A 144,179-nucleotide genomic window follows, 5' to 3' on the forward strand; every position below is an offset into this window, starting at 1 on the left:
TCCCTCAGTCTCTCCCCCCCCCCCCTCAGTATCTCCCCCCTCTCCCCCTCCCTCAGTCTCTCTCCCTCTCCCTCAGTCTCTCTCTCCTCTCTCTCTCACCCTCCCTCAGTCTATCTCATGTGTGTGTGTGTGTGTGTGTGTGTGTGTGTGTGTGTGTCACTGATGACATCATCAGTGATGTCACAATGCCTATATGTAGGCTATAATGGTGCCTTCCATTGAAAGTCAGTGTCTGAAGTACTGACGCAGTATTTCCGTGTTCCGCTCTAAATGCGTTCGAGTGCAATTGCGTGGAAAAATGCAAACATGGACGGCTAGTAGGCTACCGCATGCTTCTAACAAGCACAAATCAACTGTATGTGAATCAAAATGACAACTAAAAGTTGCTTCATAACACAAACACTACATAAAGTGAAACATTTGTGAAAAAGTAACTGCTTATCACCGTGTGTGTCTATTTGTGCGCCGCCATGTTAATTGTGACGTCAGAGTGTTTATCTCGGCAAACTCGGGCTTGGTGAATGCTGCCCGAGTTTCCGACTTGGAATTCCATCTTGAATGCCCGTCCATTGCACTTTTCCCTGGAGGTCATTTTTTCTGAAATTCCGAGTGCAATGGAATGCAGGGTAACATCACAGTGGTATGACATCATTGATGACATCACTGATGGCATTATGTAATTAGGGCAATCACCTAATTAAAATATCCAGCTCCTTCAGGTCACCCGCAAGGGTGCCCTTTACACCCCCTGAAAGTTTCAGCCCGATCGCACGTAAAACGGCATAGCTGTGGCGGCACAAAAATTTAAACAGAGAACAGAGCCCACATTGCCAAATTTATAGACCCGTGGGGACCCCCCTGTGAGTTTCGCCCCCCTGGTCTGGAACATGACATCATCACTGATGACATCACTGATGACATCATCACTGAACTTATTAGCCTCAGCTAGTGTGGCCTCAGCCAGGAAGGATGACATCCCTGATGACATCATCACTGACATCACTGATGACATCACATCATTAGGTAATTAGAGCAATCACCTAATTAAAAAATCCGGCTCCATAGAAGGGGCTGACTTTCATTAAAGAAGACCTATACATAGATGGTCATTTTGCATCCTTTGACCTACTGAAGAGGAAGTTTGAGCTGTCCAGCACGCACTGGCTCACATACCTGCAAATCAGAAATTATGTTCGATCCAAGATCCAGGCTTTTAAAGCACTCCCAAATGAGCATGCTTTTTTCAATGTTTTATTGAGTCCTCCTCACTCCAAGCATCTCATCTCTAGATTTGTATGTCTGCTTGACAACTGTGCTATAGCCTCTACTGAAAGGATCAGAGAAGCGTGGAAGGGGGAACTTGGCATTGCCTTATCTGACATTATATGGGGTAGGAGCATGTCTGTGGTACAACTCTGTTCAGTTAATAGCAGACACCAGCTGATCCAATTTGCACAAACTTTTTTTCCTTCTCTTTTTTTGACAGTGTGTGCAACCCAGTGCAGGACATCTACTTCCACTCCATATATGGGCCAACTGTCACGATGAAGTCAGATGGGCATTTATGCTGCCTTCAAGTACAATTGGAAATATCACAAATACAGGGGTAGCACACATGGATGAAATTGCTGCACTGAGGTCAGGTAAAGATGGCAGATACAAGGTTCTGGGTTGAAAAATACTGTTCAAGCTTTCAAGTCAAACTTTAGAACTTGGGGTTTGGACTGTCGATGGTTTGGCCCAGTGATAGGCTACTCAAACCGAGGCTATACCACATGCGGCTCCTTTATGGGTAGTTGTGGCTCTTTTAAGTCCTGCTACTTAAAATAAATAAATAAATAAATAAATAAATAAATAAATAAATAAATACGAATCTTAAAAAAAATAAAGGGAGGAAAGGGACTTTTTGGGGGATTGCGGCTCTTCCAAAGATTTTTTTTTGTCAGTTTGGCTCCTGAGTAGGGCAAGGTTGGTTGCGTACCACTGGTTTGGCCATGGACCCTCCCTGACCTCTCCATCTTTCCGAATTGAGCAAGATGAAGCGATTTTCATCACATACGTTTGCCATGGAATGATACAACTACTATCTGGTTTCTTGGAGTAAACATTAACATGAATTATCATTGATTTTTATAAATAAATAAATAAATAAATAAATAAATAAATAAATAAATAAATAAACAACAAACAAACAGACTGAGACACAAAACCACTTTGGTCACAGATAGGGTCCATTTTATTTTCATTTCAGACCAAAGGTACTTTAATGCCGCGACAAGTACAGTATGTATGACTTCTCATCCGATCAGGTGTAGGTTAGGGGTTTCCAAGCAGCACTTGAAAGCAGCAGCATTCTCCACCCGGCGTCGGCTGACTCGGCTCACACACAAACTCGTGCATCAGAAAAGCTATAGCAATTGCTGTCAGGTAATTAACCTACATATTTCAGACTAACGATTTACATTACAAACGGGGCGTGCATTGTTTTGATAAGTTTTGCCATCATACATTTGTTTGTTTGTTTTTTGTAACAACCAGTCCTCGGTACGCCCCGGGCACTAGCTAGCTGTAGCTATTATTGTGAGCACTGTCCTGTAGTAGTAGGGTCATATTTTATATGACGTCGCTGCAGCAGTCATGTAGCACATCATCTAAATATGAATATTGAACCGTACTGAAAATGACTGTTGACTGACGTTACTGAAAGAAGTGTAACAAGGTTGTGATGGCTAGCTACTAGGAATGCTCATCTACTTCCGCATTGATGATGTCTGCCCATGTCATGCTGTAACTTGTAACTTGATTACCCAACAATCCTTTTCCCAATTACTTGTTCTCTGTACACTGATCGTCTGTCACGGTGTTTTGGGCATAGATGTAATCATTTCGAATAATATTATAATATTTATTGCCCAGATTGGCTCTTGCATGGAGAGAATGTTGGTGCCAAACTATATTCGCAATTCTATCAATTTAACGATGCATCACTTATGGGCAAATTAAGGTTAGGTGTAGAAAATAACTGTATGCCTCCACTGAATAGACAGGGTCTGCTAGAACATTCGGCCTGCATTTGATCACCAAACAGACGTTTATTTGTTAATAAACATCTCAACTTTAACAGCTGGCTCACGATGCTCTCTACTGCTCACATCTGTGCATTTCGGTGGTGCGAGTGTGTGGGGGGAAATAGGAAAACCAAATCGAAAAGCTAAAAATGTATTGAAATAATAGCAGCTTGGTGGATTGGATGTATGCCGATTTGAGGAGTCGATGCTAATCGATTTTGTACGATCTTAAGCTGTGTTCTACAAAGTATTAGCCTTTTCCTACAAGCAAGGCGACCTTAAATGGATCGATTTTTGAATGACGTTTGGCCTTCAGTTTTCGCCATACAAGACAGGATGATGTGCATCAGGGCTAATTGTCCCCCAAGCCACAATTTAGATCACAGTTTTTGAGAGTGAGATTATTTATTAGAAATGAAAGACTACCATGGCCATCAAACAGCTAGGCAATGTGCCATCTTACATGCTTTGCTGAAAATGTAATGTCTCGTCAGGGTGAATGAGTCTAAACTTACTTTTGTTTGCCCTTCTAGTGACAATGAATGTCGAACATGAAGTAAAGCTGCTCATCGAGGAGATTAAGCGACTTGGCAGTACAAGTGAGTCCGGGCTGGGATTGTGTAATTGTGTCTGTGTCTGTTAACCCTCAGGCTCTTCTGTTTTGTGTCTGTCAGGCTCTTCTATGTTGCATGTCAACACGACACTAATGAACAGCCCTCGTTCCACCTAGCCAGAATTCTTTAGGGAATCTGTGTCGGGCGTTAAACTCATCTTATCTCTGCACTTTGAAGTCACAGGTAGGCTCGCGTGGGGCAACCTTATTATATCGGAAGCCTAGTTGCGCCAAAAAGTGAACGGTTATCCTTTTAAAAGACAAAGTTTGACGAGATACGGCCAGTTATCTGGAAGCAGGGTCCAGGTAGCAATGCGCACTGGCATCATTTGGTGATTCCGCTGGGAAAAATAAATTGAGCTTCTGGGCTAGTGCATGTTAACCCATTGATACCTGATGCAGCATTTGCGTGTATATCCCTCATTTGTGTGCGTATCCCTTTAAGACGCGGTTCGCGGTCTTAAAGGGATACACACACAAATGCTGCATCAGGTATCAATGGGTTAAAAGAGCCTTTTTTTAAGGTTGCATTGGCAATTTGAGCAATGTGTCACATCTGCCATCTGACCATCTTTGCTGTTACGCGTTCGGGAGCTGTCTAGAATGCATTGCAAAATGTCTGTAGAAGACGGAATGATGCGTCTGGACTCTGTTTCCAGACAACTGGCAGATTCTCGTCAAACTTTGTCTTTTAAATGAATAACCGCCCACTTTTTGGCGCAACTAGGCTTCCGATATAATAAGGTTGCCCCATGCGAGCCTACCTGTGACTTAAAAGTGCAGACATAAGGTGAGTTTAATGCCCGACACACAGATTACCTAAAGAATTTTGCTTAGGTGAATGGAGGGCTCTTAATACGTGTACTGTTGACAGGCAACGATCTAAGAGCCTGAGGGCTATGTGTCTGTATACAAGGGATCAGCCGAGCAGCATTTTGCTAAACAAACTCTCTTGGCCATTTTTTTTACCTGGTTAAATGCTAATAAATAAATAAATAATAATAATTAAATTGAATTTTCTTTGACAGCCCTAGCAGGTAGAGACAGGAAAACCTATGTGGGCTTATTCTGGGTCTCTACCTCAGAAATGAAACCAATATAAATACTAATCAAAGCATAATGAACCTTGTGATGTTGATCAGTTATCCCCGGCGCATACTACTCCTATTCTTGGAAGCCTAAATAGACTGGAGCACCAAGTCACTCTGAGTCTCCTCTGCACCAACAATATTATGGAGACCATTCCTTACAGCAGACGTAGTGGCACCTTATCTCACAGACAATCAGTTGTGTAGATAGAACAGCCATTCCCAACCTGTGAACTGGGGCCCACTGGTGGGCTGCAAAAGTATTGCAAGTGGGCCTCCAAATCATTTGCAAAACATTATAATCTTTGTGGGGGAAAATACAATTACTATTTATGTATGAGAATGCATTTCTCCATTATTGAATGATATTTGATGTGTAATAAATTATTTGTTCATTAGTCTATTTTAGACAGCCCCTGTGTGGTGCTGATGATGGACAGCTCCTTTTATCGTTAAAATAAAAAAGTGCGCTGAGTGCAAACAGTTGTATTATGGGATGTGCGTTTCCCAGGCAACGACACACGTTGACACATTTTGGAACAGCGCTGCACGCTGGCACGATGCTCCTAAAAGCAAAACGTTTATTGTTTTTGAAGGATTTGGCATCTTCTATTACTGTCAACACTGTCCACAACAGTATTGTTGTATTGTAAAAATATGCCATAAAGGTTTATTGACATTTTGGGGAGAGCAGGGTGGGGGAGTGGGGGGGGGGGGGAATCCGCCAGGCCTGTAGAATGGTAGGGGTCCGGGAAACACTGAAAGCGCTATTCAAACAACTGTAACAAGTGTAGGAATTTAGCCAGGGGCAAGGACAAAAATGCCCCCAAGAAATCTCAGAATGCCCCCAAAAAACATGATCCAGGGGCAATTCATTTCCATCTCTAACACACACTCAACACCTGCAAGCTGGTTGCCAGAAGAAGACGAAGAAAACACACTCACACAAACAGTGAGTGCGCTGTTGTCCACAATACGCTTTAGCAACTTTGTGCAGTAATTACTTTTTTTAAGTGACCCCCCCCCCCCCCCCCATTTTGTTTAAATGCCCCCCAGACCGTGGGGGCAAAATTTGCCCCCAAAATATTTTTACAATTTCCTACACTGTGTAACAAATGTATAAAAGGGCTTTCAAAATGTTTGCCACACAAACGATGCATAACACAGGCCTCAGTCTGTGAGCCGATGAAAATCCCCTGGCTGACACTGAGAGCTTTCAGGCTATTGACTCTGTTCCTCTTGCTGCTTTTTCCATCAGCTGATACGTTTCAAACACAACTGGCAGCAGATCAGCTGATACATTTCAAACACAACTGGCAGCAGACTATTTTCAGTGGCCATTGATCCACTGTTATTTTTAGTATTTCCATAGAAATACAAGTTACGAATCCCTTCACCATTCGTACATGTTTTATTATCACACTGTCTGTGTGTATTTATTGGTAGAAAGATTTAAGCAAATCATGAGATTATGGCTTAATATTAGTTAGTCTCTCCATCTTCGGTGCTCAGCGCTCATAGAGCTCAACAGTCATGTGACGTTTCTTGCCCCAGAAGTGAGTTTCCCTTCATTTTCTCCACAGACATTTAGACAAATCCTTATACAACGAGTTTAATTTAAGGCTTGATCAAGCCAACCAGTCTTCCAGAGAATCGTGAGTGACCATAAACCATTTAGCTTTTTGGTCCGAGTTAAATGTTATGTGGTCTCTCCTGTTTCTAAATATATCTGAGCCGTTTAGTTTGAACGAGTAAAACTATTTTAAGTTTTTTTTAAATAAGCATTTTACGAAATGTCTATGGGAAAATAAATGGCGGATGAAAAACTCTGGTACCGTGTTGAAGCAGGAAGTGACGTTCACTTTGGCTCTTTATACCCATAACACCTCCCCTCACCGTGTTGAAGCAGGAAGTGACGTTCACTTTGGCTCTCTACACCCATAACACCTCCCCTCACCCTCCTCTGGTACCGTGTTGAAGCAGGAAGTGACGTTCACTTTGGCTCTCTACACCCATAACACCTCCCCTCACCCTCCTCTGGTACCGTGTTGAAGCAGGAAGTGACGTTCACTTTGGCTCTCTACACCCATAACACCTCCCCTCACCCTCCTCTGGTACCGTGTTGAAGCAGGAAGTGACGTTCACTTTGGCTCTCTACACCCATAACACCTCCCCTCACCCTCCTCTGGTACCGTGTTGAAGCAGGAAGTGACGTTCACTTTGGCTCTCTACACCCATAACACCTCCCCTCACCCTCCCCTTCCAAGCATGTAGGAGAACAAACGGTGGCCGTGAAACTCGCGAATAACTCAAAAGGCCCTCTCTAGAGCCAGTGTTTGGTTTGTCCCTTCTGGGCTTCTGTAGAAACATGGTGGTGCAACATGGCGGTCTCTGTGGAAGAGGACCCGCTCCCCATGTAGATATAAAGGGCTCATTCTAACTTAACGAAAACACACTTCTTATTTTCAGGTGAATTACACTCATTAAAACATACTTATGATTATTAGTTTCATTTGTGCCAATAGATCCCCCTAAATACACACACTGCTCCTTTAACTTCCACTGTAGTAGGTCATCCCCGCTGTCTGTGATCAGTCGCTACCCGCCTGTCATTTCAGATGCTGAGGGCAAAACCAGCGTGACGTTTGGGGTGCTGTTCCACGACGACCGCTGTGCCAACATGTTCGAGGCGCTGGTGGGCACCCTGAGGGCCGCCAAGCGGAAGAAGATCGTCACCTACTCGGGCGAGCTGCTGCTGCAGGGCGTGCACGACGACGTCGATATCGTGCTGCAGTGACCGCCCGCGTGCCCCTCGAGGACATCCCGGTTTCTACGAATGCCTTCCCAAAGACCTTTTTGGAGTGATTGCTTGAGCTTCCACACCGGAATACCCGGATACCCAAACTGAGCCTTATTGATCAGTATTCTTCCGCCTTCAGAGAAATATTGAAGTTTGAAAAAAAAACTTGATTGGAATTTGTTGATTGCAGTAATTTATGTTAAATTACACGTTTGTCTGTCTTCCCTGATGTACGAGGCTCAATATTCTCAATTGCCAGACAGATTCGACCGACCACTAGGCGTTCTGTGCTCTGGTATATTTTCATTTGATCCTTTTTCATTTTTCATTTGTCCTAGACAAGCTCAACCAATCACAAAAAGGTATTTGAGAGTATTTTGGATACACTTTCTTTTTCTTTTATTTTTTTTGTTTTTAACCGGATCTGCCTCTACGTCCCTATTCTCCGACCTCGCGCGCACAAGCGGGGTCACTGCGAGAAGTTTCATGTGATCTGGTGGTTACTACCACACTGCCCCCTGTCGACCCCCTGTAGCCCCCACGTTAGTGCATGAGAGAATAGGGCTTTAGGGGCATTTGCATTTTCAGACGATGAGGAAAACGCGGTGTTTCTCCCTTTCTCAGGCGCTGTCATTCACTAACCACGGGTCTAAAAATGTCAGCCAAGCATTTTGATACACTTGTCAGACTGTAAACGCACAGGTCAGGAATGTCACATTTTCTACAACAACACTGATCAGGATATCGTTTGTTTTTTTGTTTGTTTGTGGTGAAATTGTACGATAACCGTCGGAAACCGAACGCCTCCCTCACGAGCCCGTTTAACGCGTAGCGGTTTAAGCGGACAGTGGACGCACAGCACAAGATGCTGACGAGATTTAGCAACTGGTCATCCGTGCCTACATACAGTAACTGTATGTCGATGGTCTGAAAAATCACAGCGTTCCTCTTTAGAAGTTTTCTTGAGGCACATTTGTCCGGAATGGAGATTTTCGTAAGGCTGCACTAGGTGAGTTCGCACTCTGGCGGGCGGCAGCAGTTGCAAACGGTATGAATTATTTTTAAACGCTTGGTGGAGGACTTTCATTACCTCAAAATAATGTAACGCGACGTCAGTAAACTGGTGATCTCACGGAACGCTCGCTCTCCGGGAGATAGTTTGTATTTGCGCTTTTAAATGTCGATTCATCGTTTGAATGCCTGGATTTCATTTGCCTAGTGCGGCTTTTAAGTAGCTGGATCGGAGCGTGCGTCCACCCGTTGGCGTCGCCAAAACGGCAATTCCATTTGTTTACATGGTCATCTCTGCTACCTCTTGTGGACTTTGTAATAATGACGTTCTTCGACCGATTTCTCTTGAAAGCAAACGACGATTCCTTAAATAGAGACTACTAAGATTTGCAAGCGGATTTCAAGAAAGACTTTTGCACATTTCGATATTGTACATATGCAAAATATCGTAGCATAGTTTTTATTCCATCTTTTTATATGTGGCTGATGATGCGTTTCCTCTGCCTTTGTAGTGACTATAGGAAAGCAGAGGCGTTAAGCCAGTGGCGAATGTATTTCTTGTGCAATTCTTACTAATGACAGGGTGATTGGTGCCAAATGGAAAAAAACAGTTGGTTTTGTAGTGTTTCTCAGGACTGAATCAACGCAACCAAAATCTGTTGTAATTGACCTGTGACTTAAATTAGACGTCTTACTTAGGACACAAGAAGTGTATTTCTAGCTTTATTCTGTTTTCCTCCACATTCCTTTTTCTGTACTGCAGGCCTTTAAAAGGCATATTTCACACACACACACTCCCATTTTTATTAAATTAGCCTAATGTTTAATTTTTAGCTGCTGGTTGTTTAGGTAATTAAAATAGAAATGCTTGATTTATCTGACGAGTATAACAGAATAGTCAAATTTTTGGTTTCAGGACATTCCGGGTTGTTCTCTAAAGAATGTGGGTGTGGCATGGATGGTTCAAATGATTTGAAATCCAGAATCATCTCAATTAAAGTATGTTTTTAATGTTATAGAATATAACATTTACAAGTGTGGTTCTGATGATGGATGAGATAGAATTGTAGCCCACAAACGACCAGTTATGCGATAACCATCACACAGGACAACTAATGGAAAAAGCAGTGGTTTGCTTTTGAGATGTAGTCACTGTTAACGGCAATAGTTGTGGAAATAACACACAAAAGCAAAGATTGTTAGATAAATGCCGCTTTACAATACTGTCAATCTAGGAATTGAAGCTAAAATAGGAAGAAAGGGTTCTGCACCCCTTGAACATGCATCAAAGATCAGAATGTCTGAATCACTGTATTTTGTACTGGCAAGAACACATTCCTTGGTGAACGGGTTTCTATTACTGCAGAACACACTGCAAGAGGAATAAAAGGCTTTTAAACTTGAAACCTTTGAATCCGCCTCGGTGCCTGACTCCTCTCTCTTGTCTCTCTGGATCCCGGAACATGTGAGATAATGTATTTATACACAAATCTATTTCAGATGAGATTAAGCCGCTTCACAAATAGTCAGTGAGTAATTATGTGTGACTGAGGGAGGGAGGCCACAGCACGTGATAGTGATCAAACCAAGGTAGTGCACGGCCTTTTTACACAATCAATCCACTGATCTTAGAAATGCAAATAACAGAGATATAGCTTTATTTGTGATGTCTTTTTAGGTTTGATTCATGTATGTATGTATATCTATATGTGTATATATCTACTTAACATGTTTTAGTTGACATTGTTAGATCGATGTGTGCTTAAATACCATTTGTTATTCGATTTATGTTGGCTGTATCTAGCCATGCACTGATTTTTTTTTCTCTCCGTCCAATACCAATATTTTACCAATATCGTGATTATCGTCCCACCACCAATATGTGCTGATATGCATCTTTCTAAGAATATAATGGGTACAAATGCAGGCGCAAAACAGGTTAAGCTTTTCCACAATTTTAATCACGTTAGTTTTATTCTACTGCTGATGTAACAGTTTCACTAAGTGACAAACCTCTAGAAAAAAATTCTGCTTCGAAAATTGATCAAATATCGTCAGTAGAAACGATATCGGACCGATGCCAGTATTGCTTTTTAAAGCCGATATCGGTTGATATAGCTACTGACAGCGTGCCCATCCCTAACTGTATCCTATTACTATTTCCTGCTGTAACGACCCAATTTCCCCATAGTGTTATGTTACTACAATGCTGAAGAGAAGGAAGTGGAGATAGGCGATACTCAGGCAAAGAAGAATCCTGCAGTTTCAACTGGAAGCTTGGATTCTCAAGGTCTTCAACCCAGAAATGGGTCTCTCTGGTGGGTCTGGAGTAGACACGCTGGGGCCAGTGCATTGAACACCACCTGGAAGTGTCACCACCATGATGGAAACGTTTGCCCTCGTGTCACCCCGACTGCCGGGTGGTGAGACAGTGACGCCTCCCAACAGATATCTGACCCGGATTCCCCCTTCTCCCTGTCCCTGCATGCCTGGGACTCCCTTCTCCCCTCTGAGCCTGGTGCTGCGTTCATGTCCTGTGGGAAAGTCTGTAACGATTACGAAGCCTGTTCACGTGATTTGAATTGAACTGGGTTTGAGTCTTGTCAAGACGACACAAACTGTTTTGGTACAGTAGGTGCTCCTGATCAATTATTGAGTGATACATTTGGGTTCCGTTGATCAGCAAAGCAAAAATACCGCCGTGTCAACCACAAATGCAAAATCCTGCCATGACATTTCAACAGCTGTGATCACAAAAAATATATATTTTTCTTAATTAATTTTGTTGTATTTGAAAAGAAGAGATTCATACACTTAAAACGACATACACTTAAAAAGATGTACTTTTGCTCACTGTCCCATGCACCTGATTAATTTTCTTCAAAATTAGTGATTGTCTTCTCACACAGCCTAGATAGATACAGTAATAAGGACTTATTCTGGATGGAAGTTTCCCTTCTACTCTGAATTCATCAAGCTGTTTGGTTTCCATGATAATTCACATAGAAGCACACAGGCTATATATATATATATATATATATATATATATATATGTACATTATATATGTATATGTATGATACTATATAAAACCCCAACTAGTCAAGAACAAGTCCATAATGTAGACCGCACACTCCAAAGATGATGACCAAACTTGTCAAAAAGACTTGATTTATTTAAGAACAATGCGTTTCGCAGACGTGCTTCATCAGGTTCATTCACAAAGTGGAGATCACAAACACCTTTGTAGCGGGAATGGCCCGCCCCTCAATGTACAGCTCAATCAATCAATTAGCGTTATATGTAGAAGAAAAGAAAGAAAACACACATTTGCCAGTATATAGGCTATATATTAAAAGCATTAAGATGTGACAATTCATGTCTACATAAAACATAGCTACATCTTATATAACCCACATGTGAGAGGATAAAGATATAGGCTATAATCTGAGACATACAAGTCCCCAGTCAGCTGAGTAAATAAGGGGGACACCAAAAATCTGGAGTTGGAGTGAATGGACAAGAGTCCACGAAAATACCCAATAGTTTGGGCCACGAGATATACTAGTTACGCAATACACAGGGCTCAATACATATATTTGAATTTATATATAATGATGAAAATATTCCTATATCTATATATGATGATGAAAACATGCCCCATATCATTCATTGTAAAGGAATAGTCAGGCAGCAACACCCTATGTTAATATAACGCCAACAACAAATGTATCAGATAGCGAGAAGATCCAACAACGGTGATAATCAGAGAAAACAGAATGCAGCAGTTTGTGGAGAAAACTGCCCAGGAGATGGCGCTAATCACTATCCCAAAGAGGGGGGGGGGGGGGGGGGTTCAGAGGGCAATCAAAACATACAAACCTGCATGTACCCATAGGCTATACAAATGAAAAGAAATGCGTATTTGGACCAACATAGAGATATGAAAAAATACAGGAGGAGATACAGCAATACAAAATAATATAGCTGTATAGAATACACCACCAACTTCACAAGAATGAATTTAATTCTAGACTCATTTAAACCATGGGGTTCCATTGAATTCAATGAGAAGATCCAATAGGACTCTCTCTGTAGCAGGAGTTTTTTGATGTCCCTTTTCAATTTCTACAAATTTAAGTGTGGCTGCTGAACCATGTTCATTATAATGTCTAGCCATAGCGTAATCCATATTGCCATTCCTGATGGCTGCTTTATGTTCGGCTATGCGCAACTTTAGATTGTGCTTGGTTTGACCGACATAGGCCATGCCGCAAGTCTATGCAAGTATATGTATATATATATATATATACGTATATATATATATATATATATACCGTATATATACTGTATATATATATATATATATATATACACACACACACACACACACACGCACACACACACACACACACACACACACACACACACACACACACACACACACACACATATATATATATATATATATATATATCTATATATACAGTATACACACCATTGATAGTATACACACACACACACACACACACACACATATATATATATATATATATACACACACATATATATATACAGTACATCCTATTGTAAAAGGGAGCATGTGGGCAATGTTTGTTTGTGTGTGTTTACATTTTTCTGCCGGCCATAGCTATGCCGTTCTACGTGCGATCGGGTTGAAACTTTCAGGGGGTGTAAAGAGCACCCGTGCGGGTGACCTGACGGAGCCAGACATTTTAATTAGGGCAGATGGGCAGATTAATTGTCCTAAGGCTGAGGCTATAGTTCAGTGATGATGTAATCATTGATGTCATCAGTGATGATGTCATCAGTTATGTCATCAGTCTGAGGCTATATAAGGGATGGGAGTATAAGTAGGTAGAATACGGAGATGGATTTTTTAATTAGGTGATTGTCCTAATTATCTAATGATGTGATGTCATCAGTGTTGATGTCATCAGCAGTGTTGGGCAAGTTACTTTCAAAATGTAATATACTACATATTACTAGTTACTTTAATTTGAAAGTAATACGTTACTTTACAATATTACTTTCTGTGTAGAGTAACTTGTTACTTATTACACTACTTTTGCATTACTTTTACCAAAACAACAGCAGCAGCAGAATGACATTGCCGCCCCGGAACCATCCCGAAAAATAATTTCAACCACCTTGAACTCAGTGTAAACAATCCAAAATTCTAAATGTTATTCTTTTCCTTTGTTATTATCATCTATAGTGGTTATTTGCATAAAAACCACACAGTTTGATTAGGAAATGATTGTATCTTTTTTAAATATGTGCTTTGATTTAATAAAATGTAACTCAATTTGTAACTTGAGTTACTTGACAAAGTAACTGGTATAATATTACTGAAATCCTATAAGTAATAAGTTATATTACTGAGTTACTGCTAAAAGTAATATATTACATGTTACTTTTGTAATGAGTTACCCCCAACACTGGTCATCAGTGATGTCATCCTTCCTGGCTGAGGCTATATAAGTTCAGTGATGATGCCATCAGTGATGACGCAGGGCCGGTGAGCCTAGGAATTGAGCGCCACCTAGTATATATAGTCATAGAATGAGTAATGGAAAAGCAATGTTAACAGTTGTATAGTAGTGAAGCAACACATTTCCAATGCTTGCCAATTTCTTGCCCAAAAACCAAATAACCAAGCAGTACTTCTTCAGTAGCAAGTACTTCTTTATTATACATTTCTGTTAGATCATTGCTCTAATTATAGCTTATTGCTCTATTGTGAAAATGTGACACAATGTTATCTTTGTCAGGCCACCATAAGCTTATCAGACCTCATAGGTCACTGTTTGATGGACGTCAATAAAAGTCATAAATGACTTCATGCGGCATGCTCCTATTATAGGTAGCCATTGATGTCCTCTGGTGATGGATAACAGACGGATGAGTTAGTCAGATTAAGACTTGCTCATAATGTACACTGTCCTGTGAAATAAAAACTAATGCAAAAATAATAAATGTGTGGCGGCCTGGGAGAATGCTTCACATGTCGCTGCTGCACATTGTTGGTAATGAGCCAAAGAAGGTTGACAATTAGTTTTGCAGGTATTTTAAGATTTTGAGTGATTTGGTTACTTTCATCTCCATAGTACAGGCATGTCCAAAGTCCGGCCGGGGGGCAAATTGCGGCCCGCGAACCGATTGTAAGTGGCCCTCGGCTGGTCTCTCAAAATATAGGCTACTGTATGTGAGTGTCCCTCCACACAGTATTAGTTGATCAAGCAAGTTCAATTTGCATTTTCTCCATTCACCTAACGATGACAGCACTATCATACCGTTTGTAGACAAGCACCAAGTAGAACCAATGCAGGTGGAACTAATTTTTTCAGATGATAAACAAAATCATGTATGTGATTTTTATTTTTATTTTATTTTTATAACCCATATGATGTGAGAAGCAGCTTGCTTGCTAGTATTTTCACATGATCTAATCTGGCCCCCATTCAAAAAAGGTTTGGACACCCCTGCCATAGTACATCATGGTGAATAATTATTTTCATAAAACAAAAGGGAAATTACTTTTAGACACATAACAGATTAAAATACTCATAACTTGATCTGAGAGAGCTATCTGTCATTACAAAATGTATAGGAAAGAGTTTCTAATTTATGGAAAATGTCAAAAAATGAAAAAGTCACATTTTCACCATGTGATGAAGGGTTTTTGCACGCCACCACACAAATACTGTAGTATTTTCAAGTCGGAAGCTCAGATCCGCCAGCTTTCCCGTGGGACCTGAATGCAGCACTGTAAGAAGTTGGGGGGGCGGAGTCTCCGTGACGTCACGGAGGAAAAGAAAACAGCAGAGCTTCAGGAATCAAAACAAGAGGCGGACACGCCTTCTTTCCTATAGGAAACAGACCTTATAGCTTAGCTGCTGTCACAGCTGCACTAAAGCTGGCCTCAATGGCCTGTCATCGATGAGCGTCAGCCAACACCTGCAACACGTCCAGCAGCGTGCAGACAAAACAGACACACAGCAGAGGCACCTACTGCAGACATGGAAGCCACGGAAATGTCAGCCGCTGACAGCAGTCGTCGATAGAGGTAGCCAGCCAATAACACTGACATCTGGAGCCTGCCTGTAAAATGCCCAACCAGAAGAGCAGCAAGGGGAAGAAGAGCAGACGCGCCAACAGCAGCGGAGATGAGCAGGAGAATGGAGCCAGCGCGGCGGCCGCAACAGGAGGCGCAGCCACGGCCACGGCGCAGGGGCTGCAGCCCGGGGCCACGGCGGCGGCGGCTGCTGCACCCCGACACACACAGCGCACAAGCGGTAAGGACAGGACGGTAAACACGGACACGGGCACAGACGAGGAAGTCACTGGTGGTGCAGCGGATTCGGTGCTGGGACCTGTGTGCATTGCGACGTTGCAAAGAAATGCCACTACTCCCCCGATGCCTTCAGTTCCTTTTCGGTGTAGAGGGATTTAGGCCAAACTTCATCGCAAAAACTGTCCATTTAATGTTGCCTCGCTTATCGGCAAACGTGCATGCCTGCGATCCAACCACACGAATTGAGGCCTTGTACGAATCGACTGGGTTTTTGTGGTAAAAAAGATGAACCGCCAAGCAGCACTTTTGTCACACGAAAACTCTCCATTTTCACGCTGTTTGTTACGGCCCACCGCGGTGCGTTTGGGATGTAAGCCGAATCGAAGAGTGGAGAGTCTTCCGTAAAAGGTCTCAAGTCGTGCCCCGCAAGGTATGAATGTATTTGATAAGCAGGAAAAGCTTAAATGGACAGATTTATGAATGGAGTTTGGTGTGGCGATCTTTTTGTACGAAAGAGAGCAAGGCGCATCGGGGCTAACAACACCAATAGACATAAAACATTCCTGTTGAGGAAGTGTGTGAGGCAATACTTTGAAAGTCATCGGCCTTATTGCTGGAGGCTTGTACAGCTACAGTACAGTACTGGGCAGGCCTGTCCTGTCTCTGGCACTTGGCACCGCCACAGTTGGTGCTTGTGGCCTTCAGGGGTAATACTGACACCTCGCCGCTTGTCTGCGCTCTCAAGTTCAACTTCAAACTCATGGAAAAACTATTCAACCTGCACATTTGTAGGGCAGATTTAGCTCAAAATGCATTTGCTTGAGGTAGATTGCCTGACTGGCGGGGAACTAACACACACTAACTACTAGCCTATATGATCCATTCATCTTTAGGTATGACAGTATTATAATGAATGAATATGTTTTCTTGGGTCCTTTCATTCAATTTGAATGGGGTTTTGGGGATGTAAGGTGCTCCCTGTGTGTAATGTATTGGCAATGTCACTAATGGATGCCATTTAACTATCATGTATGAAAGTAGAATCTAATGCTGCTAATCATTGAAGTCAGTGACGAAGTAAAGCAGAAAAAGAAACCTACTGAAAAGTGCAGCCTGTATACCTTCATATAGAGTGGTGGAAGATGATCCAAAATCCTACATAAATGTAATTTGATCTAATTTAGCAGCAGAACAAAATGTGCATTTTTAAGCCGCAGCATTCTCCACGTTGCTTGAATTATACTGAAAATGTGGAGTATTTTATTTTAAGACCACCCTGTCCTTACACACATACATTCACACTGCATTTGCTGTTGGCATGAAAGAGTTAAATGACAGCGTTGTGTTGAGGTACTTGCGGATATATGATGCCACACCCACAATGTATGGAAACTTGGGACTACGGTACACATTATGTGACCATGTTTGTGTGTGCTTCAGTAGTCGTGATGATGATGAATGGAATTTCAGGAAAAGATACATTTACTTCAATGAAATTCCATCTTTTTTATATGAGATTACTCATAGTGATATATAAATGATATATCAATACAAGATATCATTATCAACAACAAATGGAAATGCGTTGCGCGTTGAGATTGATCCTGCATAAGCGCTTGTTCACACCCTACGCCGAAGCAATGCTGAAGCTACGTTGGAAGCCACGCAGTTTCATTTCGGCGTCCTTGTTAACAGGCGAGACCGTTCACACCAGCCGCACGTATTTTGGGCGACTGAATGGGAGTAAGAAGCTGTACCGTTCACTACCATTGTAGCGCTAAGCTAAGTAGCAGTGAGGGCTGTACTGCTCTTTGTAGGGAACGCACCGTGACGATAAAGGCATCCACATCTCCATTTACTGTCAGCAATATGGCAAATAGGCGAATCTCCCAAAATGTTGGCGTATCCCGACCCTTTAATCCTGTGCCACCAAGTACTGGTACTGCATGGTATCCACCAAGATACCATCACCTCGGAATGAGATGTTTGGAGCGGGGGAGTCTGGTGCAGCGCACAGGTCCTAGACCTGGTGAGACGAGGGAGGAGCCCGGCCGGGTGGTAACCCACAGAGCCCGGTCCCTCTACGTACCAGAGCCCTCCCCCTCCCCCAGTCCCGGCAGAGTAGTTCCGGAGCAGCGGATTGAGTGGCCCTGACCGCGTGACCACCTTCGACCCTTCCTGGAGGGCTGACCGTGGGTAGCTACTGGGACGTAAGTTGGGGCTTGGCCAGCCCCGGCTGGGTCACCTGGGCGAGGGTGTATGATGTTACGAGACCCGAAACATCCTATGACCCCAGGGTACATCACTGAGGATACGTCCCAGTTATGCATCCATGCGATGTTTTTTCTTTATTTACTAATGATCACCACAATTTCAATGTCTCTCTAGTTTATCACATTGAGACAGGACAGGTGTGATTCATTCACACACCTGTCCTGTCTCAATAAGTCCTAAACCATGAGGACCACTTGGACAGTGCAAGAAAGGCTTTGGGGACTGCGGCTGTCCCAGAAGTCAGCAGTGCCTGTGCTACATGCACAGATAGAAAGCTTAAGGAGTCTCCCCTGTTCAGATAGAGAACACGAGTTGAGTTCTGTGCCCTCAAAAGTCCAGTTTCGTGATTTGATTTGTTTCAGCAAGTAGAAGCTGATAGGTGTTGCCAAAAATGGTCAGATTCTAAGTAACCTGAAGTCCTAAAAGGTAATACAATGCAAACTGTCAAGAGCTTTCCACAAATGCAGTGTGTAATAATGTAGTTTATACCATGGTCTGGGTGAATACTTGATTCTGATTAGCTGCAGGGTGTCCATTAATTTGTGATAATGTACAGTGATAATGTACACCTAGCTAAATGGTCTGTTCATCGTTCATATCAATGCGCCAGGATCATGCTTAATATGGCACTTTTATAAGTTTAGAAAAAAGTCGGTCAGAGTAACTATTTAGATTATGTGTGCTCAGTTTATCAAAATAACAGCTATTTAGAAATCTGTCGTTTTCGGAGATCTGCTGATGTTGTCAGCTGACAGAAGCTGTCAACTGTCAAACTGTCAGCTGTCAACTGTCAAACCAGCTCTGTTTACAACTTTGCAGAAAGCCAGCCAGGCGCTTTGCAAGAGCGCTCGCTGTCTCTATCACTGATACAAATCAAGTGGAAGAGGAAAAAAACGAGATCAACAAAAAGAAAACAACGAAATGGGCAGTTAACAGCAACACACTGAGAGACATCCTTGTACAAAACATACCTGGACTCCAACATAGAAAGCTTCAGATGGTTTTCAGTCTACTCCAAGCGTGGCATGTGCCATTTACATCTTATAAGACCTGCAGACGTTAACGTAATTCCCTGAAATGCGAGTTTAAACGAGCCAGTTACGTGGCGTTGCATTCTTAGACATTGCCGTTTTCTTTATTTTGTACGTTACATACAATTGGCCAAATTATTAGTTCGTTTATGGGCTAGAAATTGTGCCAGGTGCAGGCAGGGTGCAGGCACTAAGCGGCCATTTTATCCAATGATAGGCTAATCTTGAGCAGCCGAGGGGACTACTTTGTCTCGCCGGTTCTCAACTCATATTCAAGGTTATGAAAACTAGATTTGGATTTCAAAATGCATGAAAATATAAATGAATGGTCTTGTTTTGTTTCTTTGGCAAGTGACCATGGACTTCGCGGAAGCAACTGTCCTCAGCTTTCGCCTCGGACGGTTCACGCCTCCACGTCATCCATTAATTTCTGATAATGGACACCTCGTCGTGCATTAACCCTTACTTAGCAATTTGTGATCATCCATGTCTTTACATCTTCAAAAAGATCCACCCAGGTCTCAGGTACCTTGTCTCGAATTTGGCTTGAAGTAACCTCTGCTAATATTGTACATACATTTTAAAGACAGACTGGTCCCAGCTGTTAGACATAGGTAACAATTTGGCATAGCCCAAGCCTAACAAACCTTTTTCATAGGGATGCACGATATATCGGCAATCATATCGGTATCGGCCGATGTTAGTCATTTTTTAACATATCGGTCATATCGGTATCGGTCAGATGTTGCAATGTTAATATCGGTTATCATTATCAGCCAAATTCTTCACATTGATATGAAATAATGCCGTAAATCTATGATTTATGGGCTTTTCCAAAGGCTTTGCAAATAAAGAAATGCATAACTTTTTCAAATTCAGTGTTAACATGTGTTTTTCAGTATGTACAAAATGTGATGATCACAAAAATGTGGTTTTATACAGATCATATCGACATCGGTAAATATCGGTTATCGGCCATAACAGCAATGTTAATATCGGTTATCGGCATCGGCCAAAATTTTCATATCGGTGCGTCCCTACTTTTTCAGTCTTCACTGCAAACCGATTTCTGCAGTCCAGATTTAGGTCCAGGTCACTTCTTTTTATTGTCTCTTTGTAAATGTGACATTGCTGCGTCTTCTTAAAGTCACATTTTCATCATCTCCATGTATTTAGGAGTCAACATCTAGACCAGGGGTGTCAGACTCATATTAGGTAGAGGGCCGTATCTTTGACATCCCTGATCTAGACATCGAGGGGGTTTGAGCTAGGTCTTTTTGTGGGTCTTTCACGCTCTCTCAAGTTTCCAACGTTGGATTTCCCTGTATTATCTGCACACCTTCACTGAGTCAGAAGGTTCTGACCCCACATTGTCCCTTCTCTCATTGTCTTCTCATGCAGAAGCCCCGTGCGCGACGCCCCTCATGTGCAGCCTGGGCCGGCCCATCGACCTGGAGAAGGACGACTACCAGCGGGTGCAGTGCAACAGCGAGATCTGCCCCTACGGCAACTGGATGCACCTGCAGTGCTTCTACGAGTGGGAGAGCTCCATCCTGGTCCAGTTCAACTGCATCGGCCGCGCGCGCTCCTGGAACGAGAAGCAGTGCCGGCAGAACATGTGGACCAAGAAGGGCTACGACCTGGCCTTCCGCTTCTGCTCGTGCCGCTGCGGCCAGGGCCACCTGAAGAAGGACACCGACTGGTACCAGGTGAAGCGCGCGCACGACGACCGCAAGAAGAAGCCGTCGGAGCGGAGCGCGGGCAGGACTGGGGCCGGCGCGGCGGGCTTGGGGCCCGGGGACGGGCTCGGGCTCGGGCTAGGGCTCGGGCTCGGGCTCGGGGACGAGCCCAAGAGGTGCAAGCCGATTGGAGGAGCGGCGGGAGGGGGAGGGGGCAAAGTGGCCCACAGGGCGTCCAGTCAGGAGTTACCTCGCAGGCAGTCGGAGGAGCGGCAGAACTCTTCGGAGAGAGGAGCGGGCCTGGCGTCGGGGGGAGCGTTCGCTCTGGGACCCCCGCTGAAGTCTCCGTGCGATTCCCCGGGACAGTCCCCGCCCACCGGCTTCTCCTTCTTCTCCCCCACTGCTGCTGCCTTCGGGCCGGGGGCCGCGGCCATGCGGGGACCCCGTCACCTGGGGGAGTTCCTCAAGACGGCCGTCCACATGGAGACTCACAGGTAGGGCTCGAAAAATAGTGATATTATATCGATATCCTGATATTAAACTAGACATTAGATTAGATTAGATTTTGGATATCGTAATATCGTGATTTGACATAAGTGTTGTCTTAAAGGCTGCATTACAGTAAAGTGATGTAATTTCCTGAATTTACCAGACTGTTCTAGCTGTTCTATTATTTGCCTTTACCCACTTACATTATATCCACATTACTGATGGTTATTTATAACAAAGACATAGTGTCAATATTTTGTGAAAGCATCAGTAGTCAGCGAAGGAAACCCTGTATTTATACCGCATTCATGACAACTCGGACCGCCGTAAGTTTCAACACGGAGCCTCCGCCTCGGACATAATAGCGGTGTATATATATATATGGGTTGCTATAGCAACTTGTGTAGCATTGTAGCTACCTACTAACTAACAATGCTAACCGAATGCTGAATTTCACATTATTGCTCTAATCAGAGTGAAACATAGATGACACAAACACATATTAACGTTTACATGACATAATTGAGACATCAAATTTTGTGTTAAAACGTTAACAAACGTCTTTATAATAAGTCTGTGATGACCATTAACGATACAAGTCGTCATTTTGATGTGGCTGTGACGTCAACTCGGACAAAGCGGAGCTCTGGATGATACCCGAATTTCCGATCTGTAATTCCGGCCTGGAAGAACGGACTGGACGACCGTTTTTACAGGTCGGAAACCCATTTTTTCCGGTGATCCGAGTTGTCTTGAACGGGGTATAACATTTTATTTTGATCACAGATCACTTGTTGACATCTCACATGTGGTTTTGACTTACACCTGAACATTTAGCCCACTTTGTAGAAAATACTAAGATATGTAATCACCATTCAGCCTAAAAATACTGAGCTATGATTTTTGGTCCATATCGCTCAGCCCCTAGTTGTACTGTTCAGTAACTTGCAGGAATCATGATACGATCGTGGATCGGGATTCTCCCTGAAAACAATCGTGATAATATTTTTGCCATATCGCCCCTTACCCCTACGCACAGGAAGCACCTGCTGGCCGGGGGAGCCCTGGGTCGGAGCTGCTCCATGGGAGCATCGGGCGGCGTGGACCCCAGCTCCGTGCTGCCCCTCCCGCTGTCCTTCGCCCTGCCGATGCCCCACCGCCTGGGGCCCGGAGGTGCGGCCGACGGCACCCACTCCCACCCCGTGCAGTTCCTCCTCGGCGCTGGCGGGGGCGACGGCACCCACTCGCACCCCGTGCAGTTCCTCAGGAGGCTGGACCTCTCGGAGCTCCTCGCCCACATCCCCCGCCATAAACTCAACACGTACCACGTCCGCATGGAGGACGACGCCCAGGCCGGCCAGGGGGAGGAGCTGCGCAGGTAGGGCTTCTGGGATATGTGGTCCCTTGTGCGTGGTTGGTGCTGATATAATGTTGAAATAGCAGTTTTATATTGTTGCTAGAAATATTTCTAGCTTGCGTGTTGCTCAACTGCGCATGCGCTTAGTTGAGCAATTGTGCGCCACGCGCGCGGAACCTTCCACCTTCTTATATTAGTGAGATAGTAACGTAGTCTAACATCATGTTGATGTGCTGTTATAACAACAGATCGTCATGTTCATTGTAAAATACTCACTATTATGCGCTCACAGGTGTGACCTCATAAATATTCGTGATGTAAAAGCATGCCTAGAACTGTGTAATGAGTGTAAGTTAATTTAATGATTAATACATATAACATAATGTATTATAAACACACATAACTGCATAACAGTTCATTTAAATATGAACGCAATAACTAAAAATCACTACACATACCGCTTTCGATGTGTCACTTAGCAACAACAACTTTCTATAATTAATTCAGCTGTTATTGATTGAAAATCAGAGATGATCAACATCCCTGTAAAGCACAGCCACTTGTGCTTCATTCATTGCTACATTTGATCTCGATTGCTCCTACTTCCAGGAACCAGCTCTGGACCAGAATGTGTTGTTGTCAATAGACCCTTCTCACGGGGGCCATTTTGTGTCGAAGAGGCAGGATAAACACAGGTGCAAGCAAAACACTAATGAGGGTTTCCAACTTCCAATCATGGAAGAAGGAAACCCTCATTAGTGTTGTGCTTGCACCTGTGTTTATCCTGCCTCTTCGACACAAAATGGCCCCCGTGAGAAGGGTCTATTACAGGTGAAACAGTTAGTAGGACCATCATCTTTTTGTATATGTCCTCTTGGATTTCAGTGCATCTAAAATGTGTCGTGAAGTTAACTCTGTCATGATAAAAGATTAGGTTATTATAATGTTGATGATGCCAGGTAGCATGAGGTGGTGAACTTTGACACTGTTTATCACTAATACTGCAGTGTTTCCCCTACCATTCTACGGCCCGCCAGGCCAACCGCTCCCCCGCCAGGCCAGAAAAAAGAGCAAAAAATATATTTTTATATACAGTATATACAGTATATATATAGATTTTTTTTAGATTTTTTTTTCTGCTCTCCCCAAAATGTCAATAAACCTTTATGGCATATTATTACAATACAACAATACTGGTGTGGACAGTAATAGAATATGCCAAATCATTCAAAACAATAAGCATTTTGCTTTTAGAAGCAGCGTGCAGCGCTGTTCCAAAACGTGTCAACGTGTGTCGTTGCCTGGGAAACGCACATCCCATAATACAACTGCATGCATCGCATCCCATAATAGTATGATGATACTTGGGACGGCATTGCGAACATAGATGCGAACAGGTTAGCTAAAAGTTTAGCGTCGCCAGCGAGGGCCCCCACCGTTGCGGTCGGGGGGTACGTTTCGAAATTCCTCCAGGCCTGAAAATGTTTCTAGGGGAAACACTGCTAATAGTCAACACTTTTACTGTTTATGGTATAAAAAACATACTAAATATTGTTGCTGTTAAACTTCGCTCAGTGACCTTGATTTTTCTCACGTGAAATTGGTCCTCTCATGGTCCTCAACACGAGGGTCGCAGGTTCGACCCCCACGTGTTGCCTCCGGCTCGGTCGGGCGTCCATACAGGCACAATTGTGCCGTGTCTGCGGGTGGGAAGCTGGAATAAGAGTATGTGTCCTGGTCGGTCAGGGCGCCTAGGGGGAGGGGAACTGGGGGGAATAGCGTGATCCTCCCCGCTGTCAGGTGAAACGAAGTGGCTGGTGACTGCACATGTATCGGAGGTGGGGGTAAAAAAAAAATACCAGAAACTCTAGAGGACTTTGTGATGGCGTGTACATTATTTTGCCGGTACTCTGCAGCTGTCCGTGTCCTCCTGTAGGTTTATCCTGTCAGCCCTCAGCGCGAGCCAGCGCAACGTGGTCAACTGCGCCCTGTGTCACCGGGCGCTGCCGGTTTTCGAGCAGTTCCCCCTGGTGGACGGAACGCTGTTCCTCAGCCCTTCGCGCCACGACGAGATAGAGTACGACGTCCCCTGCCACCTTCAAGGTCAGTACGACGTCCCCTGACACCTTCAAGGTCATGTGGTTCATGTGGGCCGTGGCATCCCATTGTTTTATGGGAAATACTGATCGCAAAGCATTTAAGGGCAGTGTTCAATCTGTAAAGCAGCAAAAAACACACACGTACTGTACTACTCGGTGTCCAAAATTTACTATTTTTTTCACCGGCCAAATGGCTAGTGAATGTTCAAATTTTACCAGCCACTCAATAGATGACCATTTGGGTTTTTTTGGCCTGTGAGTGAAGCAAATCTAGCAGCCACTTGCATATTTGACCAGCATTTGGCTGGTGGCTGTGGTGCTAATTTTGTGCCCTGCATGTACCGTGGTCAAGTTCTGCATCTCCAACACACTTACAACCAGGTTCTGCATCTCCAACACACCTACAGTACAACCAGGTTCTGCATCTCCAACACACCTACAGTACAACCAGGTTTTGCATCTCCAACACACCAACAACCAGGTTCTGCATCTCCAACGCACCTACAGTACAACCAGGTTCTGCATCTCCAACACACCTACAACCAGGTTCTGCATCTCCTCCAACACACCTACAGTACAACCAGGTTCTGCATCTCCAACACACCTACAGTACAACCAGGTTCTGCATCTCCAACACACCTACAACCAGGTTCTGCATCTCCAACACACCTACAACCAGGTTCTGCATCTCCAACACACCTACAACCAGGTTCGGCATCTCCAACACACCTACAGTACAACCAGGTTCTGCATCTCCAACACACCTACAGTACAACCAGGTTCTGCATCTCCAACACACCTACAACCAGGTTCTGCATCTCCAACACACCTACAGTACAACCAGGTTCTGCATCTCCAACACACCTACAACCAGGTTCTGCATCTCCAACACACCTACAACCAGGTTCTGCATCTCCAACACACCTACAACCAGGTTCTGCATCTCCAACACACCTACAGTACAACCAGGTTGGCTGCTGGTGGAGATAAAGAGCTATGTTCCATATTTAATCCTGGCAGATTCATCATCAATATTTGACTCAGTTGTGTAGCATAAACATTCTCTAGCTTCAGAGGTGCCCAAATCCTTTCCTAATGAAGGGACAAAATCTATCTGGTTGGATGGCCGTAGGCCAAAAATAAATGTTGATATTATGTGAAATTACATTAAATTATATAATTTTATAGACAATTTACATTCTGAATCTAGAATAGGTCTTCTAGTTTCTATGGTAAAAGTATCATCAAGATAGCTTTAGAAATGAGCCCGCCACAGCCTCTGAAATACAGTAATATTTGCCACGTCCCCCCCCCCCCCAAAACCCATGGAGGGCCCAAAACAAACTGAGCGTGGGCCTAGTTTGGCCCGCGGGCCCCACATTGGTCAGCCAGCGGTTCGCTTTCCTTTCTGTGAAGACAAAAGGGCCCCTGGTTCATCCGTCAATAGGTCCAGTGAGTCCATCCTGTGTGTTTGGTCCAGTCCATCCTGTGTGTTTGGTCCAGTCCATCCTGTGTGTTTGGTCCAGTCCATCCTGTGTGTTTGGTCCAGTCCATCCTGTGTGTTTGGTCCAGTCCATCCTGTGTGTTTGGTCCAGTCCATCCTGTGTGTTTGGTCCAGTCCATCCTGTGTGTTTGGTCCAGTCCATCCTGTGTGTTTGGTCCAGTCCATCCTGTGTGTTTGGTCCAGTCCATCCTGTGTGTTTGGTCCAGTCCATCCTGTGTGTTTGGTCCAGTCCATCCTGTGTGTTTGGTCCAGTCCATCCTGTGTGTTTGGACATCAAAGCTTTTCCACATGAATGTGAATGAGGACAGCGAGCGGCTGAGCGATGTGTCTTTGATATGTGCGCCCAGTGATGTGCATCACCATGAAAGGATTATTCATTAGGCCCAATTCTATTTTTCATGTTCAATAGTTTCCTACCGTTTTTCATTCCTTTTCAATATAGATGTAGATTGAGGTGAATCTGTCTCTTCTACATTCTGCAAATGCATCATAGAGATACTTCAAGCTGGGGAAACGGGGCCAGAGCGGATATAGGGAAACTCAGGGAAAATAATAAGGAGCGATGATAGGGCGATATCCCGGATGTCCCGCCTAAAAGCAGGTGATTAGAGAAATACGAGTGGATGTCTGTTAGAAACCCTAACGTGGTGCAGACATGTGGCTGTGGCTCAGGAGGTAGAGCAGGTCGTCCACTAATCAGAAGGTCGGTGGTTCGATCGCCCGCTCCTCCAGTTCGCATGTTGAAGTGTCCTTGGGCAAGACACTGAACCCCAAATTGCTCCCGATGGCTGTGCCAGCACCCTGCGTGGCAGCTGGCCGCCCTCGGTGTGTGAATGGGTGAATGTAGGCACATTGTAAAGCGCTTTGGATAAAAGAGCTGTATAAATGCAGTCCATTTACCATTCCATTTACAAATGGGCTAATTATTGAGAGAGTGACTTGATTAACTAACTCAGTGATTCCCAAACTGTGGTCCGGGGACCACTGGTGGTCCACAAGGCTCCATCTGGTGGTACTCAACAGCCTTGCTGACTGCCATCAGGCTATCAGCAAATAAGATGTTTACGTGTATCTGTTTATGTGTTGGTTATTTGTGGTCTGACTTGCAACAGTAGCCTACTACTATTTAGCCTTTCTGATGCTATTGCATGGTTAAATTATGGGGGGGGGGGGGGGGGGGGGGGGGGTTGGTAGCCATAGTGGTGCTACTTTGGACATTTGGTTTGGTACACTACATACTACATAGTGCTACTTTGGACATTTGGTTTGGTACACTACATACTACATAGTGCTACTTTGGACATTTGGTTTGGTACACTACATACTACATAGTGCTACTTTGGACATTTGGTTTGGTACACTACATACTACATAGTGCTACTTTGGACATTTGGTTTGGTACACTACATACTACATAGTGCTACTTTGGACATTTGGTTTGGTACACTACATACTACATAGTGCTACTTTGGACATTTGGTTTGGTACACTACATACTACATAGTGCTACTTTGGACATTTGGTTTGGTATACTACATAGTGCTACTTTGGACATTTGGTATGGTACACTACATACTACATAGTGCTACTTTGGACATTTGGTTTGGTACACTACATACTACATAGTGCTACTTTGGACATTTGGTTTGGTACACTACATACTACATAGTGCTACTTTGGACATTTGGTTTGGTACACTACATACTACATAGTGCTACTTTGGACATTTGGTTTGGTACACTACATAGTGCTACTTTGGACATTTGGTTTGGTACACTACATAGTGCTACTTTGGACATTTGGTTTGGTACACTACATACTACATAGTGCTACTTTGGACATTTGGTTTGGTACACTACATACTACATAGTGCTACTTTGGACATTTGGTTTGGTACACTACATACTACATAGTGCTACTTTGGACATTTGGTTTGGTACACTACATACTACATAGTGCTACTTTGGACATTTGGTTTGGTACACTACATACTACATAGTGCTACTTTGGACATTTGGTTTGGTACACTACATACTACATAGTGCTACTTTGGACATTTGGTTTGGTACACTACATAGTGCTACTTTGGACATTTGGTTTGGTACACTACATACTACATAGTGCTACTTTGGACATTTGGTTTGGTACACTACATACTACATAGTGCTACTTTGGACATTTGGTTTGGTACACTACATACTACATAGTGCTACTTTGAACATTTGGTTTGGTACACTACATACTACATAGTGCTACTTTGGACATTTGGTTTGGTACACTACATACTACATAGTGCTACTTTTGTCTGGAAAGTTTGGAAACCTCTGAACTAACTGATTCCTTTCCAACAGGCAGGCTGATGCACCTGTACGCCATCTGTGTGGACTGTCTAGAGGGCGTGCACAAGATCGTCTGCATCAAGTGCAAGTCTCGCTGGGACGGCAGCTGGCACCAACTGGGCACCATGTACACTTACGACATCCTGGCTGCTTCCCCGTGTTGCCAGGTAGATGCCAGGGCCGACGAATTCCTGTGTTGGGCTCATAAAAAAAAGAAATATATATATTACTTTACATATGAATCCCAGAGAGCAGTAATTGGTCACATAACTTTTTGATTCCACTCCCCAACATTGGTGATGATTGTGTCCTTCGAAAATCAGAACAAGTCAATAATCAAGGGACAACAAAAAAACAGCGCTGGCGTTCGCTTACAACACTACTGAGGGGCTTGCATGCTGTCGACTAGGCATGATGTAGGGCTGCGGGAATCAGTGTTTAACCTAATGCGAGGCAGACTTTTAATTACATTTTTCAATGTCGACTACACCAGAGATATATTTCAGAAAGCAATTCTCCACTCCGTGAAAACGCCTTCAGTGCATTATTCTGACGATAGGGATAGAAACTAGCCTGGTTAAAACCATCCGGATCCGTGATACCCGGCTAGGTAACAGCTTAGAAAACGTGGGTTGGCGATGTTTCAAGATTCAAAATTCAAGATTTTTATTGTCACTCCGTAGTATCACGTGTGAAATTCTTGTGCTGTGGACAAAATAACAGGGCATATAGGTGCAGGAAAACAAGAGAAACAACAAGCGATAACAGTAAAGCAATAAAAACAAGCCAGAAACAGTGACATTCACTGCACATACTGTAGGTGCAAATAGCATAGACAAATTTAAACATAATTAAACATGAAGTCTGCCAAACAGCAATATCAGGCTATCTTGGCACAATTGTTGAGTGTCTATGGGATCAAACAACATAATAGGCATCCAGGAATTAAGCGAGGGGCGCCTTTCTCCAAGCTTTGTCTGAGGGGAGGCCCACAGTCTCAGACTTTCAAAACCCCTGATCTAAAATATCACGGTATATGGTACTTCAAGGTTTTAATTAAACGTAATACGGACACGGTATGGCCCATTGAATAAAGAAACAAGTATTTTTGCTTTGTAGAAAAAATATTGCTTTACTGAACTGAAACTGAAACTATTGTATTCTTTGTTGTCCGGATTATTATTGATGTTGTTTTAGTAGTTTCTGAGGTAGAGACCCAGAATAAGCCCACCTAGGCTTTCCTGGCTCTACCGGCACCTTCTTTTGTTGTTTTCCTTTTGTCTGTTTCAGTTTTAAATATGTGCAAAAAAAAGTATATGTATGTATATATATATATATATATATATATATATATATATATATATATATATATATATATATATATATATATATATATACATACATACATATACTTTTTTTTTTATATATATATATATATATATATATATATATATATATATATATATATATAACATAATTATAATGTTTACACAAGGGTCCAAGGCTCCATTATGAACTTATTTGTAGTGGCATCAAATTGAATATCATTACATCCCTCGTATATTAGTTTAGATAGAAATTGTGTCTAGTGCCACTTTAATGGATATGCAATGCAGTTAAATAAAGCCTCTCTCTCTCCCCCGCCCCCTCTCTCTCTCCCCCTCTCCCCCTCTCTCCCCCCCCGCCCCCTCTCTCTCCCCCGCCCCCTCTCTCTCTGCCCCTCTCCCCCTCTCTCTCCCTCTCTCCCTCCCCCTGCCCTCAGGCGCGTCTGAACTGTAAGCACTGCGGTAAGCCCGTAGTGGACGTGCGCGTGGGCATGCAGTACTTCTCCGAGTACAGCAACGTGCAGCAGTGTCCACACTGCGGCAACCTGGACTACCACTTTGTCAAACCCTTCTCCTCATACAAAGTACTGGAGGCTTATTGACACATGTTGTGCACGCGTGCTAGGTCAGCTGCTTCTGTTCTCATCAGGCTTTTTCTAACCTCATTCTAGGAGAGAGTTTATTTTTTCGGGCCTTAACAGTGGTTTTATGTTAGTTTTATTTTTTTAAGTTCGATCTCCCTTGGTTTCTTTTATATGTATAGAAAGACTCTAGTTAAAAAAAAAAAAAAAATCCAAGAGAGTTTCTCTGTTGTCAGAGGAAGGTGTTGTTAGACCCGAAAAGGGTGCGGAACTCGCACTTAAGCACATAACACATTTATCTGTGACAAGTGAATGTACCTGTACGCCAAATTTGCTTTTATTTTATTTTTTACCAAAAAACATGAAAATAAATCTCGATTAAAGGAGAGAAAGATGCGTGCTGGTTCTCCATGAGTTCAAGCGATAAGCTTCATCGTATCTGAAACCGCTCGCCACCGGTGTCTTTGTCTTGTCTGTCCTTTTGTCTCGTCCATAAACTCTTTCGCTAACATTTTATTTGCAAAATAAGTCATCACAGAGTAATGGGCCACAGAAAGTTGGCTTTTGAACATGGCTGGCAATGGTGAGAAGAACCATGTCGAAGTATGTCAGCCATGCTTGTGAAAAAGGCCTGTTCTCTGTTCCAAAAGGAAATGATGTCATTTCACAAGTACCGGTAGTAGGTTTGGTTGAGGATGCAGTGATTTCCAGTGGATGACAGCACAATCTGAGGGTCCTTTTCATCACAAGTGTTATTCTCACATATTCTCACAGGCTGAACAAGATCTACCATTATCTTCTTTAAAGGAATAGTTCACCCAAAATGACAATTCTGTCATCATCTCCTCATGCCAGGTGAAACACAGGTGAAGTTAGCTCCTCCCCCTCATGCCAGGTGAGAAACAGGTGAAGTTAGCTCCTCCCCCTCATGCCAGGTGAAACACAGGTGAAGTTAGCTCCTCCGCCTCATGCCAGGTGAAACACAGGTGAAGTTAGCTCCTCCCCCTCATGCCAGGTGAGAAACAGGTGAAGTTAGCTCCTCCCCCTCATGCCAGGTGAAACACAGGTGAAGTTAGCTCCTCCGCCTCATGCCAGGTGAAACACAGGTGAAGTTAGCTCCTCCCCCTCATGCCAGGTGAAACACAGGTGAAGTTAGCTCCTCCGCCTCATGCCAGGTGAAACACAGGTGAAGTTAGCTCCTCCCCCTCATGACAGGTGAAACACAGGTGAAGTTAGCTCCTCCGCCTCATGACAGGTGAAACACAGGTGAAGTTAGCTCCTCCCCCTCATGACAGGTGAAACACAGGTGAAGTTAGCTCCTCCCCCTCATGACAGGTGAAACACAGGTGAAGTTAGCTCCTCCCCCTCATGCCAGGTGAAACACATGTGAAGTTAGCTCCTCCGCCTCATGACAGGTGAAACACATGTGAAGTTAGCTCCTCCGCCTCATGACAGGTGAAACACATGTGAAGTTAGCTCCTCCGCCTCATGACAGGTGAAACACATGTGAAGTTAGCTCCTCCGCCTCATGACAGGTGAAACACATGTGAAGTTAGCTCCTCCGCCTCATGCCAGGTGAAACACATGTGAAGTTAGCTCCTCCCCCTCATGCCAGGTGAAACACATGTGAAGTTAGCTCCTCCGCCTCATGACAGGTGAAACACATGTGAAGTTAGCTCCTCCGCCTCATGACAGGTGAAACACATGTGAAGTTAGCTCCTCCGCCTCATGCCAGGTGAAACACATGTGAAGTTAGCTCCTCCGCCTCATGACAGGTGAAACACATGTGAAGTTAGCTCCTCCGCCTCATGACAGGTGAAACACATGTGAAGTTAGCTCCTCCGCCTCATGACAGGTGAAACACATGTGAAGTTAGCTCCTCCGCCTCATGCCAGGTGAAACACATGTGAAGTTAGCTCCTCCGCCTCATGCCAGGTGAAACACAGGTGAAGTTAGCTCCTCCCCCTCATGCCAGGTGAAACACAGGTGAAGTTAGCTCCTCCCCCTCATGCCAGGTGAAACACATGTGAAGTTAGCTCCTCCGCCTCATGCCAGGTGAAACACAGGTGAAGTTAGCTCCTCCCCCTCATGCCAGGTGAAAAACAGGTGAAGTTAGCTCCTCCCCCTCATGCCAGGTGAAACACAGGTGAAGTTAGCTCCTCTCCCTCATGCCAGGTGAAACACATGTGAAGTTAGCTCCTCCGCCTCATGCCAGGTGAAACACAGGTGAAGTTAGCTCCTCCCCCTCATGCCAGGTGAAAAACAGGTGAAGTTAGCTCCTCCACCTCATGCCAGGTGAAACACAGGTGAAGGTAGCTCCTCCCCCTCATGCCAGGTGAAACACATGTGAAGTTAGCTCCTCCGCCTCATGACAGGTGAAACACATGTGAAGTTAGCTCCTCCCCCTCATGCCAGGTGAAACACAGGTGAAGTTAGCTCCTCCCCCTCATGCCAGGTGAAACACAGGTGAAGTTAGCTCCTCCCCCTCATGCCAGGTGAAACACATGTGAAGTTAGCTCCTCCGCCTCATGACAGGTGAAACACATGTGAAGTTAGCTCCTCCCCCTCATGCCAGGTGAAACACATGTGAAGTTAGCTCCTCCGCCTCATGCCAGGTGAAACACAGGTGAATTTAGCTCCTCCCCCTCATGCCAGGTGAAACACAGGTGAAGTTAGCTCCTCCCCCTCATGCCAGGTGAAACACATGTGAAGTTAGCTCCTCCGCCTCATGCCAGGTGAAACACAGGTGAAGTTAGCTCCTCCCCCTCATGCCAGGTGAAGAACAGGTGAAGTTAGCTCCTCCCCCTCATGCCAGGTGAAACACAGGTGAAGTTAGCTCCTCCCCCTCATGCCAGGTGAAACACATGTGAAGTTAGCTCCTCCGCCTCATGCCAGGTGAAACACAGGTGAAGTTAGCTCCTCCCCCCATGCCAGGTGAAAAACAGGTGAAGTTAGCTCCTCCACCTCATGCCAGGTGAAACACAGGTGAAGTTAGCTCCTCCCCCTCATGCCAGGTGAAACACAAGTGAAGTTAGTTCCTCGGCCTCATGCCAGGTGAAAAACAGGTGAAGTTAGCTCCTCCCCCTCATGCCAGGTGAAAAACAGGTGAAGTTAGCTCCTCCCCCTCATGCCAGGTGAAACACAGGTGAAGCTTGTACACAGGGAGGTTGCCGGCACAACTCCATAGCAACCTTCTCCAAAACAACTGAAGTCAGTGGAGACCAGAGGCCTACACCACGAAGCAAGATCAGTGGCTTAGCGAGGTAACTTCAGGTTTAACCCTAGGTTTGACGTACCACAACGCTAGTTAACTTCTTACCGAGATAGATCACCATAGCAACTTATGCTCTACGGCTAACCTGCTTTGCCTTTATAGCAGGTTACGTTCAGAGGATAAGATCAAAACCCATGAAAGACCCACCTGCTTACCAATGAGCTCTCTGGAAACAGCAAGTCGCCATTCATATGGTCACCATATGAAAAATACATTGCATTCAAATTTAAAAGAAAAAAGAAAAAAAACATATGGCTCCTGTTGAATTAATCGAGGACTGAAGTCTTGCAGGCTACATTTAGGCCTACCACTTTGGAATATGTTTTATATAGGCTATTCATTTTTGTGCTCTCAAGTAGGCTAGATACGTTTGACCCCGCCAATCGATTGCAGCTGAACGGTGAGTGGAGAAATAGCACTAAACCGGCGTAAAAAGGTTACATAAATGTCTCCAAAGCGCATGGAGCTGAGACTGACGTTGGGTTGGACATGGTCATACATGCCAGAATAGCCTACTTCATCTAAGCAATTTAATATGGGATCGCCTGCACACAGATTATTCATAATCTAGGCTACTCCTGCGTTTTGCAGCTGCAACTGTGTTGCTTTTGGCCTCTATGATGTGATTGAACTTCATATTATTTCCAGCATAGTCCTTGTATGAAATATGGAGATATGCGACTGCTGCCAATAGCCTATATGTGACCACAAAATAGGCAATTTTTTATCAATTAAATCTATGCCCGCACGCAGGGCCGTAGCTAGCTATGAGGACGGGGAGGTCCGGACCTCCCCTAATATTTCAGAGAAAAAAAAAAAAAATTTTTTTTTTTTTTTTTTTTTTTTTTTATAAAACAATCTGCATGGAAAAGCATGAAAAACACGGGATCGCTTTTATTTTGAAACGAAAGGCAGGTCAGGCAGGAAGTCATCTGACGCCGCGTCCGCGGTAACTTGATTCCGAGAGAGCAGCAGCATGGTGGTGAGTGATGACTGTCTGTCTGCCTGGCGAGATAATTGAAGGTGAGCGACCTGCGAGACAGTGAGCGAGTGAACGACAGACAGTGAGTGACACTTGACAGATTTTTTAGCAACAACCAAGAAAGTAAGTGTCTAGTCTGTCTCTTAAGTAATGTTACCTGTGTGACACGTTGGGATGCTACTGGCTAATCATGCATGATGCCAATTGCCAAGCTCCCGAAGTCAGGTATGCAGGTGGCTATATGCATGGTTTCAGTTTCATGACCCAATAAGTAACAAAAAGAGGTGGTGTAAAGTTAAAAACAACATAATATATTTTATTTTATTTTTCAATCGTTCCTATCAGGAATAAATAAATGTCCCTCTGTATGTTTTTTTTATTATCGATGATGACTTTGTGTGTTGTGTACGGCTTGGGTTGTGTACCTGTGTTTGTAGGTGTCATTTTGATATGAATTTGGCTAAAACAGTTTGTGTTTGTTAGTTACAATTATGTTGACAGGAGAGCTGAGCAGGTGGTGACATGAAAGAGAATATACTGAATAATGACATCACAACAGTATAATCCTAATGTTGATTTAAAATGATATATTACTCTAAATATGGCTTAAAAAGGGGAAAAAAAAAACCTAAATTATTTTTCGGCGGCGCCCTAACGGGCGCCGCCGAATCCGCCTCCCCTTGCTGGACCTCCCCTATTTCGGAACCCTGGCTACGGCCCTGCCCGCACGTACCGTGTCGATTCAGTTCAGCAGCCTTTTTTTATTTTATTGTCATTATTTTTTTATTGATAGCCTATTCGCCTATAGGAATTATTCCATCAGTGCGACCAAACACATCAAGAGATCATTATTATTCATTGAGCCTAAATGGTTTAAATACGCCTACGGATTTTGGAAATTTAGACTGAGATAGATTACACATTACTTCCACTCGCAAAAAAGACATGCAGGTTTTATTGAGAGGGTGAATTGAGCTGCTGTAGATACGTGGAGGCAGAAACCGCTCTTCAAAGAAATGACTGATGTGAATAAAAGCGGTAACTTTAGACAGTCATTCAGGAACAGACTAATAATTTTGATTCTGCCAGTGATTATGTGATAATGTATGGTGGTATTATTATTATTAACTATTTTATTCTGTGTGTGAGATTGTGATTCTACAGTAAAGCTTCACGATTTGTGCTTTGAATGAATGAGGAAATGGGCGTTTCTGGCACTGTAAAAGCTGGACTCTAACAGATACCTTAAAGGAACACTCCGCCCATTTTCAACCAGCTTTGTATCATTAGAACATCAGTAGTATATCAGAAAACTAAACGGTTTTGAAGTCTGTCATTTAATTTGACAGTTATTGAGTGTTAAAGTGTGGACCAGTGACATCACTGGTCCACACTAACTCAAATTAATAACTCATTAACTCAAATCAACTCTCAATAACTGTCAAACTATTCATCATTCATCTAGTTTGACAGTTATTGAGAGTTGATTTGAGTTAATGAGTTATTCATTTGAGTGGACCAGTGATGTCACTGGTCCACACTTTAACACTCAATAACTGTCAAATTCAAAACAGTTTACAGTTTTCTGATATACTACTGATGTTCTAATGATACAAAGCTGGTTGAAAATGGGCAGAGTGTTCCTTTAAAGGATTATTTCACCCTAAAATTAGGGAGCACTGTTCCTAAAGGATGAAAGCCCTGTGCAATATCCTTTGCAGATCGACTGGGAACGTTCCAGCATGGTGGTTTTTTGGCCCTGTGAGAGGTGTTGCAATTCACACACAGAAACCACAGAAACAGGCCAACTTCACCAAGCCAATAATATTCCACCTTCTCCACAAACTCCTCGCTTTTTCTCTCTGGAGACCTCTGAGAGCTAACTGAGGCCAAGCTTCTGGACAAACATGGTTTTCTGTAACTGAACTCTTTGACGTGAAGGCTTTGTGAGATGTGTGCACAGCTTCCCCTGCAGATGGTGCTCACAGTCAAAGCGTGTTAGATGCCTTCTGCAGCCGCTTTCGTACTGTCATTCATTCTCAGGGCGGACGAGACCCGCCTGGTAAAACCATCCTCCTGAGTACGTGAACTCACATTCTGATGAGACCACAGACTCCAAGCCCAACTGCAGCCTGTATTTTGCCTCATGCGGCCACTAGGGGGACTCAGGGCATCAAAGCTATGTTGTGTTTTTGGCTCCATCACATAGGCGCTGGTGAGTTTCTTTTTTTTTTTTACTGAACCCTTTTTAACTGGTGTCCAGGTTGTGCTGCAAAGCTACTAAACAACACGACTCTTATCTATACTCCTTATCGGTTCGGTTCTTTATCGATCCTCTGATCGGTTCTAATCGGTAACTAAATGTTTCTAGAACAGTAATGTTTACAACAGAAAAGCCAAACTCAGTATCTCACTGGAAACCGATCTAAAATGTCAATTTCAATTCAATCTGTCTGTCTCTCTCTCACTCACACTGTAATGAGATGGAAGTCATTCATGTCATAGCAAAAAATAACCACATTCATCACACAAGTAGGCTACAAAACACATCAACTAATCATTGATGAGAAAGAGTTAAGCCACGCCCCTACTCCCCATGATGTGACTGTAATACACGCATCTTAAGTGTACATCTCACATTTTGATCCAAACATATGATTATCATAATAATTATGTATCGAGATATTTGTTCAGATTTCTTGATCTATTAAACCTCTCAACACGTTGACTAATAGTCACGTTTTGAGCCATATGAGCTATGATACGCATTACAACACATTTGCTGTAACAGACTCCCACTATGTGGCAGTTAGGACAAATCTGTTATTTTATTGAAAGACTAGGCAAAACAGCAAGTCCATTATTACAATTACTTGAGCATGTCAGTCAGGAGCCCCACCCTCACCTGTCAGTCAGGAGCCCCACCCATCTGGTGACATTCCAGGACTCACATTTGGAGGCAAGACATGACATCTTGTCAAAATCTGACAATATAACCTCTTTCTCCAGAGAGAGAGAGAGAGAGAGAGAGAGAGAGAGAGAGAGAGAGAGAGAGAGAGAGAGAGAGAGAGAGAGAGAGAGAGAGAGAGAGGAGAGAGAGAGAGAGAAGAGAGAGAGAGAGAGAGAGAGAGAGAGAGAGAGAGAGAGAGAGAGAGAGAGAGAGAGAGGAGAGAGAGAGAGAGAGAGAGAGAGAGAGAGAGGAGAGAGAGGAGAGATGGAGGAGAGGAGAGGAGAGAGAGAGAGAGAGAGAGAGAGAGGAAAAAAAGAAAAAAAGAAAACGAGAGAACTGCTATATGAAGACAAAGGGCTTTCCTGTGGTGATTCTTACAGATGAATCTGGTGTTAAACTGTAATAAAGAAATCAAGTACTTCCCAGGCCATCCACTCATTTTCATACGGATTTTATTTCTCCCCCCAAATCCCCAAACTTTCAAGGATTCCCCATGCCTGTGGAAACCCCGGCATCTTTGTTTTTCCACAGCCAAGTCAACAGCGCCAGTTTTGTCCACGATGCAGGATGGAAAGAAACTGGTGAGACAATAGAACTCTTTCATTAGTTCCATATAAACTACTGGGAAACTTTGGCATCGTCATCACGGAGAAAATTGGTGTTACTCGTTTCCCTTCTGTAAAAATCCAGACAATAACTTAGAATGACGTCTCCGTTTCTCAGTGTACATCTGAGCAGAGGAAGGTCAAGCTAGGTCCTCATGGCATCCCCTCTTACTAGATGCATCCAGCCAGCTTTAGCAATCAATCACACCCTTATTAATGATCTTATTACAGAGTCGAGCCTATGAGGGAATTCCCGTCAAACATCGATGACATTTGGCCACAGACTTCAGTTTGTTGTTGACAAAATGATTTGTGTCCATCAGCTCATGACTGCATAGAGGAGCCTTCTGTTCCGTGTGTGGAGCTAACCGCTTCTGTGCCGGGCTGTGTGGAGCTAACCGCTTCTGTGCCGGGCTGTGTGGAGCTAACCGCTTCTGTGCCGGGCTGCGTGGAGCTAACCGCTTCTGTGCCGGGCTGTGCGCTGGGGTCGCTGGACTCCACCTCCGAAGGTTGATTCTGCCCCTTTTGCGACAGTTCCTTTGCTGAAGGCGGACGGAGAATACACATGGCCGCTTGACCTTCACGTATCACCTTGGGCTTGGACACGAACCCCACCGTCCCCTCGATTTGCTGCACCGTCTGCTCCAGAGCCGTGTCCTGTGCAATTAAACACACAAAAGTTTCACTTTTTCTATGCATTTTTAAAGGATGATGACATGTCCTGTAGGCTTGGGCGGCATCTATTTTTTCATACCTTCATACCTTCCTGACTTCATACTCTGCAAGTTGTCATCCAAACCAATTTTCCTGTTGGCTATGTTCCTGCTGTAATACATTTATATCTTTTATTTTCCATCAATAAAAAGGGTTGCAACCTCTGTGTTTCAGAAAACTTTATTTTGCTCACAAATGTCCTCAAATTATGAGAATGGCAATTAAACATTATGGGCAGGCCTGTATGTAATGTGGTCTTAAACAATATAGTCTTGCTTGAAACCACGCCTATTAATAAGGTTAGAAAAGTAGCCTACAAATGGTGTATAGAAAATAAAAAGAAATGGACCTAAAATATATATATATATATATATATATATATATATATATATATATCACCTCAGCAATGTGCTCAGCACTAACGATGGAGGCGAAATCCAAAAACAAACGGCTGCTAGAGGATTATCACTTTAACTTGACCCTGGTGGCATCTGAGGGTCTCTAAAGCAAGAGTGAAATGATGAAATGGTAAAAAAAAATCTATCTTGAGAGTTATTTATCTGAATGTACCAATTTCAGGCCCAGTGGTAGGGCTGGCCAATAGATTGATGTATCAATATTGTGATATGAGACTATATAGTCTTAGATTTTGGATAGCGTAATATGGTGATATGGCATAAGTGTTGTCTTTTCCTGGTTTTAAAGGCTGCATTACAGTAAAGTCATGTCATTTTCTGAACTAACCAGACTGTTCTAGCTGTTATTTGCCTTTAGCCACTTAAGTCATCATATCCACATTACTGATGATTATTTAGCAAAAATCTCATTGTGTTAATATTTTGTGAAAGCACCAATAGTCATCAGTACAATATTGTCACAATATCAATATCGAGGTATTTGGTCAAAAATATTGTGATATTTGATTTTGTCTATATCGCCCAGCCCTACCCAGTGGAATGGCCGGTAACTCCCACATGATTCATACAACATGAACACCATTTTGAACTACTAGCAGGAGCAACAAGCAGATTTCTACCAAAACATATAACAAATATTCATAAAGATCATATAGCCTACTGTGCATAATCAAGCTTTTAACAAGACTGATGTTTCACTTTAGCATGTCCAAATACACTGACCTTTAGGTGAAAGTGTTTTTTTAGTATGTAGTTTCTCTCGAATGCATTCCGTCTACATTCTCAAAACCATATTAGGTTGCATACATTGAAAATATTTTGGGGGCAACTTTTGCCCTCACTGTCTAAAAACTGGGCTTTTACAAAATTTTGGGGGCACTTTAAAAATATAGTAATTTCTGCATAAAGTTGCTAAACTGTGGTGTGAACAACACGTCAACTTCTTCTGGCAACCAGCTTGCAGGTGTTGAGTGTGTGTTAAGCTGTGTTCACACCGAGATATTTATTTTTCGCTCTGTCGCTTGATTCAACCCTTTGGAATCGCTCTGTCGCTGTGTTTAAATCGCTCGTCAACAGGCACACGAATTGACGGACATCTGGGGGCTATAACGTTACGCAATGTCATGATGTTTGTCCACTACGAGCCACCGTAGTTGTTTACAAGCTAAAGCCTATCAGCGTGCTCCTAACGTGAGCTCCATACCAGTAGTACAGACTTCACTTCATGTCAGCTGTCAGCCTGTCAATGCGGTTTGTTGCCACAAACCAGCGGCTTGTTCCAAGCCTGTGTGATCCTTGACTCACTCTCACACGGCAGCCAATCAGCGTTGAACAGCGAGCGACTGATGCCAGTGTAATTTCGCTCGAGTTGGGATATTTCATCTCGGGCGACGAGCGTATTTTTGCTCTATCGCTCCGTCTCTGTCGCTCGGACGCCCAGCGATTTTTCTCCCGGGTGAATATACGCTCAATCGCTCGTTTGCATTGACTTTGTATGTAAACTCGATGCCAGCGAAAAACTTTAATAGGTCGGTGTGAACGCAGCTTTAGCAATGGAAATGGTTTTTAGGGGCATTATGAGATTTATTGGGGCATTTCTGCCCTTGCCCCTGGCTAAATTCCTACACTGGTTGCATAACATCTTTTGATCTGTGTTGACTACCCGACTTCTTTGCGAGCGTTTTTTTGTCCTCACCAGGGTGTGTGTGGTTCCACCGCGTCTTGCTCGCAGGGTAACCCGTACGTGGTGCTTCTTCTCTAGCCAGCTCTGGACTTGCTTCAGCTTGGTGGTGAGATCATGGGAAGCGATATCAGTAGAAAAGGTGAGCTCCTTCACCTGCACAGGGGCTGAGGAGAGAGGGGACAGGCCCGTGTCAGGAGGGCCTCAGGATCACCTGTTGATATCTTCATGGGTTCAAATTGCTGTTACATGGTAACACCTCTAGAGTCATAGGGCCTTGTATGAAGAAATGTTCTTTGACTAGAACCATAGTTGGAGATGAGTTAATTAATAGTTTGAACATTTGATGATATAGCTAGGGCCATATGATTTCCACAAAATGGAAAAAAAACAGACCGAATCATGGAATTTGGTTATGAAAATGCAATAAACTGTAAAACGTGGAATATTGCAGCTTTTTCCATAATTTGGCTGAAATTGGTAAAAGTAGGCAAAACCTAAAGTAGACCTAATTATTGTAGTAACCTAAATGATTTCATCGTAAAATAGGCCTAGAGAAATAATTCCGCTTTGGATTGGGGTGTTGGTCTTGCGTGGGAACCTTACGTCTCCTCACAATGTGAAACATTGGGAAAGGGTTTACCCATCGTAAAGGGTTAGGGTTCTCACTTTGGGAAACATGTCGAAGTCTAGAGAGCCAAGTCATCAAAAATAAAAAATAAATATCAATCCTTGTAATTATTGTACTATTGTATGGTATTGTAATTTTTGTACGTTTCTATGGACTACAAGTCTGAAATACAGACATCAATCAATAAAGACATCAATCAATCAATCCTAACCCCTAAATAAAAATAAAAATTAATTAATTAATTGGGGGGGGGGGGGGGGGATAAAACGGAATTTGGAGAAAATAAACCGGATTTCATACGGCCCTAGATATACCAAATCCGTGTCTGTCATCACAAATTTGGCTCAGATCCAATTTTGTGGAGCCAAAGTAGCATCCAGTCTCTCAAAGCTGCTCCCATGATGTATACATTAATGAACACCTAGACAGCTGAGGTTTGGAGCACAGCACGGTGCCCTTCATCACACACAGATTTATAAACACCTAGACAGCTGAGGTTTGGAGCACAGCACGGTGCCCTTCATCACACACAGATTTATAAACACCTAGACAGCTGAGGTTTGGAGCACAGCACGGTGCCCTTCATCACACACAGATTTATAAACACCTAGACAGTAGTTGAGGTTTGGAGCACAGCACGGTGGTGCCCTTCATCACACACAGATTTATAAACACCTAGACAGTTGAGGTTTGGAGCACAGCACGGTGCTCCTCATCAGACACAGGGTCTACCTTTTCAAGACTGAAATGTGGTCAAACTCTGCTCAGATTTGGTTTCAAGAACAAATTCCAGTGACACTTTATTTGGATCCACTACAGAGATCTGACAGAGTACTTGTATCATTTCAACAGCTTCTTAGTTGACATTCAACAATTCAACGGTTTTGTCTGTAGATGTTTAACAGATTAGCTATATGGAGTATATGTGACAATTCATGAACATACCATATTCTCAGCATCAGGTCCGTCGCGGGGGGGTACGAGAATCACGTGCACGCACATAGCAAGTCTAGTCCTATGCTACACGCCCGTGACAGTGAACACATCTTTTATCAAGTGCGCTTGGACGGTGGCAACCAAAGACAACTTCACACGTTTGTTAGTAGGCTAATTATTTGAAATAACGGATTACCATCGCAGCAAACCTGTCACAGCTTTAGGTCTTGATCTACATGTGGAGATAGACTCACCATCAACATCAACAATACATCGCTCTCTCTTTCACGTTCAGGCAGACATGCGGTGCGCTGGCAGTGTTCCAAATAGTTGCTATGTTTTTAGCAGTGCGTCCTGGTCGCGGGCGAAAAAAATAATACGGCATCATCGTGCAGGTACTGTAGTCTCTCAGCCACAGCTGCAGACAACACTGAACAGCTGCAGACAACACTGAACAGCTGCAGACAACACTGAATGTGCTGCTCGCTCGCTGGTTCTCACCTCGGTGAGCAGCAGAGGGATGGAGAGAGATGGAGGGAGAGAGAGAGAGAGAGAGAGAGAGAGAGAGATATGGAGGGAGAGAGAGAGAGAGAGAGATATGGAGGGAGAGAGAGAGATGGAGAGAGAGAGAGAGAGACAGACACGCTGCACAAACAACAGGCGGGAAGATCACACATCTGGAGAAGGGTGCGTGTAGGTGGGATATTCTGCAGTCTCATCAAACTCTAACTACATGGCTAGCCTTCAGTGGGCCCAGTGATTCCTATCCTATTCCTATTCATTCCTGTGAAATATAAAATGCCTGTCTTAGACCTGGACTGAGACCATAATCCCAACACTGCGAGAAGAGGGAAAAAATAGTTGTTTCAATTTATCCCAGTGAATAAAGCAAAGTAAAGTGAAATTGCCAGTTAATCTGAACTGGAAAGTTTGCTTGCCTTTAAATATTTTCTGCAGCTTGTTTGTATCATTTCCCGATTGAGTGCCGTTCCATTTCGGCTGTTAAACTATGTCAGTTGCTGGGAGGCAATCATCTCCTTCGTAGAGGAGCTTTGCTACTGAACCAACTAGGCCTTCTTGAGTTGTTGACCACTCCGGAGAGACGGGATCGGTCGCAGGCACGGACTCGCTCCATTGTGGTGGAGCAGATCTCGGAGCTGGAGTCTCCGTGCGTAATGTAGACTGAGACTGAGGCCTCGCACTCTTCACACAGCTCTCGCAACAGTTCTGCTCAGAATAACTTGGTAGCTCCCAGGTGATGAGAATCAGGTGTGTGGAACGGAAAGCAAACAGAACATCTACATCTACAAACATCTACAGACAAACATCTACAGACAAAGGCGAAACAGTTGAATAGTTGAATCAATGTCAACTAATAAGCTGTTGAAATGTTACAAATACTCTGTAGACTCTCTGTAGGCAGATTATCCAAATCTTCGCCTTGTGGTGTGAAGTGGGTCCCTGGTATGAGGATACACACCTGCCTTGGCTTTCTGCTTCTCGCGCAGCTTCAGCTGTTCCTCGTGGATCTGCTTGCCGCTCATCAGGCGGTAGACGGGTGGATCTTTGTGTTCGTTGAGGAGCACCAGTTTGAGGCCCTGCTCGTCCATGAGTTTGATGACGTCGGCGCGGTGCATGGTGCCCAGGTTCTCGCCCGTCTCGCTTATCACCTGCAGGTGGCGCTGCTGGATCTTGCGGCCGACGCTGCCGATTGTGGCGCGAGCCCGTGGGTCCTGCTTTTTCTTCTTGGGCTCAGGACTCTGTCCAGAGTCATCCGCTGTCGTGGTGGAGAACAGAGGCCATCTCCAGCAGAGGGCGACGTTGTTTGATCTCGGGCTGCATATGAGAAGCCTTGACACTGGTGTCGGATAGCCAGGACGACCAGCACACACAGTCCTTAGTCCGTGGCTTAGCACCCACCTCAGGCAGCCTGCAGACATAGCCTGGACAGAAAGAGAGAGGACGCCTCAGCTGGACGGAAGAACAAATTCAGCTGCTCATAAAGGCAGATGGATGTTCTTTAAAAAGCTGTCTTTAATGCATTTCAGCAGAAAGCCCACATGACCAGATGCCATCCTGTTCTTTCACTTCGTCTGATAAAACGTGCATGATGCCATATTAGTCAGACCCGGGTTCATCACCCCTGGTCCTATTCCAGGATTAGCTACACTGCGCGCTGCATTAGAGTATTTACATCATGCTTCATGGAAAATTGCGCTATTAAATTTATTGCAATCATTTTTGTTTGACTGAGCAACAAGGTCAAAGTTCAGTCTGTTTCAACCTTCTCTCTGTCTGTCTGATTCTCTATCTGTGTGTGTGTGTGTGTGTGTGTGTGTGTGTGTGTGTGTGTGTGTGTGTGTGTGTGTGTGTGTGTGTGTGTGTGTGTGTCTCTCTTTCTTATTCATTTTGGGGCAGCTGTCCAGCAGTGAGGGGCGACCACCACAACTGAATGTAAATGGAAGACTGAAGAGGATATGAGAGGGTCAAGACAACACCAGGGCAAAGACAGACTGCAGGGAAGCAAATGATTTAAAAGGAATAGAACAATAATATAACGCCAGATTTTCTAGTATTCAATATTTGATTTGAAATGTTTACCCCTGTAAAATAACATTGTACATCAGTAATGTAGCTACAACACTGATCAGATCCAATTATGGCTATCTATAAATCTAGGCTAGGTGGTGCAGTGGATGCTGGTGCAGACTGAGCTGAAAGCGGCAGCGTTAAACAGGTTTTGCATCTGGAATTGGTTAAAAAATGGTGTGTTTGTGTTTGGGGGGGGGGGGGGGGGTGCTCGGTTTAGCACGCACCCCTGTCTGTGGGTTGGGTTCTACTTACTCACATCGATGCAAGCGCAACACTAAATATAATACTCTGGTAACGTTATAAACAGCTGTCTTGCTAAAAGTTTGCATTTGTCAAATTATTATTTAGTAACGTTAGTTAGTATTTATTTACTTACGGTAGGTCAATGTCGTGTATTCATGTCTCTGCAAATGTCTAACGCTACTTCCGTCTGTTCTTCTTCTTCACTGAATTTGTCTTCTTGACTCTTCTTCATTTAGACTTTCGGCAGCTTGGACACTTCCAAGTGTATTACTGCCAACTAGGGGCCAAAATAGATAGTTTATATATGCGCTCTCCATGAGTCTGTGAAGCTGTCTGTGCCGTCTGTGCACCCTGCAAGGCCATTTCAAGGTACTCCCACATTTCAAGGTACGCCCACTTTCAGACCCATCTGCTCTCATACAATTTCAACCTATTTTATAATATTATAAAGTGTTTTGCTAGACTCCACTCCGGCCATCATTCCCTTTTCTTTGTTGGATTTCTTGCCTTGACATGACATCACCAGTCATTTGATCTTAACACATGTATGTGACATCACAAGATCCCCCCCAATCACCAGGCTCTCTGTCAGTACCAAATCTGACAGGCCCATCAGGCAAATTTGATCAGAAACCTCTGGAGAACAAACAGCAAATGTCATGCTTTTATTATCATTTGCATGATTCTTCTCAAATATATTATATATATATATATATAATATATATATATATATATATATATATATATATATATATATATATATATATATATATATATATATATATATATATATATATATATATATATATATAACAGTATAACAGTAACTCAGTAATATAACTTATTATTTATAGGATTTCAGTAATATTATACCAGTTACTTTGTCAAGTAACTCAAGTTACAAATTGAGTTTTTTTTTTAATCAAAGCACATATTAAAAAAATAAAAAGATACAATCATTTCCTAATCAAACTGTGTTTTTATGCAAATAACCACTATAGATGACAATAACAAAGGAAAAGAATAACATTTAGAATTTTGGATTGTTTACACTGACTTCAAGGCGGCGGAAATTATTTGTCTGGGATGGTTCCCGGGGCGGCGATGTCATTCTGCTGCTGCTGTTGTTCTGGTAAAAGTAATGCAAAAGTAGTGTAATAAGTAACAAGTTACTCTACATAGACAGTAATAATGTAAAGTAATGTATTACTTTCAAATGAAAGTAACTAGTAATATGGTAATATGTAGTATATTATATTTTGAAAGGAACTTGCCCAACACTGACTGCAACCCTTTAATCTGTCATCATACATTCGGCTCCACCCTTTCCCTTTAGTGTAGATTTTGCAATGTCATCCTCCATTTCAAATCCATCCAAGTCAAAAATGTCTGGCAAAGATACAGTATGTCACTACATTTGAATCTTCATGCCTACTTCCTGAGTGCATTTCCTTTACTTGGGTCAGACTAGACACATCATGCACATCGTAGCCCACATAATTTACAAATGAACTGAATCATTAATAATCACGTAACAGATAATGTACATTCGGTTTGGTCAAAACTATGTCCACTTGTGTCTCTTTTGGATAGAACTTTGCCACTATAGCAGATAATTAGGTTGCATGCCAATTAATGCAAACAAACCCATTGAGCATTTCATCAAACATATAAATCCCTCGCTGCTTTTGAAATGTCCACTTCTAAATGCAGTTAAAACTAACAACTAGCTGTTACATTGTCGACTGCTACTTGTATTAATATTACTGCAAATTAAATTATCTTTCCCACTTTTGTCTGAAATAACTCTTGTCCAGAATATGTACACAACACAACATATTTCAGTCCAAGCAGCTAAGTGTCAGAGTCTACATTATAAGTACCATTCATCCCGTGAAACCTGTTATAAAACATGATTACCTCATGTGGACAATCAGATCTTGAACAATATCTGCTCCTCAGTGAGGGGTTATGTAGGCTTGGACATTAATCCCATTGTTGTGAGATGATGATGTGGTTGTGTTGGCATGACTATTCAAATGTTTTGCTGTTGTCTTCAGTCTGGCTGAAGTTTGCAAGGCAAATGTGAGCAGCGGGAAGCAGCTATGCAAAGTGACATTCAGACCTCAAAAGGTTCAGTCACTCTTGGTAAGCAGTAAGCACTACTGTTGCTCCACTGCGTCGCTGTTGCCTAAAGCAGACGGAGGTAAGAAGACAAATACTTTGCTCATTCCATACAGATGAAAGATCATGTGGGGAAAAATTGGGGGAGAGAGTGGCATTATTTTAAATCTGTTGAAAAAGTACTTTTTAATGACTGTTGTTCATGTATTGTAGCTTCCGGGGGGGAAAATAACAGTGAATAGAAAATGCATCCTGACTGATGAAATATGATTGAGAAGAACATGATACAAAAGAGCTGGATGACTTGGGTTTTGCTGGTGGTTCTTCTCGCCGTCCGCCCTGTTTGTGAGTAGACACTATTGAGTCAATACGTATAAGTCTTACAGCCTGATGGGGAATTGAGGATGTATTGCATTGTGTCATTCTCTTAGGGCACTTATTTTCTGCATGAAATGGGACAACTGGAAATCTGAATCTTATGTTAGAAGTGTAGGTGATCATAAATGAAACATCATGCTAAATCAAAGCGTTATTGTCCAATTTGATTAAGACTTCTTTTTTTCCAGCCCCAGGAAAAAACACAGACCGTTGCCAGAAGATCAGAGAGTGTTTGACCGACAAAACCAAATCTACTGTTATTATTCCTGGTTACTACAGCGGTGTCATCCATACATCCTGGCAATCACCTAGTGAGTAAAAGCTATGATGCATATTTAAAGTGCTTAAAAGTTGGGGATATATAGGCAATCTAAATATGTCAGACTCTTACGTTCTCATTGCAAATTAGTTCCAAATCAATCATATATGGTTGCTGTTAAATATGCGGCTTAATGTGTACAGTATATGGTATACACAGAGAAGTCCACTATGATTTACATGAAAAACAATAAAAGCAAAATGCATGAACTGTCATGAAAATCCATAACACATATAAAACATGCACTCTACTATACAAAAAGAGAAACAGCTGTCTGTTTTGGCTTGACCCCCCCCCCCCCCAATCCAATCTATAGTTTAATTTTTCTTTTGTATTAATTACTCTCTTGCTTCTGTTCAGCTAATGATGTCAGGTTGGTGGGAGGAGCCAGCCCCTGTGCTGGTAGACTGGAGATGAAACGAGGTGGAGAGTGGAAACCAGTGGACGACACAAACTTTGAGGAGAGGAACAGGAGGAACGATAGTTGGAGCTGGACACACAGCTGGTCAGCAGCTGTGTGTCAACAGCTGGCCTGTGCAGGCTCTGCTGTTCGAGCAGAAAGGACAGCGGGCTCCTCACAGAGATATGTATGGGCCATCGAACCTCACTGTCTGTCTCCATGGAGGGAGTGTTTATCAACAGAGTCTATCTCTTCCTCTTCCCGTCACAGCCTGCAGATCACCTGTTCAGGTAAAACCATCAATGACATCAACTATGACAGTAATGTTTCCAGTCTTTTCCTTCCTCTGTCACAGTGACAGTCAGTGATTTACATTGGACTGAACAGGACAATGTTAAGTTAAGTTAAGTTAAGTTATCCTTTATTTATCCCTGTGGGGAAATTCATCCTCTGCATTTGACCCATCCTCTACTAGGAACCTTGCTAGAACTAGGAGCAGTGGGCAGCCGCAGTGGGCAGCCGCAGTGGGCAGCCGCAGTGCAGCGCCCGGGGACCAACTCCAGTTATTTTGCCAGTGCCTTGGTCAGGGCTACTGACAGAAGTATTAACCCTAACATACATGTCTTTGATGACAATGGCCTCCTAAAGGGAAGAGAAGTGGACTTGTTGCTGGAAGCTCACTGGTTCAAATCCCTTATTTTACTCTGGTGCCCTTCAGCAAGGCAACTCCCCCCTAACTGCTATAGTGGAGCTGTTGACATAATAATGTTAGTCAAGGCAACAGTTTCTCTCTGAACTTTTTAATGTATTTTGGAAAACAATGGGAGTCTATGAGTTCTAACCTGCAGTAGAACACATAGGAGCTTCTGGAAATACATCAGAGGATTTAAACTGTGTGTGTGTGTGTGTGTGTGTGTGTGTGTGTGTGTGTGTGTGTGTGTGTGTGTGTGTGTGTGTGTGTGTGTGTGTGTGTGTGTGTGTGTGTGTTTGTGTGTGTGTGTGTGTGTGTGTGTGTGTGAGTGTGTGTGTGTGTGTGTGTGTGTGTGTGTGTGTGTGTGTGTGTGTGTGTGTGTTTGTGTGTGTGTGTGTGTGTGTGTGTGTGTGTGTGTGTGTGTGTGTGTGTGTGTGTGAGTGTGTGTGTGTGTGTGTGTGTGTGTGTGTGTGTGTGTGTGTGTGTGTGTGTGTGTGTGTGAAATCTGTGTAATGACTATAATTATGTATAAAGTAATGCCCATCCCCCACGCCTACTTTTGATGCAATCACCTATATTCAAATTAAAACAACGAACAACTGAAATAATTGTCCAATCTGCTGTGCAGTAATCTTGGTAAGAGACAACATACAAGTCCTTGCTGGTCAACTAACATTCCTCAATTCTTCAATCTTTTAGGTTGTTCTACACCTGAACAAGGTAAGCTACCATTCTCGCCTGTGAACCTTGATGATTCTTGCTGTTTGCGCCACTCTAGGTTGCTTCCAGTCAGTACAGCCTGGTCTCCCAAAATGTCATGAAATAAGCACAATGTAATTAATGCAAACACAAGCTCCATGCATGAAAAGTGAGGAGGTTTCCCGAGCGAGTTCCCAGATGGTTATGTGAAACGAAGGACTCCCGCACAGTCTTCACTTGCAATTCAAAAGTTGAATAGACAGAAGAATCATGTTTTGGTACCCAGACCTTCATCACATTCTTTTTTCTTTTTTCAAAATCTGATGAAGGTCTATCTGTGTACCAAAACATTCTTCTTCTGTCTACTGAACCTTTTAATTGCAAGTCCTTCGTTTCACTTTAGTCGGCTCTTGCCCTTCTCGTTAAGCTCTGCTCCTTCCAGATGGTTATGTGAAAACAAATCATCTGGCAGCGTCAGGTTACAGTACATCAGACTGGCAAAAGGCGTGATATAAATTCAGTCCATTTACCACCAATAAAAACTTAATTCAGTTAGTGCACAATCTGGGAACCCATCGGTTAAACACAGGTGTGGCCTGGCAATGCCTGGGCATTACATCAATCAGATTCCCATCTTGCAGCCCCTTTAATAACCTTGTGTCCTACTGCCGCGGAATCCTCAATTTACTCTTAGTCCATCTGATGGACCGTCATATTTATAATGTATTCATTTATGAATATACATTTTTATTTTTTTATTTTTTTATTGTTTATAATTCATTGGTAACTTCTTCCCTAATACCTCATACCAACATTTCATACCTATTCGAATTTTAACCCCTCAAATGCCAGTGTACAGTAAGTACAGTAAAAAAAAAAAGTACATAAAAAAAAAAAGTGATTTTTTTTTTCCATTTCCATAAAGACAAACTGGCTTTGGGTCTGATATTATGGGCAGATTGGGGTGTTTTACAAAAGTCACCACTGCAAGATGCCTAGTATCAAAGATTCGCAGGCATGATGTCACAATAGCTATGACATCACTAGCCTATGACATCATCAGTGATGTCATGAGATGATTTTTTTGTCAATAATATGTCACTGATGACATTACTGATGATGTCACAGACATTGTGACATCATCAGTGGGTTTTTGTATTTTTTGTGATTTTTTGTAAAAATAGTATTTTTTCATATTTTGAGCCAAAAATCCAAAAAGCGCATGTTTTGGACTACCAGCCATTTTCCCCAAAAAACACAAACGAGCTTTAGTCCAGCATCTATCCTGGTCTAAAGGCTTCAAATCAGTAGTGTGGACTGTCAAATTCAGTTTTCTAATATTTTCCCATCTTTGGCATAGGAATCAGTTTTTTTTACATTTCATGTAAACTGTATGGAATTGATTGCTATGCCAAAACTGGGGGAATATGGGGAAATAGGCAAACACAGTAGAAACTACAATTTTAACCCCTTGAGTCAAGGTGAGATGTGTAACATCAAGGAAATAATGATTTTTTTAAAAATTTGCTGGAAGTCAAAAAAAATGTTCTTTTTGTGCAAAATTAACATTGAAATCAATGGGACAACTATGCAATGGACTTTGAGACCATGTAACTCCCCCAAAATTTCTACCAACTCCAAGGTTAGATATTAAGGTCAAAGTTCAAGGTATTTGGTCCAGGATGCCCGCTGAAATAAATTAAATAAATTAATTTTGTAAAAATTTGCTGGGAGTACCAATAGAGTGGTTTCAATGGAAGTCAATGGGTCCATCAGATGGACACATTAAATTGAGGAGTATTTTTGAAAATAGGTCTTAGGATCGTATAAAGATGATAACTATGATTGATTTTTGTCAAATACCCCCCAAAAAATACCTAGCCTTAATTTAAGACCATATACTCAAAAAATGTCGAAACGGCCCATACGCGAATGCAGGAAAAGTCCATCAGATGGACTAGGAGGACACAAGGGTTTTAATACAGTTTGCGTGAGGCATGCTGTAATTCTCCCCATGCGTAATTTGGATAGGTGTAGGCCTATTGACTGTATATATGATCCCTATCTCATAACGACACCATCACATCATATACCTGTTAAAAACATCTGAGTTTTGATGCAATTCGGGTTATTTTGTTGACTGGGGTGGGACAATAGAAACGTGTTTGCAGCGGGTAAACGGCGGAGACAAAAGAAAAGATTGGAGGATTTACAGTGGACTCAATTAAAACTCGACTCGTGCCGAGGCTTGTGCCAGATCGGCTGTGATGCCAACGACCCTCCGGGTTATAGCAGGTGAAGGTGAATAGCCTATTGCAAGTAGGCTACAATGTACAAGTTTTCTCAAATAATTTACGATAACCCCTCCTTGCAATGTGATAAACGTTTCTCAGTGAATTATAGTTGATTGCCTCACCGAATAATCTGCTGGTTACCCAATTTTAGCAGCAGAATTTGATGTCCTGGAGTGGCCCGTCCGTGCGTAATGACATTTCTGCTCTGCTGACGATAGGATAATGCCATCTATCCCCACATTTTAGCGCTGAAACGCCTGCTTTGGCATGTGGCACGTCTATGCCCAGTACAATTATAACAGGCATGCGAAGATAGGGCCCGGGGTGTTTCTGGGATGCTGGAAATACTGTTGAGCCTTCTTGAAGTGTTTCAGGCCTGTAATTGAGCCATGGGTGAAGGAGGGTGCCTGTCTTATGGTGGTGTAGAGTTATGACAGTGTAACCTGATGTTTTCTATGCTACTCATTGGTACGGTAGTATATCATTCTGTTGAACTACCTTATTTTTGAATGCCCCGTAAAATAATTATGGGTGCAAGGTCCGGTCTAGAACGTGACTGATTGTTGCACCTGGCGCATTTCCTCGTTAAAACTCCAACCCTGGGGTCACAATAAATAGCAGTCGTTTGACGACTTAGGCCTATTTGAGGGAATGTAATAATTGTATCTATCACATCCGCTATTTCTGTTGCTCTTTGAACAACTCGCCGGATATTTATCGATGAGATTTTTGCGAAGCTGCACGTGATTTGCTCCGTTCGCCTGCTGTCGTTTACAGACGGGCTACAGTATGTTGTGTCAGCAACGTAACGGGGGAGGGGCCTGGGAGGATTACACCGGAAGAAGCACCCATATTTCACGTAAGGCATCATGGCAGCTAGAAATAAGGTGGATATGAATGCTCACCTGGGATTATGCCACAAGGGGTATAGATACAGTCACCGTCTCGTCATAGACGCTGGGGTAGCTGGCGGGGGGCGTGGTCAAGGTGGGGTAATTCCTCCCGTTCTCCCCATTCAGCATTGTTAGCATTTAGCTGCTATCCCAGCCCAGGCACACACGATCAGGGATTTAACCCCCGCAGTAAACACACATCTGAACAGACGTCTACAGTATGTGTATACCTGCTCTACAATCCCCAATCCTGTAGTGTAGAGCCGCAGCCCTGTCCTTTGGTGAGTCAGCCATAGTAACATTTTGTGGGCGCCCCCACACAGACCGACTGTATCTATTAATATATCCTGTGTAGGCTTATTGGTAAATGCTTCCTGGATATTGTACTTTTTTGTAAAAACAAAAAATATAATTGTAAACTCAGCTTTTAGCTATTGCTACCTTGATCAAGTTTAGTATTATTCAATTATTATGTTAAGTTTGTATTCTTTTCCTCACAGAAGCAAATAATGACATTTGCGTGACATTTCTGAAAAAGACTACCGCTACACAAACAGGTGTGTACAACTTACTTGTTATACTCGGTGGATTCCAAATAAAAATGTCACCAAATACAAATCAGACAGTTTGTATTCACTGAACAGGAACGTGCATCAAAGAGCCACCACAGCTGAAGGAGATATCAGGTTCTCATCTACTGTACATTTCAAAATGGCAAGTCCAAAAGGAATCCTGCCTCCATGTCCTGCTGGGGAAGCATTGCAATGAAAATCTGACAGCTCTCATAGATGGCACAGGTGACAATGACATGAATGCATTTTATGTAGATGACGAATGTTGTTACAGAAGCAAAACATTGTCTTCCAATGTGAACTTGTGTCACATAAAGCATACATGAGCCAAACAAGCTTTAAAGGAGCCAAAACAACCCTAAAAGTAAAATGTAAAATATCATGTGTGTAAAAACGTGTCTGTAGGGCTGTAGTTCGATGCTGTAAAAACAAACCTTATTATTAATTTCTTGTACTGTTAATAATAAATCCTGTTCTAACTCAGATCGTAGGTCCTGTGACTTCGAACAAATTCTTGGTGGTAAGTATCTTACAATTCAGTTTAGATTCAACCAACCTCAGGTCAGCCATGTTGATGAACTGTGGGGTTATATCATCCTAAACTCTGACTGTTTGCATTCATAGGAAAATGCAACATTACCCGATTGGAGACAAAGGCAGTATGTAGCGTAGCTACATATGACGAGACCTTCTGCAGCGGAGGAAGTACGTCCTTCTCAAGTTGACCATGATCATTTGTTGCTATGAGTTATTCAAAATCCTGTAGCCTATATAGCAGGGCTATTCAACTATATTGTTCAGGGGGCCACATTGTCAGAAAGCTAAGGACATTTCCCTGAGCTAATATTATCATTCTGTAGTAATGCTGTACTGACACAGCGCGCCACCACATCGTCAAAATTTTGATTTTACTACACATTGCAAATGTTTGTGGTAATTCTATTTTCTTTTCAGAAACCGACATTTAAAAAATACACAACAAAATCCACAGATGAAAAACGGAAACAAGGACTTGAGTTTTATCTGCTTCTGTAGCCTCTGTGTGTGTCATCAAGAGGGGCGGAGAGAAGAGAGACAGAGGGAGGGAGGGGGGGGGGGGGGACAGAGAGACACACAGTAGGTGTTACGGGAGGAGGCAAAGGGTTAACCTATTTCTCAGTTGAGAGAGAGAGTTCGGTAGAGCGAGCTACAGTGTGCATGGAGTGAAAGCCGACAGGGATAGCACTCGCTCTCAAACGCAATTGAAAAACGCAAGGCGCACCATACATTCAAGTACATAAATAGAAACATTCGTTAAGGAGCTAGAAAATGGCGTTCCTGAGGTCACAGTGACCTTGAACTTTGACCTTTGACCACCAAAATCGACATGGTACATGGTACACGTTTGTGTTGATAGCAGGGACAATGGGATATTCTATTCCAAAGGATATGGTACAGTAAGAACATGGTAATACCATGGAAACAAACAATGCTTCCTTTTACAGTACAGTTTAAGCTGACTTACTGGGTAACTACAACTAGTGAGGTTTTTTTCTTGATAACATTTTGGAATGTACATGGTACAAGTTATTATATAGTATAATTACTGGGTAAATACCGGGTAAATACCTGGTAGTTATCGGGTTAATATCTGGTAGATACCTGGTTATTACCGGGTAAATACCTGGCCATTGTCGAGTAAATACCTGGTAATTACCCGGTAAATATCTGAGTTATTAACACTGTAACATGGTCACATTTACACAAATTGATGGGTAATAGTGGAGGTTTATAATCTATAATCTATAATTACTGGGTAGAATACCAGGTAATTACCGGGTAAATACCTGGTAGTTGTCAGGAAAATATCTAGTAACTACCTGGTATTTACCCGGTAATTACCCAGTAATTACCAGACTGTAAAAGGAAGGGTTACCAGAAAAAGTGTAATGCTGTGAACTTAATTGAACAGCATATCTTGAGGTAATTTCAGGCGGAGTAACAGTGACTTGTAACCTAGTAGCTACTGGATATGATACACATCCCTTCACTGCCCAACATAAACATCCACAAACAAGTTGCAGGGAGCAAATCAGCTTACAACACAAAACTCATGACATTGACATGCCCTTCGATGTTATAATGTCATAATGCTTACTAGAAATATATCTTATTAGAGATTTCTATATGTTTGGCTGGGCTTAAAACTACATGTCCTTTTTTTTTAGGTTTATTCGACTCTAAAAATAATGACAAATACATCATCAATATGACGGAATCAAAGCAAAACTGTTACAACTGTGACAACCCAGTGAAAGTACCTGAAGAAGAACTTGAAGTGGATCTAGAATTTCAACTTGTAGACGGAGAGGACATTGACCCTGCCAAGGCTGCGTAAGACACGTTTGCTTCTTAAAGGGATACGCCAGCATTTTGGGAAATTCGCCTATTTGCCATACTAGGCATCTCGCGCGCTCGATTCCTATAGGCTCGCCTGCTGCGCGGCCTCGCCCGCCCTGCAGCTCGCCGAGCTGTCTCTGCAGCTTGCATAGGCAGCTCGGCCGGAAACTGTCATTTTCGAAGTAAATACAGACCAGGAAGTACTGATGACTGAAAACAGCGCATGCGCCAACTCAGGCAAACACGTTAGTAACTTTGGTTCTGGCTATGGATTTACTTCGAAAATGACCGTTTCCCGTAATGTTGGATTATTATCTCATCGCATGGTGACACACACACACACACACAGTACACGAGTCACAACATGTACATGTGAGTGTTTCTGGCGCTGTTGGAATGTCTATTTTCGGTGACTGAACGGGGCAGGCTACCATTGTAGTGCTAAGCTCACTAGCAGGAGGGGCGCAAAAATGCACTTTATACTGCACAGGTACATTCTAGTTTTACTATCGGGAATATGGCAAATAGGCGAATCTCCCAAAATGTTGGCGTATCCCTTTAAAGTATCAAAGACTGTAATCAAAGGAGAGAAAATGCATGAATTCAAAATGTTAAAGGAACGCTGTCAATGTTTAACCATCATTACAAAATCAGTAGTACATCACAGTTTGCAGGCCTTCATTTACTTCGACAGTTATTGAGAGTTGAGTTAGTTAGAGTTGAGTTAAGTCGTGGGCAGTGATGTCATTCGCACAAATGACATCACTGGTCCACAACTTCACTCAAATCAACTCTCAATAACTGTCAAACTAAATGAACGCCTGCAAAACTGTTGACAGCTTTCGGATGTACTACTGATTTTGTAATGATACAAAGCTGGTTGAAAATCTGCGGATTGTTCCTTTAACAAGAGCAATGTGTATTTAGGTTTAGCAGCTTTAAATTAGAAGGTACGTGACTAAGCGTTGACTTGGGAATGGATCTGTCACGCAGACGCCAAAGCGTGAATCTTCTCCTCTCTGCCAACAGTGGAGTGATGAACAACATGGCCGCCCTCTCCTCCCAGATGAATGGCACTTCAGCCTCAGTGTCTGTGGGAGGAGGAGTCACGGGGGTGTTACTGAAGCAGAATGTCAGGCACAGTGAGGAGCTAGAGGAGATCTCCTTTGCCTACGGCTCCTCCTCCAACACCGGCATGAACGTGGGTACATTCTTTCAAATGGACCTGGTCAGCAATATTATGACATCACAAAAAATGACAGGGCAACTTCCTCATTACACCCAATTGTCTGCATGAAAGTATCAGTGTTGGGAAAGTATATTACTTTTAGCAGCAAATCAGTAATATAACTTATTACCAATAGGATTTCAGTCATATTATACCAGTTACTTTGTCAAGTAACACAAGTTATTTAAAAAAAAAAATCAAAGCATATATTGTCTCTACACAGACAGTAGTATTGTAAATTAACTTATTACTTTCAAATTAAAGTAACTAGTAATATGTAGTATATTATTTTTTAAGAGTAATTGCCCAACACCGGAAACTATTTTGCCTAAAATGGATAGTTTCATCCTTTTACAGCCAGCCTTTTAAATATGAGAATGTGCTCTGTGCTTTGCCATATCAACATATGTTTAGATAAGCCACTTATTTGTACTGTTTCCTGCAGATTATAGAAAGTAGAGATACGCTGGGAGGCTTTAGCACATCTGTTACAGTCTCAAAACAAGCATTTGAGAAAGCCTACAATGCATCCAATGGTACTGCATTTGTAGCTGTTCTTCGATTCAACAACATGGCCAAGGTATTATTATTATTAATAATAATAATAATAAAGGTAATAATAATAATAATAATAAAATCATCAATCCGACTTCCATAATGGAAACATATCAGTCACTATTCTTTTTGTTCCATTTTTTCCAGGATAAGCTCAACAGCACTGTTCTACAAAACAAGGTTTTAGGAATTGACATGGGCGCTATCATCGCCAATCTCACCGACGACATATGCCTAAATTTTCGAAAGGTCAACGAGGTAATGCATGCCGTCATAAGTTTTATTTATTTATTTATCAATTTATTTATAATCCAAGAACACATTTTTAAAGTTCTGTTGCTTAATTTCTAGGAGGGAATTCCATCTTGTCGATCGTGGAACGGCAAAGGTATTTTTGCATGCAGGTTCAATGTGTGTGTAACCTATTACAGTTTTTAATCAATAAAATGTTGGAAACAATCTGGAAGAAGGCACCAACTAGGATTGGTTGCATCGTCTTTCTAACTGTCATTTATTGACATAACAATGTGGTCGCTGCCTTCCAGGAAGTCTGCCAAACTGGACAGGCGATGGCTGTGTGACCCATGTCGTTGAGGGAGACATTACATGCCAGTGTACACATTTGACATTCTTCGCTGTGCTGATGGTGCGTTTTACTTTCCTTATAATATTTGCATGATACAATCATTTGGTTATCTTACTCATTTGCATCCCTACTGCTGGAAACATTAGCAAGTAGCTCACATAACCATCTGTTGGCTCATCACACGTGTAGCACTTCCCAGCTGCCTCATTTGTCCATTCAACCCCCACAGAGAAATATGGTTGCAGTGGAAAAATCCTGAACTGAACTTCTCTGACTTTATGGAAGTTTGGCCCACTTACTCAATATGTGACGAGAGGATGGGCACTACAATCTTCTCTGTGTCTCCGAAAGACATTTCAGAGACATTTTAGCATAGAGACAGTCCGCATGTCTGGGAACGCCCACAAAATGTTAAACGGCTGGCGCGCGAGTGGGGTAAAACCGCCCATATATCTCATGGGCTGACTCACCAAAAGACGGTGCTGCGGCTCTAAACTACAGGTTTGGGGGTTGTAGAGCAGAACACAAGACGTCTGCTCAGATGTGCGTTTATACTGCGTGGTTAAATCCCCGATCGTGTCTGCCTGGGCTGGGCTATCAGCTAAATTCTAACTTTGCGGAATGGATAGAACGGGGGTTTTTACCCCACCCTGACCACACCCCCAGCCAGGCTGAGCCAGCTAACCAGCGTCTATGACGAGACGTGGCCTCAACCTATACAAGTAATCGTCGAGGAATCTCTGTATGTGTCTCCTTCGCATATCTCGAGAACCGTTCGATCTACACACTTGTTGTCGGGTGTATTGCTGAGGACCCGAGGATGTGCAGTGTCGGATTTGGTGCAATTTTTTTGGACACACGACACGTTCAATATTAATAAACTTTGAATAAACGAAATGGCCCTCTGCGCAGCAGCGGGGCAAACAGGCACTGCACTAGTTATCCTAATGAGGAAATTAGAACTTGTAGCAGTGCTAAGGCTGTTAAAGGGACACTTCACCGAAAAACAATGCTGATTAATTTTGCACATGATCTCACACAGATCTGAAAACTGTAAACACTTTGACAGTTATTGAGAGTTGACCTGGGTTAAGTTGTGGACCAGTGATGTCATTTGTGCATGAATGACATCACTGGTCCACAACTTAACTCAAATCAACTCTCAATAACTGTCAAACTAAATTAATGTCTGCAAAACCGTTTAGTTTTCAGATATGTGTGAGATCATGTGCGAAATAAATAATATTATAATTTTCGGTGAAGTCCTTTAATTATAATGACGTGTCTGAACCTGTGTATAGCGTCCGAGGTGTAGGGGAGAGACTACACTTGTTTAGGGGTTTGGTAAAACAGACGTAAAATGTGAGAAAAAGAAGCGCTTTAAACAGCAGAAGATTTCTCTTCCCATGAGGCTTTGAGTGTAGGTCGTTTTGTGTACGCAGGACGAGAGCGACGTTTGTTTTCAAAAGTTAACTATCTACAGGCTGCAAAATAAAAACTGATAGCTACTTTGGATTACTAAAATGTTTGTCTTAACACTTTGGATAATGCTACTCGACTAGTTTAACATACTTAACATACTGTAGGCCTACATAGATAATTAGAGACCAGTGTTGTGGTCGAGTCAGACTCGGACTCAAGTCTGAGTCCTGGACACATTTTCAGGACTTGTGCACACTGATGACTCGGACACTCACGCATTCGGACTTGAAAGTTGGAGACGAGGACTTGGACTTGTTAATTGATGATAAAGACATTTTTGTCGTTTTTTGTAATATGCCATAATAATTTGGCATACGATATTCATAGCTCAATTATATTAATATCATGACATTATTCAATTTCGTGCAAGGGCAAACACGTGGATTCCAGCCACATGAGGATTCACGCTCATGTTCAGTAACTCTGGACTCGTCGACTCAGACTCAGCTAATGGGAACTCGGACTTGTTACTCGAACGCTGGGGACTCAAAACTCGACTCGGACTGGAGATATAGTGACGTGACTACAACACTGTCAGAGACAACAGAGACCATTTTGGCGTCAATCCTCTCGTCACATATTGGGGGGAAATCGACGAATGGGCCCACCTCCCAAAAAGTCAGTGTAGTCCATTTGACCAAATTCAGCATGGTGCCGTTTCATAAGGTCATTGATCAACCAACATGGCATCCTACCATTGCCACTGATGCCGTGATGAAATGCAATTGCTTCATTCCAGAAAAGTGCTCTTTTTTTGTGTCACCTCTGCAGTCTCCCCCCAATTCAACCATCTCTGCTGCTGACCTGACCTCCCTCACCTACATCACCTATGTTGGGTGTGGCTTGTCCATGTTGTTCCTCGGCATCGTCCTCTTCATGCACTTCCTGCTAAAGTAAGCAAACATGATGAAAGTTGTCCTATCAGAGAGAGAGAGAGAAATATTTTTTTAAAGCAAGGTTGCCTCATCAGCATTCAAGATTCAAGATTATTTTATTTGTCCCGACTCCCGAGGGAAATTTGGCTTGTTTAAAGTGCATTCATTCATTCATTCATTCATTCATTCAAGTACATACAATGTTGCTTATGAGTTTAGGAGACAAGGATGAGGCCATTTACACCTGCCACTAACATGTGTTTTCTGTGATCACTGATCAGATTGCAATGGGATAGTGCTTGACCACTTGAAAGTACAGGTGTAAACGCCCCCAAGACACATTGAGGACGGATTGCAATCTGATCAGCCAAACCACCTCCGGAGGTGGTCAGGGACGCATTGTGACCACATTGAACACACGTGTAAATGCAATGCGTCCTCTCAAACCACAACAGTCACCTCACCACTGTTTTTCTGCCGCTCTACTCTATGGAGCTTGCCTGAACAGATCGCAATCGGATCTCAATGTGGACACGGGAGACGCATCAATACCATGTGTAAATGGCCTCTAACTGATAAGGGGAGAAAAGAGTTCTTGTATCTGTTGAGGTATCTTTTCTTGTTGTTTAATTGTAACTCTGTAGCGTCTGCCTGATGGGAGCATGTTCGTATTCTGAATACAAGACATGGGAGAGGGCTCAGCAATGATTTTCCTACCTTGTTTGATTACAGTGCAATATTGTGAGACGCATGTGAAGCAGAACTCGGCTTGCGTCACTTTGGTTAATGCAATGGAGAGGTTCATGTAAACGAGCCACCGCAGAATCCGGTAGATTATGTAAAAACTATTCACAGTAAACAAATAAGATGTGATCAGTTGTCTCATTGTTGGAGTTCTGGGAAAACAATTCTATTTGCGTTCCTGGCATTTTCACTCTGGCCCTGACCTTTGCATTCAAAACACTTGCTGGGTGACTTCAGGTATTATGGGACACTTTTTGACTTCACTATATAGAGGGTATATTTTCATGCCTGATGAGTGAAAATATATATATTTGTTGCTGAGCCCTACCTGTAGTTTCACAGGTATGTTACAATGCCTTCTGCCCCCGACACCTAGTGGCCATTCGAGGAACTACATCTTTTCAATTCACTTCCGCATCCTCAGAGGGAAGGGGGTGGGCTTGCCCACTGGTCACGACGGGGATGAGCTACTTTCGATGCCCACGTAGCGGTGGAGGGGCAGGGCGATCTGCACTGGTGGAGGAACGGAGGGAGCGATGTCTGGTGTACTGCCCTGTAGGGGGCAGCATGGTGTACTGCCCCTGTAGGCCAGTACCAGTGTCTTGAATTGGATACTTCAACATACTGTAACAACATACAGTAATGGCACAATTTACCCCATGTGGCTCAACTCTCCCCAGGCTCAACTCACTCCTCATTGGGTGCAAGTTGAGCCAAGAGACCACTTTCTTGTGTGAACGTCAGACGTTACGGTCATGCCCTCACTTTAAAGAGGCCTCAAGTAAAAACTGGCTAAACTCACCCCGCTCTCCCCTAATCAAAAATGTCCACTAACTCACCCTTTGTCTCAGAGTATTTTGTCTCCTTTCTCTGCTTTCTGTTCTTCTTCTTCCATACTGTACGTACCGGCGGTGTGACCTTACTGACCTTTGACCTCTCCTCCCAGGAAAGCCAAGGCCAGTAATTCCACACACATCCTGATCCACCTGGTTGTGGCCTTGTTCCTGCTCAACGTGACCTTCCTGACCAACAGCTGGGTGGCCGAGCAGATGGGCGACGTGGGCTGCAAGATCATGGCAGGGGCCGTGCACTACTCCATGCTGGCCACCTTCACCTGGTTTGCTGTGGAGGCCTTCCACCTCACCCTGCAGCTCTACACGGGGGGCAAGATTATAATCCATCGCTACGTACTCAAAGTCGCTCTTGTCAGTTGGGGTGAGTTGACAACGTTCCAGACCGCGAGATATACGGAATGGTTTGTGCAAAGTATCCACCTTATTTTTTAATGCCCCCGCTGTAAAATAATTATGGGCGCAAGGTCCGGTTCAGAACGTGACTGATTGTTGCAGCTGGCACATTTCCTCGTTAAAACTCCGACGCTGGAAGGAAAAAAGTTGCTTGTCACAATAAATACACTCGTTTGACGACTTATTTGAGGGAATGTAATAGTTTTATCTATCACATCTGCTATTTCTGTTGCTCTTTGAACAACTCTGGATATTTATTGACGAGATTTTTGCCAAGCTGGACGCGCTACGGGGGTTTAGGGTTCAAATCGATAAAGCGGAAGTCAAACTGTGGGAGATTGTTGCTCACTTCACGGAGATCTACGGGCTACAGTATGTTGTGTCTGTGTCAGCAACGTAACGGGGGGGGGGGGGGGGGGGGGTCTTGGGAGGATCACACCGGAAGAAGCGTAAGGCATCATGGCAGCTAGAAATAAGGTGGATAGAAGCAGTGCATAGATTTGTGTTTTTCTACAGGTGTGTACAGTGTGCACTACATTTTTGGGGGCCGAGGTCGACTCTTTGGGGTTTGAACTGTGTGCTGCTTTCACAATCACAACTATTACTATTGTATAATTTGAGCATTAAACAAGTAATGACATCATTTGGGGCTTTTCAGATTCCATCTGGATCAAAAAACTTTTTCTAATATCAAATGGGGTGTTAGTTTGCCATTCGCTCTATTCATAAAATGGAGGGGGGGGGGGGGGGGAGTAGTATCTATTTTATCCCCGTTTAATAAAGACACAAAATACTGGAATGTTAAATATAACTACTGATCCCCTTCCCCCGCATTGAAGCTTTAAAACCATCAAAATCCACTTTTACAAATAAAGAAATAACAAAAATAGCCAAAGCACTGGATCTAGTCAAAGGCATGAACATCATTTTCACATTAGGGTTAGGGTTAGTTTCCAGGGAGACATGGTGGACACTTATGAAGTGTAGCTTCTACAAAACGCTGACTGACTAACTGGTTGTTGTTTCTTCTCTCTCCATCTCCAGCGATTCCCAGTGTGATTGTGATTGTCCTGTTCATCATGGGCAAATACGGTGCAGTAACCATCAACACTGATGAGAAGGCCGTGACCATGTGAGCCCCGCCGCATTCTTGGCCAACAGTTATGCTTTCTCATGATTCATAACACTGTCATAATAAGGGATGGGACAGATGATGTGCTCATCTCTCAATACAATGTGATGCGCAACACGGACTTCACGATTCAATGCAACCACGGATACGGTGTCATCCATAAAAGTTCAATGACAACAAAGTAGAGCTGAATTATATTTAAGTCTTTCTAGTGATGTCATTGGCTTGCTATAATGTAAACGATATTAAAAAGCAATAGAAATCTCATCTCATCTGTGATTAATGCAGCAGAATAAAATGTAGCCCATATTGCGATTTGTTTTTCAGTTTCAATATTGTCACATTTTTGTATTGCGATATACAGTATTATATTTCCATATATCGTCCCATCCATAATTAATACAAATCATTAAACCTGTTTCCAGGGAGATCTTGGCAGATTGAGCAATTGTTTAAACAGCTATAAGGAACAGTTCATCTTTTTCTTTTATTATTATTATTATTATTATATCATCTAACACTGGTGCTCAAAGTGGGGTCTGGGGACTCCCCGGGGTCCTTGGGCGGGTTCCAGGGCCCCCCAGCAAAAAGAATGATAATTTATTTTCACAATAATTTGATTCACAATGACAGAATGTATGAGTATTTTGGTCATGGGTAACATAACTTTCTGCAATAAAACATCTGAAAGTCAAATCAAAAATCTGATCAGATGAGGGACCCTGGGACAAAATCCTATCAAATGGGGGCCCAACCATGGTCTAATCTGTGTCAATTTAGGGGCCCTTGAGATGAAAAAGTTTGAGAACCACTGATCTGAGAAACCAGTCACCATTGATTTCGGTACAGTTACAACTGAAGTCAACGGTGACCGGTTTACTCTTGAGTTGTGCTGGCAACCTTCCTGTGTTCCATCTACAAACTTCACCTGTGTCACCTGGCACAAGGGGGAGGAGCTAACTTCACCTGTGTCACCTGGCACAAGGGGGAGGAGCTAACCTCACCTGTGTTTCACTTGGCACAAGGGGCAGGAGACATTTAGTCTGATTCCTGTTTCCTCTCGATCCATGTGCCCAGGTGCTGGATAACAGACACCAACGTCCACTACATCATCAACATAGGCTACTACGCCGTGGTCTTCCTCGTCACCATCATTGCCTTCGTGGTCGTGCTGTGCTGGCTGTTCCGCCTCAGGCAGAGCACGGCGGGCTCGGCCCAGACGGGCAGGAGCGGCAGCAACATGGTCACGGTGCTGGGCCTGTGCTGCATGCTGGGAGTCTCCTGGGGCTTCTCCTTCTTTGCCCACGGGGTCCTACAGGTGCCCTCCTACTACATATTCACCATCCTCAACTCGTTCCAAGGTATCTACTCTCTGTAACCCTATTACTAATCTAACCACCACCACCGCATACAACAAACACATGGGTGGTACTCATGTACCACTCATGTACATAATTGTACATATTTACTCGATTTGATTGCACTTGCAACTTTGTGATTGTCTTTAGTTATCTTTCCTACTTCTTAGGGGTGCTCCAAAAAATCGATTCTTGAAAGGATCGCGATTCTTAATGCCATGATTCCTGGATCGATTCCAAACTCCCAAGAATCGATTCTTCTTCGTTTTTTTTTTTTTTTACAGTGCACCTGAACGCAGCATGCAAGATACCGGCTGAATAAGTGTCCAAATGTTCATGTCATTTGTGTACTGTACTGCCACGCTGCCACCACCTCTTGCACTTAAGAACTCTGGTTAATGTATTCCCCCCAAAATCTATAAATCCTTCTCAAAGTCTACAGATCCCCCCCAGCCTGTAAATCCATCTTATCTGAAGAACATAAGGGGGGAATTCCCCCCTAGTTTGCAAAATGAATTTAGGCCCTGACTGTAATACTTCAGAAGTTGAATTTGAAGTTCCAGAATTAATACATTTGTAATTTTTTGTCTTAGATTTACCTTTGTGTGTTATTGCAATATAAAACTACATAATTGAGAATCGATTCTAGATTCTGGAATCGAGAATTGTTGGAATCGAGAATCGATTCTGGAATCAGATCGTGACCCCAGGAATCGGAATCGGATCGGATCGTGGCTTAGCCGGATCGGAGCACCCCTACTACTTCTTATGTCTGTATATTGATGTAACCGCTACGCTGCATACAGACACTAAGACAAATTCCTCGTATGTAACTTGCATACTGTGGCAATAAAAGTGGTTCTGATTCTGATGTACACAGGGTTCCCACACCTTCATAAACATCAAATTCGAGGACTTTCCAGGCCCAATACCCTCAAATTCAGGGACCCAACACAGCATAGTTTGAGACACGGATCAAGGTTAATTACTGTTACAACACTGAGAATTTGTATGAGAACTAGCAGGCTTTACAGAAGCTCACAGACAAAGAGGCTTGAATGTGTGAACACTTCTCAACTGTGCTGTTAAGTAAAAAAAAATAATCAAAAGAACTTCAATTTCCATTCTTGCACAAAAATATAAATTCAAGCATGTCCAATGACCCAGGTCTACTGTATTTTCCAAAACTTTCAAGGCCTTGATTTCCCCCCACAAATTGACAAACTTTCTAGGATTTCATGGACCCGTGGGAACCCTGGGTACAGACAGTACATTTCAGGGTTTGTACTGGTACTGGTACTGGTACTTGTACGCACGAGTGACCATGTGTTCCCCTGCCCGGCAGGTTTCTTCCTGTTCCTGTACTACTACAACAGCAGCCAGCTGATGGGAGAGGCTACTGATGGGGTCAGTAAGGACAGCAGCAGCAACTCATTCACTGTTAATACCACTCTGGACCAGAACCCCTACGACAACCTCGCCATCAAAACCAAGCTTCAGGACAAGTAACTGATGGAATGGGCTCAGCGCGAGAAGAGAGTCAGGTCCAAAGTTCTTGCACATACAGTAGCATGGTGATATAGCTTGTGCTGAAACATATGGGTTGGGGGCGGCATTCATATTGCGATTACTTTACGAGTAACAATTTTAGTGGTAATGGTCATTTTTGGATTTCATTTTCACTGAAATATTATTATACGTATGTGTGGTGGCCTGCAAAAACCCTTCACATGGTAGAAATTTGACATTTTCATTTTCTGATATTTCCATAAATTACTAACTTCCCTATATATACTTATATATACTGTATATACTTTTTGAATGACAGATCTCTCGGATCAAAAGTTATGAATATTTTAATCTGTCAAGTGTCTAAAAGTAAAAACACGAGAAAAGTGGGTTTAACCATTCCACAACGTAGTATTTTCTACAGTGGCATTCCACCAAAGCCATGAAAATAAATACTTTCCCTTTTGTTTTATGAAAGATCATTATTCAACATGATGTGGTACTGTGGAGATGAAAGCAACCAAATCACTCAGAACCTCAAAATTCCTGCAAAACTCATTTTGGACCTTCTTTGGCTCATTACCAACAGCACCAGCTACATGTCAAGGGTTCACAGAATATCACACACATGTTGACCATGAGATGTTTCTCCTGGGGCTGTACTCTGCATGTGCCCGTACATCTGGAGAACATGGGTCTGGGTCTGTACTCTGCATGTGCCCGTACATCTGGAGAACATGAGCTGTAAACTGGGGCATCTCTGGAGCACCACAATGATTCATTAACGGGATTATATGTTCTATATATTATGTTATTTAAAAACAAATGCAGCTCCTGCGATTTGGATATTTTATTTGGCCATATTGCGATTAATATATATTCATTGTTCAGCCCTAGATATAGCACTATAATAAACAGCATTGTTCATGTTATATTGCTAGATGCTTGGTTTGTAAGCTATACGTCTGCATTTTAAGTCATTTCTAAGGTAAAGATTGGCATTGTGTGCTATAGATAACTGGCTTCATGATGCATTCAATTTTGTTTTCCATTTTCCTTTGAGAAAATGTGTTGATAGAATTTATTATTTTACCTGTTTGTGATCTCCATTCTTACCTAAACTTGGCTTCAACACAATGCACCATATTCTCTCTGATAGTTTTCCATAGGAATGTATTTGACCTACAATGAAAAACATCATTACACACACTAGAGGGTGTCTGCGTGCTTGATGAAGTTAAATTTAAACCTTTGAGACATTTTAATGCCAAGAAGGCTGAAACATAACACAGCCAACTGGTCTGATTTCTCAATGGGGGGGGAAGAGACCAATGCAATTTCATTTGAATTGCTCCAATGCTGATTTGAAGCCTTAACAAGCTTTTTTAAGAACTGTAATAAGTGCCTGTTGTGTGTTTGCATTCTCTCAAACAAAGTCCAAGATTACAAAAAACGGCAAAACTTTATTTAATTTTGATCACCACATAAAAAAACGGGCAATGACGTACATTAGTACACACCCAAAGCCCAAGATGACGCGCTCAAATGTCTTGTCTTGTCCACAACTCTCAACTCAAAGACAATATCAGTTTACTTTCATACAGGAGTAAAGAAACCAGAACATATTCACGTTTAAGAAGCTGGAATGAGAGAATTTTGAACTTTTCTCTTAAAAATTGTACTGAAAACGATGAATCGATTATCGATTATAATAGTTGTCGATTCATTTTCTGTCGATCGACTAATCGATTCATCGTTGCAGCTCCAGACTTAACTCGTATTTTAAATTAAGAAAATATTCTATTCAGATTCATTCTAGTAAGAGGGCCTCCGCCTCCTCCAGAGCCTTTTCCATTTGGGCAACCTCAAGGGAAAAGCTGTCCCTTTCCTGGGTCAAAGTATCCCGTGTTTCAGTTAGGTCTTCCATTGTTGTTTGGATCTGCTGAAGAGGAGCAAAGAGGGATTTAAAACAAACTCCATCACCCAAAACAAAATGGCAGCAAGGTGATTGAGGTCAGTGAAAGTGAATGGCAGCTGTTTAACAACTGCTTTCCTCTGGAAAAGGCCAAGCTAAATGATTTGACTGACCTGTAGTTGAGCACGCTGCACTGATGCCTTCTCACCAAAGGCCCTTAACTCACTCAGGAGCGCTGTGGAGACACTCTGAAATAGAGACGATGAAAGACGTGTGCTTACTGGGTGGCCCTGCAAACCCTGCATGTGTGTGTGTGTATATCTAAGTACAGTGTAAATTATAAGGTATAAACATTTATTTTCTTAACAGTTATGTCGTTTAGGACAAATAGGTGCATGGTTGTGATTTAATTTCTTCTTGTACCAATTTATGTCATTTTCGTCTGTGAGCTTAATTCAAATTGTGCTTTGATCTGAAATTTGATTTAGCGTAGGACAGAGAGTTTTCAAAGTGGGAGGCGGGCCTCCCCAGGGGGGGCTCCAAACAGTTTCAGGGGAGGCTCAGTTGGAATGGGAGTGGAAAAAATATTACATTAGTTTTCAAAAGGAGATCACATAGAATAAGCTAAATGTGTGTGATTTGGTTAAAGAGATTCAGATATACAGTAGTTTTTGGGCAAATTGACTGTTTTCCCCACTTTCCCAGAGTCCAAAACTAATAAATGTCTTTCATGTATTTGGTGTCATCTGAAGGATGAAGAACAGCAATATCAGGCTATCTTGGCACAATTGATGAATGTCTATGGGCTCAAACAACATCATCATGATCCCATTTTCCAAGCTTTGTCTGTGGGAGGCTCATAGTCTCAGACTTTGAAAACCTGTGACATAGGATGAATAGAGCTGAACAGTCACGTGACATCTCTTGCCCCGGAAGCGAGTTCCCCGTTCATTTTCTCCATAGACACGTAAAAAAAAAAAAATTGTGACCATAAAACATAAATAAAATAAAAAGAAATACTAAATAAATAAAACCGAAAATTCATTTTTTCCCCCTCGTTATTTTTTGTTTTTGCTCCAAGTGAAATGTTTTATGGTCACTCGCGATTCAGTAGGTCACAGGTTGGCTTGGTTCCAGCCTTAAAACTCCTTATATACGGATTGTTCGAAATGTCTATGGAGAAAATGAATGGGGAACTCGCTTCCGGGGCAAGAGATGTCACGTGAATGTTCAGCTCTATAAGACATGACTGTAAATCTGAAGTAAACTGAAATAAAAAAATATGTACCATAACTTCTCTTCTTTGATTTTCATTTTGCTGGGCCGCTTCTCCAATGATTTCTCCTGAAACTAAAACATAAAACAGGTTAGAATTTCACAATGCACTAAAGCAAGCACTGGCATTCACTGACAAAAACTACAGCAAGCAGTGGCATTCACTGACAAAAACTACAGCAAGCACTGGCATTCACTGACAAAAACTACAGCAAGCACTGGCATTCACTGACAAAAACTACAGCAAGCACTGGCATTCACTGACAAAAACTACAGCAAGCAGTGGCATTCACTGACAAAAAGCGGATACATATTCACAAGGCAAGGTGGGAATTTTGCCTTTTTAGCTAGCAAGGCCATTTGCCCTCGATTTCTTCTTTTTTTTCAGTGCACCAGGGCACAAAGGCCTTCGCTCTATTGACATCATGAAGAGCGATTTTGATGAAATGTGTGTTAAAATGAGCCAATCACACATCCTTTACATAGAGCAGCTACATTAACCTGAGACCACTGATGCTTTTAAAGCAACTGACAGTAGCAGGCTGCTAGCAGGGCACTGCCAAGGTGACCTTAGAGATCTCAGAGCATCACAGCCAGAGGGAGGAGCAACGGAGTAGTGATGGGCGGGTTTGAAACGAATCGTTTCGAAAGTCGAGACTCTTTTTACCGACTCGGGACTCGCGAGTTTCGTCTGACTCGACTCGGCTCTCGCTGCGGCCGCCTTGAGCTCACTCGCTACTCTACTCGCCTCGCTCTCCGAGCTCCGCAGCTCGGAGAGTCAGCCCAGCCCGGAGCCCCGCCTCCCTGCTCGCTCTCCTGTCACCACTGTGCTGAGCTCGAGCTCACTCTACCCGTCTGCACCAGGCACTCGCTCACCCACAAGTTCCATGCCACAGTCAGTAAGCTGTAACCCACCATCAATGTTAATGGAAAACAATCAAATAATTTTATAGCTAAGAATGAGCCCACATCACAGTTGGTTTGTTTGCTCCCCTCACGTTAAAAGTATTCGCAATATACTTCACGTTCGTCTAGCAAAGGTAATTATTTAGTCATGAAATAAAAAAAAATGCCTGCAAGTTACAACCGCTGCCTTTTGGAGATGAACTGCTAAATGACAACGTAGTTTAAAACTACAACTAGTGTACGCTACTAGTGTAGTGTATGAACTGAGTGCTTCAGCGAGTTTAAGTGCTGGTCTGGAGTCAGCTCGAGTAGATCTGAGCTGACATGGCTCTGCCTGAGTGGGTGGAACTCGTTGGTTCAGCGGGTGCGAGTATTAACTGCTGGTCTGGAGTCAGCTCGAGTAGATCTGAGCTGACACGGCTCTGCCTGAGTGGTGGGTGGAACTCGTTGGTTCAGCGGGTGCGAGTATTAACTGCTGGTCTGGAGTCAGCTCAAGTAGAGCTGAGCTGGCAACACGCTTTTGAGCATCGCTAATCACAACAATGTCCAATCCAAAATGTCTGATCATGATGATTTTCTTATTTTAATTGTAAGAAAAGGGGGGGGCTTTACATAAGCGTTTGCTTCTGCCCCTAACCTTTGGTTATGACCTAAGTGTATGCTTGGTGGTGGTGGTGACCAATACATTTTTCATTCATTCATTTTCATTCACAACACAGGCAGCCCCCGCGAAATGACCCGTTTCACTATCAGAATTTGATGCATTTGGTCCAATAACATTTAGAAAGTCTAGAAGTGCGGCATGATTACATTATTTTAGCCCATTCAAAGTTAGCAGACTCAGAGCGACTCGAGGGCTAAACCGAAAGGTACCCAGCAGACTAGCAGAGTCTCTGGTGAGCTGCTCTGGACGGGGGAGGGAGGGGAGGGGAGGGGGGCGATTCCCCAGGCTCTGGGGATGACTGACTCAGGTGACTCGAAAACCCGACTCTCTTTAGTGAGCCACTCGTACAAACTCGAGTTAGTAAAAGGAGTCGAACCTCCCATCACTACAACGGAGGCCATGGCCTCCATGTAATTCCCACCCTGCACCTGGGTCTATGTTTTTTTAGACAGGTTAGAATTTCACAATGTACTAAAGCGAGCACTGGAAGTCACTGACAAAAAAGGGGATACTTATTCACCTGGGTCTATTTTTTGAGCCACTAGGAGAACGTGGCAGTCCTTTAGGCGTCGCTCAACAGCTGCGTTCTCCTTCTCGAGGTCACCAAACTGCACCTCCAATTCAGACACTTTTAGCTGCAAAACAATACTGAAAGTTCACTGAGAGAAAAACACTTTCTAACAGTATGAATAAATACATAGACAACAACAAAACTCACACGCTGGAAAAAAATACTATTACATTATCAAAGCATGCTTGAAAGATGTGTGAAAGACAAGTGGCGTATAGAGGGTATGCATGTGATGTCACAGAGGCAGAAGTCACTGTGGGGTCACGCCCACTGAGTCACAGCAAGACTGAGCTTGAATGCAGTAATCGGCCTTGATAACGGACACCTGCTGCTCAGGGAGGAACTTGACACTCATTTTGACACTCATTCCCGATTGAGGGGGCGTGTTCCAGCGGGTGCGCATACCCTCTATAGGCCACAAGGACGCTAACTGATTTTGTTATACTGTAATTAGATTCAAGATAGTTATTGTCACTCCATTGTACAAGTACACACGTGTGAAATTATTATGCTAGGGTGCTGCTCCATTAAAGGACAACGTCAAAATCCAAGCACTTCAAGGACCTTGGCAGAACCCTGTTATCATTATACAAAATTGCATTTTGTACCTGTGTGTCAGTCAGGTTTTTCTGCAGTTCCTCATTGGCAGCCATCAAAAGCTGATTTTGGTCCCTCAGCTCTACCTGTTGCCCATACCTGGTGGGGATTCTATTGAAAGGTACACAGTTGAAAACAAGGGTGAACCCTATATAGCAAGTTCAGGGTTCAAGGGTGAACCCTATATAGCAAGTTCAGGGTTCAAGGGTGAACCCTATATAGCAAGTTCAGGGTTCAAGGGTGAACCCTATATAGCAAGTTCAGGGTTCAAGGGTGAACCCTATATAGCAAGTTCAGGGTTCAAGGGTGAACCCTATATAGCAAGTTCAGGGTTCAAGGGTGAACCCTATATAGCAAGTTCAGGGTTCAAGGGTGAACCCTATATAGCAAGTTCAGGGTTCAAGGGTGAACCCTATATAGCAAGTTCAGGGTTCAAGGGTGAACCCTATATAGCAAGTTCAGGGTTCAAGGGTGAACCCTATATAGCAAGTTCAGAGTTCAAGGGTGAACCCTATATAGCAAGTTCAGGGTTCAAGGGTGAACCCTATATAGCAAGTTCAGGGTTCAAGGGTGAACCCTATATAGCAAGTTCAGGGTTCAAGGGTGAACCCTATATAGCAAGTTCAGGGTTCAAGGGTGAACCCTATATAGCAAGTTCAGGGTTCAAGGGTGAACCCTATATAGCAAGTTCAGGCCGTATTGCAGTCTGCACAAAACACATCAAGTCACAAACAAGGCTATGTAACGCTTAGTTCACAGAGAATCTACGCCTTGCCTTGCCTCAACCCACGCCTACGCCTGCAGACCTTGAGCTGGGCGTGAACCTATTACACGCTTTTGCGATCACACCGCACGCCTTTGCACGCTGAACCTGGAGCCGAGTCACAAGCGCCTCTCCTCTCTCCCGACTGTATTTTTTCACGTGTGGTCCCGAATTATCATAGGTAAAATATATATAAAAAAAATATATTTAATGTTCTATTGATGCTGGATATGTATAACCAGGTCTGACTATAGTCGGACATTTTAGAGAGGTAATCTTGCAAGAATATGTTTGTTTGCAGACAGGGAGAAAGCCCCACATGATAGCCACCCGTCAATCTCTCTCTCTCTGCTCAACACTGTTGTAGTAACTCCTTTTTATTTTGAAATTCAGTTGACTTTGCCATTTCCCACGGATATTGTCGCGTTTTTCTTTCATGGCTTGACAGAAGAAGCCTGCCTGCACACGCCTTGTCGGCTTGAAAATAGAACTCACGCCTAAACGATAAAATCGGCAAGGCACAGGCAAGGCGTGGGTACACGCAGGGTTCACACTCAGGCGCACGGTGTACACAGCCTCGTTGACTAAAACGGACGCCTATTTAAAAGCGTGGGTAAAGGCAAGGCATAGGCAAGGCTTGGGTCGCCGGTGTGAACCCAGCCTTAATGCCTGACTCAGACTCACCCTTTGGGACCTTTTGCGGCCAAATTCTTTCTGGAAGACAAAAGTTGAAATATTGTGTCAATAATACATAAAAATGACATTGCCTGTTGTAGCCACACATAGAGATGGCAGCCTACTTCTACAGCACCAAAATATTAGGTTTTTGAATCTTTTTGATGATAATATCTGGGGGGGGGTGGGTGAAAAAAAAACATACATTAGATCCAAAGGGTCTTGTTTTTGGAGGGGATTACACTGTTGTTGATCAATATAATTTGTATGTATGATATATAGGATGTATGCGTTTCAAAATGTTACACCTATATCATATGAAATATGTCTATGACAAAAGATAAGTAAGGGGTGCTTCTCATGCAATGGATGCATGAGAAGCAAGAAGAGATGATCGCTTTATGTAATACCAAGTAGCCTAGGCTATCGGTGAGTTCAGAGGGCAGTGTTTCTTGTGTTACATCGCCATCGTGTGGCGTTCAGAGGACGAGGCACTGAAGGACTACACTGTTGTAAATGACTAGCCAGCACTTGCCTTTAGAACGGTGAAGTTAGTTACTTAGTTTGACTGAAACTACTTAGTAGGTGTATATGATCAGAAAATAAAGGACACCTTGCAGCTAGTGGAGGTCACGTGGTCAGACCTAAGCCCTGTTCAGAATCGGTCCCTATGACAGAAATAGTGCACTATTTAGTGTGTCGCCATTTTTTTTTTATAGTGTCCGAATTCTAAACTGTTAATTTGATTCACTATTTACTCCACTATAAAATACCCACAATGCACAGCGAGCAATTTCTAGTGAACAACGAATCTACCCTACATTTTCGCCGGTATACCACAATGCAATGCGGTTGTCTTTTCCCGAATCTGTTTAGTGTCCGAAACTCATTTTGATCATTCCCCATATAGTTGAATATATGATAAACACTATAATGGGAATAGTGAATGAGTGAACGATTTCGAACGCAGCTCTAATGTCTTATCAGCACGCAGGGTCTGGATCACAAGTCAGCATTTCCGGGTTTTGCCATGAGAAAATCTCTGCTGAAATCTGATTGGCTGGGCTGTTACGGAAGTCGGGCTCGCTTGTGTTTGGTCTTAGGGGGCGGTCCTTAACCACTTTTTAAGAGTTGTGCACCAGATGTAGATATCCATCTACTGCTAGTGCTAGCTACTGTGAGACTACCACCTTGCAGCCAATCAGAATCGAGTATTCACCCAGACCATGGTATAATGCTGCATTCATGTGGTGTCGGAGTAATCGGAAAAATGAGATCCCGACTGGGAATATTCATGTGAACGGACGCTTAAGTGAAGTCGGAAACAACAACTCGGAAACTCTGTAAAAATGTTGGTACATGACTTGCCAACTTGACGCCGTATATGCAGAAACCATAAGGGCAAAAACATGGCGGACGAAAGTAGATGCTTTGTTGACGCCGGCCCTGATTTGGTTTCCACCTTCCGACACGGCGACACCACAATCACATGAACAGACCGACGTCGGGAGAACGACTTGCCAAGTCGGAAAATCGGACCATCTGAGGAGCACATGAATGCACCATCACAGTACGAGTATATAGTGCCACAGATGGACATTGCACCCCTGCCAAGGTGGGTTTATGAGTCGCTTACTCCATACAGCCACACACTCTTCTTTGTGGGAGAAACAGTTGTATTCACACTGTTGATTCGAGGTCTCTTACCTCGGTACATTGTCTTTTTGAGGTCTGAGGACATCATCTGTTTTAGAGATGGCATTAGCAGCAGTTTTCTTCATGTCTGGACGTGGCGGCTGCACACCTGGAGCACAGAGGAGCGTCTGTTAATCACACTTACATTTATTTGACAATAGATTGAAAGAGGCGTGGCCACTGGCCATTTGAATGTTATGATGCAGTTTTTTTTTTTTATGTAAGTCAAGTGTAGTAGGCTACTGCGCACGTGAGCAAGAGTCACCCCCCCAAAGGCCCATTCTGAGGGAGGAAGCAGATAGATAACTGAAAATATTCTGCCAACCTTTAGGTATTTTTGAAGCCATTTCGGTGCCTGCAATGAATGCAAGGCCAACAGAAGACCTGGACAGAAAGAGATGCTGTTATGTTATGTGTGTGTCTTCACTGAATTCTTGCTGTCAGCATGTCATCCTGTGATTGTGTGGGACTATGAATGGCCCCAGCAGTGTTCCTATTTCTTTGTGGACAGTTGTAGAAAATCTAAATAAAATGTGCTCAACTCTTAGATATGATGATTATTATTAACAACAAGAGGAGGATTTTGTCTCTGTTGCCCCCTCTACGTGACATATTCATATTCTCCTTCAGAGGGAGACCTATTGGATTCACTCCCTTAATACCCTCATTCCCTTTGGATTGAATGAGAACAGGATTGTTGTTGATTTATTATGTTTATCAATTTGGTGTATATTTGGTGTATACCTGCATTGACATTAGTGACTCCCCCTGCTGGCTGTTACTTGTTGTGTAGGCTGTAGAGCTCTATAATTAGACCCACCTGTGAATGCTGCCCGAAACGTCCGTGTGGCAATAACAACTATTCAACTGTCCTTCTTCTCTTTTGTGGACAGTTAGTTGTGCAATAGCATTCAAAACTATGTGTGGTTTAATGCTGCCTTCCTTTCATGCAAATATAACAGAAGATCTCAACTCAGCTATTTGAAGATGATGATGTGGTTTGTTTATTTGTTTGGATCCCCATTAGTTGTTACCGAGGTAACATCTACTCTTGCTGGGGTCCACCTTAAAAACATAAAACGCACTTACATTTAACGTTACGTCAGCACATTAGAAATAAGAACACAATCTGAATGATTTCATAATTCTTCCACCAAAAGGTGGGTCCTGAGAATCAGCCGTAAAAGACTGATTTCAACAAAAGCTATTTGTCTTGGTGGAATATAATGTATTGCCGAATTCAGCAGAGGACCCTAACGATGTATATCAAGTTTTGAGTCATGTTTGCATTGTTGCCCATATTGAAGCAGGGCAGAGTAACAGTGACAGATTTGGGATGTAATGGGGTTTGGTGTGGCGTTGTGAGAAAACGTCAGCTTCATTCCGGGGCACAGCTAGCGTTTAATGCGGTTAGCTTTAACCATCATTTAGATCTGTTTACAATATCCATGACAACGTTAGAAATAATATTAACCTCACACAATAAAACACTAACAGGTCAGGCTTACCTTTTACGTGTGTGGTTGTAACGACAACAAAACAAAGCTACCCGCTCGACAATTTGAAAAAGGCCACGGCCTGTTCTTCCTGGGAACGTCACTTCCGGTTTGTTACGATTGTTCCTGTATTAAAAAAAAAACACTCGGCATTTCGGTCGGTAAAATGGTTGTATCGCTGAATTAATTATCTTTATATTGATTTTATGATCAGTCTTTTGTGGAAATAACTTTACTTCCACGGATGAGGAAAGCAGGGAAATCGAAAAAGTTGACCAAAAAATGGGAAGTACTGCGCATGCGTGGAATGTAGGCGGAATCGGCGGATAAATCCAAACCTCTGAAGCGCGAGTGCGTTCGCTTTTAGCTTATTACGTTTTGACCTAAACGCTAGTTATTGTTGTGTCAACATGTAAACTAGTTGACAGATACGGTTACGCGTGTCGTAGCTGAGTTGCTGAGTTATCGCCAGACTTCATAACAACTAACGTTACGAGGTAGGTCTTTGGTTGTTTTTGCTCACATCTGCAGGCTGAAAGTAACAGCTAAACACTGTTTTACTAGCGTTAGCTGACGCTAACGTTATTGGGCTTGGTAGCGAGTCAAATGAACACCAGCTTTCGCCCCTTTGTCTTTTTTTAGGAGAAATTGCACTTTTATCTAGCGTGTTTTTACAAATGAACGTTATGTGGTTGTGGTTGAATACGAGGGATCAGCCGAGCAGCATTTTGGTAAACAAACCGCGCCACTGGGTGGCAACGGCAATGGAACCCTATGGAGCCCAAGTGGCGCGAGGCGTGTCTGCTCTAGCCGCTTGACTCTGTTTACATTTAAAAAACTGCGACAGTTCACACAACTTTAACACCACATGCATATATTATACATCAAACTCTTGAGATAATTCTGCTCCCACTCAGAATGTCAAAATATAAGCGATGTGATGTATGGTTTTTGAGATATTAACGTTTGTTTGACACAACTCATACTATTAACTGTCGCGCGGTTCCGCATTTCTGGGTGGCAAGTGACGTCACGTTGGTTACACCTGCTTTACTTCGTACTGTACCCCAGTTCACTGTAAATGGACCCATGTCACAGCAACCCTATTTGAGGTGGTAGCTAAAAGCAGGAAGTAAAGCAGCTAATGCCGTTAATTATGCTTCCATTGTGTTTAGGTGTTGCAGTGCCAGGTGCCCTCATTAATGTTTACACCTGTGTTATTTCCTGCATTACCGCCTCAAACGTTTGCTGTGAAATGAGCCTATTAGACTCATTCTCATTCTACCAGTTTTGCAGATGCTAATTTCCTGAAACAACTGTTTTCTTTTCTTTTTTCTTTCACAGTTGAAGATGGAGCCGCTTGATACTGCCAAGAATGAGTGAGTGAAATAATGTTCTTTTTGTTGTTTAGGGGAAGTAGTTAACAACAGTGTGACAACAGTGTGGCCTGGCTTACCGTGAGTGAATGAATATGTAGGTTACTTTCTGGATCCATGAGGTGCTTTACATCGAAACGCAAGAGAATACAGTGGCACAGATCCTCTTTCTGTGTGTGTTGTGAGTGAGTGAGTATGGTTAAGGGATTGTTGTATTTTTTAATGGACTATAATCAGGGATGTAAACTAATGTTCTAGTGTTCACCTTATTCACCACGCTCACTTTTTCTCTCTTCCGCGTTACACGCAATTGTATTTGTTATTCCGGTTCAGCGCTAGTTGGCGGCCAACTTCAAAACAAAACGTCACTATAATAATGAATGAAGTTTGGCAACGTTCAGAATTAAGCTACACTGCGGCCAACTTCAGTTACATGTTCATAGCGTTACTGCTGCGAGGAGCCGATTGCTGTACCCGGTCGGCATTTAACGTTAGTTACAAAAGCACGTCAACAGTGTTTTCTCACTGCCAGTAGCCTAAGTTTGACAGATAGCTCGTCCGACCGGTGTCAGCACAGTCAGCGCTCCCAGTCCTCGCTCCTCGTTAAATATTTCCAAATAGGCGTTATTCTCATAAACTGGTCACATATATGTTACGTTCTCACCCGAAAAATATTAAAACTTTAAAACAGTTTGTTTTTGCTTGAAAACAGCTTTTTGGCAAGTCTAAAAATGACTACGGTAGGCGTAATCTACTTCCGTCTCGAAAACCGGAAAGACGATTACAAAATGACGTCATGCAGAAGCGTCCTTGTATGGGCAAAGAATAAGGTGAATAGAGCCATTTAGTGACCGGGTTATTCGCGCACACATCGTGGTATCCAAAACTGAAGAAGCAATTGAAGCCGAAACTGAGAATACCCAGAATCCCCAGAATCCAGCAAAAAGGCCGTCTTGTGACGTATAGACGACATTCCCACTAGGAATATATAACAATGTCCGACACTGCAACTTTGACGATGTAGTTGGATCCTAGACCCATCCTGACAGTGAGTACGGCTCAAGAAACCTTAAATTTATTACAATTCCATTATGATTTTGTGTACTTTGTTCTTCAAATCCACTAGATGAAGATTGCTGAAAATATAACTGATCATTATGAATTGCCATACTGTCTCTGTCTTCTTTGTGTTGTTCTTCATAGCCACTAGAGAAAGGCAGGATTAAAGCACTAATATTCAGGATTTGGTAATCCTGAAAATTCTAAATCTGGATGAGGCAGATCCAATCCTGCATTGCTTTGAAATACCAGGACAAAATCTGCCGGGATTGGCTGATCCTGGATCACAGAATGTGGGATTTCGAAATCTCATCCGATGTGATTAAGATTAAAAGTTTTGAACTACTGGGCCCTGGTGATTAAATCAAGTAATGTTACCGGTAAATTTCGAGGTATTTCATGTCAGGCCAGTGTGTGGGAGCATTTATTATCCAGCTTTATTGGAGTAACATTTATGAAAAAGGACACTGATGGAGGCCATTATGTTTGTTTGTTTTTCGATATACATTCTCCCGTCTGACAGAGGCATGGCTTTCCAACTGTGACGTGGTCCGCGCAGTGTCTCTATGAAATGACCGCTAGCTGTTTGTCTAGCTCCACACCAGATTTGAATATTGTGTTTTATGTTTCAGGGAAAACAGTGGAAGATCCAGGCGGCGCATTTCCTCGGTCAGTGTCTCAGTGCTATTATATCACGTGTTTTGAATGAACAAAGTGTTTGTTTTTTCTGTGTACAAGCAAATGACCTATGAAATATGCTACTCCTTGTTTTCAGATTTTAAAAGCTCCACGAGAAGTTTCCGCCCCAGAACAACTGGTAACCCTGGTAAATGGATTGCTCCATTTGAAATTTTGACAAATATACTTTGTTAGTAATAATCAAACAGTCATGTTCAGAATATTAGACCCATAATTCTACTGTCACTGTTGCCTTGCTGACATCTTCACCATGTTATATATATATATATATATATATATATATATATATATATATATATATATATATATATATATATATATATACAGTATATATATATATATATATATATATATATATATATATATATATATATATATATATATATAACCTATCACATCATTTTGTATAAATCATAACTGAAATAATATAATTGAATGGCCACAGCTTCATTTCTTTCTTGTTGTAATGGTAATTGTTGTTTTCATTAAGGTGGAAGTTGCCAAACCAGTGGAAAAGAGGAATTCAAAGAGAGTCAGTTTTGCCGCTGCCAACGATGTTCTTCTGTTTGAAAAGTGAGACCCTCGAAAAAATAAATGGCAGTCTTCATTTTCCACAAAGATTGATAGTTTAAATTTATTTCTGTTTTTCTATTTACAGGGATGGGAAAAATGTCTCTTCTGACCAAAGTCCTTTACAAGACTTAACAACTAGTAAGTAGGCTATGTTTAAAGTGAAATTATTACTCCAGCTGATGCAAATTGAAAATAAGTTGCCTTGCACATCATGATTTTACATTGTCCAATCCTTATTCCACAGCAGTGGCAAATGTTGAGCAGAGGTAAGCTGACTTAAACTCTCAAACTCTTCCACCCACTCAACTCAAGGTTCCTACCTAGTATGGAAAAGTATGCAAATTAGATTTTAGTATTTTCCAGGCCTGGAAAAAGGTTGGAAAAAGTTTGTTTCCAGACTGTCTATTCCAACTATAATTAATTATTTCAAAAAATAAATAGATAATAGCAAGTGTTTTTTCATGGCGTCGGAATGTACCATACATGCAAACAGTTGGATTTTAAAACCATTTATTAACATAATAAACATCTAGCTGGATTCCCAACCTGCTCTCACTCACAGGACATAACAGTGTTCTGATTTGTCACGGCTCCTCGCTGACGCGATCGCATCATGATAGAGCAGCGCAGGAATGAGTCCCCATTCCAAGTAGCATGTTGGAGCTTACGGGGAAAAGTGAATGGGGATTTCACTTAAATACATAAAATAAGGTCTGCGGTGAACAAAAGTTTATGGGAGTGGTCATTTGTGTTCAGCAGGATCATCTTCACAAACGTTATCACTTTTGAAATGTAAATGCGTTTTTTTTAATGCGGTTTTCAGAAAACGCTTCCCGTTTGTGAAGATTATCCTGCTGAACACAAATTACCACTCCCATAAACTTTTGTTAACCACAGACCTTATTTTATGTATTTAAGTATTAATCCATATTAAAATCAATGTTAAAATGTCTTCCCTGTTCTGTTACCTAAAGGGTCCAGATGGGTGTAACTGAAGGGATTCAACCAATGACTGGTAAATTGGAAAGATGACCATGCTGATGACTTTTCTTCTACTGGCTAGTAGCTACAATAATGATAATGAAATGACTCATGTCAGTTTAAATGACCTCTCCTCCTCACCTATTACTCTTCTCTTATATGCCTATCTCTAAATGTAGGTATGGAAACCTTGTTACATGCTCCTCTACATGCCTGCCAACAAAGACAAGAGGTGAGCTTGAAAATTAATCTACCTTGCGGTTTTGCTTATTTAATTACTTGTGATTGATTATTATTATTTCTTTGCCGTTAACAACACTTTTCTTTTTACTATAGTGGGTTTGCTTTGACTAGTGACTATTTTTTTTTTATTGAGTTGTCAGTCTGTTAGGGATGTATACCTGTACTACAATGGTACCCTGCCGTTAAAAACGGCACTATACCACGTTCATTTAGTGCCGATACTTTTTATGCCTCCGCCGGCGATATCCAGGCCGGAGGCATTATGGATCCGGGTTGTCCGTCCGTCCAATGCTCATTAACGCGATATCTGAGGAACGCCTTGACGGAATTTCATCAAATTTGCCTCAAACATCGACTTAGACTCAAGGATGATCTGATTAGATTTTGGTGGTCAAAGGCCAAGGTCACTGTGACCTCTCGAACGCCATTTTCAAGCTTGTTAACGCGATATCTCAGGAATGCTTTGACAGAATTTCATCAAATTTGCCTCAAACATCGCCTTGGACTCGAGCATGAACTGATTAGATTTTGGTGGTCAAAGGCCAAGGTCACTATGACCTCTCGAACGCCATTTTCAAGCTTGTTAACACGATATCCCAGGAATGCCTTGATGGAATTTCATAAAATTTGCCTCAAACATCGACTTGGACTCAAGGATGAACTGATTAGATTTTCGTGGTCAAAGGTCAAGCTCACTGTGACCTGATGAATGCCATTCCCAAGCTCGTTAAAGCAATATCTCAAGAACGGCTTGATGGAATTTCTTCCAATTTGTCTCAAACGTCGACTTGGGCGCAAGGGTGAACGGATTACATTTTGGTGATCAAAGGTCAAGGTCACTGTGACCTCACGAACGCCATTCCGAAGATCGTTAACGCGATGGAATTTCTTCTGATTTGGCTCAAACATCGACTTGGACGCAAGGATGAACTGATTCCATTTTGGCTATCAAAGGTCAAAGTTCAAGGTCACTGTGACGTCACCTCACACACCCAATTTTCAAGCTCTGTAACGCAACATCTCAGGAGCGCCTTGACGGCATTTCTTCCAATTTGCCTCAAATGGCGATTTGGACTCAAGAATGAACTAATGGCGGAGGCATTAAACCGCGGTGCGGTCGTTCTAGTTTGAGTTGCGTCAGGTTGCGACCGTGTGTTTGTTGGCAGAGAAGCAGTCACTATCTGTGTGCAGCAGCAGCTGCCGTATCCCCTTTCTCTCCTCTCTCACTCAGCCAGGCCAGCTCGTGCTCACCGCTCGTTCACTCCTCAGACCCTCTGCACACCTAACGCCATCAACTGGCATGTACTCACCATCGCCCTGTCAAGCCCGGCCCCGCTGCTGCAGCTTGGTTGGCTGCCTTGCTGTATTTCCGTCTTCAATTGGTCTATTTAGATTTTGGCCCCTCCTCTCGTCTTGTCGTTTTGCGATGTCCTGACGCCAGGTATCCCAGCATGCTTTGCAAGGTGGTGAGCTACGGGATTGCAGTGAGAAAAGGAGGGGACAATTGAAGACGGAAATACAGCAAGGCAGCCAACCACGCTGTAGCAGTGGGGGCAGGGCTGACGGTGGGCGATAGCGAGTATATCGGTGTGCAGGGCCTGTCACTCCTCAGACAGACAACAGCGAAAATGGCTGCTGCTTCTTCTGACAGTACAAGTGGTCTTGCAAACCGTACAAAGCTTGTAGACAAAGCAGATGCACAAAGCGCAATATGGAAGTGTTTTGCGTACGTTACCGACAGCGAGGCAAGCCAGTTACTTTATAATAAAGTAACTGGCAAAGAGATCATGAACTCAAGTATAGGGGACATCAGATTACTGCATACCATGTCAAAGCTTTAATAACACTATGGCCTTGATTTAATTATGTACTAAATAATTAAATCAAAGCCATAGTGTCATTAAAACCTTTACATGGTATGCAGTAATCTGATCAGAATCAGAATCACTTTTATTGACACAGTATGCAAGTTACACACATGTCCCCTATACTAATATTTACAATAATTCATTGTCAAAAACACACCTACATGTAGGGGGGGGGGGATCACCCCACATAATAAACCACCGCCACATATTTCAATAGCCTACATTTTATCGTGCATGCAAATAATAAACCTAAATGACATTAACTGTAGGGCTGTGAATCTTCACTGGCCTCACGATTCGATTCGATTACGATTCATCTGTCAACGATTCGATTCGATTCGATTAAACGATGCATCACGATGCATCGCGATGCATCTTAAATCGATGCATCACTTTTTCCGCAATACATGATTTATTTTTTCTCACTTTCTTTTTTCTCACTGTGTGGCTACTTTTAAAATAAAAGTGCATTTGGAATTGCATTGTATTATGATCCATAATTAAAATAAACAACTGCATGTACTTACATTCTATTTTATTTGATTATAAAAAATTTTTTTATTTTTTATTTTTATAATCGATTTTTGATATTTGTTAATCGATGCAGAATCGTGCACGTCCGCATCGCGATGCATCTTATAATCGTTTATTTTTGACACCCCTAATTAACTGTAAGTCTGGCACTTATTGTAATGTTGTTGAAGCTCAAGGCAAGCCCAGGATTAGCCCACAGACAGCACACTACAGTTGATGTGCACTAAAGTAGACTGAACACAAAATGAAATTACTCGATACACCTTGGCAGAGTTCTGCACTCTACTAAGCACATTTTCTCCTTTTCTATTTAGTCAAATTTAAAATGTAGTCAATTAGATTTAATAAATGACTGAGATCAAACTGAAAAATTAAATATATTATTATATATTATATTCAGTGGGCAACAGAATTAGGTAATGTATGAAGCCAGTCGTGAAATTCCATTAATTCGAAAAGTCCGCAGGGGGGCGCACGTCAGGTCCGGAAGTGACGACACGTACATTGGCTCCAATGTAAAAATGAGCCGACTTCTCTCTCGTTCTGTGTCTTAAATAAACATTTTCCGAATGAGCTTATGGTCTGAATAAACAATTTCAAGTCTTTTTCATGCTCTCCTGGGCTCCGTTTTCTAAATTATGGTCCCATTTCGAGTAAAAGAGCCGATAAAAATTATAACTTTGGGGGCGGGATTTTCTTTGACACCAGCCAGCCCAACCAGTTGCCAAGGCAGGCTAGCTAGCTAGCTAGCAACGTAGCCAGAGATTAAAAGTAAAATAACAGAAACAGCGTTACCCTTATGATATTTTAATGATGTTAGTAGACACACGTAATAGTATAGATTCCCGTTATGAGGTATGTTGATCAAAAGAACACCTAAAACGCTATATCGAAATCGGGTTTTAGTGGACGGGCAGCTCTGAAGTTGGGGCTTCAGAGCTGATCTGCGGCTAGCTAGCTAGCAACGTAGCAACAGTATAGAGCCCCCGAGGTCTGTTGATCAAAAGAACACCTAACGCTATATCGTTATGTAATGTGACTTGTGACATGATCACCACATTTCAATAAATATAACGTTTTTGCACATTTGAATGCTGCTGGTCGTTTGTTTAATGCTGTATATATTGGACATTTAAAGCTGATACACAATTGTGTTGAGGTATTCCGCAAAGCTCAGTTAAAAATATAACGTGTAACACTTGAAACAATCAAATTTAACTTTTTCACAGCAATACATACAGTCCAGCCCACCATGGTATGGTTAAGGATTGGAACCATTGTTTGAATTATATCGAAATATATTTGCATGGTGTAGCATGTAATGCAGTCTGTTAAGATACTGTAAACATGCTAGATACTCTGTGACACAGAAAGGCAGACGAGCTAGCAGCAGGGATCTTGTCACCCTGATTTCAGATAAACTTGTCTGTCTAGTAGCTAGACAATATTACTGTACCATAATACCACAAGCTAAAGGCAGCATACACCAATGGAAGGATGGGTAGCATTTGTCATCCAGGCTATACAGTAACGTTAGGCTATTATAAAGTTATGAAACGCTGATTCAGACGTTACAATAATATGACATAATATGAGCCAGTTAGCCTAGCTAGAGAGAGTAATTTCAGACCACCAGATATCACCATATTTCATTTCAATAAATATAAAGCATTCGTTGATTGAAGCAGACTGCTGATCGCTTGTTTCTCCGTCGTCATGTCCTCATGGTCCAATCTTCGGTTCGTAGTTCGTGTTCACTCGACATCAACAATCTTTATATCACATCTGATCATTTTATCCAACCTGCCTCTGACCAGACAACTAATGGATCGTTCTGCGCGATCATATTTGCGACATTCAGATACATGATAATATACAACAAGGCTATCTTTGTTGACAATGTTTATTGACAAAAGCATTAAAACAAGCAAATATAACAATATTCTAATCCTCTGTTGTGTGTCCCATCGGTACTGGACGGCGCCTACCCCTGGAAGAAACGAATTAGACACTGTTAATCACTGTATAACGTTAATGTTTGCTTACCCAACACTACGTGCGATTGGTAAATACTGTAAATGCAGAGGTGGATAAAGTATCCAGAGGAGTTTAACCCCCTTGTTCCCCCTCATTGATTGATAGTTGATCTAACGTTAGCTAGATATATAACGCTATAGCTGGTAGATCATATGAGTATGCTTTGAGTCTGCCTCATCTCAAAGAGGTAACCTAGGTAAACAGAACTGCGTTTGTTTTCTGTCTACGTCCGAATATGTGCAGCATGCAATACTAGACACTGTTAATCACTGTATAACGTTAACGTTTGCTTACCCAACACTACGTGCAATTGGTAAATACTGTAAATGCAGAGGTGGATAAACTATCCAGAGGAATTTAACCCCCTTGTTCCCTCTCATTGATTGATAGTTGATCTAACGTTAGCTAGATATATAACGCTATAGCTGGTAGATCATGAGTATGCTTTGAGTCTGCCTCATCTCAAAGAGGTAACCTAGGTAAACAGAACTGCGTTTGTTTTCTGTCTACGTCCGAATCTGTGCAGCATGCAATACTGTTTAACGTTGTATAACGTTAACTTATGCTACTCTAGTCTAACGTAGCTAGCGTTAATGTCATGCTATGTAATTAGCGTTACGTTAGAAAATAAGATTACCTCGATTTTGTGGAAGATGCAAGCGGCAGGCTGGTGACGCCGCGCGAGGTCTGGAGGAAATAATACTCTGGTTTTTCTTCGGGCTATTGTATTCAATGTGAGAGCAATGGAGCAAGGCTAGCAATAGCAACTAACGTCAGCAACATTTGTTAGCCAAGCTAACGGCTAGCAGGGAAAATAACATGAACAAGATGGATGCCGTGGCGGAGGAAACCCTCCCCCGAGTCCCGTCCACGCTCACGCCCTTTCCTGTTTTCCCGGCTCCAGGTTTGAACAGATTTCCCACAATGCAACAGGAAAATCCATTCATCCAATCAAACGAAATCAAACAATATCGGGAAGTGAGCTTCATTTTGCCGTGTCAAAATCATATAGCTAAGGTGGTCCAGATATTATGTACTGTCAATGATTATATTCCACTACTTTTCCTGATGTTTTAGGTTTTTGCTGTGGTATCGTATCGGTATCGAGATACTTAGGCAGGTATCCGTATCAAACTCATAAATTTGGTATTGTGACAACACTACTGTCTGTATTTGGCCTAGGGATGTTCAAGAAACATCAATGATTTATTGTTTATGTATCATGTTGATTAATCGTTATCCACGCAAATGACCATGAAACCCTAGTAAAGGGCTACTTGCAAAATTAATTTTAACTTAAATTACTCCACCACCACTGCATATGAATCCACTGAAGCGCTCTGGACATGATTTCCAAAGTACTCCGACCTAGAAAAACAATCGCTGCCAGTGGACACTGCCCCTAATAATGCTCATTAGAGATTAGAGATGTGCTCATGGGAAAGTCGATTTTTAGTGTGCATGCATTTACATTGAGTGACTTGTCTTCCTCAGGAGATGGGAGATGACGAAGAAGATGATGATGCATCATCTATGGACCTCACCCAATGTCGGACTCTAATCATTGCCGAAGCTTCAGCATGGAATGCAGTTCTGCCAGAACAAAATTGTCGCCCTTTACCTACTTGCAGAAACATGGATTTTCCCCCGTCCATGGAGAGGAAAACGGGTGAGACATGTGGTGCGCCTGTACAGGATTTTGATGCAGAATTTGAAGCTTTCATTCCTACTCTCTCTAAGCCAAGTGGCCCCAGGGGTGGCCCTCCTGTGGTGACCAAAGTGGTGCCCCCTGCTACACCATCCCCTCAGACACCTGTCGATATGAACGACTTCCTGGCTCAGCTTCAAACGCAGAGGCCTGCCGTGGACAAGGAGAATGAGGCTCCAGCTTTTGTGCCAACTATGATGGAAAAGCCACGAAACAAAACCAGGAACAAAAGTGAATCCTCTAATAGAAGTGTAGTCTATCCAGAAGATGATGTAAGGACGGAGATCACCGGGGCTCATCCAGACATTGAAGCTGAAGGCCTTCATGCTGTCAATGCTTTGCAGAAGAAAAAGAGTTTGTCTTTCATGACGGCTTCAAACAAGACCACTCAGTCCTTTGAAACAGATTCTGATGACATCGATTTGACAAGTTGTCAAACTGGGATAATTGAAGCAAAACATCTCTGCGCTATAAAGTCCTCGGTGAGCGTTGGCAGTGGAGGACCAGTCAGATTGTCAAAAGATGACGGTAGCATGGGTATGATGGGAGGACATCAGAGAGGAGGTACAAAGCACATTGATTATGAATCTGATGACATGGATATAACAAGAGGCCTGGCAGTTGCCATTGATCCTAAAAACCCTGACACAGTCAATCCTCTGACAGCGTGCCGGGGAATAGATAATAATAATAAGCCTTTGGATTGCCTCTTCCCACAAATGGATGATGAAAAGAGGACATTGAGAACAGAAGCTGGTTCTGATGACGTGGACTTGACGGGTTTCTTGAAGAATCCTTGCAGTTTTGGCACTGGAAAACCCGCCAGTATATTGGATTCAAATAAAAAGCAAGAAGGTAAAGAAGTTACAAAGCACATTGATTGTGAATCTGATGATATGGAGATAACAAGAAATCTGACAGATGCCATCGATGCAAAATGCCTCCATGCAGTCAAACCTACGCAGAACCAAAAGCGAAAAAGTCTGGCACCTTCCAATAAAGCCAGTAACACCTTAGCGAATGAGTGTGACATGGGCATGACTACAGCTTTGCCGGTATCCATTGATATTTCACAGTCAGATGGCTCCAGAATGTCAGATAAAACTTTGGTTAGCCTTTTCCCAAAAATGGATGATGAAAAGAGGACATCGGGAACAGAAGCTGATTGTGATGGCATAACAAGTTTCTTGAAGAATCTTGGCACTGGAAGACCAGTCAGTATATTGGATTCGAATAAAAAACAAGAACGTAAAGAAGTTACAAAGTACCATAGTTGTGAATCTGATACGGAAATAAGAAGAACGCAGAGCAACAAGCGAATGAGTCTGGCCTTCATGACAGCTTCCACTAAAGCCAGTAATACCACAGAGAGCGATTGTGCCATGGACATGACTCAAGCGTTGACTGCATCTATTGGCCATATTTCACAGTCAGATCGCTCAAATGTATCGGAGAAGCCATTGAAAAGCCTCTTACCCAAAACTGATAATGAATTGGAGACGTGGAAAGCGCAAGTTGCTGCTGATGACATGGATTTCACAAGCTGCCAAACTAGGGCCATTGTTGGTGCAAAGAAGCTAGATCTTGGAAAGCCCTTACCAAGCTTTGGCACTGTGGGACCTGTCAGCATGCTGAATTCAAATGAACGTTCAGAAGATGACAACGGCATGGATATGACAGCGTGCCGGGGAATAGATAATAATAATAAGCCTTTGGATTGCCTCTTCCCACAAATGGATGATGAAAAGAGGACATTGAGAACAGAAGCTGGTTCTGATGACGTGGACTTGACGGGTTTCTTGAAGAATCCTTGCAGTTTTGGCACTGGAAAACCCGCCAGTATATTGGATTCAAATAAAAAGCAAGAAGGTAAAGAAGTTACAAAGCACATTGATTGTGAATCTGATGATATGGAGATAACAAGAAATCTGACAGATGCCATCGATGCAAAATGCCTCCATGCAGTCAAACCTACGCAGAACCAAAAGCGAAAAAGTCTGGCACCTTCCAATAAAGCCAGTAACACCTTAGCGAATGAGTGTGACATGGGCATGACTACATCTTTGCCGGTATCCATTGATATTTCACAGTCAGATGGCTCCAGAATGTCAGATAAAACTTTGGTTAGCCTTTTCCCAAAAATGGATGATGAAAAGAGGACATCGGGAACAGAAGCTGATTGTGATGGCATAACAAGTTTCTTGAAGAATCTTGGCACTGGAAGACCAGTCAGTATATTGGATTTGAATAAAAAACAAGAACGTAAAGAAGTTACAAAGTACCATAGTTGTGAATCTGATACGGAAATAAGAAGAACGCAGAGCAACAAGCGAATGAGTCTGGCCTTCATGGCAGCTTCCACTAAAGCCAGTAATACCACAGAGAGCGATTGTGCCATGGACATGACTCAAGCGTTGACTGCATCTATTGGCCATATTTCACAGTCAGATCGCTCAAATGTATCAGAGAAGCCATTGAAAAGCCTCTTACCCAAAACTGATAATGAATTGGAGACGTGGAAAGCGCAAGTTGCTGCTGATGACATGGATTTCACAAGCTGCCAAACTAAGGCCATTGTTGGTGCAAAGAAGCTAGATCTTGGAAAGCCCTTACCAAGCTTTGGCACTGTGGGACCTGTCGGCATGCTGAATTCAAATGAACGTTCAGAAGATGACAACAGCATGGATATGACAGCGTGCCAGGGACTAGATTTCAAGCACCTTGATTGTGAATCTGAGAAGGAAATGACGAGAAATCGGACAGTTGCCATTGATGCCAAAAGCCTCCATGCAGTCAAACCTAAGCAGAACAAGCGAAAGAGTCTGGCCTTCATGAGCGCCTCCACTAAAGCCAGCGATCCCTCCGAGAATGAGAGCGGCATGGACATGACTAGAGCTTTGACGGCATGTATTGATCACATTTCAAAGTCGAATGGCCCAAGAAAGTCAGACAAGGTTAACCCGTTGCCCAGTATAGACTGTGGAATGGTGACATCAAACATACCCGAAGCTGATGGCATGGAGCTTACAAGGTGCCTAACGAGGGTAATTGAGAGAAAAAATCTTGATCTAATGCCCTCATTAAGCGGTGGCAATGGAGGGTCAGTTGTCGAAGTGAATTTAAATAGCAAACGTCTTGCAGAGGGCAACGGCAGTATGGAAATTAACAAAGCTTTCACTCCACCCATTTTAGTGAAACCATCCCAGAATGTTCTCTATATGGATGAGACCATGGCCAAGGTACCCACAGCTACAAGGACTAATGTTGTAGAAGAAGGTCATCTCTCGGAAAGCGCTTACACAAATGATCAGCTCGCCTGTCACTTGGATGACATGGATTTGACAAGAAGTCGGGTTGTCTCTCTTGATTCTGAAATCACAGGAACAGGGAAGCAGGTCTTCTTCAAAGAAAGGGAAAGTGTTTCATCTTTACATTGGAAAACTGCCGTTTCAAGAGAGATGATTCCTTCCTCTGATCAAAGTACACACATGGATGTGAATTTTGACATCGGGATCAAAGGCCTCAATGATAAGCTGCCTGAAACACCTGATCCCGCTGAGTTAGAAATGACAAGTCAGGTTCAACCCAAATCCATCTGCATTGCAGATGATAGTTTGAAGAAAACGGAACATCTGGGCAACCTCCCACAGTCAAGTGCACCCTTTGAGGACCACCCAGAGACATTACACGCTCAAGAACATGTTCTAGACGCACATATTGTAGATGGGCTGCATCGCATTCCCGATGAGTGTTTCCACCTGGGAGACATGGAAATGACAAGTGTGTGGCCTACGAGTGGGTCATCAGAAGACCACGAAAGGAACGTGACCAAAGTCAACACAGTGAATATTGAACGGTTGAATGTAGTGACGTCCTTACCAGTTACCGAGTGTCAGCTTAACAACCAGACAAACCTTCCAGATTCTCTTGACTTTAAGGAAATTGAGAGCAGAAAAGACCCCGAACCAAGCCATGGAAATAGTTCTTCATCACAGAGGTTGGAAAGCTCGCCCGATAATAGTCCTGCCATTCACCACTTTGAGAAGTTCTCCTCAAAGGATGCTCAGACCAGACGAAGGCGTTTGGCTGATTTCCAGGCAAAACTAAAGCGGTTAAGCCAGGGGATTAATGAGCCCACTGACGACATTGGCATGGACAGCCGCACGGCACCTTTGCCTCAAGTGGAGAAGGCAGTGGACAACACCTCCCTGTCTGCTGTGAAACGTGATCTTCAAGTGGGATTGGCAAACAAAGATAATGCACAAACTGAAACTTTGACTCAAGGCGAACAGCCCTCTATAACGGCTCCTCTCAACTTGAAGCTCAAACGCCTTACTTCAAGACTGTCAGTGGGGAGCTTTATGCCCAAGCTCCCACGAAGAAGTCAACCTGTTGAACCAAACAAGGTGGAATCAAGTCATGTGAATTCTGTGGGAGAGCAATGGATTAACGATGAAGTTCTTCTTGACAGTGATGTTGAATCTAGTGATGATTTGTCGGAAACCCTGGACCAACAGACTCCTCCGAGACATAGTGAAAAAGAAAGTTCTCCGCAAGAGCTCAACGTTGACGAACCTTTGGAGGACAAGGTATTTTTCGAGTCCATTGCCAATGTTGTCCATCACCAGAAGAGACCTTTACCAGTAGGTCCTGATGAAGATGTGGAGGATGTAAAGAGAAGGAGACCATCCACTGACAACGTTGTTGAAACGGTAGGTCAAATTCGAGTATAGTGATGTTCCAATTTCTTAAAACTATTTTCAGAGATTGTTAATGTGTTCATTCATTTCCTCTCTTGCCTGTTCTCTTGCCAGGGATTACCATCTCACGCTGTTGAGTGTGACAGTAACATTACTGCAGCTCCAAGCAACATTTCACAGGCCATAAATTCCTCCAACAGTAGCGACACAGGCAGAAGCGACTACAGCAATAATATACAGAAGGTAGCCTATATCTTTGACTGTTCTCTAAGATTCATTATGTTCATAGCAGTTATTTCATTGCCTTTTATGCTTTGATTACAGAAACTCCATGACAACATTACAGTGTCGGAGTTCTATAAAGTCTTCCAGTTGGATTTTTTCACCAAAGTTGGTCGGCAGAGTGCCCTACCTTGCAAAGTATGTTCATCTTTATTTACACATATTAATAAAAAACAAAAAAATACCATGCAAAAACAAAATGGTACATCATGTGATTTATTTATTTTATTTCTCATTTTTATAGCTTGCATCAACTTTGGATTGCGGACCAAAGGATTTGCTGAGAGACATACATATCAACCATCCTAAAAAGCGGGTGTATGAGGCAGACCTCCAGAACCTCACACAGAAGGTGGAGAGGTATGTACATTTTTGCTTTTAAAATACATTTCTTGCTAGACGTCATTATAAAGAAAAAAGCTCCTGCACACTGTCTCACCTTTTTAGGAGAAATTTATTGAATAAACGTTTCGGTCACTAGGACCTTCATCAGTATTATGGGCGACATCGCCTTGACTCCATCTATATATACATATAGGGGATGCCCCCATGAACCAATCATCCAATCACAACGAAGGACCTTACCTGGTTGAGCACCTTGAAGTGGTTACATTGAGTGCTCAATCAGGGGAAAATTTGAATATATGTGCACTAGAATTAAAACATAGACAGTGCCCAATACATCACAAGTACATCAACCATAATAGGTATTATAAATAAAAATGTAAATATAAGAAAAATCGAGACAATATAAGAAAAAGTAACATACTTACAGGCTGCATGGCCTAAATAGGCTATATGCTTTCTGTTTTATTTGACCCGTCAGTACCAATCTGGACGGATGGACTAATTTTTAACATAAGCATTTCAATATACACAGAAGCCATATTATAGCATTACATTCAATAAAAGTTCATCATTTAATCCCTTAGGAGACAGCGTCTGAAGTGTAAAAATCCAGTACGCTTCCCTTCTCTTCAAAATCAAGTCATGGTCTCCACCCCTAGGTGGCATTAGAACCTTCTCTATGCCACAGAAACGGAGGGAGGCCACGTCGTGCTTCTTAGTGTTAAAATGTAGTGCAACTGGGGAATCTTTATCTTGGCGTCGGATAGCTAGACGTCATTGACATCCTTGCAATAGAGTTGCTCATTATTTTAGCATTATTCTGTTGACCATTCATGTTGAGACCTCAAAGTTGGCTAGATGGAGATCATTTTTGGAGGTCAGGTAATAAAACTGAAGCTCAAAGAGGACGGTATTACTTTGTCTGTTTCTCTTTCTTTTCCTTCAGGTTGACGGTCCGAATGAAAGATGCAGATAAACCTCTGAAAAGTGTAAATCCAGCTCTTTGGGAAGAGTTGAGAGGCCTTTCAGAGAAAGAGGTATTTAGCACGTTTCCATGGAATGGTCCGGGTCCACACACCCACAGCAGAACGTACAGTGTGTGTGCTTCAGAAATGGGAATAGTTTGATCAATGAGATTTGGCCATTAATTCTCATTGCATGTATTCTCACCCACAGCTGCAATGTGTTGGTGCAAAGTTAAAAGAGAGCTATGACTTCTTCAAGAAGACAAGCAAAGTCCAGTCAGATGAAATGAAGGAGGTGCTGTACACAAGTCTTGTGCAGGCCAATTGGGTAAGAGCCCTGACGCACTGAATTACTATGGCCAATCGGGTAAGACCCCTGACGCATTTAATTACTATAGCCAATCAGGTAAGAGCCCCGACATAATGAATTACTATGTTGGAGACCTTATTTAAGACTTATAATATAATTGTGACATTTTCCATCTTCTCAGGAGGAGAATCTCAAGTTGAGAGGAAAGATTCAAGTGGCTGATGAGATTTTGAAAAGCCTGGATGACTGTATTGGTGAATTGGAAGCCGGTATGTGACGAGGCCCCCCTGCTTATGATACCAGCTATTGTGTGCCATTTGTTTAAAGACCTCCTAAAGTCAGGTTTTAACATGTATATCAAATATGGCTTTTTCCCACCAAAAAAGGATAAATTATCTAATCAATAAAATGACTTCACCTCCTTCTGCCTCATTACAAAATCCAAAGCAACCAATCAGGGTTATCTAGATTTACAGTGGTTCTCAAGTTCGGTACGGGTACCACTGGTGGTACGCGGGACTCCCTCTCATACTTTAACACATTGAGTGCCAAGGATGTCTCTGGACGTCCTAAAAAAATGTAACGAGGAGTGCCAAGGACGTCTGTGGACGTCCTAAAATCATAATTCATATTATTCCATAATTCTGCTGTTTAAGGTCGTACCTAGCCAGTGAGCATGAATCCCTTCAAGGGATCACACGGCGCCACCTTAAACATCGTCACGGGAGCTGCGCCACCCACCTCAGATCCTTTACTTTGTACAGGAGACAGCAGGGAAAGACGTGATCAAAGTGGAAACCGATGCATGCTTCAGCCAGAGCCGTATTGATTGCTCTGTCTGCAGCGGAGCGGACAGTTGGCTCGGCTGCATCCGTGCCCACAACTGAGCTCTTCTGCTTATATCTATCTTCTATCTATCTGTTTCTCCACATGATTCCCTGCCAGAAAGCCAGCACCCGAAGCCGAACGGCCAAGCCCTTTTCGTTCAGTCGCGTTTGGCACTTCCTTGTTGCGCGCTGGGATCTGTCCGGGGCAAAATGACTCTGTGCGTGTGGGGAGGAGCCCGCAGCTCGGGGGTGGAGGGGGGAGGGGGGTGGGGGGAGCAGCCTGCACAGAAACCACACCACGCCACTACATCAGAAAACACCAGCCAGAGTCAGTGAATGTGCTCGAAATTAGAGTGCAAAAAGTATTCATAAAAGTCACTATATCTTGAAAAGTAAAAAAAAACGGCAGAAAACCCTTGAAAGTGCACTTCTTACAGAGGCTGTCATTTCATAATGGAACTGTCTAGAAACAAAATTTCTTCTTTGGAAGAAGCAGGAGTGTTCAATGTTTCATTAGAGTCCAGCCCTCTCAATATAGCCATAATAGAAAAAATTCTATAGCTGTTTTCAACTGAATGGAAGTGAATCTGGCACAGGCTCCAGACAATTTTACTGAAGCGCTGTGGTACTCAATGTGTTAATATGGTGGTCATTTCTGAGGTGGTACTTGGTATAAAGGTTGAGAACCACTGATCTAGAACATAACTAGCCAATCACAGCATACAAACAAGGGGCCATATCTCACGCCCAAGTGCAAGGGAAAGTCTTTGCTGCTTTCTAGTACTTTTAATCACCACTGAGTCGCTGAAACACGTCCTTTGATGTCCTGACTGACCAGTGCTCATTAACCCTTTGATACCTGATGCAGCATTTGTGTGTGTATCCCTTTAAGACCGAGAACCGCGTGACGCGGTTCTCGGTCTTAAAGGGATACACACACAAATGAGGGATATACACGCAAATGCTGCATCAGGTATCAATGGGTTAAAGACAAAAAAGGAGATTTTGAGTGCTAGAAACTAGCAGACTTGCACTTTGGCGTAAGATATATGGCCCAAGGGCTTTAACTGCTGAATACTGAACAGGGATTGACTCCACTATTTGTGATGTCATGAACAGTGTTGGCGGTAACTCATTACAAAAGTAACATATTACATGTAATATATTACTTTTAGCAGTAACTCAGTAATATAACTTATTACTTATAGGATTTCAGTAATATTATACCAGTTTATTTTTATTTTTATCAAAGCACATATTTAAATAAAGATACAATCATTTCCTAATCAAATTGTGTGTTTTATGCAAATAACCACTATAGATGACAATAACAAAGGAAAATAACATTTAGAATTTTGGACGGTTTACACTGACTTCAAGGCGGTTTAAATTATTTTTCACGATTGTTCCGGGGCGGCAATGTCATTTGCTGCTGCCGTTTTGGTAAAAGCAATGCAAAAGTAGTGTAATAAGTAACGAGTTACTCTACACAGACAGTAATATTGTAAAGTAACTTATTACTTTCAAATGATAGTAACTAGTAATGTGTAGTATATTACATTTTGAAAGTAACTTGCCCAACACTGGTCATGAATGATGCTAGTTGACAATGGCCTTTTCAGTGAGCTCAGAGAAACTTTCCACTTTCAGCAGACTTGTGAAAACAGCCTTCAAGTTTCAAACTCTGCACAGACATCATTCTGCACACAGTGAAGCTCAAACATCCAACTGAAGGAACAAGAACACATTTTTACGAGTAACACCCTGGTTCTTCTTCAGGGGGTCTTTAAATGTACGAGTAACACCCTGGTTCTTCTTCAGGTTTTTTTTAAATGTACGAGTAACACCCTGGCTCTTCTTCAGGGTGTCTTTAAATGTACGAGTAACACCCTGGCTCTTCTTCAGGGTGTCTTTAAATGTACGAGTAACACCCTGGCTCTTCTTCAGGGTGTCTTTAAATGTACGAGTAACACCCTGGTTCTTCTTCAGGTTTTTTTTTAATGTACGAGTAACACCCTGGCTCTTCTTCAGGGTGTCTTTAAATGTACGAGTAACACCCTGGCTCTTCTTCAGGGTGTCTTTAAATGTACGAGTAACACCCTGGCTCTTCTTCAGGGTGTCTTTAAATGTACGAGTAACACCCTGGTTCTTCTTCAGGGGGTCTTTAAATGTACGATTAACACCCTGGTTCTTTCCCCCCCTAGAACTCGCTCCAGTTGAAGGCACAGGTTTAGACGACAATCCACTAACTTTGAAATCCACACAGCTAGGTACATTTTGATACCATTTGATGTCTTTGCTTTAAATACTTCCTAAATTCCATAAATTAATGAGTTGTTTTTCAACAGGCTTGGAGAAGGTCACTCAGGTGTTGGCTGATACTGAAAGGTAAGTTGATAATATCATTGGTCCTAACTTCAGACATCCTTTCATGTAAAGTTGAACAGAAATGTACATGAACAAAGTCATTATATGTAAAGTTTCTTGTCATTCTTTCCACAGACAGGTGTCTGAACTGAAGACGCAGAAGGAGGACAATTTGGACAAATCGAAAAAGCTCAGAACTGAAATTCAGGATCTTGAGAGCCACATCGACATGCTGCATTAGTCAGTTCTTTGATTTAATGGATTTTCAAATCTCACAGCGCTATAACCGCATATTAACTGATCTTATATTATCTTATAACCGCATATTAACTGATCTTATATTATCTTATAACCGCATATTAACTGATCTTATATTATCTTATAACCGCATATTAACTGATCTTATATTATCTTATAACCGCATATTAACTGATCTTTTTATTATTGCAAATATTTAAAGCCCCAATCAGTAAGATTTTTGACATTTTTGACAGTAATATAAGAGCTTTTTAGTCACAGGACATGGTAGATTGGCTTGTAATAGGGAGACCCTCGTCTTTATTTATCCCACACCGCCCTCCATTGGCCAGCCCTGGGACTAAGCAAGTTGTCTGCCACGTCCCGTAGCAAGAAAAAAGAAAAAAGAACAGGACGTGCGCATGCGCTGTACAGCGGAAGCGCTGTCTGAATGAATACAAGGAAGTAACTCGATTCGGATTTGCTACGAAAATGATGTTTCACGGGACTATGCATTATTATTTCATCACGTGGTGAGTACCCGATGTCACAACATGTACATAGAGCTTTCTGGCGCTGTGTTTTGTTGACTTTGAACGGCGATATCGTTATCGATACTAATGCACGCAGAGGGCGCAGTAAAAAACTTACTGAATGGGGCTTTAAAAATACGCCTACAAAAGGCCGGGTGCACTGAGTAATGGTATAAAAACGAGCTCATAACATTTACTTACTAAACAAACAAACAAGACTATATTGCATAACAAGACCTCAACCACAGCTGACCACACACGGTTGAAAAACTTTGTGGCTTCCCAGTTGCTGATTCCCTGATGCCGTGCACCTGTGACCCACCTATGTAGAGTAATGTGAGGGTGATTACCTAGGTGCCCATGCCCTCTAGTGTACAGTAGGGCTGGGTCGGTTTGAAAATTTTAAAACCGGTTCGATATTGCCGTCTAAACCGGATCGAACCGGTATACCGATTTTTTTTGTAATTAAATTTTTTTTTTTTTTTTTTTTTTTTTTTTTAAAGCAGGGCTCCCGAGTGTGGCCCATAACTGTCTGTAGTGCAACTTCAGTCCACCTGATAGCGATAATACACCTCTAAGCTGGTATTGTCAACCAGCAATGATACTGAATAAAAAGAAGCAGGACACCTGTGTAACAAACACACCCTGTATTTATTTCTCATAACTATTCAGCTCAACTTTTCTTCTAAACATCAAAATAATAAATGAAATAAGACTGCTGCCTATAGTGCAACTTGAGAAAAGGCTAATAAAAACACAAGCAGTGCAATCAGAATGGATTGGCTTACAGCTGAGCTGCCTTATAAACTTCAAAACTCACAAATTCACACAATATAGGGCCTAGGCATGGGTCGGTTTGAACATTTTGAAACCGGTTCGATATTCCCCAAAAAAACGTATCAAAACGGCTGCAGTTGGTGGCGATAATGCACCTCTAAGCTGGTATGCTGCCAACCAGCACGAACACTGAATACAAATAAGCAGAACCTTTTAACTGTAACAACACACTGTTTTTATTTCTCATAACTATTCAGCTTAACTTTTCTTCAAACATCAACATAATAAACAAAATAAGACTTTTGCCTACTAGTGCAACTTGAGAAGAGGCTAATACGAACAATAGTGCAATCAGAATGGACTGGGGGGAAAAAAAAAAAAAACTTAATTTTTTTTTTTTTTTTTTTTTTTAAGGTTTTTTCGGTTTGCACGTGATCAAACCGGTTTGGGCTCGTATACCGAACCGGTAAAACCGGAAATCGACCCATGCCTAGTGTACAGGTGAATCAACTACAGCAAAGTTGACACCAATATCCATACCACACACATGCACAACATATAGCACACATCAACATTGGCTACATTATCTTATAACTGTATATTAACTGATCTTATATTATCTTCACTTCAGTGTCAACGAATGGAAGGTTGGGGAGAAGATGGACAACTGGGAAGTCTTCACCTTTCTCTATGAGTCCTTGCATCTAAAGTTGGTGTTTGAGGAATGTGCTGGTAAGTTTGTCATCTCATCTCCAGCAAACGGCAAGTCAACACTAAATAACTTGTTAACCTGCGTTCTATGTAGTGATTAGCATTAATCTTGTAATTAATGGACACTCCTTTTTTTTCAAATAAGTTGTGTATCTTTCTAGGCACAGAAAATAGTTGTGCCATTGCTCTCTATGATCTGAAACTTTTAATTAACTGCTTCTGACCACACCTCAATCAGTGATGTCAAGGCAGCAGTTTGTACATTTGTGTACCAGCCAGAGACTGTGCTTCTTTATTGTATTTTAAACAGGGTATCCGCGTCTTGAAAAGTATTAAAAGTTGATAAATAATTTTAGGGGAAATTAAGGCCCTTAAAAAGTATTAAAAAGTCTTAATCACCATTGCAGAGGTATACAATTTTGTAGCTATTGTGCTGATGGTGTTAAATGGGCATATGATATCATCTCATATCCATCACAGACCTCTGGATTGCATCAATATCGTATCGTGGCAGATTTTGTGATATCAGCAAATATCGTATCGTCGTCCAAAGAATCTATATAATATTGTATCGTGATGAAACTTGTGATTTACACCTCTATCGCTGATGTGACGAAAGTGGCGTTGAGGTCTTGAAAAAGTTTTTAAAATGTATTGAATTTAACTTCAGGATTCCTGTATATACGCTGTTAAAGTTAAAGTCGAGCTGAACCCAAAAATGACTTTTCTTTTCTTTTAGTTCAAATACCTGGGTATGCAGTGCACCTATTTAATAGTGTATACAAACAAAATCACAACAATCTAATTTCTTTAGTTTTTCACACTTTTTCACATCAAAAGTTCATTTTTCAATATTTCATTGATAACAGTAATGTACAGTTTGCTGACGTCACCTAGTACTATCAAATTTCTACCCCATTTCAACCAATCATATCACGACATGCAGCTGTCAATCAAATCTTCATTTCAGGATCATTTTCTCTTCCAAATGAAGTTGAAAATGGCGCCTAGTGCCTGTCATCTGGCAGAATTCCTATCCCATAAACTAACTACTAACTTGGCCAATTGTTAGAAACATGAACAAAAACAAAAACTATAATCTCTAAGAATGCAAAGAAATGTAACTGGCTCGTTAAAATGCACATTCCAGGGATATCGTATCGTTATAGCAGCGATAATGGCGCGCGCATCCGAGAGCTTGGTTGTCAGGGGTTGCACCTCGGAGATTCCAGGCCGACGTGCTGCACTCTCCGCTCGGCAACACGAAGGCGGGTCGCTGAGCTCCACTCCTCCCGTCAAAAGGCTCTTCCCGAGGGGAGCGCCACAACACACTGAATCCCACTCGATTTGGAGGCGGAACGCGCCAGGATTGGCCAAAGCCCAATCCAGTCCCCAGAATTGTCAAATAAAATCCTCGACATGATACTATGACCCGCCTCTCAACCTGTCATCTTAGACAAACTATGTTTTCAGTCTGAAACGGACTCATTATGCACGTGACGAACAGGTTCAGTTCGACTTTAAGTCCAAATAACTTTTCTCTGTTTTTTAAGGAAATGATGCTGCTGATGCGTCTGAACAGAAGATATCAGACATCACTTTCAGACTTGACCTCAATGGTGAGAAGAAGAAAACACAAAAGTACCATTTTATGTCCATGGCATTGTGCCAGATACATTCTCATCTTGTGGCTTTTCTGGCTTCCATGTGCTCAAGTGTATTTTGTGTGTTGGGATGTGTAGGTTCAAAATCTGACTCATCTCTGTTTCTCCTCCAAACCTGACAAAAACATCTGTTAATGTTAATCATGTTTATACCCAGGGGCATTTTAATATCTGATATTGTTTATACCAGGTGCATTTTAATATCTGGTATTGTTTATACCAGGTCCATTTTCATATGGGATGCAAATGTAAGGCAGCCAAATCGTATCTCAACACAGTGTGGATACATGCCAGGTGTAGCAGGCCTCTGTCTTTAGTGGGAATATGAAAATGTATAAAAACTTGAGAAGGGAGAGAATCAGGGTGGGAATTACATGGAGGCCATGGCTGCCGTTGCCCCTCCCTCTGGCCGTGATGCCCTGAGATCCCTAAGGCCACCTTGGCTGTGCCCTGCTAGCAGCCTGCTACTGTCAGTTGCTTTAAAAGCACCATGTGGCCTCAGTTTAATGTAGCTGCCCTATGCAAAGGATGTGTAAGTGGCTCATTTTAACACACATTTCAGAAAAATCTCTCTTCACGATGTCAAGCCTTTATTGTGCCCTGGCATGTGGCCTAAAAAAAAACTACAACGCTGAAGGCCAGATGGCCTTGTCCCTAAAATGACAAAATTCCCACCCTGCAGAGAATCTTATTTTAGTTTGTGAAAAATAACCTTATCAGAGCATTTTGTTTTTAAATAGATGACAAGCCACCGACCCACTGCCACCTTGTCCACAAACTGCTGTCCCAGTACATCGAGGGACAACCCGCTTGGGTGGAGAAATATCCAACGAGGAAATGTGTTCCAAAGGTACACACGTCGGGGGGGAAATAATAGAAGTTCACAGCAGGAGGCCACTTCTCCTAAACATGGGGACAATGTACCAAAGCGTTGCATTGAGCTGTTGTCTCTCCTGTTGTGTCCAGCTACTGCATGACGTGGGCCTGGTGGTGAGTCGCTGTCGTCAGCTGGGAGACGAGTTGCGCCAGCTGAAGCTGTGCGGCACTATGAAGCTGGCTATCCTGGACCTCAGCTATGTGGACACACAGTGAGACTGGTTCCTCACAAGATTTAGCTGCTGTGATCATACACAGCAGGTGACATTATCAAGTTTGGAAAAACCCAGCCACATTATATAATATCCTCTTGTCCTCCTGTAGAATCCACATCGTCTTCAACAGTCTCAAGGCATTGCGCACGTTTGAGTTTTCCGTGGCCTTCACTTGGACCTACCCCAGCTGTGTGCTTCAAGTGGAGAACTTCAACGATCGTAACGGAAACACAACGTAAGTATTAGGGATGCACGATATATCACCAATCATATCGGTATCGGCAGATGTTAGTCATTTTTTTACATATCGGCATCGGTCCGATGTTGCAATGTTAATATCGGTTATCGGTATCAGCCAAAAGTTTCCCATTGAGAGGAAACAATGTGATAAACCTATGATTTATGGGCTTTTCCAAATGTTTTGGAAATAAAGAAATGCATACCTTTTTTCAAATTCAGTGTTTACATGTGTTTTTCAGTATTATTATTTTTTAATTATCATAGAAATGTGTTTTTATACAGAATGCTTAATACTGTAGGACTAGATGTTACAATCCCTGATGAAATCAGCACAACACTTGAGAGATGTCTTCTTGAGTAGGGTTGGAGATGTTCTCTTTGGTGGAGTTGGAACTGGCGATGACCACTAGGAGCCACCAGCACAACACATCGTCAGATCATATCGACATCTGTAAATATCGGTTATCGGCCATACCAGCAATGTTAATAGATTATAGCCCTTAGAGTACCAGTCAAAAGTTGAAATATGTTATATATCCTTTAAGAAAAGGAGCATTGTAATTTATTTTAACATGATCACATGTTGTTAAGCAGACATTCTACACCAGTGATACTCAACTGGCGGCCCGCGATGGAATTGCAAAACATTTTTTTTACAGTGCACCTGAACGCAACATGCAAGATACCCGCTGAATAAGTGTCCAAATGTTCATGTCATTCTGGCCAATACTCCACTTCTGTTATAGCATTTCAGTCTGGAATATGGAATATCTTTCAATAATCTATGATTTAGCTGCTAAATTGTCAAACACCGCCGTCTGCTCGCTACCCAGGCACTTATGTATGTACTTATCCTAAGTAACTATCCGGTGTGCACAACATTGTCAGACTAAACTCCGGCTGACACCCCAAAAACCTACAATCCGCAACAGAAAAATGTATATTGATTGTTTATTAACTGGCCCCTGGCCTTTTATCATTTCACGAAAGTGGCCCCCGGGCAAAGCAAGTTGAGTATCCCTGTTCTACACTGTGTTCAGACTCAAGAGAAAATGATGAAGCAGCTGCGTTGATGCTGAAAACCAGTGGAGGCCTATTTTTTCCCCCACACAGTAAATTGATTTTGATCAAGAATCGATAAAGAATCGAACCGATAAGCAGAACCGATGAAGGCATTAGTATCAATGAAAACTTATCAATTCCCCTCTCGCTTGTGTGACATCTGCTGTACTGCCTGGTGGACAAGCACACTCGTTTCCTTGGTGCAGGACTCTTTAGTGCAGGACTCCTGGTCCCTGGTGCAGGACTCCTGGTCCCTGGTGCAGGACTCTTTAGTGCAGGACTCCTGGTCCCTGGTGCAGGACTCCTTAGTGCAGGACTCCTGGTCCCTGGTGCAGGACTCCTGGTCCCTGGTGCAGGACTCTTTAGTGCAGGACTCCTGGTCCCTGGTGCAGGACTCCTTAGTGCAGGACTCCTGGTCCCTGGTGCAGGACTCCTTAGTGCAGGACTCCTGGTCCCTGGTGCAGGACTCCTGGTCCCTGGTGCAGGACTCCTGGTCCCTGGTGCAGGACTCCTGGTCCCTGGTGCAGGACTCTTTAGTGCAGGACTCCTGGTCCCTGGTGCAGGACTCCTTAGTGCAGGACTCCTGGTCCCTGGTGCAGGACTCCTTAGTGCAGGACTCCTGGTCCCTGGTGCAGGACTCCTGGTCCCTGGTGCAGGACTCCTTGGTGCAGGACTCCTGGTCCCTGGTGCAGGACTCCTTAGTGCAGGACTCCTGGTCCCTGGTGCAGGACTCCTTGGGCCCAGTGCCGAAACAGAACCTGCCACAATTTGGATGTGACTTAATGCTAGATAATGTTCATGTGTTTACAGGATCCAGCAGATTGAGGAAGTCTTTTCAGCGGTCACTCCAGCCAGAAAGTACTTCACCACCATTGTTGAGAGGATCCACAAAGTTCTGCTTGTCTGAGATGGTCCTCAAGCTACTCCTTTTGGGGTGATCGTTATGTTCCTACTATTACTTTGTTATTGTTTCTTCTTCATCTTGTTGAGTTGAGTTGAGTTTGAACGTTATTGTCCCGCAATGGGTTCAGCTATATTTAGAATTGGGAGAGACCATAGAACATTTCACTCCGACCAAAACTCTAAAAAAACTACATCGAAAGAATATTTTCTTTAAATCTGCAATTCTTTTACGTTTTGGTCCAATTGAAATGTTATGTGGTCTCTCCCGTTTCTAAATATAGCTAAACCGTTTGGTTTGAACAAGTAAAACAGGCGGTCACTTTGCTTCTCTATACTAGGACATGAATTAAGCGGGAAGGTGTAACATGCAACGAGCTGAATCCTGATGCTCAGGTTGTGAATGTCTCTGTCCCCATCTTGTCTTGTTCGGTCAACTGTCTTAATTTGTAAAACGCACTGTATGTCATGTTTTTTTATCACAGTTGTAAACGTGCCTAAAGACAAATCTTGTGAACTTTATTGTCCCTCAATGGGAACCTTGAGGGACAATAAAGTTCACAAGAGGTTAGAATAAAAGATTAAAAATAATAAGAAAACATTCTAAAACTTATAAAACAAAACAAAGCTACAGCGACCCCAGAGCCTATTCCTAGCTTAAGGAATGCTGCCCCCCTGAGGAAGGGCAGGTTGTTGGTTGTTTGTTTATTAAGGCTTCTGCTGGCTTTTGTCCTGTTCTAAATTTGAAATAAAAGCATTGTTCCTAATCTTTTGTCATTTCCCTTTGCAGACATTTTCTCATTTTAGCGTTTTAAATATGTTTTATAACACATTAATAGCAATAACTACATATCACTAATCCGCACTCATTCAATTATGTCAGATTTCATAAGGTGTTCATGCAATAAGTCTTATAGCAGTGGAACAGTATTGCTTTATGAGCAAGGATTTCAAAATAAGAGTCCTGCTTGTACTCTAATGTTATGAGAGTGTTTCACATGTTAAATCTGTCCTTCGTGATAATGAACATCCACTTAGTCTTGGCCTGGAGTGTGATTTGTTGACTTGTGCACTGACAATGGGTTTAGGGCTGCATTATCAATGATGAATGGATAATCAGGATCCAATATAGATGGAGCAGTTTAGCCAACACAATTGAACAAATCCACAATCCTTATAGCCTTTGTTCAGGTTAATATGACCTTAATTTAGACTTGCATGATGTTTTTATCATTTTCCAAACTTCTTTTACATGAAAGTTTTTTGTGTTATTTGTATTTATCTGATATGAGACTCACTGGCTGAGATGAATTGTCACGCATTGTTCTAGTTCTAAATTGCCGGCCCGTTCTCATCTACATGTGCAATTAATGAAAGCATTGCATTGCAGTGTAGGCCCTAAGATGCATTTTCATCTTCACTCTACCGCTGTTGATCTCTGAGCTTGTGTGGGCTCTAGAGGGCGCTATAGTCCTGTATAATAATATGCTTCATTCAGTCATCACTTGCTGGGTATTTGAGTCTTCATGGTAACAATACACCTCTTAAGTGAATGACAGGCAGTTTCCTACATGCCCTCATATGTATATTTTTTGGGACCAATTCCACTTTGTCCATTAGTGGTATAACCTCACTACAATTCTGCCTATATATTATGCATATTTCTCCTCTTACAAAAAATGCACAAAACATAAACATTTCTAGACATAGATTAATTTGATTTCAATGACTTGCTGTAGCCAGTCAAGAGAAGAGAGATACATTGTAACTATGACAGAGGCTCAATCTTCTACTGAGTCAGGGAAGAAGAACAGCCTTTCGGTTGAACACTGCATGTTTTGATCAAACTATTAACCTACTATATTACTTGGCTGGGGGGGAAAAAAAGGGGAGACCAGATGAACATTTGCTTTGCGTGGCCTTGACGGCGTCCTCACTGGCCATTTGCTCCGGCCGAGACATGACTGGCGTGGACAGTGTCCCGGGGTCGTCCGAAAGGTCAAACAGCCAGAGACGGGGCTGCTGGGCGGAGGGGGGTTGGGGAGGGGGGAACAGTGCCGAGGACCGTCCACTCCTGAACCCCCCCCCCCCCACACACACAGGTCAAAGGTCAAAATGGACTTTCCACACCGTCACCCTCGAGTGAGCTGTCGGGGAGGACGAGTTCCTCCATCCCTCCCCCAGGAACAACAGCTCCTGTCACACCCCACAGAGGGCCTCCGAGCAGAGGGGACGTTTGGCTCCCCTGACCTCAGAGCCGGCCGGGGGTCAACTCCATCTCATGTCAATCGATCCACCGTGGGATTTCTCATCGGTTACACTTGTGAAATTGAGATGAGCTCATTGGAAGGCCATTACATTGTGACATTCCACTTTCTTGTCCGCTTCAATGATTTTTAAAGCTCATAATTCTCTGCGATTGTTTTTCACAATGCATGTCCTTGTATGCCGCTGAGTGACTGCTGGCACATGCAGCTGAATTGTTTGCTGTATTTCCTTTGTGATTTGTATCAATGTGTTTTGTTCTCACGTCTTGTGAAAAAGAGTTCTCAATCCCATTGAGACTGCCCGATTAAATAAAGGAGAAGTTCAAGAAGAATTCAGTTGGTTTTGGATTCTTCAGTCTTCTTAGCTTGCTTTTTAGATACTCTGTAAAGTGCGGAGTGCGTCTAGTAGCTGGTGGGATTGTGCAACACCTGATTCTTCCTCGGTCAGAAGGAATACACTCCAGAGATGAACGTCAACGAATGGGTTTATTGTCCAACGCCCAGGTTAACCAGCATCCTTTAGATGAGCTTGCTTACATGAGGATGCGTGGTTGTGAATATATTAATGTGTGGTTTCTGCAATAACAAGATAAAATAACAAAATATTAGCAGAATGTACAAATCCACATATAAGCTACAGGTAAACTGGCTACATGCTCATTAACATAAAATGTACCAATTCAACATTTAAGATGGAGCATACAGAAATAATAATATGGAAATTAACTGCAATACCCGAAACTCCACAAAATGGCGCTTCATTACAAGCAACATAACAGTGTCCATTGACTTTCCATTGAGCCCAGTACAGCCTGCTGGTCATTTACAATTATTAACCCAATGCCTTGCATTACAAAGTTGCACTCAACAGAAATGGCATGAAATTTAACAGTAGGCTATCCCCATCCCAATGCTCCCTACAAGAGCTGCTAGCATTAGCTTAATGATTAGCGTTAGCTTGAGGGTAGGACCATATTCACCCAATTGGTGAACATTAGCTGACAGCATTCGACAGTTTAATGATATAACTACTAAACCCAACATAAACAGGATGCAAAATACAGTCCAACATGACTCACATGCTTATAGACCAGGGGTGGGCAACTATTTTTTATGGGGGGCCACATGAGAAACCCAGATTGTTGCCGGGGGCCGAACAAATATTGTCATGCCGTAACCCATGGATGGGCAACTTTGATGATAGAGAGGGCCACAAAAAAATGTCCTCGCTACCAGTTTTTGCTGAGGGCCGAACGCCGCCAGCGCGAAAAATTTTGGGCATTTGAAGCCAGGTTTAGAGGAATAACTCATTTTAAATGAACAGTTGTGATATCATTATTCAGTCTTAACCACCAATATTTGATGCTTTTCTCACTCACTCCTATGTCACCACCTGCTCTCCCTGCAGGGCTTGAAATTAACTTTTTTCACCACCTGCCAATATGGCTGCTAGATTTTAAAGTTACCAGCCAATTAGAATTTCCACTAGCCAAAATGTTTTTCTTGAAATAAACCAGAATATGAGTGGGTTAATTTTTTTTTTTTTTTTTTTTTTTTTTATTTACAGTTTTTCTTTTATTACATACAGACCACAAAACAATAAACAAAAACGTGCAACATGCACATACAAGGGAGAGGGAAGTGAAGGTGAGAAAACAAAAATAACCAACAACAACAAAACATCCCCCACAACAGCAATGCAACACAGAGGCAAGCAATCGTTTGTATTGTTAAGTATTACAGTATAGAATGTTATGGCAAACAACGATGCCGGTGTCAACAGGGATCCGGATAGAGTGGGCAGCATCCACAATGAATAAAGAAAAGAAAACATCCACTTTATGTTGTATAGGAAACTATCTAGGCTGTAAGGCTAGCGATTGATAGGCTAAAGAGTTTCTCACCAAGTCCCACAGCTCAGTAGGACCGATATCAAGGTCCCCCAGCCTCCCGGTAACTCTTTCCATACTTAACAGGTCTAAAAAACCACTCACCCAGTCCTCAATTAAAAAGCATCTGGGTTTGCGGAACTTCCAATTTAATAAAATTATTCTCTTAGTGGCCAGAAAGGCCAGACCAACGATCCTCTGTACATGCTTGCTTTGTGTTTGTGTGACCCTAGTTCCTAGCAGACATTCAACAGGGCCAGCAGTAACGTTTACATTCAACAGTCTTGAGAGTGTGTCAATAACCTCTTCCCAAAATATTTTTACTGCTGGGCAGTGCCACAGCATATGAAATAAAGTACCAACTTCTCCACAATGCCAGCATTGATCTGAGGAGTTGGGGTCCATTTTCTTAATTATTGAGGGGGTTATATATGCCCTATGTAAAATTTTAAACTGGAGTATTCTGTATCGGACTGCATTAGCTATAGTTATTGAATCTCTCCATATTAAGTCCCATTCTACAGGGTCTATTGACACACCTAAATTCTGTTCCCATCGAGTTTGAGTCAATACCAGACAATCAGTAGGGGAATGGGTCAGCAGCCTATACAGGCCTGAAACCGTTCCTCTATTAGAAGCAAGCACTCTCATTTTCATGTCTACTGCTAAGTTACAGCCAATAAATACATCTGTGTATTTAGAGAAAATAGATTTCAACTGTACATATTGCAAAAAAGCATGATCGTTTAGGTTATATTTCTCTTTTATTTCTATAAACGGTATAATTTTCCCATTTTTTATAATTTGTGAAGTTTCTATGATGTTATGATGCTGCCACACCAGATTGTTCACCGGGTTTCCTCCTGCCTTAAAAAGTGGGTTCTTCCAAATTGGACATGAAGCTAACGAAACCCCTTTGATACCAAGCCTTTTATAAACAATTTTAGCAATGTCACATGAAAAATTAATGATAGCGTTATCTAACTTTAAGGGAGGGTGAGGATGATACCACAATGATGATAAGGAAGTTAGTTTGTTGTTCTCCCTGACTATGCATTCCTCAAGCCAGTCCCAGCTACCCTTGCACCTAGCCTGCTTATAGCCCCAGGTCAAAGGGTATCTGGCGTTGTATGCCAAGTAATACAGGTAAATATCTGGAACCCCCAAACCACCTTTACCTCTTGGCAATGATAGCTTTTTATGACTGATCCTGGGTTTCTTTTCCTTCCATAAAAAGGAAGAAAAAAGCTTATTTATGTCATTAAACCAGGATTTTGGGATATAGGAGGGCACAGCAGAGATTAAAAAAGTTATTCTAGGAAGAATGTTCATCTTTAGAACCTCCGCTCTACCCCAAAGGGATAGAGGAAGAATTGACCACCTCTTAATGTCGTCCTTAATAGAACGCAATAGAGGTGGAGCATTCAGATCGAGAATCTTGTTAATAGGGTTTTTAATCAATATTCCCAAGTATTTCATCCCTTCTGGTTTCCAGATAAAGGGGGCTGTGCCGAGGTCTGAGTTAAATGTTCGGCAATTAAGTGGTATAGCTTCACTTTTAGACCAATTTATCCTATATCCTGAGAATTGACTGAATGTTTGGATAGTTTCTAGGACCTGGGGTATAGAATGTGCAGGCTCGGACAGAGTTAGCAGGATATCATCTGCGTACATGTTAAGCTTAAAATCATGATCCTCCACTGAAACACCTGTAATGTCCTTGTTCCTTCGGATGGCGCATGCCAACGGTTCTAAGGCTAACACGAACAACAATGGGGACAAAGGACAACCTTGTCTCGTAGACCGATACAGTTGGAAAGGAACTGAAATTAAACCGTTAGTCTTAACTGATGAAACAGGCTCATGATACATTGCTTTTATCCATTGCATACATTTTGGACCAAAACCAAATCTAGAAAGTGTGTAAAACAAAAAAGGCCATTCTACTCGGTCAAATGCTTTCTCTGCATCCAGTGATATTGCTACCACTGGATGAAGAGAAGAGCTAGCTTTAAGCATTATCTGTAACAGTCTCCTCATATTGTTAGAGGAAAGCCTTCCTGGGATAAATCCCACTTGGTCTAAATGGACCATTCCACTCCAGAGATGAACGTCAACGAATGGGTTTATTGTCCAACGCCCAGGTTAACCAGCATCCTTTAGATGAGCTTGCTTACATGAGGATGCGTGGTTGTGAATATATTAATGTGTGGTTTCTGCAATAACAAGATAAAATAACAAAATATTAGCAGAATGTACAAATCCACATATAAGCTACAGGTAAACTGGCTACATGCTCATTAACATAAAATGTACCAATTCAACATTTAAGATGGAGCATACAGAAATAATAATATGGAAATTAACTGCAATACCCGAAACTCCACAAAATGGCGCTTCATTACAAGCAACATAACAGTGTCCATTGACTTTCCATTGAGCCCAGTACAGCCTGCTGGTCATTTACAATTATTAACCCAATGCCTTGCATTACAAAGTTGCACTCAACAGAAATGGCATGAAATTTAACAGTAGGCTATCCCCATCCCAATGCTCCCTACAAGAGCTGCTAGCATTAGCTTAATGATTAGCGTTAGCTTGAGGGTAGGACCATATTCACCCAATTGGTGAACATTAGCTGACAGCATTCGACAGTTTAATGATATAACTACTAAACCCAACATAAACAGGATGCAAAATACAGTCCAACATGACTCACATGCTTATAGACCAGGGGTGGGCAACTATTTTTTATGGGGGGCCACATGAGAAACCCAGATTGTTGCCGGGGGCCGAACAAATATTGTCATGCCGTAACCCATGGATGGGCAACTTTGATGATAGAGAGGGCCACAAAAAAATGTCCTCGCTACCAGTTTTTGCTGAGGGCCGAACGCCGCCAGCGCGAAAAATTTTGGGCATTTGAAGCCAGGTTTAGAGGAATAACTCATTTTAAATGAACAGTTGTGATATCATTATTCAGTCTTAACCACCAATATTTGATGCTTTTCTCACTCACTCCTATGTCACCACCTGCTCTCCCTGCAGGGCTTGAAATTAACTTTTTTCACCACCTGCCAATATGGCTGCTAGATTTTAAAGTTACCAGCCAATTAGAATTTCCACTAGCCAAAATGTTTTTCTTGAAATAAACCAGAATATGAGTGGGTTAATTTAAGCATAAGTATCAGTAAGTGGCCCGGGATTCTCAAAGCCTGTGTTGAGGGTCACACAAGAACAAAAATGCACTCTTGAAGCTAAATAAATCCAAAACCAACAAGTTAATTATTTAAATTTCTACTTCAATGTAGAACAGTCATTTCTTACACATGAGATTACTTTTAGGCTTTTAGTCATAAATATTATTGAAAGATATTCCATATTCCAGACTGAAATGCTATAACAGAAGTGGAGTACATTTGGACACTTATTCAGCGGGTATCTTGCATGTTGCGTTCAGGTGCACTGTTAAAAAAAAAAAATGCAATTCCATTGCGGGCCACACAGGGGGCGGGCCGTATGTTGCCCATGTATGTATAGACGCACGACAACGTTTCACAACAAGGGGGGGGGGGGGGGGGGGGAGTACTTGAGCAGCTAACAGGCGGCTTGATGCTGCATGAGGTGAAGCAGGCTGATTGATGCAAGACACGTGGCTCACTGCTACGGGGATGGAACAGACAGGACACAAGAACAGAACGATGCTTGGGCAATGTCACATGGTCATGCAAGGGCTTCTGGGTAATGGAGTTTTAAAGGGCAACGGGCTTTTCTACATACTCCATTATGATTTTTTTATTGAATAAACAGCATCCATCCAATTCTACACATATACCCACTGTTGGGGGTAACTCATTACGAAAGTAACATATTACATGTATATTACTTTTAGCAGTAACTCAAAACTTATTACTTATAGGATTTCAGTAATATTATACCAGTTACTTTGTCAAGTAACTCAAGTTACAAATTGAGTTAAAACAATTTAATCAAAGCACATATTTAAATAAAGATACAATCATTACCTAATCAAACTGCGTTTTTATGCAAATAACCACTACAGATGACAATAACAAAGGAAAAAGATAACATTTAGAATTTTGGATTGTTTATACTGATTTCAAGGCGGTTGAAATTATTTGTCAGGATGGTTCCAGGGTGGTGATGTCATTCTGCTACTGCTGTTATTTTGGTGAAAGTAATGTGATAAGTAACGAGTTACTCTCTACACAGACAGTAATATTGTAAAGTAACTTATTACTTTCAAGTGATGTAACTAGTAATATGTAGTATTACATTTTGAAAGTAACTTGCCCAACACTGCATATACAGCAAATAAAATGATATGACTACATTGTGTTCCTATTCAAAACAACACAGATACACATCAAAGTAAGTTCAATCAAATGCATTTCATATAACAATAACTCCACTGTCATGTCTCAACATGTGACATGTGAGATGTCAGACGAGCAGCATTCCACCATTTGAACAGAATTGACTTGGATGAAATCTCTTGAAAGGGAATTCCCCAAATTGCTCGATTGCCCGTTTCATTTTTTGGTAACACTTTACAATAACGTACACAAATCCTATAGTAGTTACTGATAAACTAACCATTAACTAATCGCCAGTTAATCATTCGCTAATGAAAAATTTGGCATTAGTTTATCACTAGTTAATCATAGTTAATGAGTAGGTAGTCATTAGTTAATGATTAGTATCTAATTTCCTGAGTAGAGTAGTTAATCAGTACCTAATGATTACTAAATTTCAGCTCGTGAATAGAGTAGTTAATCCAGGGATAGCGGAACGCATCTGAACTTGGGGGGGCCGGGGGGCGTGTCGGGGGGCGTGCCCCCCCCCCCCCCCACACACACACACACACGTCTGTGAACCACCATCATTGATTATTATTATTATCATCATATAAAGATTTTGGTTGTTTGAAGCCAGATTCATATAGGAATATCTCATTTTACATTAACATTAGGATTAGACGGTTGTGATGTCAGTATTCAGTCTTAACAATCATATATTTGCTCCTTTTCTCACTCACTCCTATGTCACCACCTGCTCTCACTGCAGGGTTTGAGATTCAACTTTTTTTCATCACCAGCCAATATGGCTGCTAGATTTTAAAGTTACGAGCCAATTAATTTCAACTAGCCAAAATGTTTTTCTTGAAATAAACCAGAATATGAGGGCGACTGGGTTTTACAGCAGGGCTATTCAACTAAATTGTTCAGGGGGCCACATTGTCAGAAACCTAAGGGACCGGGGGCCGGACCGTTCCCCGAGCCAGTACACTTGACACAATGCGCCACCATATTTTTGCAGCCGCGCTGGAACTATTATTAAGTAGGGGGTGCTGTAAGGAATGGAATCTCGGCAGCGCCGAAGAAAATTTTATGTTTTTTGGACTTTTATCCATATTTAGAAGAATATTTAATTTTAAATTAACATTAGGATTATACTGTTGTGATGTCATTATTCAGTATCTTCTCCTTTTCTATTATTACTATTAGTATTAATATTAAATACTGAGTATCTCATGAAAAACTATTAATATTGCATCTTTTGTGTTTAGCTCCGTCTCACACCAGAACCAAATTACAGAGGGGGCCTGCCCCTAGCTTGGGGGGGCCAAGGGGGGTCCGGGGGGATTCTCCCCCGGAAGAAGATTTTGTACATTTTAAAGTAAAATTCGTCAAACTGGTGCATTTGAGAGCAAAAGGAAGAGGCTAAATCTATGAGGAACTACACACATCTCTAATGTGTTGTGACTTTACAAATAGGCCTAAACAATTAATATTAAATGTATTTACACATTGTGCACAAATTGCATTCATTGTGACAAAATTACAATAGTTAATTAATATCCAGCCAGAATCATTGCAAATGGAGGTTCAAAGTAACAGTTAGCAATAGCATTCAGTTAATCAATGCCTAATGACAGCCAGATTCCGTTTTAAACTTTAAAACAGAAAAACGGAAAAACGTTTTTAGCACACACAAAAAAAAAAAAAAAATTGAATGGGGGGGCCAGTTTAGGGAATGGGGGGGCCCGGCCCGGTCAGGCCCCCCTCCAACGCCGGGCCTGTCTCACAGCATTGTAACATTGTAGTGCAGCAAGAAAGGAAAACTACTGTAAACATTTGAACCACATTTCTTGTTTAGAACCTATAGCTAGCAACATCGCCATCTCCTGAAAAACATTAATATTGCACCTTTCTTGTGGCTACATCACAGCATCTACTGAAAAACATTTATAGTGGATCTGACTTGTTTAGTTCACTTTAGATTCACATCACATCTGAAAAACAACCAGTCGAGTGTAATAAGTAAATGAGGTTTAATTGTAAAAAAAAAAAAAAAAAATCTAAAAAAAAAAAAAAAAAAAAATTTTTTTTTTTTTTTTTTTTTTTTTTTGGGAACTGAAAAGTACCCGGGCCGCGGCCCGGGTGGCCCGGGCGGTTCCGCGATCCCTGAGTTAATCATTACTTAATGATTCCAAAATGTCAGTGCGTGAATGTATTAGTTAATCATTAGTTAATCATTAGTTAATCTTTTTGTGTACCCTATTGTAAAGTGGTGCATCATACTCAGTAGTTTATGAATACTGAATCATTACCTGTCCATTAGTTACTCTTTTCGCACCCTAATATAAAGTGAAAGATATCCTTATCAAATAAACACTCCCTCCAGGTGAGATTCGAACTCTGAACCCCAAGATTGTTAAATTGTAAGTCTGGTTCTCTACCATCTGAGCTAACCAGCCTGTTACTTGGTAGAGCCATACTATAGGTCTGTAGAGTCAGAGACTAAGTATTATGTCCTATCCACATACTACTTTCTGTTCAAGTACTTATAGTTTTTAAGATATATTCCACCCAAATACTACCTTCTCTCCAAATACTTATAGTTTTAAAGGTATATTCCATCCAAATACTACTTCATGTCCAAGTACTTAGGTATGTTTCAGCCAAATACTACTTATGTCTAAGTACTTGTAAGTACTTGGACAGAAAGTAGTATTTGGGTGGAATATACCTTTAAACTATAATACTTGGTCTCAGGCTCTACATTCAATAGTATGGCTCAAACAAGTAACAGGCTGGTTAGCTCAGATGGTAGAGAACCAGACTTACAATTTAACAATCTTGGGGTTCAGGGTTCGAATCTCACCTGGAGGGAGTGTTTATTTGATAAGGATATCTTTCACTTTATATTAGGGTGCGAAAAGAGTAACTAATGGACAGGTAATGATTCAGTATTCATAAACCACTGAGTATGATGCACCACTTTACAATAGGGTACACAAAAAGATTAACTAATGATTAACTAATGATTAACTAATACATTCACGCACTGACATTTTGGAATCATTAAGTAATGATTAACTACTCTATTCACGAGATGAAATTTAGTAATCATTAGGTACTGATTAACTACTCTACCCAGGAAATTAGATACTAATCATTAACTAATGACTACCTACTCATTAACTATGATTAACTAGTGATAAACTAATGCCAAATTTTTCATTAGCGAATGATTAACTGGCGATTAGTTAATGGTTAGTTTATCAGTAACTACTATAGGATTTGTGTACGTTATTGTAAAGTGTTACCCATTTTTTTATATGTTACACAGAACCTGCGTGGCAGCTATCAACCCTGCAGGGTTCCTGGAAAGTCTGGAAAAGTATGAAAAATTAATTTGAAAAGGTGGTAGAGAAAATGTTGTGGTTCAGGTCCAATACACACATAATTCTAGCTTTTATGTTGTAGACCCACTTTGTTGTTCGGGGGGGGGAAATTAGGTTGGGATCCAGCACTCGATGCCATAAAGAAATCGCATCCAGTTAAGAACATTGGGTCTGCCTGGAAAAATATAGAATGTTAAAACTGAAACCCCCTGCAGCCCTGTCAATCATCTCACATTATTCACTGTTCATCTTAATCTCTACAGTGATGTGATACATATGACCTAGTTAGCAGGGGCAAGAACTCTAGGCTATCTGCATAAATCAGACAAAAAGTTAAACCAATCAAGGTCTGGAAAAATGAAGGATTTTTTTTTGTAATTGAAAATGTGTAGGTAGCTGTTATTGCATGAAATTAAACAAGTATGTGGGCAATTCTATTTCCCGTGTCTGACACAGATGAATGTGATAATCATGTTTGGTTAGGAAGGATGGATCCTTTGACAGCTAGAGCAAAATACACAAATCAATACAAGACATCCAATATAATGGTCCCACATACATTGGTGGATTTTGAATTTAACATTTGATTTAATCGTGTAAAGCCTAATAACCACGTCAAGAGCGTTCTCTGAGGTGCAATGAATCTCTGTTTTCCTCTCAGAGCCACACAAGAAGCAGTTCATTCTGATTATGGTGAAATCAGGTGACAAGACATTGTCACCATACAAAAGGGCTAATCGTGTCAATTGGAACATTTGGCCTCTGGCAACCTGGCACAAATCAGTTTATCCACAGATCCAGGAGCACTATGTCACCCCGTTAACCACATCAGTGTCATATCAGAGGACGCTTTGAGGGGGCGCCGTTGTTTTTGCCACGATGGAGAATTGCATCGAGGTTTCATTCACTTGATCAAAGAGAGAAGAGAAAATACATTGAAGAGTGTCCCCTTTTATTCACTATGAAGGGTTATTTCCTATATCCTAATCCAGAGGTTTTCAAAGTGGGAGCCGGTTTCAGGGGAGGCTCAGTCAATGGAAGTGGAAAAAATATGACTTTAGTTATTACAGTAGTTATCAAAAGGAGATCACATAGAATAGCCTAAATCTGGGTGATTTGGTTAAGAGATACAGTCGTTTTGGGGAATTTTACTGTTTACTTTCCTTCCACCTTCCCTAGTCTGAAGTCTGCCAAACAGCAATATCAGACTATCTTGGCTCAATTGTCGAGTGTCTATGGGATCAAATAACAATCATGATCCAATAGGCCTCCCGGAATTGAGCGAGTCGGGCACCTTTTTCCAAGCTTCAGGATCAGAATCAGAATCAGAAAGACTTTAATGATCCCTGGGGGGAAATTGGGACAAGTTACAGCAGCTCGCACTCAGAACACACATAGCACAACACAGTATCACACAGTATCTCCCTAAACTTAAACATTCAGTACAATAAGTAAAATGCAGTAAAATGCAATAGAGTAAACTAAAATAAAGTAGAGTAAGTAGAGTAAAGTATAATAAAGTAGAATGTACAGTACGTGTCAAATTGCAGTTATTGCACACTGGAATTATATTAAGTCAGCTTGCCCATTACATGTGGCTCAGCTAAGGCACAGTTAACCTTTGTCTGGGGGAGGCCCACAGTCCCAGACTTTGAAAGCCCCTGTAAGAATATGATTATCTAGAGAGTATTGAATTCCAGGCCCTGATGATCCACTGTGAGTTGTAAACTGTATGTCGTGTGTTAAAGGATTACTTCACCCAAAACATGAACATTCCGTCATTTGGGGCCAATGCAGTGAAGTGAATTGAATTGAATTGAATTGGCCTTTATTGTCTCCCTCGGGAGAAATTTTTCTTGGGCATCAAGAGACATAGCACATTGACACATACAATCAAGACAAATCAGACGACGATTAACATTAAATACCGACAGTGTGCATATACATATACATCAGTCATACAAATTGATACGAAGTGATACAATATTGCACCTGCCCTTCACAAAATAAATATTACCCGCCCCCCCCCCCCCAGTAGGTTGAAATGACAAGAAAAAGAGCATTCAATATTGCACCGCTTCCCTGAGAGTAAAGCATGATGAACTGTACCAGGATGCTCTGCAGCTCATCATCTCTTACTATTGAGAGCTTTAATGAACAGTGGGACAAAGGAAAATGTGTATCTGTTCAACTTGCAGTTTGGTAACCTGGACCTTCTGCCTGACGGCAGCATCTCCTACTCTTTATGGAGGATGTGATTTGGGTCGCAGGTCATTTTGAGGCGTCCTCAAGGAGTAGAACTTGCAACCCACTCAAAACGGCCATGCGACCCACTTTTGCGTCGCAGCCCACCGGTTGAGAACCACTGATCTACAGTACTGCTGGGTCCAGCTGTGACAGCTCCACTCATACAGTGAGACAGAGAGGCAGCAGTATTTGAAGAAAGCACTGGTCTCTGTAGAGCAGGTCCAGAGGAAGAAAGCACTGGTCTCTGTAGAGCAGGTCCAGAGGAAGAAAGCACTGGTCTCTGTAGAGCAGGTCCAGAGGAAGCCGCAGCACAATGGATTCATTCTTCAGGCATCACACCCACTATACTGTATATAATGCTGCCTCTTAAGAGATGTGTGGCATGAGAAAAGACTGGAAGCTGCTGCTGTGGGCTACACTTTGCCTGCACGTACACATACACGTAGCCTACTTAGGGGTGGAAACAGTACCCCCAAAAAATCACGTAGAAGCAGTGTTAGGAGTTACTTTCAAAATGTAATATACTACATATTACTAGTTACTTTCGTTTGAAAGTAATACGTTACTTTACAATATTACTGTCTGTGTAGAGTGACTCGTTACTTACTTATTACACTACTTTTGCATTACTTTCACCAAAATAACTGCACTAGCAGAATGACGTTGCTGCGCGGGAACCATCCCGAAAAAGAATATAAACCATCTTGAACCTAAGGACTACCCAGACCACAAGACTGGCTAACGTAGCCACCAGCTAACGTCAGCGATCAGGTAAACAACTACTGACCGCCAGCAATAAATAAAATCAGATAAGAGATCAAGGGGCAAAAACGGACCAGTGGGCCCGTGCCGAGCAGATGGACTTCCGAAGAAATCGTATAGAGGACATACAAATTGTAATCAAACGCTGCCGTCGGGTGCGGGGCCGCGGCGAAGCTAACTAGCTAGCAGCCTCAACAAAAATATCTTCTGATACAGTGTGGTTCGCTTTTAACCAAGATCTGGCGGAGCCCAGAGGGGCCAAGAGCTGAGACATGTTCTGGAGTACCACACTGATACCAACAGGTTGGTGTTTTTTTTGTCGTCTGTATGTGGGTGATGTAGTGAGTTATTTTAACACTGGAGCTTTTATATCTGTACGACTCCTTTATTCCTATTTCACACTGTGTCCAGGTGGGTGACGAGCAACGCGCAAGCGTTCCTCCTATACGCCGGCTTCAACCACTGTATGATGTGTGTGGTCGACACATCTGAACTCGACGAGGACCTCACTCACACACACTGCACCCGTTGCTCCATCTGCCTCATCCTCATAGATGGGAGATCTGTGTGTGTGTGAGAGATTTCACATGCACATTTTCTGTCTTTGTGATGTTACTATTTTTTTAAGGCAATAAAAAGTGAATCAAAAAAGGTGTAGTTGACTTGTTACACCCTGAAAAGGGGGAAACTCAGTGAGATACACGGAGACAGAGCTGTTTCTTTGATGGTAGCTTCATTGAGAATGCAAGTATTTACACAGGTACAATTATTTTTTCAACGTGATATAATCCAGCATTTTCTCAGATTGCAAGGTCAACTTTAATCTAATTTCTTCTTTCTTTCACAGGTAACCAGGTAAGTGCATTATTAATAACAGGTAAGTACAAATATTTCACTCTTTTTCTTTAACAGGTCAAATCAATTGTCACAGGTAAGTATTCAGGAAAATCAATAAACAAACTTCAATGACCAAACTGAAACTAATCTTCTATGTATTGAAAAATAAACAATATAACATTACCATGTGTCTTGTCTCTTTACTATAGACGGTTTTCACCAGAGCGCAACCCCACAGCACTTCCTTTTTCTCAGCATTTGGCAAACTGCAGAAATATTCACTCGACATCGTTACTTTTGTTTTCGCCGCTCAGCTGTATAGACGGTTTTCACAGAATGGTCAGTCCTGCACTTGAATGTTTTTTTTTCTTTTATGTCCATAGCAAACACTGCAACAGGAAGTGAGCGGGGGTTCAATTTAGAATGTTTTTGTTGTCAAGTTAAAACCGTCTATAAACTTGTTCCTTTTTACAGACTGTTACTCCAAGAATGAATACAAATGCTTTAGCAACACTGATTAATCACACACAAACATTATGTAGTCTTGCCAGATATAATCCAGCTACTGCTAAAATGAACAACTTGACACTCTGTATCATGTGTTTCACTAAGCTAACCCTTTACACTCTGCATCATGTGTTTCACTAAGCTAACCCTAATCAAAAGCGAACACACGCAAAGCAGATTGCACCAATAATGGTCACGTGACGCTCCGTGATGCCACTGAAAGAATGCACTTTAGCTATTAGCTATTAGGTAGCTGCTACACAGAAAACCAAACAACAAATAGAAACGAAATACTGCTACCAAAACAATCAACATTCGGTCCGGACATTAACAAACTACAAATAAACAATTTAGCAGACATATTCCACAGTTTCAGAGTGTAAATACTCTAATTTACCTGAAAAGGGGGAAACTCAATGAGATACACGGAGACAGAGCTGTTTCTTTGATGGTAGCTTCATTGAGAATGCGCGGCTGAAGCTCCCCCTTGTGGACTTTCGCAGACATGACTAATCGATCGCAGGCATCAAGACTCTACAGGTAGATCACAGATTAACGTAGACCGGTGGGTAATGGCTAGAGCTCCCTCTTGCGGACTCTGCAGGTAATTACTATACTTTTCCAAAGTTGTTTTCAATTGATCTCACATGAATTCCATGTTAAATGTCTTAACTTATTCTTCAGGAATGAAACATTTTAACCCATTTTAACCTATTTCAGGACTTGAACCTTTTTATAGGACTTTTCACAGCGACAGGCATGACCTATTTATTAATGAATTCCTTTTTTTAGCACCTATGACTGTTTGTCTATTATTGACCATTGATTATCAAGGATGAGCTTCCCAATAAAATCAATCTATCACACACTCCCCGGCAAAATTAGATGTCGTCCCGACATCACAACACTTATGTATCCAAGGTTCTCAACCTGGTATATTCTAGTTGTGTTATAGCAATGTAATAACTGCTTTTGGCATACCGATAAGTACCGATGTATTGCCCATATAACTATTGAATCTAATGATCTTTTCTCTTCAGTCAAACAGTGTATCTGTGTACTGAACAGTTCAAACCTGTTTTACGATTAGTATCCCTGCATAAATAAGGGTTGGTAAATTTGGAATGGATTTGCCCACATTGTTACTGGCTGAACGTCTCTATAGAATCTGGGCTGATACTGGTAAGGCATTTCACCTGCTGCACTATAGCATGCTGGAGTCCCAAGTTGGTCGTAGGTGAAGATTTTGGGGGCTCGTCTTTCTCTCCTTGGTATGTCATGTCTTTGTTCATTTTCTTGTTCTCCGTCTTCTTCGCCTGCATCTGGAAGCGGAGATGACGGAGTCTCCTCTTGTACTTCAATCTGATTATCCTCCTGCAGCACATTGTCCTGATGTGTGTCAGACGCAACACCTTCACTCTGATCATCATCTTCTTCCTGCAGTACATTCTCCTGCTGTCCTTCAGACTCATTTGTTTGTGGTATTGGCCTTTCTTCACCCACTGGCTCATCAGTGCTCGACACTGGTGTCTCTTGGACACTCTCCTCTTGTGTGTCGGCATGCTCCATGATCCTGTCTGTAACGGGCACTTGAGGCTGTATTACTGGATTGTAATAGTACTCACATTCCTCTTCGTCATCTTCCTCTCTCTGGTTTGTGTTGTCTGCAGCTGTATCCATTATTCTTTTCCTTTGCTTGGACGCTGCTTTTGGCTGGATTTCCACGGGCAGATGATCACACGGTAGCAACAGGTTGCGATGCAAAACTCTTGACCTTCCTCGCCCCTGCTCAGGCTTTACTTCGTATAGCGGGATGTCTTCAAACGGACAGGCCGCTGGAGTCTCCAGCATCGCCGCAACGCGGCCGCAGCCGAGCCGCCAGTGCCTCGTGGGTAATAGACGACAGTGACACCTGCACAGGACCTGCCGTTTTGTTCGTGTAGCTGAGTGAAGATAAGAAGCAATATTGTTTTGGGATTTAATTTCTGATCGTACTATGGAGCTGCAAGAGCGTGTGATGCATCAGAAGCGTGGTGGCCAGTTCCACCCCCTCTCCACCAAGAGACAGCAGAGCGGAGCCTCCATCCTGGAGGAAATCCCTCCCGGGAAGCTGAAGCACTGCAGAGAGATCCTGAGAGAGAGTTCGAAAGGTCTGGCCGCTCAGCTGGCCGATATCGACCAAGAGTTAAAGGTGCTTCATGCCAAACACCGACTCACCCAGGCGACCCAATGGAGCGCAGCAAAGAAAGAGGAGACGGAAAAGGACAAAGAAAACAGAAAAGCAGACATTTTACAGAAACTGAAGACACTGGTAAACAGCAACACTCTGCATCGCAAGAGAGACATTGAAGGGAAAGAAGGGATAGAACGCAAGGCACGGGAGGAGGAGGAAGCTGAAAAAGCGCAGAAGAAAAATGGTTCGACTCGTTTGTGGTGATGGACCGTCCTGAAACGAAAAGGTCAGCAGTGCCAGTGTTCAGGCCCATCCAAGGAGAGCGTGGACAAGGTGAGAAGAGGAGATGGGAGACGGAGGGTCCTGAGCAGAGAAGCCTACCAGGCCCAGCAAGAGGGCCAAAATGTCCGCGGCTTGGCAGAGAGGTGGCAAGGGAGATGGCAGCCAAACGGCGCAGACAAGAGGCCGACATGTCCAAATCCAATCTGCTCTACCACCTGCACCGACGGGACATCCTGGCTGCTTTTGAGAGAGACATGGACAGTTGCCCATATCGGATACAAATTCATAATTATTAATTATTATATTAATTATTATCAAGAGTTTTGCATCGCAACCTGTTGCTACCGTGTGATCATCTGCCCTTGGAAATCCAGCCAAAAGTAGCATCTAAGCAAAAGAAAAGAATGATGGATACAGCTGCAAGGGAAAGAAGGGATAGAACGCAAGGCACGGGAGGAGGAGGAAGCTAAAAAAGCGCAGAAGAAAAAATGGTTCGACTCGTTTGTGGCGATGGACCGTCCTGAAACGAAAAGGTCAGCAGTGCCAGTGTTCAGGCCCATCCAAGGAGAGCGTGGACAAGGTGAGAAGAGGAGATGGGAGACGGAGGGTCCTGAGCAGAGAAGCCTACCAGGCCCAGCAAGAGGGCCAAAATGTCCGCGGCTTGGCAGAGAGGTGGCAAGGGAGATGGCAGCCAAACGGCGCAGACAAGAGGCCGACATGTCCAAATCCAATCTGCTCTCCCACCTGCACCGACAGGACATCCTGGCTGCTTTTGAGAGAGACATGGACAGTTGCCCATATCGGATACAAATTAATAATTAATAATTATTAATTAAGGTGGGATGGGGATCCTTTTATTTGAGAAGAGATGACTTTTTAAGACAGAAGGACTAACGGGATTTTTTTTCTCAAATCTAGGGCGCGAATCAGGAAATTTTGTTTCTTTACTACTTTGGGCCTCCGATGTGAGTTGTTTGTACAGTTCTGTTGCTCCCTTTTCCTGATAATGGGACCTGAGAATCCGTCTTAAGGTAGGTAAGCTAAGGTTGTTTTTTCCCTCAAGGTAACTGCGTAATTGTAAGCCTGGTGCTATTGCCCTGATCACCGCATCGACTATTTCTATTTCAGGAAACCCCTTGCTGATGCCTTGCTCAATTTGGTGTGACTTGAGAAGGTAAGTTTGTCCTTTTGGCCTGGCTCACCAATCTGGCCTGATATTTTGAATTCTCTGTTCCACTGTAATGACAGACGGGGTTGGGGGGGTCTGTTGCGCAGAGACATGGTCTTGTTTAATTCTACTACCTTCCCCAAACACTGACTTTTTGGCTCCACTGTTTTGGTTTGATTTCTCCTGTCGTGACAGCGCTGATGCTAATTGCAGTGCCTCTATCTCTTTTTCCAACAGTTTTTCCTCGCTTTCTGAGGGCTGACTGACCTGCTCTGGCACCAGGTCTGTCTGTTGGGCATCTGAGGCTTCATGTGCTACTGCACTATTTTGAGCAGCCTGTTGCAACTCGTCAATTTTATCTTTCAGGGTCAGTAGCTCTGCCATACCCTGATCCTCGAGTTGATTTAACTCTTCTCTCTCTCAAAGTGCCTTGTGACATATGAGATGAGAGAGGAGCGACTTTTGCCTGATACGTGCTCAAATTCTGCACCAGCAATATTTAGAAAATCGCAAACGTCGAGCAAAGCAGCTCTTGTTAATAAGTAAAGAGCACCGCCAACTTCTAGTTTCAAGTTGTCCAGGTCTGAAGACTCCATTGTAACTTTGGCCTGTAGACGATGTTAATGCAATGTAGAATCTCCTTTCGTGCTGGGTGGACCTTGTCACGCTCCTAATGTCTGTAGTTTTCCCCACGTTGTTGCCACTTAACTGTCACTGGACTACCATGCGCTACTGTTGGACTGTCACGTACTGCACTGGCTGGCACTAGTGTCCTCTAGAGAGAGAGTGGCGTCAGCGGAGGACCAAAATGCGAGACTCATTAGCCAATGAACAGCCAGGAATGGGTCTTGCGCTACGTTTGCATGCTAAAATAAAGCTGATGATGTACAATTTGATTCAAGGGGGGAAAAACCCTTTCAGAGTACAACACAAACTGTCCATTCTGCTGCAACTCGACAGTGCTGCTTAATCCAGGACCTTACTTCCTGGAACTCTTGAGAGTAAAAAACTGGTCCATTGGAGTGAATGGAGATGTCAGGACTCTTCTATCTAAACGGCTCTGGCTGGCACATGCTGCTGTTGACGGCCACACGCTGCTGTTGACGGTCACACGCTGCTGTTGAAGACCACACGCTGCTGTTGACGGTCACACGCTGCTGTTGAAGACCACACGCTGCTGTTGAAGACCACACGCTGCTGTTGACGGGCACATGCTGCTGTTGACGGTCACACGCTGCTGTTGACGGTCACACGCTGCTGTTGACGGTCACACGCTGCTGTTGACTAGCACACGCTGCTGTTGACGGTCACACGCTGCTGTTGACGGGCACACGCTGCTGTTGACGGGCACACGCTGCTGTTGACGGTCACACGCTGCTGTTGACGGTCACACGCTGCTGTTGACGGCCACACGCTGCTGTTGACGGCCACACGCTGCTGTTGACTAGCACACGCTGCTGTTGAAGACCACACGCTGCTGTTGACGGTCACACGCTGCTGTTGACTAGCACACGCTGCTGTTGAAGACCACACGCTGCTGTTGACGGTCACACGCTGCTGTTGACTAGCACACGCTGCTGTTGAAGACCACACGCTGCTGTTGACGGTCACACGCTGCTGTTGACTAGCACACGCTGCTGTTGACGGTCACACGCTGCTGTTGACGGTCACACGCTGCTGTTGAAGACCACACGCTGCTGTTGAAGACCACACGCTGCTGTTGACGGTCACACGCTGCTGTTGAAGACCACACGCTGCTGTTGACTAGCACACGTTGCTGTTGACGGTCACACGTTGCTGTTGACTAGCACACGCTGCTGTTGACGGTCACACGCTGCTGTTGACGGTCACATGCTGCTGTTGACGATGTGTGATGATGATCGGGACGTCTATCTGGGACAGCTAGCCCTCGTCACATTCAATCTCGCTGGGGCCTCCAAAATGTTACACCCTGAAAAGGGGGAAACTCAGTGAGATACACGGAGACAGAGCTGTTTCTTTGATGGTAGCTTCATTGAGAATGCAAGTATTTACACAGGTACAATTATTCTTTTCAACGTGATATAATCCAGCATTTTCTCAGATTGCAAGGTCAACTTTAATCTAATTTCTTCTTTCTTTCACAGGTAACCAGGTAAGTGCATTCTTAATAACAGGTAAGTACAGATATTTCACTCTTTTCAAATCAAATGTCACAGGTAAGTATTCAGGAAAATCAATAAACAAACTTCAATGACCAAACCAATCTTCTATGTATTGAAAAATAAACAATATAACATTACCATGTGTCTTGTCTATTTACTATAAACGTGTTCCTTTTTACAGACTGTTACTCCAAGAATGAATACAAATGCTTTAGCAACACTGATTAATCACACACAAACATTATGTAGTCTTGCCAGATATAATCCAGCTACTGCTAAGATTAGCAACTTTACACTCTGCATCATGTGTTTCACTAAGCTAACCCTTTACACTCTGCATCATGTGTTTCACTAAGCTAACCCTAATCAAAAGCGAACACACGCAAAGCAGATTGCACCAATAATGGTCACGTGACGCTCCGTGATGGCACTGAAAGAATGCACTTTAGCTATTAGCTAGCTGCTACACAGAAAACCAAACAACAAATAAAAACGAAATACTGCTACCAAAACAATCAACATTCGGTCCGGACATTAACAAACTACAAATGAACAATTTAGCAGACATATTCCACAGTTTCAGAGTGTAAATACTCTAATTTACCTGAAAAGGGGGAAACTCAATGAGATACACGGAGACAGAGCTGTTTCTTTGACGGTAGCTTGATTGAGAATGCGCAAGATGGCTGAAGCTCCCCCTTGTGGACTTTTGCAGACATGACTAATCGATCGCAGGCATCAAGACTCTACAGGTAGATCACAGATTAACGTAGACAGGTGGGTAATGGCTAGAGCTCCCTCTTGCGGACCCATTTTAACCTATTTCAGGACTTGAACCTTTTTATAGGACTTTTCACATCGACAGGCATGACCTATTTATGAATGAATTCCCTTTTTTTAGCATCTATGACTGTTTGTCTATTATTGACTATTGATTATCAAGGATGAGCTTCCCAATAAAATCAATCTATCACATAGTGTGCACATCAATTTCACTTGCTGTAAATACGACATACAGTAATCCATAATATTAAGAGTAGAGTTTTAGTGTAATAGATAACTATACCAGTAATGACCGTATTCAAGTATTCTATCAAAGAGCATATTGCTGGCTCCTCTGATTATCCTATGATTGAGAGAAGCATAATTTACAACAGAGGTGGTGCTCTAAACTAAAGGAGTATTACGTGTAATTTAAACTTTAATGATTTGTTGTTTATAATGCAAGATCTGATCATCCTTACAAATGACAAGATGAGGTGAATTACATTTAGGCTACATTGATTGAAAAACAATAATTTGCATCTTAATGAAAAAAAAGGTCCCCTTGGCAGCTTCTTTATTTCCTGTCATCACTATTTGATGAACTGATTCATGTCAGAGGCCTGTAGGCCTACTACAAAGCAAGATTTAGGTTGATCCTGATAAGTTTGGGTTTAAACCTGGTTTAGCCATACTACAAAGCAAGTTAACTTCTTACCGACATATATTTCCATAGCAACTTATGCTTCACACTTAACCTGGTCCGCAGCAGGTTAAGTTTCAAGGATAAGATTAAACCTTAAATATACCGCCCACGAACCAATCGAATCAGCAGTTTGGAAAAATGGCCAACCCCTTTCTGGATGAGTTTCCCATCGAGGAAGGAGCACGAAGTGTAATGTTGAATTAATCAAGGACTAAAGCCTGAGGCCGACATTTCACAGCTTTGATCAACTCACCAACCGCAGCGGTTATCTCGCAATTGCCGAGGAACGACTCTGAATATCTGCATATCTAGGGAACGTCATCAAAGAGCAATATCTGTAGTTTCACTTTTGCAACAATGGTTGTATTTCCTAAAAAATAAAAGAGTAGAAATACATAGTTGTCTACATGTTGTTTACATATACATAGTTATGGCCATTCCGTTTCTAAGCGTACACGCTACACCCACCACAGTCTAGTCACAGCACCACCTACTGGCAACACAAATAGCGGTTTATCGAGAGAACCGTTCATCCGATCGACTTCAAACTTTGGCGGTGTGCTGCTGGGAACCCCACCTACTGGCAACACAAAATGTGGTTTATCTTGAAGACTGTTTGCCCGATTGACCTCAAATTTGGCGGGGGTGCTGCTAGGAACCAGATGGAGTGTGGCACTGAATTTCGGACATGTGCATGGTCATAGCGTCTATATACTGGCAACACCAAATGTGGTTTATCTCAAGAACCGTTTGTCCGATCGACTTCAAACTTGGTGGGTGTGCCGCTGGGAACCCGATACAAGCCACGCCCACCACCTACTACACCAGAGGAGCCATCTAGAAACGCCCTAGCAACTATGTTTGTTTCTGTGTTTGTCTGCTTGTCTGTTTGTTGGTGTGTGTGTGTGTGTGTGTGTGTGTGTGTGTGTGTGTGTGTGTGTGTGTGTGTGTGAGTGGTTCCCTCTCTCCCAGCTCCTGGAACTCTGGCTTGCTTTGCTTATAGTAGCTACTCTCTCAGCCAATCAGTATCCAGTAGACCCTAGTTGTTCCTGTTCCCTCATGCCTGTTTCCTAACATTGTTTTCCTCTGTGTTCAGGATCCCTTGTGCCCTCTGCCCTGTGTGTCACCTGCTCATACCTCTGCTGCCAGCCTGTTAGCTCATCGGCTCATCTACTTGCCTACCTGCTTGCCCCCTGCTACCTCACCTACTTATGCCTCAACCCATCTCTTCGTCCTATTCTCAAACCTACCACCAGCATACAGAAAACATGTTTCCATCCCATCCACCCTTTTTTGTTGTTAGTGGACCGATCGACACCAAACCACCTCTCATCTTTTGCTAAGCTCACTGTTAAGGTTTCACAGCCTTTGTTTAGCAGAAAAAATTATTCAGACTTGGCCTAGACAGGAAAAGGTGTAATTCCAGGCCTTTATTTTGAAATGGCTCTCTCGTTAGTGGACCGATCAACACCAAACCACTTCTCATCCTTTGCTAAGCTCACTGCTGAGGTTTCACAGCCTTTTTCTTCTTTTTAGTTTAGACTGTTCCGACAGATATATATATATATTTTTTTTACAATGTATTTGTTTTCTTGTTGGATACAAAAAAGAACAGAAATACAGAAAAAAAAGTCTTATAGACTCTTTCAACTTGACAACATAAATTGACTCATTTATTTCCAGTTGCGTTGATTGATAATTCAATAACTGAGAGGAAATTAGCTAGTTTGTTTCAGACTCTTAGAAACACTAAGCCGTGTGGCAGCCGTAGCACATTGTGCAATAGACCATCCAACTAATTACGCTGCTTCTGAAGGCAACATTGTGTAAATATTTGAATTGAGGTTTGCCAAAATGCAATGGGCTGAATAGTTTTGGATACAGTATTACATTTTTCATTTTCTCAAAAAAAATTGTGGTTTCATGTTACTTACTGAGTAAATCATTGTTGTAAGTTAAAATGTCATATAGAAAAGTATTAATTATATATATTAAAACCCCTTCTAAAGCCACCTATTTCTGAAGAAAATGGTGAAAACGACATACCCAAACTAAAATGCTTACTGTGGCTGAACCGCTAGGGTTACAGACAACTGCCTGACCTTTTCTGAAAGGTAAGACTTTGAAGTTTCTGGTCCATGTGTCAGAATGACTCTATGTGTTACTGACCCTGAGTAACACCAGCTCAAACACAGTGGTTGATTCTCGCCTAGAATAAAAAACACTTTTAGAGTGTAAACAGTTACCTGTGGTTGTTGTATTTATGGCTAGAAACCCAATGGAGACATAGCCACAGGCCTTACCACATCCCAACTCAAAGAAGATGAAAAAATACCAAAACATGAGTATTTGGCAGTGGTTTTTGTAGGGAGATACCTAGGCGGATTTCCAAAAAGCCATTATAAAAAGTCATTTGAAAAAGCCAAATAATCTGAAATGTTGTCTTTGTCTTTGTACAAAGACAGCTATAACTTCTGCTGTGTTGATCTGATCTGAAAAAGGAAGACATGGTTCGATGCGCAAGATTCAGCCGGTTAATTTGGTATGTAGCATGAACAGCATTGTTCAGAATTAACTACCTAATTAATCACATAAATGACAAATAAACAGCAAAAAATCAGAACGCCGGCGTTACGGTGCCATGCAAGAGGTTAGTAATACCATACAGTGAGATTAGTGATTTAGCTGGGGGGTCGAACACTTTTGCAAGGCTAACTCGCATGTCAAATTCTCATAGGGGCTCAGCTCGATGATTGTGAGTGGGTCACAGCAGAAAGCAAGGCTGGGGCAGGCTTCAGAGTTCAGTTGGTTTAATTTGGAGAGCAGGCATTTCTCAGTTTACAACGTAGCAAAAACAGATGAAAAAACCCAACATAACAAAAGAGAATGACAAGAAAGTAAAACAGAATGAGGCTGGAACCTAAGCACACACAGTGATACTCAACCTGAGGCCTTATGGGTTGTTGTGGCTCTTTTAAGTCCTACTTAAAATAAATAAATACATTTCTTTCCAACTGTGGTTGATGGACATGACCTCAGTTATACAGATGGAGAGACTTAGGTTCCTTGAGGACCTTCACTTAAAAAGTTTTCAAACATTTGGGACCCATTTCTAGCCAACCTCGATGAGGTTAGTGGTGACGGGTGACTTGACTGGTTGGTTTCTCATGGACCCCTTGGATGGGATCCCGGGCGGAATATCTCTCACAAGGACATAAGCACCTTATGCGGTGGTTGACATTGTAAATTTGAATGTTGATCATGTTTATTTTTCTTTTCCTGTGTCTGTGCGTGTTCATTTGTCATGTCTATGCTTTGCTCTGAAAAATCTAAACTAAAATATTGAAAATCATTAAATAAATAAAGATCTAAATAAAAAAACGGAGGAAAGGGAGTAGGCTTGAGTAGGCCATGGTCACGTACCACTATGCTACACACGTGGAATAAGGCAGTCTATACCTCCAGCACCCATGAGCGCTAGGCTGTGTATATATATCCCTCAAGCCCCTCCCACAAGCACACAACTACAAACACCACAATCAATTAGCAATTAGCTTCCACATTACACCCAAAAACACAGGATTTAATAAATTACACGACATTTGTTACATTTGTATCATTGCATAAGTGGATGAGCAATTGTAATATTGCAATGTCCCATCAGCATTCTAAGACACTCGGAGGAGGAACAGATATAAGAGTGTAATCACAATTACCTCTCTCTACTCAACACACCTGGCTCCAATAAGGAGGACTACCAGGTGCAGCAGAGAAGACAAACACAACAATTAAACATGCTAGATGCTAGATGATCTCTAATAAATCAACAGCTCTCTCTCTCTCTCTCTCTCTCTCTCTCTCTCTCTCTCTCTCTCTCTCTCTCTCTCTCTCTCTCCATATATATATATATATGAATGACACCTTTTCCTGTCTAGGCCCAGTCTGAATGATTTTTCCTGCAAAACAAAGGTTGTGAAACCTCAGCAGTGAGCTTAGCAAAAGATGAGTGGTTGTTTGGTGTCGATCGGTTCACTAACGAGAGAGCTATTTCAAAATAAATGCAGCGAATATGGTTCTTTGACAAATTTATTGTCTAGGAAAATCCTAAATCATTTTTCCTGCAAAACAAAGGCTGTGAAACCTCAGCAGTGAGCTTAGCAAAGGATGAGAAGTGGTTTGATGTCGATCGGTCCACTAACAAGAGAGCTATTTCAAAATAAAGGCCTGGAATGACTAATTTTCCTGTCTAGGCCAGGTCTGAATGATTTTTTCTGCAAAACAAAGGCTGTGAAACCTTAACTCATTGAGTGCCAATGACGTTGATCGGCGTCAAAGTAAATAGTAACGTTGAGTGCCAATGACGTCGATCGGCGTCAAATGCGTTTTTTGACGGTGGGACGTGGATCAAAGCCTCATGCATCTCCTCTACAAATATTGTAGCTATTGAAGGTGTATAAGTAAGGGATAATGGATAGTGAGCCGGTGATTACTGGCGAAATAATGACCGACAGGTGATATTGAGCCCGACGCGCAGCGGAGGGCTTAATCATTCACCACAACTGGCCATAACAGTTGTATTTCTACTCTTTTATTTTTTAGGAAATACAACCGTTGTTGCAAAAGTGAAACTACAGATATTGCTCTTTGATAACCTTCCCTAGATATTCAGCCTGCCGTGCCGCACGCACGCACTCAGAAGGATATTCACAGTCGTTCCTCGGCAATTGCGCGATAACCGCTGCGGTTGGTGAGTTGATCAACGCTGTGAAATGTCGGCCTCACGTATCTGTACAAAATAAGACTAATGTGGAATTAATTGGTGCAATTTTCATGAAGCTATTACAGATAGAAACACGCAAAACAAGCGAATATCGAATATAAAACCAATTTCACCCCGGTACAATGCCGCCCCTCCACCATTGCAAACCTTTGTACAGTCCTGCTCTGAGATAAGAACTAGAGCATTAAGGTCTGCATCGAGAGGGGACTGTAACATTCCTCTGGGAAAGTCTGTATTCCCCCAGACTGCTTTCTCGGTGGTGCAGTGGTAAGCGCTGTCGCCTCACAGCTCGAAGGTCCTGGGTTCGATTCTCACCTGGGACGCTGTGGGCGCTGGGGTTGTGACCCCCCCATATCTTCAGTGCCTACACGCCCAGGTGGGCTATCTCGTCGAAAGGGCCTTTCTGTGTGGAGTTTGCATGTTCTCCCCGTACCCCCCAGGGGCTTCCTCCGTACATAACCCCCCACTAAAAACATGCAGAAGATCATCCGACCAGTGACAACAACATCTGAAGTTGGTCCAATGATGGTCCAATGAAGGTCCCCGGGCGCTGGAAAGAAATAGCGACCACTGCTCCTGGCCTGCCCCCTGGAGGAAAGGACAAGCCTGGATGGGTCAAATGCAGAGGACATATTTCACCGGCCACCGTCATCATGAGTGTGTGTAGTGGCCGCATGCATGTGTTGTAGTGTGTTCATGTGACAATAAAGACGGGCTTCCGTCTGAAATCGTGTTTCTTTTTTTTGATCCTTTTAAAGCAATAAAGGAGTGGAATAAGTTACCCAGTAATATAAAAAACTTTCCAACCTACAATAGTTTCTCCCGTGAAGCGAAGAAGTGGTTCCTGAGCAACCAGTGTTGCCAGCACTAACCACATGGTGGTACTGTCTGTTGTGTGTGTGTGTGTGTGTGTGTGTGTGTGTGTGTGTGTGTGTGTGTGTGTGTGTGTGTGTGTGTGTGTGTGTGTGTGTGTGTGTGTGTGTGTGTGTGTGTGTGTGTGTGTGTGTTTATGTTGTATGCATGTATGTATTCTATACTTGATGTCTGTTGCCTGCTGCTGTCTGGTTCTGGATGTTATTTTTTATATATTTCTTTTACTTTATTGTCCATATTATTTTATCTTGTGATCTCTTGTACTAACCTATGCTATAGATATTGCAAGTTTTCACTTTATGTATTTTATTGTGTTTTCTTAACTCTGAATGGCTTCTGAATCCACCTCCCCAGGGACTCCAGATGGAAATTAGCCTATGGCTAAATCTGTTACAATGCATCTCTTCCCCTATGAGGATTAATGTCTGTTGTATATGCTGCCTGTCAAATAAACTCATAAACTAAACTAAACTTGAAGTCAGTGTAAATGTCGAGAATTCTAAATGTTTTCCTTTTCCTTTGTTATTGTCATCTATAGTGGTTATTTGCATAAAAGCACACAATTTCATTAGGAAATGATTGTACCTTTATTTAAATATGTGCTTTGATTAAAAAAAAAAGGTAACTCAATTTGTAACTTGTGTTACTCGACAAAGTAACTGGTATAATATTACTGAAATCCTATTGGTAATAAGTTATATTACTGAGTTACTGCTAAAAGTAATATATTACATGTAATATATTACTTTTGTAATGAGTTACCCCCAACACTGCGTAGAAGTAGGTCTACTTGACTGAACTTTTAAGCTACTTCAATGTAAAATTACTGGACTAACAATTCAGACGTAGTTCATTTTCTAGGATACTTACAAGAAAAGTAAAATAAATTGTTCGGTTTCAAAGAAAACTGCCGTGCTTTCTCTTGCAATATAAAAAAAAAGCACAACAGTAGCTTATTGTCGGCTACATATTGTTATATAGACGACCTTTTTTTGCACACAGAAAAGGCAATTTTTCTGCAATGACAGGTAGCCAACCAGAAGCTCTACAAAATCTCGCTCAAATGTAGTCAAGCACAGAACTTCAGTCAAAACACACATCCGTAAAAGAAAGATTATAGGTTTTTAAAAAATATTCAGGAAGCGCAATAAAGCCACTCAGTTATACCGTAACAAAAGTTGATGTCATTTATTACTTCCACCCATGTACAGTATATGCATATGAATACACACGAATGGATGGAATTGGCAAACACACACACACTCTTCAGCAGTTCTTTTGACGTTTCTAAGCTCCGCTCACAGACTGAACAGGCGCTCGAGAAGTTGCATTGGCATCCCGCATCAGAGACGCAGGGACTGGGCTTCAAGCACAGGTGGCTTCAGATGTCACTGACTGTCCACGTCACTCTCATGCACTTTGATCAGTCTGTTGTGGCACTTTACTGTCATGTTTTCCAAACCTCCCCCGTCCACACACACCCACCCACTGCTACAGTGAGTCTGAGCACTGAGGTGATCACATTACAGGGACTTTAGAGGGCGTCTTCATTGGTCCTTCCAGGCAGGTAATTAGTGCTGGTGGCATGTGTTCCCATAGCGATGCAAATGACAGAGATGCAGACACGTCCCACCCCTCACCCCTGTGTCTCTCTCTCTCACACACACACACACACACACACACACACACACACACACACACACACACACACACACACACACACACACACACACACACACACACACACACACAGACACACACACACACACACACACACACACACACACACACACACACACACACACACACACACACACACACACACGTAAAGACGACCCAAGGAGTTGCCACATTCTCTGGCCATGCCTGGGAAAAGACAATAGGTCTGCCTTGTTAAAATAGGCTCCCTCTCAGCAGGGGAGAGCAGAGCGGAGCTGAGGCAGCTGTCCCCATAGTCAACTGAAGACAGAGACGTCAAGCTTCTTTATGTCCCATCGGCCTCAGGAGCCGCTCGCTAATCCAGAGGTTTCTTCAACCTTTCTTTCTTCTGGCTTCTCATTAGCAGAGAAACACAGGAGAATAATGACTTGGCGTCAAGAGACATCTGTGAAAGGCGCGTTGCGTTCAAAGCTTATATTACGGACGACTCTTGAGGGAATTCAATATGGAATCATTGTAAAGAGAACATAGGCTACACTCAATGAAACTTCACAGGGCTGGATTTTCATACTGAACAATTTGTTTTTGCTAATTGCAGCCTGCTGTAATTGAAAATTCTCTCTTTTACATTGTTTTATTAGAATGAAGTTGCTCGACATCATCGATTGAAAATGACGAATGTGCGTCGTTATTTATGACAATCGATTTTGTATTCAGTCAGTCGGGGGAAAACGAATGAGGATTTTCTCCAACATCAAAGTAAGTTGAAGGCCCGTTCTTTTCTGCCCATCGGGAAGCCTGCTCCATCATAATAGCAAATGATTTCAATCGGACCTCCGCTCTGACTCAAACCTCACCCTCTGCCACAATGGCGTCACTTCACTTCGGCCCAAATGCCATTTTAGGCCTTTTTGTATCCGTGGAGGACAAACAACGAGCGGGAAGCCTCGCAAGACCAAGAGCGTTGTGGGGGGGGGGGGGGGGGGGGGGGGGGGGGGGGGGGGTGATGCTATTCTCTGCTAGAATAATGATGATGAAACAGGATTTGTGACCTTGTTGGTGGGGGGGGGGGGGGGGGGGGGGGAACACATCCTGGGGCAAAGCTGTCACTATAGTGACAAGGGGCAGAACAAGAATAGCCCTGCCTAAAAATATAAGGCAGCGACGGTGGAGGTTTTTCATTACAAAGGCCTTGAGAGTTGGGTCCACCATGGGACGGAGGGGGGGGAGGAGGAGAGGGAGGGAGGTTTCTATTCATGAGACACAAGTTCCGCACAGATCGGATTCCCTTCATTTAGGCCCTACCTGGAAAACGGAGGAGAGGCGCTTTTGAAGTCGACCACCGTGGCCATTTTTATCCCATTCAGCCGCGTGCCGCACACCTGCTGCCATTGTGTCACCTACTGTGTTGTATTGTGAGCAGCTCTGTTTTGTTTTTTTTGCAGCCGATCTTTCCCGGCAAACGTTTTTTGACGTCTTTTGGACCTTTTGGCTCTGAGCAGCTGTGTGTGTCAGGCTAGTTGTAGTCTGTACGTATTCGGCAGGGTCATACTGGCTCAATCTGTACTGCAAGGAGGCATCTCAAAGACGTTATTATTAGAGTCATAACATGGTGTAGGGAGAAACCGTTTCAAAGGGCAGGCACTTTCCAAAAATACCTGGCAGGTGATTGGAGGAGCCATATGTCTGTCACGTCTATCACAGGCTCACTCTCGCAGGCGTCACACCAAGGTGGTGCGAACGAATGGTTCGGATTGAGAACCAATAGGATTGGAGCGTGGCAAGATGTGATCATTAAAGGAATAGTTCAGCCAAAACTGAAAATTCTATCATCATCATCTCCTTCCCCTCATGCCAGGTGAAGTTAGCTCCTCCCCCTCATGCCAGGTGAAACACAGGGGAAGTTAGCTCCCCCCCCTCATGCCAGGTGAAACACAGGGGAAGTTAGCTCCTCCCCCTCATGCCAGGTGAAACACAGGTGAAGTTAGCTCCTCCCCCTCATGCCAGGTGAAACACAGGGGAAGTTAGCTCCTCCCCCTCATGCCAGGTGAAACACAGGTGAAGTTAGCTCCTCCCCCTCATGCCAGGTGAAACACAGGGGAAGTTAGCTCCTCCCCCTCATGCCAGGTGAAACACAGGTGAGGTTTGTCCATGTAACACACAGGGAGGTTGCCGGCTCCAGTGGGCATCAGTAGTGACAATCCGAACTACATCTGGTTGATTTGTAACAGATAATGCTGTGTAGGTCTTTCTATTCACACTGTGATCATTTGGCTGTTTTTGCTTTGGAGCTGTGAAGAACTGCTCCACTGACTTCAGTTGTTTTGGAGAAGGCTGCTATGGAGTTGTGCCGGCAACCTCCCTGTGTGTTATATGAACAAACTTCACCTGTGTTTCACCTGCCATGAGGGGGAGGAGCTATCTTCACCTGTGTTTCACCTGGCATGAGGGGGAGGAGCTATTCACCTGTGTTTCACCTGGCATGAGGTGGAGGAGATGATGACAGAATTTCTGGGTGAACTATTCAGAATCAGAATCAGAATAACTTTTATTGCCAAACTATGCAAGATTACATACAACTAAGCAATTTGTCTTACGCTACATACGTACGTACAGTCATATCAATATTCAGAAGACAAAAGAGGATGTATAAAAGACAAATTTACAATAATGGCAAGTGCAGTCCAATACACAAATAGGAGTGTTAAATAGGCATTCAATAGGAATTTACAGTCCAAGCAGTGCACAATGTAGTAAACGAATAAGAGATTAAACATCATATCAGTCAAATTTACAGATCATGAGTATAGCAAGTTGCTCTTAGAAGGGTAGAGAGAGATGCCAGAACATTGACTTTCCATCTGCGAGTCTGACTACGCAAGAACCGAGACGTCCGGTCCAACACTCATGGCGTCTTGAGAGATAAGAGTCGCGCCTCGCTGTCTTCACCGCCCGTCTCTCCACCGGCTCCTCGCGCCCCCTCACCCGGGCCTCTGCGACGCGTCGTCCAGACACGTGGCGCTATTTTGAAATCCAGGCGTCTTGGTCGGGAGGATTTGGGAGCGTCTCCGGGAGGAGGCGAGTGGTGACTGTCCAGTGCGGAGGGCGGCTGGATTACGGGCCCGTCCTGCCCCACACCCCGGGCCCGCTAACAGAGGCCCAGCAGCCACCTTGCCTAAGTGCATTCCCTGAGGCCCTGGCCCAAATCCCTGCTTGACCCAGGCTGATAAACTATGCTATGGATAGACCACTCCAAGGTTGTTTTCCACCAAAATGAGGGTTAGTCCAAAGAAGACCAGATGGTTATTGGAATCAAACATGTTTTCTTGTTTTGAGCCATATGGGCTTTTGAAGGTCCGCTACTGATGTTTTTGGATTGAAATTAGCCAATATTTTGTGTTCGATATTCATATTGAAAATGTCATCACATTTTGTGCTACAAAATTCCCCAAAGATTACAAGGTTTATTCTTGGCAAATAAGTAATAATGATAATAATAATAATAATAATAATAATAATAATAATAATAATAATAATAATAATAATGATGATAACATCATTATCTTTAGCAAAATGATGCGCTAAAAATCGGGTCAAGAGCTTCCCATAGACAAGCAGTATAGTGTTGATCAATTCTACAATAAATACGTAATCAATCATCAAATCAACGTAACCTGCGTTGTGTGTTGATGGCACTTGCAGCAACCCGTGTTCGGAACTGGCCCAGGGGTGGCGTGGGATTCGATCCGCCGGCCTCCCGCTTCCAAGGCGCTAACCAGTATGTCAAGAGAGCTCAACTCCCTTGGCAGAGCTGATTAACGGGTCTTTAGACAGGGGAGTGAGTTTAACCAACCCAGTCGCTATACCGCTCGCGACTCACGAGGACTCACAGTTATTCGGTTACATCAAAACCATATCTAGAAGCCCAATGATGGATATATCAGTTGAAACATCAGATATGGGAATCAAGTCATTTTAGATGGAACGAGAGAGGAAATTAAAATGAGAGAGAGAGGTGGAGTGTGAGAGTAAGAATGACAGAAGAGAGAGATTGAGAGAGAGACAGAGAGAGTAAGACAGAAGGTAGTGAGAGAGAGAGAGAGAGAGAGCAGGATGGAGAAGGGCAGACAGGAAGAGAGTGGAAGGCTCGGTGACCTCTGGAGGCTGTGTCGGGGGTTCGGCGTTGCTCTAAGGCGGAGGAAGTCTGGCTTGCATCAGCCGCCTGCGCGCGCTAATTGGCCGTGACTGCGAGGGCCCCGCACACCAGCATGTACTTTGGAGGGATGGGATTAACACGTTGCCGGTGCCCCAGGTGCCCCAGGACCAGAGCTGCAGGACCAGAGCTGAGGAGCAGATAAGCTTTTTGTGGGCGATGCTCCCGTGAGGCCCTGGAGAGGATACAGTAAACGGGCCGTGGCATGAAGGTTCGCTATAGAAAATGAAGCAAATTCAAACTGTTGTTTTGCTTCGTTTTGCTGACGTGCGTTAACCCATTGATAGCTGATGCAGCATTTGTGTGTGTATCCCTTTAAGACCGCGAACCGCGTTAACGCGGTTCGCGGTCTTAAAGGGAATACGCACACAAATGAGGGATATACACGCAAATGCTGCATCAGGTATCAATGGGTTAACTAATGGGTTAACTATTTAAAACGGTTTAATTTGATAGAGATATGCCGAAGAGTTGCAGTGTTGTTAGTTTCACTACTAACAATAAATAAAAAAAGACGGATCTTATGTTTTTTTTTTATAGAGTAGTTGTGACACCGTCAATAATGTGGATGATGCATGTAACCTGGTGGAAACTCCTCAGTGGGCTGGATACAGCCTTCATATAAGGCAAGCACTATTGTCGATGTATCTTGTGCATTCTATGGCCGGCCGAGTTGAAATATATTGTCATGTCATGGTGTCTTTGGGTAATTTATGGGTCATTTATAAACTAAATTAATTCTGTTCTTTTTCTATAGATTTTTTTTGTACTGCTATTTTACATTGAAGTCAACGACGAGTGGCTTGTGTTTTTCCCCTTAAAGGGGTGCGGCCTTGATGTTTTTTTGGGAGAACCCAGTTGGCCTGGTCTGGTCTATCCCCTGTATTTATAGCACCCCCTTTGGGCCAGTTGGTGTCATTTTGAGAATGTAGCTCCAGGAGGGAGAGGCTGAGGCAGTACGAGAGAATAAATGACTCAAACATTTTCACATAAAAAAGATGTATAGCCGGGCTTCGCCTTTAATGTCTAGAGAGACGGGGGCACGGTGGCGCAGTGGTAAGCGCTGTCGCCACTCGCCTCACAGCTAGAAGGTCCTGGGTTCAATTCCCACCTGGGACGCTGTGAGCGCTGAAGGAGTGCGTGCCCGTCCGCATGTCCTCGAGTGCCCACTGCCCGGGTGGGGTCGTCAAAAGGGCCTTTCTGTGTGGAGTTTGCATGTTCTCCCCGTGCCCCCTGGGGGTTTCCTTCATATAGGAACTCCTCACCAAAACATATCAATATCCTGGTCGCTGAAGTGGTGCCTCCTCTGGTCGTTAAGGGCGCCTGTTCAGAGGGAGGGGAACTGGTTGGAATAGCGTGATCCTCCCACGTGCTATGTCCTACCGGTGAAGCTTCCTCTGTCAGGTGAAAAGAAGCGGCTGGCTACTTCCCATGTCTCGGAGGAAGGGGAAGTGCTTGTTGCTACTTTTCAAAAGTTTACACTTTAACGCTTTGGATTTTCTCCACAAAAATTTCTCCATTTGGAAGTTAGTAGTGCAGTGCCCGTTCGCCACCGCGCTGCACAGAGCGCTGTTTGCTTGTTAACTGCGACCAACAGCTCCACTATCGGTCGGTCGACAAAGATTTCCCCACCTTTTGGCGGCCACAGTTTTCGCCCTAGGAGGCTGACACACAGCCACTGCAAATTTGCTCTTGTTTTGTATGAAAATGGTCCAATCTAATTTAAAAAGATTAGCGTGAAATATCAGCAATAAGCACCTGTAACGCAAAAATGTCTGGATCAGTATACGAGGGATCAGCGTGACGTCACTTGCCACCCAGAAATGCGGAACCCCCGCCGCAGTTAATAGTATGAGTTGTGTCAAACAAACGTTAATATCTCAAAAACTATACATCACATCACATCACATTGAGAGCAGAAGTAGCTCAAGAGTTTGATGTATAATATATGCATGTCGTGTTAAAGTTGTGTGAACTGTCGCAGTTTTTAAAATGTAAACAGAGTTAACGGGCTAGAGTCAGCCACTCAAGCCTCGCGCCACTTGGGCTCCATAGGGTTCCATTGCCGTTGCCACCCAGTGACGCGGTTTGTTTACCAAAATGCTGCTCGGCTGATCCCTCGTATTGATCATATCGATTGAACCCTATAATGGGTTTAATTAATAGGTAATAATGGATGCTGGTTTTGTCAAAGTGCTGTACATCCCTGCTGCAGACAGAAGGCTGGCTGTATGCCCGGAAAGGCTTTGTGCACCATCTATTGTGAGTTCTCCCTCTGTGCTTCGTTGTGCCCTATAGTCTAATTTTATTCTATCATTCTTCTTCTGTGGTTTCTTGAACTTGTGAACTAGCCCACAGCGTGTCAGAAACACCGCTGCACGGCGACTCCGGCTGCACAATGCTTCAAGTCAGCGGTCCCTCCCAGCTTATCGGACCCTGCAGCTTGGCCGGATCGGGGGCAATATAAATGGGAGCTGCCCTGGAGGAGAGACGCCCGGTTCCTCTTTGTGGGTCCGCACATTGTTTTGTCTGGGCCCGTATTTATTTAGATGTAAATCAGCGAGCAAAAGTGTTACATCCTGTCCTTGTGTTGTGGGTGGGGGTCTGGGGCTGCTTGTGCTGGAGGAAGTTGGACCCGTGGAGATTGGAGCTGGGCAGATTGTTTTCCATTATGAGTCTGTTATTGATGTGAGAGGGTGACATCATCATTATGAGACTGTTATTGATGTGAGAGGGTGACATCATCATTATGAGTCTGTTATTGATGTGAGAGGGTGACATCATCATTATGAGTCTGTGATTGATGTGACAGGGTGACATCATCATTATGAGACTGTAATTGATGTGAGAGGGTGACATCATCATTATGAGTCTGTTATTGAGGTGAGAGGGTGACATCATCATTATGAGCCTGTGATTGATGTGACAGGGTGACATCATCATTATGAGACTGTAATTGATGTGAGAGGGTGACATCATCATTATGAGCCTGTTATTGATGTGAGAGGGTGACATCATCATTATGAGCCTGTAATTGATGTGAGAGGGTGACATCATCATTATGAGCCTGTGATTGATGTGACAGGGTGACATCATCATTATGAGACTGTAATTGATGTGAGAGGGTGACATCATCATTATGAGCCTGTTATTGATGTGAGAGGGTGACATCATCATTATGAGCCTGTAATTGATGTGAGAGGGTGACATCATCATTATGAGCCTGTGATTGATGTGAGAGGGTGACATCATCATTATGAGCCTGTAATTGATGTGAGAGGGTGACATCATCATTATGAGACTATTGATGTGAGAGGGTGACATCATCATTATGAGCCTGTAATTGATGTGAGAGGGTGACATCATCATTATGAGCCTGTAATTGATGCAAGAGGGTGACATCATCATTATGAGCCTGTGATTGATGTGACAGGGTGACATCATCATTATGAGACTGTAATTGATGGAGAGGGTGACATCATCATTA

The 144,179-nt window shown here is 42.6% G+C and overlaps 7 protein-coding genes across 9 annotated transcripts; 5 read left to right on the forward strand and 2 right to left on the reverse strand.

Moving 5' to 3' along the window:
* Positions 1 to 2,329: 2,329 nt before the first annotated feature.
* abracl (ABRA C-terminal like) lies at positions 2,330 to 9,986 on the forward strand. Its single transcript, XM_083643623.1, has 3 exons — positions 2,330 to 2,427; positions 3,602 to 3,667; positions 7,388 to 9,986. Exons 2-3 carry the CDS (start codon positions 3,607 to 3,609, stop codon positions 7,564 to 7,566), a joined length of 240 nt encoding a protein of 79 aa, XP_083499749.1. The 5' UTR covers positions 2,330 to 2,427; positions 3,602 to 3,606; the 3' UTR covers positions 7,567 to 9,986.
* Positions 9,987 to 15,482: 5,496 nt separating this feature from the next.
* heca (hdc homolog, cell cycle regulator) lies at positions 15,483 to 30,836 on the forward strand. Its single transcript, XM_083643619.1, has 6 exons — positions 15,483 to 15,897; positions 20,603 to 21,374; positions 22,409 to 22,747; positions 24,663 to 24,829; positions 28,681 to 28,835; positions 30,431 to 30,836. Exons 1-6 carry the CDS (start codon positions 15,711 to 15,713, stop codon positions 30,593 to 30,595), a joined length of 1,785 nt encoding a protein of 594 aa, XP_083499745.1. The 5' UTR covers positions 15,483 to 15,710; the 3' UTR covers positions 30,596 to 30,836.
* A 7,444-nt stretch (positions 30,837 to 38,280) lies between these two features.
* On the reverse strand, positions 38,281 to 45,812 carry mtif3 (mitochondrial translational initiation factor 3). Its single transcript, XM_083643575.1, has 4 exons — positions 45,732 to 45,812; positions 44,244 to 44,706; positions 41,212 to 41,363; positions 38,281 to 39,042 (listed from the first exon to the last, which is right to left on the reverse strand). Exons 2-4 carry the CDS (start codon positions 44,701 to 44,703, stop codon positions 38,710 to 38,712), a joined length of 945 nt encoding a protein of 314 aa, XP_083499701.1. The 5' UTR covers positions 44,704 to 44,706; positions 45,732 to 45,812; the 3' UTR covers positions 38,281 to 38,709.
* Positions 45,813 to 47,735: 1,923 nt separating this feature from the next.
* On the forward strand, positions 47,736 to 67,069 carry LOC310782014 (uncharacterized protein). The gene is made up of 20 exons (XM_083642662.1): positions 47,736 to 47,804; positions 47,958 to 48,067; positions 48,289 to 48,411; positions 48,780 to 49,109; positions 50,210 to 50,230; positions 53,897 to 53,953; positions 54,041 to 54,193; positions 54,453 to 54,488; positions 54,593 to 54,673; positions 56,176 to 56,341; positions 57,377 to 57,548; positions 58,021 to 58,155; positions 58,278 to 58,388; positions 58,482 to 58,518; positions 58,676 to 58,776; positions 60,970 to 61,091; positions 62,764 to 63,032; positions 64,109 to 64,196; positions 65,274 to 65,557; positions 66,900 to 67,069. Exons 2-20 carry the CDS (start codon positions 47,989 to 47,991, stop codon positions 67,061 to 67,063), a joined length of 2,529 nt encoding a protein of 842 aa, XP_083498788.1. The 5' UTR covers positions 47,736 to 47,804; positions 47,958 to 47,988; the 3' UTR covers positions 67,064 to 67,069.
* A 1,791-nt stretch (positions 67,070 to 68,860) lies between these two features.
* On the reverse strand, positions 68,861 to 77,702 carry knstrn (kinetochore localized astrin (SPAG5) binding protein). 3 transcript variants are annotated; one of them, XM_083642664.1, is made up of 9 exons: positions 77,633 to 77,702; positions 76,450 to 76,508; positions 76,137 to 76,233; positions 74,439 to 74,468; positions 73,003 to 73,102; positions 72,344 to 72,458; positions 70,267 to 70,328; positions 69,152 to 69,226; positions 68,861 to 69,002 (listed from the first exon to the last, which is right to left on the reverse strand). In XM_083642664.1, the coding sequence occupies exons 2-9, from the start codon at positions 76,469 to 76,471 to the stop codon at positions 68,874 to 68,876; spliced, it is 630 nt and encodes a 209-aa protein (XP_083498790.1). In that variant the 5' UTR covers positions 76,472 to 76,508; positions 77,633 to 77,702; the 3' UTR covers positions 68,861 to 68,873. The 3 variants fall into 3 exon arrangements, with proteins under 3 accessions (XP_083498790.1, XP_083498789.1, XP_083498791.1); XM_083642663.1 differs by having other exon boundaries at positions 68,861 to 69,005; XM_083642665.1 differs by lacking the exon at positions 76,450 to 76,508 and having other exon boundaries at positions 68,861 to 69,005; positions 77,633 to 77,687.
* Positions 77,703 to 77,978: 276 nt separating this feature from the next.
* Positions 77,979 to 83,837, forward strand: LOC310782181 (uncharacterized protein; the record flags this gene model as incomplete). The annotated part of the gene is made up of 10 exons (XM_083642867.1): positions 77,979 to 78,117; positions 78,965 to 78,999; positions 80,688 to 80,724; positions 80,831 to 80,881; positions 81,245 to 81,327; positions 81,413 to 81,465; positions 81,572 to 81,593; positions 82,302 to 82,342; positions 82,488 to 82,540; positions 83,718 to 83,837. The coding sequence occupies exons 2-10, from the start codon at positions 78,971 to 78,973 to the stop codon at positions 83,835 to 83,837; spliced, it is 489 nt and encodes a 162-aa protein (XP_083498993.1). The 5' UTR covers positions 77,979 to 78,117; positions 78,965 to 78,970.
* Positions 83,838 to 91,299: 7,462 nt separating this feature from the next.
* LOC310783018 (outer kinetochore KNL1 complex subunit KNL1-like) lies at positions 91,300 to 106,452 on the forward strand. The gene is made up of 16 exons (XM_083643794.1): positions 91,300 to 93,410; positions 93,513 to 93,641; positions 93,723 to 93,818; positions 93,925 to 94,040; positions 94,975 to 95,065; positions 95,205 to 95,321; positions 95,485 to 95,572; positions 98,335 to 98,400; positions 98,479 to 98,518; positions 98,633 to 98,737; positions 100,676 to 100,776; positions 102,309 to 102,374; positions 103,160 to 103,269; positions 103,386 to 103,507; positions 103,620 to 103,745; positions 105,623 to 106,452. Exons 1-16 carry the CDS (start codon positions 91,341 to 91,343, stop codon positions 105,717 to 105,719), a joined length of 3,540 nt encoding a protein of 1,179 aa, XP_083499920.1. The 5' UTR covers positions 91,300 to 91,340; the 3' UTR covers positions 105,720 to 106,452.
* Positions 106,453 to 144,179: the final 37,727 nt, after the last annotated feature.

This window comes from Poromitra crassiceps (genome assembly GCF_964638095.1).
Source record: "Poromitra crassiceps genome assembly, chromosome: 9".
In the NCBI taxonomy this organism is placed as follows: domain Eukaryota; kingdom Metazoa; phylum Chordata; class Actinopteri; order Beryciformes; family Melamphaidae; genus Poromitra; species Poromitra crassiceps.

What these genes read in the sequence shown, in the direction of transcription:
- abracl (XM_083643623.1), top strand. Translation starts at nt 3,607, where the DNA reads ATGAATGTCGAACATGAAGTAAAGCTGCTCATCGAGGAGATTAAGCGA. An exon ending in TAAGCGACTTGGCAGTACAA is followed by an intron (nt 3,668 to 7,387) that starts GTGAGTCCGGGC and finishes CTGTCATTTCAG; the next exon opens with ATGCTGAGGGCAAAACCAGC.
- heca (XM_083643619.1), top strand. Translation starts at nt 15,711, where the DNA reads ATGCCCAACCAGAAGAGCAGCAAGGGGAAGAAGAGCAGACGCGCCAAC. An exon ending in ACACACACAGCGCACAAGCG is followed by an intron (nt 15,898 to 20,602) that starts GTAAGGACAGGA and finishes CTTCTCATGCAG; the next exon opens with AAGCCCCGTGCGCGACGCCC. An exon ending in GTCCACATGGAGACTCACAG is followed by an intron (nt 21,375 to 22,408) that starts GTAGGGCTCGAA and finishes CCCTACGCACAG; the next exon opens with GAAGCACCTGCTGGCCGGGG.
- mtif3 (XM_083643575.1), bottom strand. Translation starts at nt 44,703, where the DNA reads ATGTCTGCAGGCTGCCTGAGGTGGGTGCTAAGCCACGGACTAAGGACT. An exon ending in GAAGCAGAAAGCCAAGGCAG is followed by an intron (nt 41,364 to 44,243) that starts GTGTGTATCCTC and finishes CTCTCTCCTCAG; the next exon opens with CCCCTGTGCAGGTGAAGGAG. An exon ending in GTGGAACCACACACACCCTG is followed by an intron (nt 39,043 to 41,211) that starts GTGAGGACAAAA and finishes TTAATTGCACAG; the next exon opens with GACACGGCTCTGGAGCAGAC.
- LOC310782014 (XM_083642662.1), top strand. Translation starts at nt 47,989, where the DNA reads ATGATTGAGAAGAACATGATACAAAAGAGCTGGATGACTTGGGTTTTG. An exon ending in GATTCAACAACATGGCCAAG is followed by an intron (nt 58,156 to 58,277) that starts GTATTATTATTA and finishes CATTTTTTCCAG; the next exon opens with GATAAGCTCAACAGCACTGT. An exon ending in ATTTTCGAAAGGTCAACGAG is followed by an intron (nt 58,389 to 58,481) that starts GTAATGCATGCC and finishes CTTAATTTCTAG; the next exon opens with GAGGGAATTCCATCTTGTCG.
- knstrn (XM_083642663.1), bottom strand. Translation starts at nt 76,471, where the DNA reads ATGGCTTCAAAAATACCTAAAG. An exon ending in GGCTTCAAAAATACCTAAAG is followed by an intron (nt 76,234 to 76,449) that starts GTTGGCAGAATA and finishes TCTGTGCTCCAG; the next exon opens with GTGTGCAGCCGCCACGTCCA. An exon ending in CAAAAAGACAATGTACCGAG is followed by an intron (nt 74,469 to 76,136) that starts GTAAGAGACCTC and finishes TTTGTCTTCCAG; the next exon opens with AAAGAATTTGGCCGCAAAAG.
- LOC310783018 (XM_083643794.1), top strand. Translation starts at nt 91,341, where the DNA reads ATGCTGAATTCAAATGAACGTTCAGAAGATGACAACAGCATGGATATG. An exon ending in GGTGTTTGAGGAATGTGCTG is followed by an intron (nt 100,777 to 102,308) that starts GTAAGTTTGTCA and finishes CTGTTTTTTAAG; the next exon opens with GAAATGATGCTGCTGATGCG. An exon ending in CTCAGCTATGTGGACACACA is followed by an intron (nt 103,508 to 103,619) that starts GTGAGACTGGTT and finishes GTCCTCCTGTAG; the next exon opens with AATCCACATCGTCTTCAACA.